The 142,601-nt window shown below is 38.8% G+C and overlaps 8 protein-coding genes, 2 long non-coding RNA genes and 1 other non-coding gene across 23 annotated transcripts; 5 read left to right on the top strand and 6 right to left on the bottom strand.

Annotated features, from left to right (window-relative positions):
• Nucleotides 1-548: 548 nt before the first annotated feature.
• On the bottom strand, nucleotides 549-18,029 carry LOC146449885 (uncharacterized). 2 transcript variants are annotated; one of them, XM_085101009.1, is made up of 7 exons: nucleotides 17,880-18,029; nucleotides 10,870-11,121; nucleotides 8,875-9,198; nucleotides 6,513-6,857; nucleotides 3,518-3,565; nucleotides 2,290-2,412; nucleotides 549-1,983 (listed from the first exon to the last, which is right to left on the bottom strand). In XM_085101009.1, the coding sequence occupies exons 1-7, from the start codon at nucleotides 17,953-17,955 to the stop codon at nucleotides 1,535-1,537; spliced, it is 1,617 nt and encodes a 538-aa protein (XP_084957135.1). In that variant the 5' UTR covers nucleotides 17,956-18,029; the 3' UTR covers nucleotides 549-1,534. The 2 variants fall into 2 exon arrangements, with proteins under 2 accessions (XP_084957135.1, XP_084957136.1); XM_085101010.1 differs by lacking the exon at nucleotides 17,880-18,029 and adding an exon at nucleotides 16,369-16,490.
• A 6,521-nt stretch (nucleotides 18,030-24,550) lies between these two features.
• On the bottom strand, nucleotides 24,551-138,949 carry LOC146449875 (uncharacterized). Of its 7 annotated transcripts, XR_014860483.1 has the most exons (8): nucleotides 129,845-129,998; nucleotides 120,283-120,534; nucleotides 31,888-32,211; nucleotides 29,446-29,787; nucleotides 28,704-28,751; nucleotides 27,464-27,586; nucleotides 25,318-27,104; nucleotides 24,551-25,279 (listed from the first exon to the last, which is right to left on the bottom strand). XR_014860483.1 is itself a non-coding variant. In XM_085101003.1 (7 exons), exons 1-7 carry the CDS (start codon nucleotides 138,898-138,900, stop codon nucleotides 26,656-26,658), a joined length of 1,620 nt encoding a protein of 539 aa, XP_084957129.1. In that variant the 5' UTR covers nucleotides 138,901-138,928; the 3' UTR covers nucleotides 24,551-26,655. The 7 variants fall into 7 exon arrangements, 6 of the variants coding, with proteins under 6 accessions (XP_084957129.1, XP_084957127.1, XP_084957128.1 ...); XM_085101003.1 differs by lacking the exon at nucleotides 129,845-129,998 and adding an exon at nucleotides 138,819-138,928 and having other exon boundaries at nucleotides 24,551-27,104; XM_085101001.1 differs by having other exon boundaries at nucleotides 24,551-27,104.
• On the top strand, nucleotides 46,032-63,682 carry LOC146449884 (titin-like). 2 transcript variants are annotated; one of them, XM_085101012.1, is made up of 5 exons: nucleotides 46,032-46,375; nucleotides 55,962-56,213; nucleotides 57,808-58,125; nucleotides 61,734-62,075; nucleotides 63,086-63,682. In XM_085101012.1, exons 1-5 carry the CDS (start codon nucleotides 46,297-46,299, stop codon nucleotides 63,505-63,507), a joined length of 1,413 nt encoding a protein of 470 aa, XP_084957138.1. In that variant the 5' UTR covers nucleotides 46,032-46,296; the 3' UTR covers nucleotides 63,508-63,682. The 2 variants fall into 2 exon arrangements, with proteins under 2 accessions (XP_084957138.1, XP_084957139.1); XM_085101013.1 differs by lacking the exon at nucleotides 46,032-46,375 and adding an exon at nucleotides 51,580-51,718.
• Nucleotides 71,610-84,215, bottom strand: LOC146449882 (GPI-specific phospholipase A2-like PGAP3). The gene is made up of 11 exons (XM_085101022.1): nucleotides 84,039-84,215; nucleotides 81,884-82,160; nucleotides 79,024-79,179; nucleotides 77,744-77,806; nucleotides 76,982-77,043; nucleotides 76,654-76,680; nucleotides 76,351-76,460; nucleotides 75,618-75,658; nucleotides 75,343-75,417; nucleotides 74,391-74,479; nucleotides 71,610-71,989 (listed from the first exon to the last, which is right to left on the bottom strand). The coding sequence occupies exons 1-11, from the start codon at nucleotides 84,041-84,043 to the stop codon at nucleotides 71,926-71,928; spliced, it is 969 nt and encodes a 322-aa protein (XP_084957148.1). The 5' UTR covers nucleotides 84,044-84,215; the 3' UTR covers nucleotides 71,610-71,925.
• Trnas-uga (transfer RNA serine (anticodon UGA)) lies at nucleotides 81,005-81,077 on the bottom strand. Its single transcript has one exon. It is a non-coding gene; the product is annotated as a tRNA-Ser (tRNA).
• Nucleotides 84,307-99,874, top strand: LOC146449879 (oxidoreductase NAD-binding domain-containing protein 1-like). Of its 2 annotated transcripts, none has more exons than XM_085101025.1 (7): nucleotides 84,307-84,447; nucleotides 93,212-93,308; nucleotides 94,403-94,509; nucleotides 94,756-94,897; nucleotides 96,017-96,247; nucleotides 96,991-97,096; nucleotides 98,224-99,874. In XM_085101025.1, the coding sequence occupies exons 1-7, from the start codon at nucleotides 84,362-84,364 to the stop codon at nucleotides 98,394-98,396; spliced, it is 942 nt and encodes a 313-aa protein (XP_084957151.1). In that variant the 5' UTR covers nucleotides 84,307-84,361; the 3' UTR covers nucleotides 98,397-99,874. The 2 variants fall into 2 exon arrangements, with proteins under 2 accessions (XP_084957151.1, XP_084957150.1); XM_085101024.1 differs by having other exon boundaries at nucleotides 84,311-84,447; nucleotides 93,206-93,308.
• LOC146449881 (uncharacterized) lies at nucleotides 85,167-90,477 on the top strand. Its single transcript, XM_085100999.1, has 9 exons — nucleotides 85,167-86,736; nucleotides 86,817-87,063; nucleotides 87,163-87,434; nucleotides 87,713-87,996; nucleotides 88,134-88,320; nucleotides 88,669-88,929; nucleotides 89,115-89,286; nucleotides 89,382-89,530; nucleotides 89,945-90,477. Exons 1-9 carry the CDS (start codon nucleotides 86,625-86,627, stop codon nucleotides 90,133-90,135), a joined length of 1,875 nt encoding a protein of 624 aa, XP_084957125.1. The 5' UTR covers nucleotides 85,167-86,624; the 3' UTR covers nucleotides 90,136-90,477.
• LOC146449880 (uncharacterized) lies at nucleotides 90,932-92,725 on the bottom strand. Its single transcript, XM_085101031.1, has 2 exons — nucleotides 92,286-92,725; nucleotides 90,932-91,558 (listed from the first exon to the last, which is right to left on the bottom strand). The coding sequence occupies exons 1-2, from the start codon at nucleotides 92,504-92,506 to the stop codon at nucleotides 91,135-91,137; spliced, it is 645 nt and encodes a 214-aa protein (XP_084957157.1). The 5' UTR covers nucleotides 92,507-92,725; the 3' UTR covers nucleotides 90,932-91,134.
• Nucleotides 99,728-101,723, bottom strand: LOC146449878 (uncharacterized). Its single transcript, XR_014860488.1, has 2 exons — nucleotides 100,806-101,723; nucleotides 99,728-100,753 (listed from the first exon to the last, which is right to left on the bottom strand). It is a non-coding gene; the product is annotated as an uncharacterized LOC146449878 (long non-coding RNA).
• LOC146449877 (titin-like) lies at nucleotides 103,139-113,363 on the top strand. 4 transcript variants are annotated; one of them, XM_085101029.1, is made up of 4 exons: nucleotides 103,139-103,680; nucleotides 108,983-109,279; nucleotides 110,774-111,118; nucleotides 112,172-113,362. In XM_085101029.1, the coding sequence occupies exons 1-4, from the start codon at nucleotides 103,608-103,610 to the stop codon at nucleotides 112,201-112,203; spliced, it is 747 nt and encodes a 248-aa protein (XP_084957155.1). In that variant the 5' UTR covers nucleotides 103,139-103,607; the 3' UTR covers nucleotides 112,204-113,362. The 4 variants fall into 4 exon arrangements, with proteins under 4 accessions (XP_084957155.1, XP_084957153.1, XP_084957152.1 ...); XM_085101027.1 differs by having other exon boundaries at nucleotides 108,980-109,279; XM_085101026.1 differs by lacking the exon at nucleotides 103,139-103,680 and adding an exon at nucleotides 106,757-106,872 and having other exon boundaries at nucleotides 108,980-109,279; nucleotides 112,172-113,363.
• Nucleotides 122,554-131,956, top strand: LOC146449876 (uncharacterized). The gene is made up of 3 exons (XR_014860490.1): nucleotides 122,554-122,825; nucleotides 128,198-128,244; nucleotides 131,565-131,956. It is a non-coding gene; the product is annotated as an uncharacterized LOC146449876 (long non-coding RNA).
• Nucleotides 138,950-142,601: the final 3,652 nt, after the last annotated feature.

Raw genomic sequence — 142,601 nt, 5'->3', positions numbered from 1 at the left:
AAGGCCTGTAGTTGTGTTTGAGATCAACGCAGTTCTCAGTATCCCCTCTCTGCTGAGTAAACGTTTGCAGCCTAATAAAACCAGCTTTTGGTGCGACCGGTCTTTATAGCACCAAGGTGTCTCAATTGTTGAGCTAATAAGTAAACTTTATAAGGATCAGAGACATGGAACCTGACATGTATCCAATGCCTGCCTATTTTTGTAAACGACTTTATTGCCTGAAATACAAACATTATGTACATACAAATGTATACTACTGAAACACAAATGATACATAATGTGCTTGTTACCAATACGTACTATCAAGCTAGCAAGGCCTTAGGTTTTATAACCCTTTGAACGCTGACATACTTGGTCTTCATTCTGGTATTTATTTTTTTTAAAAAAGTTGTGTTTTGGTTTTCTCTTTTAATCTTTGGGCGTGAAGGACTGCTTTGCGTAATTTACAAGTTCCAAAGACTTGAGTAATAACAAAGCTATACGAAGTAGTTATAATAATACTGCTACTAATGATGATGATGATGATGTCGACTAATATTGCAACAGGTGATAAACATAAGTAATGTCAACTGCTCCTATGGCTAAAAAAAATCCTGACAAATATTACTCAAAATCTAGATTTTACTAAAGGAATCTGCAATACGAAAAACCGGGAAACCTTAGGCTTGATGAAAGGATTGGGAGAAGACACTAACTAGTAAGAAGCGAAATAACTAACCAACCACTGATTGCTAACTTATTCATTATATAAAGCTTAGAACGACTCGACGTGTGAGTTAAAAATAGCTAATGAATAACTTACGTCGCTGCGAAAAGAAAGCCTAATCCCTTGAACGGGATTCGAACCCATGACCTCTGCGATGCCGTTGCAGTGCTCTAACAACTGAGCTATGAAGTCAACTGGGATTTGGTCATTTTGTGAATTTGTGTCATACCGGTCGACGTGAAGCGATGGAAGTGGAATATATGAAGTACATATATTTGCGGGTGAAATAATGAATAAGTGAGAGACTATTTCAGTTATGTACGCAACTTAGGTCCTTGCGGAAAGAAAGCCTGAAAAACATATAGCCTTGAACGGTATTAGAAATCAAATTACGTTGAACAATTTCAAATTTCGTTCAAGCCTAAATTTTTCAAGCTTTCTTTTCGCAGCCCCTCTTACGGTGCGTACATTAATTACTGCGATGGTCATTCACTTATTCATTCTTTCATCCGCAGATCAATATAATTATGTATTTTATCTATTCCAGTTCCAGAACGTTTTCATTCTTTTTCCAAGAGAAGGTAAAGGTGGCACATAATACAGCATTTTCATGTTAAGAATGAATGAACAAAATCTGATGTAAAATTATTTCCGTAAACGCTACTCGTTCATTATGAAATAAATTTCACCTGTGATTTCAGTTTTTCCCATAAAATACTGAATAAAGCAGTCGGTGTTGGGGCACCTAGAAAAGGGTTAGGGGGAGGGGTTGGGGAAATTTGTGCTCTCTCAAATCGCCTGGCCTGGAGCCTTTCACTGTTCACAACTCTACGCGGTAACAGCTTTGCCTCCAGATACAGCGTGCAACAATTTCTCCTCCCAGTTTTGCTTCTGTTTGTACTTCTCAAAATTCAGCAAAATTTGCTTTCTCAGAGTGACAGGCAATCTTCTCTTCTTAAACTTGTCGATCATCACAAGAATCAGCGACGAATCTCCCGTGTCCACTCCTCTCTGGATGGCCATATGCAGCTCTTCCCGACAGAAGTTGCTTGCCAGGTAGTTGTCAGACAAAACAATAAGCACTTGACGGCTGCCGTACACACTGTCAGCCATGTTTTGGACGATTGGCTTTCCCAGCTCAAAGTCCCGGCTGTGAATACTGTATAGTATCGCGTGTTTGTCGAGGAGCGAGATCAGATTTTCACTGACCCATGCAAAGTCCTTTGAGCTGTAACTGATAAACAGTTTGTCGTTTGCAACTTGGTCTTCTGGAAAACCTGTATTGAGAAACAAACCACATTGTAACTAATGAACTAAGTTAAGATAGGACACCTTTATTTATACTCAAATGTTTTCAACCCTCAAGTGACTAAGTAGTTAATTAAGACTGGGATAAACTGTGGCCCAGGTAACTGTCCGTTGCTTAATGCTTTTTTTTTTTTTCCAGAACTCTGCATGCTGCTCTTTCATCAGATGACCCGCTGGGAAGAGTCGACAAATTATTGTCACAAATTAGTGAAAAAACTATCGGTTTTTCCTCTTTACTCCTTGATATTTGAGTTAAATGTTTCAGTGTAACTTACTCTTAAAGTTCTTCGAAGTCCACTTTTTCTTGACGTAGCGAAGAATGACTAACGCCGTCATAAAGAAGGCACTTCCTGCTGCCAAAATAATAATGGGCAAGATCCACTGCGTTCGGCTGCCTCCTGTGGAAAATTAATAAAAATCGTGGAACATGAAAGTGAGTGAATTGTAACTTCGTTTTGTCCCGTTCCGCCATCCATATCAGTTACAATCTCATCCTGAACCCTGTTTGGCATGATGCTAGTCAGTTGCTGCCGTAATATTTTCTGTATTTCCCTCTGATAGGCTAGTACATCCCGCCTCCCTCAATTGTAATTTTAACTCTAATTACATCTTATCGCAACTTCCTTTGAAAACTTGCATTAGATGGTGAAACGGACTCGGACGAAAACGCAATTTGGACGGAAACAATTAACAAACGGTCTTAACCGTGAAATTTGCATCTAGCTGCGTTCCAATACCTACATCGACTTTCGTGCAGGTTTTACTAGCGCAAGATCAAATTGAACGCATGTCGGCAAGCTATTGCAATTAGGCGCAGGTCCTGAAACGTTGAAACTGCAAATTGTCGCGAGTTTCAAGTGCGGAGTTACCGAATTCAACCTGCACCGATCATTAACTCCTATTTGACGTTTGATTGACACATTTTGTAGTTGTGTTCATTTGTTACGGATGTGATTTTGAAATTGGTAAGAGGGCTTCTCGTCTTGTAAATTGCTCTATAATTATTGTCATGATTTTACAATTCGCATTCCCACGAATCATTCGAATGATTGCAGATCGAAGCGGGATCCACTCAGCTTTGCTACTATTATTGGCTAAGTTAAACTACTTTAGTTATTGTTTCATTACTGCAAGGGATTGTTTGTGGAAGTAGCTGGTGTCCGTCCCTTAGCGACTAAAAACCTGGTGGGTGCAGTGGCACTCCCTTAAATAAGCTATATAGATGCGTGTCCCCCCAAATGGTGTGCGTTTTGAGCTGTTTTGGCCTCATGTTGGTACAGGTGTTAATGTAAGCACAATAACATATATGGGCAAATTTATCTCTCCACCTTCAAATGAAATCGGTGATATTTCAAAACTTAACATTCGACGTAACAAAGCTTGAATTGCCACTTTAGATATGCAAACACAATTCCTCCAGTTCTGAAAAAGAACATGGATTTAAGAATCCAGGTCTGAAAACAAGTATGGATTTAGAAAGCACAAGAGGGTTAGAGCACTGACCTGATTTTGCCGAATGACTTGTCCGGAATGTAGTTGGAAACTCTGTTGCTTAAAAGCAAAATTTTTACTTTAGAAAAAAATTCAAATTGGAAGCGCATATGTATGGTCGTCCAAATGTTTCAATATTCGTTAAGTTGTATTCGCTGTCACTAAATTACATTCGCTGTCGCTAATACTTATTCGCTATCGCTAAATCGTACATTCGCTGTCGCTTAAGCCCGCCGCACACGTGAGGAAAGAGCTGAGCAAAATGCCTCGCGAGGCAGATAGCTCAGCCGTTTCCTCTCGTGTGCGGTGAAGTTTTGGTGAGAATTTCGCCTCGCGAGGCGAAATCTCAAATATCCAACATGTTTGATATTTGAGATTTCACCTCGCGAGGCGAAATCCTCACCAAAACTTCACCGCACACGAGAGGAAACGGCTGGGCTATCTGCCTCGCGAGGCATTTTGCTCAGCTCTTTCCTCACGTGTGCGGCGGGCTTAATACTCATTCTCTGTCGCCAAAACTCATTTGCTATCGCTAAATTTCATTCGCTGTCGCTAATACACATTTGCTACGTTGACTTTGCTGTTGCAAAATTCCAACTTCGCTTCGCTGTCGCTAAAATTCATTTGCTGTCGCTGAGCTTTTTCATTTCATGCGCTAAAAATTAACTCAGGGTGTCCCCACACGGGAAAGTTTGTGGAAAGCCGCTAACTGCAGATTTGCATTCAAAGGCATGTGAGATCTCACGATGGCCGACGAACCCTCTTCTTCATTTTAATTTCAGATTTAGTTCGCTTCTAAGCCGTTCCTCAGTGAAAAGCTAGAGCTAGTATACGAAAAGGCTTTGTTTTCAACCGTGCACATGAACTTAAAGTTTGGTTCATGGCACCATCGTGCTTCGTCTCGGCGGGAAAATACGGGACTCGGCAAAATATGGATACGGACGGACGGATGCGGACGGCGGATGGCGGATGGCGGATGGCGGATGGAGAAAAAAGAAAATAGGATTTTAATACTGTTAAATTTATTGGTTAATTGTAACCTTCTAAGAAATGCTAGCTTTGGCTATCTTTTTTTAATTGGAATTAATTTATATCTTATTGTCAGTCAAACAGCGAAAATGCTATGGAATGTTTCTTCTCGTTTTTCAACCAAATCAGTCTGAGTTTGCAGTGGAACTCCGCTGGTACATTAGTACGATACACCATCCGGCAAAACAACACTTTCACATTCATGAGCAGTTACGGGATAATCTGATTAACGGGAAAATTACTGTATGGGCTCTTGTTAGGCATTATAGATTGGAAATCGTGGTTATTGTTCGAACAGACAGATCGATACAATCGATAATATTTGAAGATGTCCAAAGATTTATCTGGGTAGGATGTCTTGAACAATCGGGACGAATTTAAGATTGCAATTTTGTTTGTGGTTCCTCGCTGAAACGAACATGAACTTCTCGTGCTTGAAAAAATGTCACTTTATTTCTCTGGGAAAATTTTATGGGTGCCATATATGGACATTTGCGGTCACGAAAAAGTTACGTTCTACTATTCGGACAATAACGACGGTTTGCAATCTATAATGCCTAGCAAGAGCTCAAACAGTTATTTTCCTGTTAATCAGATTATCCCGTAACTGTTCATGAATGTGAAAGTCAGTGTTGTTTTGCCGGATGGTGTGTCGTACTAATGTACCGGCGGAGTTCCACTGCAAACTCAGACTGATTTGGGAGAAAAACAAGAAGAAACATTCTATAGCGTTTTCGCTGTTTGCTTGACAATAAGATATAAATTAATTTCAATTAAAAAAAAAAGATAGCCAAAGGGACAGGGAACAGGGATCGTTGGCCATCGTGAGATCTCACATGCTTTTGTGGCGCTTTTGAATGCAAATCTGCGGTTAGCGGCTTTCCACAAACTTTCCCGTGTGGGGACACCCTGAGTTAATTTTTAGTGCATGAAATGGAAACGCTCAGCGACAGCAAATAAATTTAAGCGACAGCGAATCGAAGTTGGAATTTTGCAATAGCAAAGTCAACGAAGCAAATGTGTATTAGCGACAGCGAATGGAATTTAGCGATAGCAAATGAGTTTTGGCGACAGCGAATGAAATTTAGCGATAGCGAATGAATATTGGCGACAGCGAATAAGTATTAGCGACAGTCAATGTAATTTAGCGAAAGCGAATGAAATTTAGCGATAGCAAATGAGTTTTGGCAACAGAGAATGAGTATTAGCGACAGCGAATGTACAATTTCGCGATAGCGAATAAGTATTAGCGACAGCGAATGTAATTTAGCGACAGCGAATACAACTTAGCGAATATCGAAACATTTGGACGGCCATGCATAGGAACACGACTATCGACTTCGCTTGAACTGTTTTATACTTCATGTGAGACGGTTATATATATATATATATATATATATATATATATATCTCCTTCAGCAATCCTTGAAGCTACTGGCTTATTTTTTGTGCACTTCTGATTGAGTAACACATTTGATGACAGTCACTAAGTGAGCCAACCTTTGTTTCCGCCGGTCAACTAACAACTAATATGTTTGGTCAACCAACCAAAAGAACGATCAACCACCCAATCGACTGACCGACCGACCCAACCAACCAGTCAATCAACATCAACCAACCAACTAAACGACAGGCCGATCAACCAAACAACTAACCTACAAACAAAGAAACTATTCGACCAAGCAACCAACAAACCAATCGACTGAACGACCGACCCAACCAACTGACCAACCAACCAATCAGCCAACACCAGCCGACCAACTTAACGACTGACCTACCAACCAAACAACTAACCAACCAACAAAGAAAGTACCCGACCAAGCAAGCAACCAATCGACTCAACGACCAAACAATCAACCAACGAACCAGCCTACCAACAAACAAACCAATCAATCACCCAACTAACAAGCCGACCAACTAATTGAACAATCAACTAACCATCTATCGCCTAAAATGGATCTGAAAAGTAGTTTCTTACCAATTTCTGGTTCATACACCTTTAACTCAATGGACGCTGAAGTATTTTGCCATTTGTCCCATTCACAGAACATTTGACAACTATACGTCCCCTTGTCATTATCTGTGACGTTCATAATGGTCAGGATGAAAGCTTCTTTGCATTTGGTACTTGTTTCCTTTAAGTCCACTGTATACTTCTCACTGGATTTCAATGGTGCCGACTTGTTTTTGAAATGCCATTCAAGATAGCAGTCATGAACATAATCTAATTGTCCGTCAACCAAGCAGATAAGGGTGCTGTTGGTAAAGGTTGTCGTGTGAATCGTTGAAGACTCAGTAGCTGGAAAGTAATTCTTGTGGGGGCCTGTGGGAGGAAAAATTTGAAATATTGCTGAAAGAGGTTGTAATTCAGTAAGAGAAAAGCGTATCATACAGCTGTGTAAGCTACAAAACAGTTGTAAACGGAGAAGTTCACTATACTTCGATCATGATAGACTTTGTGAAAGGTTAAGTTAGCTAATTTCAAAGTGGCGGTTATATTACTCAATACATATAGCACATTAAAAAAATAAAATTAAAACAGGGGGTAACCAAACTTATTTCACACTGCAGGATTTCTAGCTACTACGAGCAGTCATAAAATGACGTAAACCTAGAAGAGAGACATCCCCTACTGTCAAAATAGAAAGGTATTTCTACCAATAAAAATCATTGTTACTCTTATAAAAGTTCAACGATGCAGTACAACAATACAATATAATGTCTTAAAGATACTTATAAATTAAACCAACGAATAGTACGGCAATCTGAGCATCTGTCGGCTTCCGGCGTGATAAGGAGTAAGGGAGTTTACGCAAAAGGACGGCTGATGTGGTGGGACGGCACATTGTCCTTGTGTGACCAACGTGACGTCCACGTATTTACGACTCTAGATTGTAACATTCCTACTGCTCGTGGTCTTCGCGTTGTTACAGATGACGGAACATCAGTTTTAGTCCCAAATCGCCTAAAAGGTACTAAGATATCATGTTGGTCACACAACGATAATTCACCGTCCCCTTCCGTCAGCCGTCTTGTTGCGTAAACTCACTATTAGCTCACGCGGACCGTAAACTGTGATAGAGATTCCAATTTCCTCAGAATTGTATTTGTTATCGATTTTTGCATTTTCTTAAAATAATTATATAAAACAAGAATTGGGAGTCACGATGCTCTTTCAGAAGGGAACCTACCAATAATTTCTCCGATGAGAAATGTTCTATACGTCCGCGCACCCTGATAATGCAAAAAGCTAGGAGCTTATTTGACCAGCGTCGACAGTAATTTCTCGTTTTCTTTAGTTTTGCTTTACAATGCTCTGTAATTGGTTAGCAAAATATGCACCCCTTTCTCAACCATTAAGAAACAAAACCAAAACCTATCGTGACTTGCTCGCTTACGTTTTCCTGCGCTTGTCGTGACGATTACATGAATTTGATCCGAATTCTGATTGGTTCAATGCACTGTTTACGTCTGCTGTAATTGTTCAAAGTAATTACTTTGGTTTTGATCCGTTACGCCACTCAAATGACAACTGGTGTATATTGTGCAAAGGAACTATTTAATAACAGGTTACGACTGGTTTTCTTAACACCAAAGGCTCTAAAAATTCATTGAGAAGCGTTTACACACGTGTTTGTTAGAGATGAGCTACAGACTTCTAAAACTTAGATATTCAGCGAAATTAAGCGCTTCCCTAAAGTAACAATTTACTCCACAATTAAATTATAGAAATATAACAGCCACCCGTAAATTCCAGGGGCTCACAGATGACATTATTTCTCATCAGACGAATTACTTTTAAGGAGAATTATGTCCACAAGACTTCACTACGTGAATGATTTGTATTTATTGTCCGTCAAACTCCTCTTTGAATATACCAAAAAACCATCTCGTACGACACGAGAAAAAAAAAAAAGAAAACAAGAACTGTTCCGACTAAAAAACATGAAATTTATAGCGAATACGTGACGAAATTATTTTGGATGTCCCTCGGGCAAAAACAAAACAGTTTCACTCTTAATAAAACATGTCTTGGCATTCTTTCTTTTGTCCAACTTCAGCCTCTACGCCCAATCAGTTAGATGTAAAGACTACTTATGTATGTAAGAGAGTTTTTGAAATATGTAAGATATGTTGTATTATGAATTTTCAATGGTTTGAACTGATGTATGATTAGTTTTAGTTTTTAATTTTAACGCACGACCCACAGGCTGCAGAGCTCTAACTTATTATCTTGCTTAAATAAAGGCTGTCTGTCTGTCTGTCTGTCTGTCTGTCTGTCTGCCTGTCTGTCTGTTTGTCTGCCTGTCTTACCGCAAGAAACAAAGGAAATTACTTACATTTATATGTCACCCGAATGTTGGAGGACTGAATACTCGACCAGCCGGGAATATTATTCTCTGCAATGCAGGTATATAATCCTTCGAATTCTTCACGGCCCGATGGAATATGAAGAGTACTTTGTAAAGTAACCAGATCCAGATTCGAATGTTTCTTCTTCTCTGAGTGGTAAAAACCTTCCGATCCATTCATGATTGGTTTGCGGTCCTTGTACCAAATTACACGAGGAAGAGGCCAGCCCATGAAGACGCATTTCAAATCTCTTGTTTCGCTCCTGTAAATGTGCCTTGGCGACGTCGTGCTAAACATTAATTGTAGCTCTCCTAGAAAAAGAAGCAGACTTTAAGTTATAATTATGAACGCATGTACCTTAATCTTACTATTTTTTTCCCTTGAAAATATATCGCAAAAGGCTCGTTTTCTTTTTCTCTATTATCTGGAGAGTTTCTGACAAATAAATAAATAAATAATAAATTAAATAAATAAATAAATAAATAAAAATAACTGTAATGCACCTAGGAGAAGAAACATTAAAGTACATAAAATTGAGCAATAAGGAAATCCTGATCAGTTCATGAACTTTACCATAGAATAAACCACTCCAAGAACCAATGGATCATGCTCTGGGCTGCGCAGGTCTTGGCTAATCATTAACGTTTTAAAATTTAGGGCTTGTACTACGGTGGGTGTGTGTGGGGGGGGGGGGGGGTGTTATTGTAATAATTAGAACGTTTGACATCATATCTTAAGGTCTGTGCTCGAGGTCTAGCCTCTGCTGTCATATTGTTTAGACAAGAAACTTTTTTCTTAAGGTTTTACTTACTTACTTACTTACTCACTCACTCACTCACTCACTCACTCACTCACTCACTCACTCACTCACTCACTCACTCACTCACTCACTCACTCACTCACTCACTCACTTACTTACTTACTTAATCACATGGTCTGCCTTCACCCAGCCGGGAGGGTACCGGCAAGATACACCCAGGGCAACCCCATTGGTGAACTTTCATCCCATCCAGCGCAGATACGTTACTAATAGTTGCGTCAGGCAATAGAAACTGGTGGTTTATCCAAACCACCCGAATGGAAATTTTCGACAAAAAGACGAAAAGATTTAGCTTGTCTTAACAGAAGATGGATAACATGCCTAATGTATGAACATCAGCTGTAAATCCCAAAGGAGTAATTAAAATGCATCACTTTGACCAGAAACCCAAAATTTCAGAAGTACTCCAAATGGAATGACGCGTACCATTTGATTTTCCAACTGGAATTTCCGAGTTTTCCTCAGTTGTAAATAGTAATTACACCCTTACGCAGTTCAACTCAGTACCACATATGAACTTAATTTAATCACCAGGTGCTCAAATTACTTGGATTTAAACAAGAAAAAAGGGGAAATAAGAATTATAAAAACTCAGTTTCAGACTAAAATTAGTAACTTGTAAATTACCCTGCAAAGCGTATACTAAGAGAACATGTAGATGTTGCACGGTCAGAAATGCTGACCGAGTATTCGTTGAGGAACGGTAGTTTAGCTTCACACGTGCGATTTACCGTACACTGATGACCCGCAAAATTAAAATTATGCAATAATACTGTTGTGGTTACTTCTGATAGGGAAAAAACTGCTCTTAAACCACACGAGACGGATAATTTTATTGAATAATTTTATTGAATAGAATTTTATAAATTGCCACTTTTATCTTACAATCACAGTTTAAGGGGAGTTATTAAAAAAACATAAAACAAGAAAAGAAAGAAAAAAGCTTCTAATTCTACCTTGAGATGGTTTTCAGGAGTTCAAACTCATCTTCGAATTGTAATTGAATTGTGATCTCCCGTAGCCTCGTCAACAGTCCTCCTTGGCAAATCTCGGTTCCCTACATAAGCGTAAACTCGTTGTGGCCCAGAATTAATTCCGTTCAGTTCTCATGCGTTTGAGTATCGCGCCGTAGATATCTAGGTCAATGAAAAGAGTAACTTACTTGTGAATTGTATACGGGTGCATCGACATGTTGAATTCGTGATTTGCTTTAAAACCAGGCCAGCATTGGCTGTTACTCTTTCCTTCACTTGTCGCCATGTCATGCCGAGTGTAGTTTCGCCATTTCCGATCAAGCAGTTTACATTCACGTTGGAGTCTGGGGCAACAGTCATCTGATTGGAATAACGACAGTCACGTGACGGGGAACAGAAAGCCCTTATTTCACATTCCAGGCTGCTCGCTGATGAAGCACCTGTGACACAGAAAAAGAAAAAGATATTTAAACATATCAAAGTGAATGTAAAGGCCACCTTTGTGTTTAATGTTTCACTGGACACAGTTAAAACTTGAGACATGAAATGGTTGTGAGGTTTCACTTTTGGCTAGACTGAACAATTCTTTCCTGTGGTGCTGTTTTACTTTACAAGGTGTTTCTAACTTTTGAGTCTGTGGATAACATACTAAAGTGTGACCATTCAAATGAAAGCTACTGAGCAGTACGTACTTTCCTGTTGTGATGGTTTAATTTTTGACCACGTGGATGAAAACCTAATATGTGTCCATTCACTTGACTGGTCTGGAGTCAAAACTTCAACTAAACATTAACTGATTAGCAGAAATTTACGTTGGCGAAGTTAGTGGGTTTTTTTTTTTATTTTTAATTTTTTATTTTAATTTTGTTAATTGAAATTCCCTACATTTGTCACAATGAACTTGCAATGAACTTGGGCGTTCTTAGTTCTGACGACTGAAGGTACATTTGTTTAGTGCTAACTATTTGTTTACATCAGGGTGTTCTAATTTTTAAAAGAATTGGGTCTAGACTATAAGCATAACTTTATTTTTCTTAAGGATATTAAAACGAAGGACCTGCCACGCGAGTGTGCGAAAAAATTGTTCCCCGTGCATGCTTCGCGCGCGCTCGCGAAGTTTCGTTTCTTTTACTCAGCCCTGAGGTAAAAATAATGGTCTACTCGTAGTCTAAATTACATCTGCCGGGCAATGATTGCACTGGGATACCCTGTAATACTGTTAGTCTCATGCTGCAGGCAGTGTTCTATAATAGTAGTATTTTGAAAAAGCAAAACGGAAATACTCCTAAGCCACCAACTTTATCATCCATTTTGGTGTCACTTTGAATGGCTAAAAATCATATTTGAATCAATAGAATCGTTAAAATAATGATTCAGTTTTGTTAACAATAAACATTTTAGTTCAGAGAAGCTATTATTTATTGTCTTTGGCTGCGGATGGCTAGGATGGTAACTGATTGCAACACTAAATTTTTTTCAAGCTCTTCCTTGGTATTTTACGGAAGTCGCTAAAAACTGATTATAGTGAGTTCTACCCTTGAGAAATCCCTTGTTATTTTCTTCCTGGTGCTCTAAGAGCGATTTCATGTTAGCAGAAAGGTTCTTTGTCAAATATTTGAGCTCTTTTGACCAAAAAAAAAAAATAAATTTGTACGTTGAGATTGTGTTTTTCCCCAAGTGCAAAGGTTGCAGTCGCTTCCGCCCATCATTAGCCAGGTCGCGGCGGTTTCTTTAATCTTCTTACTGAAAGCGATTGAAAGCGCTTTAAATTCTGTCTCCGTCAATTCTCCTTTCACCATAACGGTTATTTTAAGAGGAAAACGATACAGATACGTTCCTCGTGTTACTACCGTGAAGTCGGAGTCTGGGTACGAGTAAAAGCCATCGGTGTTGTTTTTAGTCTTATTATGGCTAGTTTGGGACGTTTTCCTCGCAATTTTTTGCCTTTCTCGGATAGTTACACCTTTCTTGTTTATCATCAGGATATTTAAAAATGGCGACTTGTCGAATTCGAGAAAATTTGTCTGTAGAAGAAGTTTTAGAGCGGCTAGATGCGATGGACGCCGATCCATCGATCGTTTATGAGTCGTCTGAGTCAGAGATCGAAGATGAGGAAGTTGTGGCCGTTTTTCCTGAGAATTCAGTGGGAATTGAGGATAATTCTGGCGACAGTCCTTCTTTATCGGATGAAGAATGCGAGTCTTCGAGTGAAAGTGAGGTAGATCGTCGCGAATATGTGAGAGAACAGCGACAAGACAGGTCTCGACAGCTTCGAGAAGCCATTGGCAGAGCACGTGGTCGAAGAAGAGGCCAAGGAGCGGTGAGAGCCAGAGGGAGGAGAGGAGGAAACCGAGGAGCCAGAATCCAAGATGGCGGCCAACAATATGTTTGGTTAGAGGAAAACAGCAGGAGAAATTTAAAACAGTTTACAAGTGCTGTTGGGCCAACAAGACGAGGTGAGAGGAGGCAGGCAAGTGCTCTTGAGTACTTTGAACTGTTTTTTGACCACCATGTGTGGAATTTGTTATTGACAATGACAAACCTGAATGCACAAAGGAAGAGGGCTGCTGGTACTGATGGTGGGGCCTGGAAAGATGTGACCCTGGAAGAACTGAAGGCATTCTTTGGACTAAACATTGCCATGGGAATTGTGAAATTGCCTGCGGCTAAAATGTACTGGCAGCAGAAATGGCTTACTAATGTTCCTGCCTTTGGTCAAGTCATGCCCAGGAATCGCTTCTTCCAGATTTTGCGCTATTTGCATGTCTCTGATGATGCTGCTATTGTTCCTGCTGGACAACCAGGATACGATAAGTTACACAAAATAAAGCCACTATTGGAACTGCTTTTTCCTAACTTTGAAAAAGCTTATAATCTCCATAAGAACATATCTATTGATGAATGTATGATTCCTTGGAGGGGGCGTTTGTCCTTCCGCCAGTTTATTGCAAGTAAGCCAATCCGTTTTGGCATCAAAGTCTGGGTCTTGGCAGATTCAGAAAGTAAATATATTTATAGGCAGCAATTGTATATAGGGAGAAATCCAGGGGAAAGGGCAGAGGTGGGACTAGCAACTAGGGTGGTAAAGGAATTGTGCACTGGATTGGAGGGTTTTGGCCATCATTTATATACTGATAATTTTTACACAAGCGTGGATCTTTATCAGTATTTATTTGAAAACAGTATTTATGCTTGTGGGACCATCAAGGGATCGAGGAAGAATTTTTCGAAGGAAATATTATTTGAAGGGACCAGGGGCTTGGCCAGGGGCACATATCAATGGCGGATGTGTGGTCCACTTCTTGCTGTTGGGTGGCTAGACAACAAAGCTGTTTACTTTTTGTCTACCATTCACTCCCCTGAATTTCCACAGCGGGCAAATGCTGAGGCAAGGGTTGTTCGGCGAAGAGGGGCGGGAGAGGGAGGGGAAAGTGGAGATGTCCCTTGCCCACCCTTGTTGAAGGATTATAATAATTACATGGGTGGGGTTGATCAAGCTGATCAAATTCTAAGGTATTACACTTGTATCAGGAAAACAGTGAAGTGGTACCGTCGTGTTCTTTTCCATGAGGTAGAGGTGGCCATTCACAATGCCTTTGTCATTGAATGCCATGAAAGGGAGGGAACAAACAGACCTAGGAGGGTTGCTTTGGACTTCAGGTATGAGTTGGCCGAGGGTCTGATAGGGAATTCCCGTACCCAACCAAAGACCCCAAATGCGCCACGAAATGAGGAGTTACGACTCCAAAATGTGGGTGCACATATGCCAGAAATGCTTGCAACTAGGGGAAATTGTGCTGTTTGCAGCAAAAAAATAAGACTATCTCATAACAATGACTTCAAAGATGTTCCCAAGGATAGGTCACCCCCAGTTCCATATGTGCCACGCCCAAGCATATTTTGCAGGGTGTGTAATGTTTTCCTGTGCATCCAGAAGGATCACAACTGTTGGGGTGATTATCATTCTAAAGTAGAGTACTGGAGATAGAATAACTTTGTAGACAATTTTACCTTGCATTTTAAACATTTGGGTCTTGCTACAGGCTTTGTAAATTGAAAAATGTTAATTTTTTATATTAAAATATATTTTTTATTAAGTTTATTAATATTTTATTAGAAGCTGTGACTATATGACACTGTATTAAATGATGTATTCTTAAAAAGAAATGTCTAAAGTTTCATTTGATATCTCATTTATGGTAGTATGTTGACCATTAAACAACTTAGAAACATTTATTTGTTGGTCCTCTTGTATCCTTAAAATCCACCCCCGGGAGCCTGGGAATGAAAGAGTTAAAGCGCTCTTGGGCTAAATTTCACATTCCTAATGTTTTTGTTTTCTTTTGGCTGCGCAGGATGTGGAAGAAAGGAAGAAAATTGAGGACTAAAGTTGCTAAAATTTAACCTAATACTAAATGACGTTCTTCATTTGAGTCATGTATATATATGAATCAGCAGTGCGTTGTTTACCTTTATTCATGTAATCTGTGCGATGCAGATAATCTGTTGGGGAGTTCACAGCCCTATGCCTTCATCAACACATTGCTGATCACAAAAATTCCGCAATCGGTTGACACTTCTTAGCAACCAAGAGAGGATCATCCTCTCTTGTAGCAACTCAGAATAGGAACAACGTTTTAAAAGAGAGCCAATTTAGAATTTAAGAAAGTATCAGAGTAAATTTGATTGTTTAGTTTTTCAATTGCTTTTCATCAAGAATCTCAAGCCTAGATTCAGACCGATTCCATACGTGCTAAACTTTTTGTGTAACGTTTTTACTTCTCTATTAATGTTGCAACTTTTTGATGACCTATATCTTGTTCTCTTTAGTATTTACATATTTCAACAAAGTTTTACAAATTTTATGACTTGATGATGAGGTTAAGCTAGCGTCGCAACGTCGTCGTTTTTGCTTTTTCTGTCATGGTATGAAAACTTCGGTCTCAGCGATTCGTGTCAGGCCTCTCAACGGAAGTCGCGGCTTTTATTACTGACAATAAAGATTATTCCAAAATGGCTTCATTTTTCTATTCTTTTGTTCATATTCCAATTAGCCCTTCTTGCCTCGTTCAAGGTGAAATTTTCATTTAATTTTTGAGCTTCTTACGAGGTAAGAAGGACGGATTTAAATATAAAAAAAATTTTAAAATGGTAGCCATTTTGGAATAAGGTCTGTTCTTTTTCCTTCTGTGAAAGGAACTCTGTAAGCATGTTTCCCCGAAAAGCAGGTTTTGTTATTTTTAAATACTTCAAACTTGGCCACTAGAAGCGTTTCATGGGCTTAACTAAAATCTCGCTAGCCGCCAGGTTTTTATTGGTTACGTCAAAATATCGTTGTTGAGATAACCTCAGGATAAATAATTGTCTTCAAACTTTCAGTTTTCCCTAGCTTGCGCCGCTGCGGCGCAGGCTAGTTTTCCCATGCCTTCAAATCTTTCCACCGTCTTTCTGTAATTACTCCCCCGCTCTTCATGTCATCCTTCTCTTTTATAAAAATTCTTTCAGTGCAAGCTTTTTAAAAATTTCTCGAAGATTGAAGAACTTTTGCCTACAAAGATGTAAAAGAGTTCTCAGAGGATTACTTGAAATATCGAGGAAATATTTCAGGAAAACCCTAAAACGCGGCAAAAAAAAAAAAAAAACTTCAATCAACTGTGCTACCTGTTAAGGTTTCGAAAGTAACTTACCACCGCTGCCGTGTATTTGGACACAGAAATTTAGGAAAAGTATGGAGGTCGCGGCAATGGAAACTGTCTCCATCATGACTGATATTCAGTTTTCCATGACCAAGCTTTAATGCACTGTGCTTAGACAGAAGGGAAGTTTGTCCGGAAGGATAATTTACAGTTTGTGGGCATCAGCTTCCTTTCTTACCCATCCTGTGCATTTAGCTGCACAAGATGAGCAAGAAAGGAAGAAAATTGAGGACGAAAGTTGGTAAAATTTGACCTAATACCAAATTACGATCTTAATTTGAGTCATGTATATATATGAATCAGCAGTGCGTTGTTTACCTTTATTCATGTGATCTGTGCGATGCAGATAATCAGTCGGGGGGTACACAGTCCGACGCCTTCATCAACGCATTGCTGATCACAAAAATTCCGCAATCGGTTGACACTTCTTAGTAACTCAGAATAGCAACAACCTTTTGAAAGGGAGCCAATTTAGAATTTGAGAAAGTATCAGAGTAAATTTAATTGTTTAGTTTTTCAATTGCTTTTCATCAAGAATCTCAAGCCTAGATTCAAACGGATTCCATACGTGCTAAACTTTTTGTGTAACGTTTTTACTTCTCTATTTATGTTGCAGCTTTTTGATGACCTATATCTTGTTCTTTCTAGTATTTACATATTTCAACAAAGTTTTACAAATTTTATGACTTGATAATGAGGTTAAGCTAGCGTCGCAACCTCGTCGTTTTTGCTTTTTCTGTCATGGTATGAAAACTTCCGTCTGAGCGATTCGTGTCAGGCCTCTCAACGGAAGTCGCGGCTTTTATTACTGACAATAAAGATTATTCCAAAATGGCTTCATTTTTCTATTCTTTTGTTCGTATTCCAATTAGCCCTTCTTGCCTCGTTCAAGGTGAAATTTTCATTTGATTTTTGAGCTTCTTACGAGGTCAGAAGGACGGATTTAAATATCAAAAAAAATATTAAAATGGTAGCCATTTTGGAATTTGGTCTGTTCTTTTTCCTTCTGTGAAAGGAACTCTGTAAGCATGTTTCCCTGAAAAGCAGGTTTCGTTATTTTTAAATACTTCAAACTTGGCCATCAGAAGTGTTTCATGGGTTTAACTAAAATCTCGCTAGCCGCCAGGTTTTTATTGGTTACGTCAAAATATCGTTGTTGAGATAACCTCAGGATAAATAATTGTCTTCAAACTTTCAGTTTTCCCGAGCTTGCGCCGCTGCGGCGCAGGCTAGTTTTCCCACGCCTTCAAATCTTTCCACCGTCTTTCTGTAATTACTCCCCCGCTCTTCATGTCATCCTTCTCTTTTAAAAACATTCTTTCAGTGCAAGATTTTTACAAATATCTCAAAGATTGTGGGACTTTTGCCTACAAAGATGTAAATGAGCTAGTTCTCAGAGGATTACTTGAAATATCGAAGAGATATTTCAGGAAAACCCTAAAACGCAGCAAAAAAACATCCAATCAACTGTGCAACCTGTTAAGGTTTCGAAAGTAACTTACCACCGCTGCCGTGTCCTTGGACACAGAAATTTAGGAAAAGAATGGTGATCGCGGCAATGAAAACTCTCTCCATCATGCCTGATATTCACTTTTCCTTGACCAAGCTTTAATGCGCTGTGCCTAGACAGGAGGGAAGTTGGTCAGGAAGAATATTTTATTTGTGGGCATCAGCTGACGCTCACGTGTTATTACTAGGCCTATCAGTTTGGTACTGAGACCAGAGCGGATCCCCTCGAGGGGTGGGGGGAGGGGGACCTGGTGCATTCTGACTATGGCTCTGGTTTGTTTTTAACATATTAGACAATATTTTCTTCAATTCTACGGTTTGGGAATCACACACCCTGAACTGAAGATATGACTTTCGTGTACACAGTCAAAAACCACTCTAAAATCTGTCCATGCGAGGAACATTCGTTCTCGCGAAAACAAAGCTACTTTTCATAGAGGTATTTTATTCAGTCATTGACACAGGTATACTTCGAAAAAGAAAATTTGAGTTCTCCCAACACTGAGGAGTTGAACCTATGAGCTTCAGATGCTCTACCAATTAGTTTCAGGAGACTCGTGGGAGCGAGGCTATTTCCTTCAGTTTCTGACAATGCCTGTAGCACTGACATAAAAAATACCTCTATCATGTATTCACCAGGCCCTGGCCCCGTTGTTCAAAGATCAGATAACTCTATCCAGTGGATAAATCGCTATCCAGCAGATAAATTGTACTTCAACCAATACATCCAATCCACTGAGTACCTAGGCGTTGGATAAAGTTATCTGGGGACAACTGGGGCCAGACTTAAAACATAACTACATTTCTTTCACAAAACTATTTTTGTTACAATTGTTTTGTCGTTTTGTTACTTTCCAATACATACGTCAGTAAATGTGTATGGCGTGATAACACCTCTTTTATCTACTAGTGGTCACAATTTTTTGTCATTATTATTATTGCTGGAGTTGTTGTAATGTGTTTCTAGACTCCATTGTGTTTGAATTAAAAGCTGGTTAATACAAAACTGGAAAGGTTTCTACATATATGTACGAAAAATATCGATGGAATGCAGAGAGGCTGTAAAAGGCTTGGATAAATTCGCCAGCAGAATTTCGAACATAGTTCGTAGCTCGCGGCTTTGAACATTCTACCGGCAGAAAACCGCATATATATTTTAGCAAACCCTGAGCAGAATACGGAAAAGTCAGTAACACGAGATGATATATATAATGAACAAATTAAAAAAGAAATAAAAATTACCAAGCGTTATGATGTGCCGCTCGTAGCATGCGCCTGTGAGTAGTTAAGGAGTTGGCGTTATTGACTCATTTTTCGGTTATTTTTATCGTAAATGTTTTTTGATTTAAAAGAAACGACACAATAATCGAAAATGCGCTAAGAAATACACGAAAAATAATCAAAAATGCGTTAAAAAAATAATAAAACAGTGCGTACATGCGTATGCGTACATGAAACAGGAAAAATCACCCTAGCGTGTTCCTCTCATGAACATGAACAGGAAGTCCCAATTCTCGGAAAACAGGAAGGTTATGATGCCATAAAACAGGGACTATCCCTGCTGTGTCATCAATTTAGCATTGTCGTATGACAGTCGTATGACTTCTTTTAACCAAGCAGAACTTCCATTTCTTTTTCAAAAATGTTTCTTAAATGAATTTTTTTCCAAATTTGTTTCAAAGTTGGTTTTGGTTTTAGAGACTTTGAAAGGTACTTTCACAATGGTTTATACACAAGCGCAATTGGAAGAGAAATTCATTCATTCAACATGAAAATCTTATCGTAATTTTCACCCATTTATCAACAAGAGGGCTATTATCAAGTATAAAATCGTCATAGTGTTGCATTTTGCTATAGAATTCTTGAGAATTAAATTCACCAGATTTCAAAATGTCTTTTATATCATTTAAAAGGTGGCCATATGTTTGAAAAGCGTATTATTTTTATTTTGTTAAGTGAAATCTCCTACATTTTTCACAATGAACTTGCAATGAACTTGGGCGTTCTCAAAATGTCTTTTATATCATTTAAAAGGAGCCCATTTTGTTTGAAATGCGTATCGGCATTGATCAACCTTTTTCTCTTCATCCTTATGCTTGATAAATGATTGAATTGATACGGAAATAGTGTTGTGAAGCTAATGTTAGGGTGTGTTTTGACTTTAATTTTAGAACGCAGTTGTTATTTCCTTTCGATAGTTTTAATGAATATTTTCCAGATTGTTTGACATTTTCCTGTTGTTCAAAGATTAGAGTTAACAGCTGTGCTGTGTACAGGTTTGCTTACTTCCTTTAAGCTTGGCTTGGGCCTCCTCGAAGATTGAAATCAAGGCAAAATACCTAACGATTTTATTAGCCTGATTGGTTTCCCTTTCTATTGATTTTCTTAGAACATTTGTGTTGTTCTTTCCTGTTAGTGTATTTTGGCGAAACCAATTCTTATCTCTGGTTGGGACCACCTGGCCTTTGAGTTACGACCGTAAACATGTTTACAGCACGCTATAAATTAAGGCATGATTTCAGTGATACTGGTAGAGAAAAAGAACTGAGTAGTGTAGATGTAGTATTGTGAAGAAGGCGTCGTCAAAGAATAAAGAGAGAACTAGTTAGATTCCTGGTGCCTCTCCGCTGTGCCGAGCGAGTGTCCAACAATACCTGATATAGCCAGCAACTCCTGATGTAGCTACTGCCGAAAGTGATACCTCCTGTGGCAAATATTACGCTTAAAATATCACCAGTCAGCTTCCATTTTCTTAATCTTTTAAACGCTGCCTTGTAGCACCATTGTTTTTTGTGGTATGATGTGTAACAAGCTTTTAATTCTGTCACTAGTTCGATAATTTGGTTGAAATCAAGAATCTTATTCATATATATAATATTTTTGTTATTTTTCTCGATTCAACAACTCTTATTTGCCTTTGTAGTTCAACTTTGAAGGTATCTAGTGGGAATTGAAATGACTTTTGGCCTAGATCGGAGCAATATAACAGCCTTTATTTTTCCACTACTATGTCATTTTGCCAAATAAGGTCAAGAGAACGCGAGCAAAAAAAAAAAAAAAAAGATCGCAATAAACTGTAGCGTCCCGGTTTGACCGGTTTACAACAAAGCGAATACGGACGGAAAAGGCAGAAAAAGGAGCAACAGTGGCCGGACTAGACGAACCCAAAATTGACTTGTTTGGGTCCTTTGGACTTGAATTTTTAGAAGACGAAATCTTAACAGAAACAGACTATTTAACTGAACAAACAGAAACTACTGAAACAGGTGGTGTTGCTACAATTACTGAGCAAACAGAACAAACAGAAAGCGGACAACTTCAGGAGCGATGAAGACATTGACAATTTTATTGCCGAGAACAAAAACTAAAACACAACTGAAAAGACGCAAAGTGACCTTAATGTGTTTTACAGATGGGCAAAAACTGTCAACGAAACAAGAGCCATTGAAAACATACCAGAACAAGAACTGGACAAAGTTTTGGCTTACTTTTTTTAAACGTACGTAAAACGAACGGGGACGAATATAAACCTGATACGTTGATGTCTATGTTACCAAGTCTCGACCGCTTCTTAAGGGAAAAAGAAAAACATTATCGGCAGTATACTCACAGACAGACAGTTCACGAAGGTCAGAGAAGCTCTATCTTCAAAGCGAAAACAACTTCGCAAAGGGCAAACGCCAAACAAAGCTCTCGGACTGAGCGAAAATCAGATTCAGAAGCTGTGGGATACCACACACCATAAAGCCTTTTACGTACAGTCTGGTTCAACGACATCCTGTTCTTCGGTTTGAGAGCTCGTGACGATCGAGCATCACCGAGTAAAGTTTGGAGACTTCCAAATAAATTGCGAAGACGGCCTCCAAGGAAGAGATTATGTCGAGTGGATAACTGAGCGTGGAATCAAGACTCGTACTGGAGAACACGAATTTGTCCCTGACCGCACGTTCAATCCCAAAATGCACGCTACTGGCGGATCACGTTGTCCTGTGAGCATCTTTAAAGAATATCTGGCAAGACGCGCGACCGCCTGAAAGGGCTGCTTTCAGATCCCCATTTTATCTGGCGTCCATCGTTAAGCCATCATCTAATATCTGAAACAGCCTGTGGGAAAAAATTCGCTCGGTTCATTTATGAAATCCAGGAGCGAGGCCGCCGGGTTGACAGGTAGGCACACCAACCATTCGGTCCGTAAGACGATGATTTCAACGCTCAGAAAGGAAAATGTGGAGCCTTTAAACATCACTGCACTTGCTGGACAAAGAAACCTTAAGTCTTAAGACAGCTATTCCAGTACGTCCGCAGAGCAGCAGAAGGACATGTCCTTAAAACTCAGAAGTTTCATCGAGGTATGTGAAGCACGTAATAAATCTGTCGCTGAAAGTCAAATACTGACGCCAAGAGCTGATCCCAAGCGAGATGAAAGTGAAGGCAACCACTTGTTCACTGGAGCTGTCTTTCATAACTGCCAGTTTACCTTTACCACTGCCGATGCTGGCTCCGCTGCCGTCCATGCCACAGTTCGAGAGAAGAAATTCAAGAGAATCTTGCCCCTTGTAGATAGTAATGATGAACTATAAAGAACTTTTGTTATTTTGATTTATCAGAACTGGATTTGTCACCATAAGTTGACGACATTTCCCTGATTTTGAGACTCTCTTGAATATTTTGGAATTACAATTGTAAAACGTGGCTTTCAATGGAAGAATAGTTTTTGAAACGATGCAAGCTCGAAACAAGTTTTTAGCATGCCAATGACTTGTCATAATCTTTTCATTTTATCCAATCAAATTAAAGACATTTAACCTGCTTTCTGTGTTGTTTACGTCATTCGTACGCGCCATATACCGATGGACAGATAATGCTAGGTGTATTTCAAAACTGTTACCAAAACAGAGAAGCCAAAATAACAAAAAAATGTTTTTGTAGTGGAATGATAAATCTCTTTTTCGATGGTTTTACATATAATACTCGCGGACATTTTGTTCATTGCTCACAACTCCCAAAATATCCGCGCGTATTACTGATGTAAAACCATCGAATAAGATATATTAATCTTACCCTTTCATGCTTACTTGGTGAATATTATGTTAGATATATTGTTAGCCTATTGAACAAAGAGGGTTCTGAAGGGGTAAAATGGGAACTGGTATATTGGCCTGCTTTCGCCTCGGGAAAGTGGGATTTGAGTAACCTAAAGTTGGGAATTGGGAAAAAAATGTAGAAATGGGAATGGGTCAATTAGTGTCAAGAATGTTTTGTCAGTGCTTAACTAATTCACTTAGCCAATCATCATTTGCGGTAAACAATATTTTTGTAGACTATGTACAGCAATGCAACAAAGTCAAAATCTCTGAACATGCGTTTTGATGTGTTTGCAAACAACATCATTACGAGAGCCGATAATCTCTGTACCCTCCCACGCAGTCGTTTTTAGGGGACTCGTATTACCTCCTCCCCATAAAGGAGGTAATACGAGTCCCCTAAAAACGACTGCGTGGGAGGCTAATAATCCTTGCGGCAATGCAAAACTTGCACCGTTGTTGTGCAACTGAAATAAATTTTGGCTCAAAATGTTGAATTGAAGAATCTCTCAGCTTCATCAAAGCCAATATTCATGAGCCATTACTACTTCCCAGGTAGATAAGTTGCAGCGCTTTAATATTACTACCACTTTCAGGAAGAAAATGTTCGTGTGTTCGATTCCTGATGGGTGCTGGTAAGTTTACTTTTTAAGTTATATTAAGCTAAGTGCGAAGTTGATCAATCGGTTATACACAGCTTTTTTCTTTACTATCTCACGTCCCCTTTCCATACTATCTCGTACAGCACTGTGTCAGCCGGACCGAAGGGTCATGAGACAATAATTTGCAAACGGACTAATCTGCCTTTTTTTAGTACGTTGGAGAATATAAACTTGATATATAACTAGCCTAATGAAGAAAGTGAGAACATGAGATTCATAAATGCTATCTTGTTGAGTAAGTTTGATGTATCACCGTAAATTTTCAATACCCTTAGTTATTGAATTCCAGCGGAACAGAAGACATTTGGCTAGCTTTCAGGTCAATGGGTACGAAATCAAATATGGATTGGTTACTTATCTATGCGTACAAGGGAGTGGACTCTAGGGGCGAAGTGGTTTGGGCTATGACGCCGCCATGAGCACGTTCACCCCATCCATGTAATCCATGCACTGTGACATGTAAGACTTGAGACTGAACATGTTGCTATCTTACGCAATTTGTAAATCAGATATTTTCACCCCGCGCGTACAACGACACCCTTAAAAAATAATTTAAGGAGCTGAAGACAACAAGAAACGAACCTCTTAATCTTTTATATATCGGTAATATTTTGTTTTTCGTGAATTTCTTTTCTACAAAATCAATTGAAGAAAATATTAGGCCCGCGAAGTTGCTCTACCGGGTCCGAAGAACTTTTTCTGAACTGTGTCACGTCACCTCTCCATACTATTTTCTATTACTGACATCGGTTCACCGGGCCGAGACGGGCCATACGCCAACGGAGTTATATGTCATTACTGAAAAATTATAATATTTTGTTATTTGAAAAATAATAAATGAGGAGCTCCGCTTTTAGGCTTGCCTACTATATATTAAGGATCAGGGACATGAAACCTGACATGTATCCAATGCCTGCCTATTTTTGTAAACGACTTTATTTCCTGAAATACAAACATTATGTACATACAAATGTATACTTTTGAAACACAAATGATACATCTTTATTTAATTGCACCAATAATGGCATAATGTGCTTGTTACAAATACGTAATATCAAGCTATCAAGGCCTTAGGTTTTATAATCCTTTGAACGCTGACATACATGGTCTTAATTCTGGTATTTATTTTTTAAAAAAAGTTAAGAGTTTTTAATTTTCTCTTTTTATGCGTCGCTTTACGTATGTATACTTTTAAACAGTAAGACGGCTAACAAACTCACAATCCCTGTGATTTCCTGTGGTTTTACTCGCCACCATTTTAATGCATGTTTTCGTACAATTTCTATTCTGATGTAACCATATGTCTACCTAGCTAACTAACTAACTAACTAACTAACTAACTAACTAACTAACTAACTAACTAACTAACTAACTAACTAACTAACTAACTAACTAATTAACTAACTAACTAACTAACTAACTAACTAACTAACTAACTAGCTAGCTAGCTAGCTAGCTAGCTAGCTAACTAACTAACTAACTAACTAACTAACTAACTAGCTAACTAATTAACTTTTTGAATTCAACGTAGTGTCCGCCTCAACTGTGCGGCATCGCGATTACAATTTTATTTATATTTGAACGCCTTTTGACATGTAATTATTGTAAATATATATCAGGTTCTTTTAAGGTCAGCAGTTTTTTTAACTTTTTTTACTTATTATTACATTGTTATTATTACACACGGCCCCACAAGCTTTTAGCTTTAAGACTCATCGTGTTGAAATAAAGGCTTACTACTACTACTACTAGTACTACTTCTACTACTACTACTACTACTACTACTACTACTACTACTACTACTACTACTACTACTACTACTACTACTACTACTACTACTGCTACTACTACTACTACTGCTGCTGCTGCTGCTGCTGCTGCTGCTGCTACTACTAACTAACTAGTAACTAGCTAACTAACTAATTAACTAACTAACCAACTAACAAAGCTATACGAAGTAGTTATAATAATACTGCTACTAATAATGATGATGATGATGATGATGATGATGATGATGATGATGATGATGATGAGTAATATTGCAACTGATGATAAACATAAGTGATGTCAACTGCTCCTATGGCTGAAAAACCTCTGACAAATATTACTCAAAAGCTAGATTTTACTAAAGAAGTCTGCAGTACGAAAAATCGGGAAACCTTACGCTTGATGTAAGGATTGGGAGAAGAGACTAACTAGTAAGAAGCTAAATAACTAACTAACCACTAATTGCTAACTTACTCAGTAAATAAAGCTTGAAACGACTCGACGTGTGGGTTAAAAATGGCTAATAAATAACTTATGTAGCTGCGAAAAGAAAGCCTGAAAAAAGTTCAGGCTTGAACGGGATTCGAACCCATGACCTCTGCGATGCCAGTGCAGTGCTCTAACAACTGAGCTATCAAGCCAACTGGGATTCGGTCATTTTGTGAATTTGTGTCATACCCGTCGACGTGAAGCGATGGAACTACATATATTTGCGGGTGAAATAATGAATAAGTGAGAGACGATTTCAGTTATATTATATGTACGCAACTTGGGTCCTTGCGGAAAGAAAGCCTAAAAAACATTAGCCTTGAACGGGATTTGAAATCAAATTACGTTCAACAATTTCAAATTTCTTTCAAGCCTGAATTTTTTCAAGCTTTCTTTTCGCAACCCCTCTTACGCACATTACTGCGATGGCCATTCACTTATTCATTCTTTCATCCGCAGATCAATATAATTATGTATTTTATCTATTCCAGCTCCAGAACGTTTTCATTCTTTTTCCAAGAGAAGGTAAAGGTGGCACATAATACAGCATTTTCATGTTAAGACTGAATGAACAAAATCTGATGTAAAATTATTTCCGTAAACGTTTCTCGTTCATTATAAAATAAATTTCACCTGTAATTTGTTTTTCCCATAAAATACTTAAGCAGTCGGTGTTGGGGCACCTAGAAAAGGGTTAGGGGGAGGGGTTGTGGGAATTTGTACTCTCTTGAATCCCCTGGCCTGGAGCCGTTTCACCGTTCAAAACTCTACACGCTAACAACCTTGTCTCCAGATACAGCGTGCAGCAATTTCTCCTCCCAGTTTTGCTTCTGTTTGTGCTTCTCAAAATCCAGCAAAATTTGCTTTCTCAAAGTGACAGGCAATCTTCTTTTCTTGAACTTGTCGATCATCACAAGAATCAGCGACGAATCTCCCGTGTCCAATCCTCTCTGGATGGCCATATGCAGCTCTTCCCGACAGAAGTTGCTCGCCAGGTAGTTGTCAGACAAAACAATAAGCACTTGACGGCTGCCGTACACGCTGTCAGCCATGTTTTGGACGATTGGCTTTCCCAGCTCAAAGTCCCGGCTGTGAATACTGTATGGTATCGCGTGTTTGTCGAGGAGAGAGATCAGATTTTCACTGACCCATGCAAAGTCCTTTGAGCTATAACTGATAAACAGTTTGTCGTTTGCAACTTCCTCTTCTGGAAAACCTGTTTTGAGAAACAAATCACCAAATTCTAAATTATTAATTAATCGTTAATCACATGGTAACTAATGAACTAAGGTAAGATAGGACACCTTTATTTATACTCAAATGTTTTGTGCCAAAGCCCATGCCCTTTTCTCACCAACTCTCAAGCAACTAAGTGATTAATTAAGAGGTTAAACCGTGGCCCAGGTAACTTTCCGCTGCTTAATGCTTTTTTTCCAGAACTCTGCATGCTGCTCTTTTAGCAGTTGACCCGCTGGGAAGAGTCGACAAATTCGTGTCACAAATTAGTGAAATTACTATCGGTTTTTTTCCTCTTTACGCTTTGATATTTGAGTTAAATGTTTCAGTGTAACTTACTTTTAATGTTCTTCGAGGTCCACTTTTTCTTGATGTAGCGAAGAATGACTAATGTGGTCAGAACGAAGGCACCCCCGGCTGACAAAATAATAATGGGCAAGATCCACTGCCTTCCGCTGCCTCCTGTGGAAAATTAATGAAATCGTGGAGCACGAAAGTGAGTGAATTGTAGCTTCGTTTGTCCCATTCCGCCATCCGTATCAGTTCCAATCTCATCCCGAACCCTGTTTGGCATGATGCTAGTCAGTTTCTGCCGTAATATTTTCTGTATTTCACTCCGATAGGCTAGTAAATCCCGCCTCCCTCGATTGTAATTTTAGCCCTAATTGCATCTTATCGCACCTTTTTTTTAAAATTTGCATTGGATGGTCAAACGGACTCGGAAGAAGACGCAGTTTAGACGGAGACAATTAGCAAACAGTCTTACACGTGCACCCAACATGCGCCAAAGTAAGACAATTTGCATCTAGCTGCGTTCCAATACCTACATCGACTTTCGTGCAAGTCTCACTAGCGCTAGATCAAATTGAACGCATGTCGGCAAGCTATTGAAATTAGGCCCAGGTCCTGAAACGTTGAAACTGCAAATTGTCGCAAGTTTCAAGTGCGGAGTTACCGAATTCAACCTGCACCAATCATTCGCTCCTATTTGACGTTTGATTGACACATTTTGTAGTTGTGTTCATTTGTTACGGATGTGATTTTGAAATTGGTAAGAGGGCCTCGCGTCTTGTAAATTGCTCTGTAATTATTGTCATGATTTTAAAATTCGCATTCCCACGGATTATTCGAATGATTGCAGATCGGAGCGGGCTCCACTCAGCTTTGCTACTATTATTGGCTAAGTTAAACTACTTTGGTTATGGTTTCATTACTGCAAGAGTTTGTTTGTGGAAGTAACTGGTGTCCGTCCCTTAGCGACTAAAAACCTGGTGGGTGCAGTGGCACTCCCTTAAATAAGCTATATAGATGCGTGTCCCCAAAATGGTGTGTGTTTTGAGCTGTTTTGGCCTCATGTTGTTATAGGTGTTAGAGTAAGCACAATAACATATATGGGCAAATTTATCTCTTAACCTTCAAATGAAATCGGCGATAATATGATTTCAAAACTTAACATTCTACATTCCACTTTAGATATGCAAACGCAATTCCCCCAGGTCCGAAAAAGAATATACATTTAAGAATCCAGGTCTGAAAACAGGTATGGATTAACAAAGCACAAGAGGGTTAAAGCACTGACCCGAGTTTGCTGAATGACTTGTCCGGGATGTAGGTGGAAACTCTGTTGCTTAAAAGCAAAATTTTTACGTTAGAAAATAATTCGAATTGGAAGCTCATATGAATATTACTATTGAATTAGCTTGAACGGCTTTGTACTTCATGTGAGACAGTTTTGAACTTATATCTCCCCCTTCAGGCAATCCTTCAAGCAAGTGGCTTATTTTTCGTGTAATTCTGATTGAGTAACACTTTTGATGACAGTCACTTGGTGAGCCATTCTGTATTTCTGCCTGTCAACTAATATATTTGGTCAACCAACGGAAAGAACGACCTACCATCCAATTGACCGACCGACCGACCCAACCAACCAACACCAAACGACCAACCAATCAACCAACCAACCAACCAATCAACCAACCAACCAATCAACCAACACCAACCAACCAACCAACCAACCAACACCAACAGACCAACTAAACGACTGACCGACCAACCAAACAACTAACCAACCAACAAAGAAACTACCCGACCAAGCAAGCAACCAATCGACTGAACGACCAAACAATCAACCAACGAAACAACCTACCAGCCAACAAATTAATCAATTAACCAACTAACCATCCAACCAACCAACCGACCAACCAACTAACCAATCAACCAACCAACTAACCAACCACCAACCAACCAACAAACCGACCAACCAAATGAACAATCAACTAATTATCTATTGTCTAAAATGGATCTGAAAAGTACTTTCTTACCAATTTCTGGTTCATACACCTTTAACTCAATGGACGCTGAAGTGTTTTCCCATTCGTCCCATTCACAGAAAATTTGACAACTGTACGTCCCCTTGTCATTATCTGTGACGTTCATAATGGTCAGGATGAAAGCTTCTTTGCATTTGGTGCTTGTTTCCTTTAAGTCCACTGTATACTTCTCACTGGATTTCAATGGTGCCGACTTGTTATTGAAATGCCATTCAAGATAGCAGTCATAATTATAATCTAATTGTCCGTCAACCAAGCAGGTAAGGGTGCTGTTGGTAAAGGTTGTCGTGTGAATCACTGAAGACTCAGTAGCTGGAAAGTAATTCTTTGGGCCTGTGGGTAAAAAACATTTGAAATATTGCTGAAAGAAGTTGCAATTCAGTAATAGAAAAGCGTATGATAAAGCTGTGTAAGCTACAAAACAGTTGAAAACGGAGAAGTTCACTATACTTCGATCATGATAGACTTTTTGAAAGGTTAAGTTAGCTAATTTTAAAGTGGCGGTTATATTACTCAATACATCTAGAACATCAAGAAAATAAAATTAAAACATGGGGTAACTAAACGTATTTCACACTGCAGGATTTCGAGCTACTACGAGCAGTCATAAAAGGATGTAAACCTAGAAGAGAGACATCCATTACTGTCAAAATAGAAAGGTACCTCTACCAGTGAAAATCAGTGTTACACTTATAAAATCACAACGATACAGTAGAACAATACCATATAATGTCTTAAAGACACTAATAAATGAAACCAACGAATAGTAGAGCAATCTGAGCATCTGTCCGCTTCCGGCGTGATAAGGGAGTTTACGCAAAGTGACAGCTGATGTGATGGGACGGCACATTGTCCTTGTGTGACCAACGTGACGTCCACGTATTTACGACTTTAGATTGTAACATTCCTACGCTTGTGGTCTTCGCGTTGTAACAGACGAGAGAACACCAGTTTTAGTCGCAAATCGCCTAAAAATATGAAGGTACTAAGAAATCATGTTGGTCGCACAATGATAATTTACCGTCCCCTTCCGTCAGCCGTCCGGTTGCGTAAGCTCACTATTAGCTCATGCGGACTGTAAACTGTGATAGTGATTCCATAAGAATATTTCACATTACAACGATTTCAATTTCTTTAAATTTGTATTTGTTATTGATATTTGTATTTTCGTACAACATGTGAAACAAAAATGGGGAGTCACGATGCTCTTTTAGAAGGAAACTATCAATTATTTCTCCGAAGAAATATTCTATACGTGCGCGCGCACTGATATTGCAAAAAGTTATGAGCGGATTTGACCAGTGTCGACAGTAATTTCTCGTTTGCTTTGGTTTTGCTTTACAATGCTTTGCAATTGGTTAGCAAAATATGCGCCCCTTTCTCAACCAATAAGAAACAAAACCAAAACCTATCGTGACTACAAATTTTCATATTTTCCTAGAACAATAAGAGAGTGGAATGTCTTATCATCTGAAGCGGTTAATGCCCCTTCCCTCACGGCATTTGTAAACTACCTTTAAATTGATGGTTTTTACTTATCTGTTTTTATCTATTTATTTATTGTTTATTGGCTCATTACCACTGACTGATTTGCAAGAATCATCATTTTTGATGGAGGCAAATTAATGGCAGACAGATCGATAGACTTGCTCGCTTGCGTTTTCCTGCGCTTTTCGTGACGGTTACATGTAGTTGCTCCGAATTCTGATTGGTTCAATACACTGTTTACGTCCGCTGTAATTGGTCTGAGTATAATTACTTTGGTTTTGTTCCGTTACGACGCTCAATTGACAACTGGTATAAATTGCGCCATGGAACTTTTCAATACAGGCTAACACTGGTTTGCATAGCACCAAAGGCTCTAAAAATTCATTGGCCAGGAGGCGTTTACACACGTGTTTGGTAGAGATGAGCTACTGACTTTTTAAACTTAGATATCCAGCAAAATTAAGCGCTTCCCAAAAATAACAATTTACTCTACAAGTAAATTATAAAAATATAACAGCCACCCTTAAATTCCAGAGGCTCACAGATGACGTTATTTCTCATCAGACGAATTACTTTTCTGGAGACTTTAGCCTCTACGCCCAATTTTAGATGTAAAGACTACATATATATGTAAGAGCGTTTTTAAAATATGATGTAAGATATGTTTCAATATGTTTTTTGAATGATTTGAACTGATTTGTGATTAGTTTTAGTTTTTTTTTAAATTTTAACGCACGACCCACAGTCTGCAGAGCTTTAACTTATTATCGTGCTTAAATAAAGGCTGTCTGTCTATAGTGTCTGTCTGTCTGTCTGTCTGTCTCCTAGCCTGCGTGCAGACGTCTTGTATTTCTTAATACGTCGACGTAGGAACAAATACGAGACGTCTGCACGCAGGCTATCTGTCTGCCTGTCTGATCGCAAGAAACAAACCAAATTACTTACATCTATATGTCACCCGAATGTTGGAGGACTGCCTACTCGACCAGCCGGGAATGTTATTCTCTGCAATGCAGGTATATGATCCTTCGAATTCTTCACGGCCCGATGGAATATTAAGAGTGCTTTGTAAAGAAACCAGATCAAGCTTCAAAAGCTTCTTCTTCTCTGAGTGGTAAAAACCCTCAGATCCATTTATGATTGGTCTGCGGTCCTTGTACCAAATTACACGAGGAAGAGGCCAGCCCCTGAAGACGCATTTTAAATCTCTTGCTTCGCTCCTGTGAATGTGCCTTGGCGAGGTCGTGCTATACATTAACTGTAGCTCTCCTAGGAAAAGAAGCAGACTTTAAGTTATTATTATGGACGCATGCATCTTAGTCTTACTAATTTTTTTCCCTTGAAAATACATCGCAAAATACTCGTTTGATCTTTCTCTATTATCCGAGGGGTTTCTGAAAAAAAAACCTGTAGTTTGCACGTAAGGAAGGAAACATTAAAGTGCATAAAAATTGAGCAGTAAGGAAATCTCGATCAGTTCATAAACTTTACTGTGGAATAAATCACTCCAAGAACCAATGGACCATGCTCTAACCTGCGCAGGTCTTGGCTAATCATTGCTGTTAACGTTTAAGAATTCCCGGCTTGTACTAGGGGGTAGTGTAATAGAGCGTTTGACGTCATATCTTAAGGTCTGTGCTCGAGTCTAAGCCTCTGCTGTCATATTGTTTAGAAAAAGAACCTTCCTCACATTGTCTGTCTTCACCCAGGAAGGGTACCAGCACGATACTACTGGAGGCGACCCCGTGGGTGAACTGCCATCCCATCCAGTGCAGATAAATTACTCATAGTTGCTTCAGGCAATAGAAACTGGTGGTGCTTAACATTTAACAAAACCACCCGAATAGACATTTTCGGCATAAATCAGTACGAAATGATTTACCTTGTCTAATAACAGAACATGGATAACATGCATAATGTATGAACTTCAGCTATAAATCCCAAAAGGAGTAATAAAAATGCATCACTTTGACCAGAAGCCTAAAATTCCAGAAGTATTCCAAATGAAATGATGTGTACCGTTTGATTTTCCAACTGGAAATTCCGGGTTTTCCATGTAAATGGTAAGCGCCCTGTTTTTATCCCCGGTTACGCAGTTCAACTCAGTGCCACATATGAGTTTAACTTAATCATCTTCACAGCTCTGTAGGCCCAAAACATGTACTGCCGGGACGTACCTTAACCCGGTTTTTGAAGATGATAAGTCTATCCCATCGCCTAGTCCTTAGACCTGCCCGGGTTTTCTACAGGCACCCATCGTATCGCATCTGGTCAGATCATTCTAATTTTAAATATTAGTAAACGCCGTCAGTTTCCTAAGGGCAAATTAATTGACAGGAGCTCGGTTGTTCAAAAGCCGCTTGACCTTAATACACGATCAACATTTCATCTTGCTGGTCCAGACCTTTATTTCTTTCAAAGCTAAAGCAATGAAATGTCTAAGTCAAAATTGGAGGCAAGCCTCTTTTGAAAAGCTCTGCATTTATTCCTATTTAGACTTGCATCAAAGTTTCAAACTAGCCCTGGGTAAGCCTCATCGTGATATTATAAATTGACCCAAAAGTCGACGAGTTAAGCATGCAGCTATGCATTCTTTGGGTTTTGGAACATTTTGGAAATTTTATTGAAACGTTTTGGTAACAAGTAGCTTTGAGAAGCCTTTCTCACTACCTCTGTTATTAATTATATATAACTTTATTCATGATAACTCTTTGGTATCAAAGCGGTAAGACGCATAATTAATATATGGACTGCTTAAAAGAATCTCACGTCTTTCATGGTTACATTTATATTGGCAAATAAGAGAGGAGATAGTTACGTGCGAAGTATAAACGAGTTGTTGAATTCCCTTGCTGTAAGACCAGGCCGGCGTTTGAGGTTAGCGTTTCATTCACTTGTTTCCATGTCTTTCCCAGTGTTGTCCCTCCATTTCTGATCGAGCAGTTGAGAGTTATGTTGGAGTCTGGGTTAACTGTCATCTGATTGGTGTATAGACAGACACCTGACTGTGAGCAAGGTGCAACTCTAATTGCACACCTCAGGCTTCCGGCAAATGTGAAACCTGTGAAGAACGAAAGAAGAAAAAGATGTAAATTGTCTGAAGGATTTTGTTAATACCTTTCAATTCCGCTATAAATGGAGCTGTAAAAAGGATATTTACGCGGAAGTTATTGTGGATAAATTATCATAATCATTTGTTTGAATGTAGGTGAGCTGGCCAGAGCACAGGCAGCTGTCGTCGTATAATGGCATTGTAGCTATATGGTCACAGACTCACATGTTATATTATAACTCCTGTTGAATACTGAAAAGGATGCAAAAGGGTTTAAATAAAAGGCAATTACAATAACAACAAAGACCTCGCGGTTTCAAGCTTTTGTCTTAAAAACGACTTGACAGTGTAGACACAACAAACGAACTGCAGCCATGTGCTCAAATTACTTGGATTTAAACAAGAAAAAAGGGGAAATATGAATTATGAAAACTCAGTTTTTGAGTAAAATTAGTAATTTGTAAATTACCCTGAGAAGCGTAAACTAAGAGAACATGTAGGTGTTGAACGGTCAGAAATGCTGACCGAGTATTCGTTGAGAAACGGTAGTTTAGCTTCACACGTGTGATTTAACGTACGCTGACGACCCGCAAAATTAAAATTATACCAATAATATTGTTGTGCTTACTTCTGATAGTGAAAAAGCTGCTCGTAAACCACACGAGACGAATAATTTTATTGAATTGAGGTAGCTAAATGGTAGAATTTATAAATTGCCACTAAAATTGCCATAGCCATGACCATTGGCATTAACTTACCTGTGAGAATGCTCAGACTTGACAAAGAACAAAGCAAAAAGAATTTCATGACCCAAAGTTTGAAGTCTTTTTGCAGGTGATCCGTCTTCATGCCTGTGTTCACGGTTTCATGTTGATCATTCGTGATCCCATCAACTTTCTCAATATTTGTAAGCCATCAGCTTCATGTATTTTTCATAAGTCGTCCTACGTTATCGTTTTCCAATGCCAATTGGTCCAATTTATCACAGAGGCTGCCAACGCGTTTTTTTTTTTTTTTCACAAAATGGATTAGAGTTTTGTTATGATAATGGTCAGTAGATCCGTAAACGAGGCTGACGCAAGGACACTTCACGCTTTGTTTAAAATTCATACGTGCTTTAAAAATTCAATTTATTGAAAACGAAAATGTCATAATTTAAACCCGCGCACAAAGCTGGTCAACTCGTAATTTCTGATAATAACAATGAAGGCGTCATGAGTTGTCCTTTGCTCAACGCCAAGCAAGCAAAAAAGGCGATTTCCTATTTTTGTTTATTAAGAATATTTGTGGCACAAATAACTCTTTATGACGCAGATGAGGAGACAGTTTACCTTACTTGGCAAGAATAACTCGACTACGTACTTGATCCTTCAACTCCGAATGTCAATAGAAATTAAAGTTTTTTAAAGTATACTGTTCGCATGGCCAAATCGAGACAACGAACACAACAATATAAGCTTTTTTTTTAATTAAAAGCTTCTACTTCAACAAAAACTTCCAAAGCTGCTCAGCACGAGAGCAAGTTCTCACGTCAGAAAATAAGACCAGTCAAGGAGATCGCTTTTATTCACAGGAGTAAGTTTGTCTATGTACAGTTTTTTTTTACAGACTTCCTTATTCAACGACTGTTTTTCGGCTTTTAGGCAAGAATAATTGTCAAGGAAAACCTTGACAAACATTGTTAGATTGTTAATTTCACACACGGGAAAAATAAAACTCTTCGTATAAATAAAAAACTTGTGTTGGAAATCCTGTTCGGTTAAACACTTCAGTTTCAACCAAGTATCTCCTGCACCTGTTTTATTTCTTCAAATGGTGTTTTGACAATCATTCAACAAACATACTTTTGAACAGAAAACGCGAGACATTCAACTTAAGTTTATACCGGCGCAAATTAATCAAGGAAAGCTTTCTCGTGTGCTAGTACCAGCTTGTACTTTCAAGTAGTACATTGCTAACTTTATTTTTCTCTGCTATGATCGGTGGTTATGACCTCTTAAACCCTTCACCTGTCGGGAGGCTAAAACGGCTGCATCATTTGCAATGCCTTATTCCATATTTTATATGAGTAGTCAACATATTTAACAAGATTTCGTTCTTCTTCGAGCTTTCAGTTACTCGAGAACAAGAGTGCATCAATGCCATGTGATAGCTAGTTTTGCGTGAAGAACAATTTAATTATTTATGTTAAGCCGTGTGGTCAAATTAAATAGCATCAATATCTGTTCTTTAAGCGAAATCTTTCAGACGTTTCCAATGGGCCTCATTTTGCATTCTGAACGTCCTTTTTTGACACGAACTTCCGAAATCAAAAGGAGTTCACGTTCACGCTTTTCGAAAGTTTGTAGTGACATTCAACAAATCAGGCGGGGCTTGGTTTGTCGCCACGGAAAAACTTTTACACCGGAGCAAACCACTGGGCGCTCTTGGTTTTCAGAAATATTAACATGTCCTTAATATTCAAAAAGCGTCACAGTGCATTGTTTATATTGCCCACGGATGGCAGCTCTTACATAGAATATCACTTACTGCTTGGCCGACTGAAAGACAAAGTAATCGATGATAATGCCATGTTATGTCAGTAAACGGGCGAAGAAGTCTTCGACAGCTACCTTCATCAGTTCCATGACGATTGGGTTTTTTTATTCTGTATTTGAAGTCCTTTGAAGAGCACGTGAATGTTGCACAGTTAACGTTTTAAAATGTTCAATTAATTCTGGTTTGTCATCGGAAAAAAATATCAACATGGAACCAGCTTTATTTGGTATTCCAATCACAAAACAAGCGAGCTTCTTTTCTACCGGAGACATTGTAAACGTTTACTGTCAATTAATTTGCATCGATTCCATAGTTGTACAGTTAAATTCTAACCTTTTGTACTTTTTGTCGTGTCTTCAGTAGAACAACCACCGAATATTGCATAAAACAATTTAAAATTCCGCTTCCATCGCAGTTTAAGTTAAATAAATATTATATAGTATACAGAATGTTAGTCCCATGAACCTAGTTTAATGGCATAAGCTCGCACGAGTCTCCTATAGTTCATCAGTGGGAGAGCATCCGAACTAGTAATCGGAAGGTCTTAGGTTCGACTCCTGTGCCTGTGTCACTTTGAATAATACATCATTCCGAGTAAATTTCACTTCGTCAAATACTGCGAAAGTAACTCATATCAAAGAAAAGTAATGATCATTAGCTTCATTTGAATGGCCACATTCGATCTAAATCATCAATCGATGCATGACTTGAAACAGCCTTGTATAGGAAAGTGCTGTCATTTTTGAGGGCCACAAGTTTATTAGCTTTTAGTTGTTAAGTGCTACGTTCGTTAAGTGAAGGCTTTGTTACAATTGTTCAATTTTTAACTGCGGAGTGTTGAATTTGCGATGGCATCTTTTAGAAACTTTCATATCCCTTTAGGAGATGAAGCCTTTGAAAAGCACAAAATTATCAAGGTTAACTTCGTTATAAAGTTAAAATAGTTAACTTTGAATTAATTCTGGCTTGTTTGTCAAGGCTAAAGACTTACAAAAATAGAACCAACGTACTGTGACTCTATTTTGTATTTTGCATTCAAATCACGAAATAGGCAGATTTTTTTTTTTACCACCGTGGTAATTGTTTACTTTCAGATTGTATACTGATTATGGAATTGGAAAAAAATGGACTCGATGGTTAAACCACAATTTTTCATATGTCTTTTTTGTCAGCTTTTTGTAAGAGTGTCTTTCCTAATAATGCGGTAAATTACGAGTGACCAAAGCATTATCAGAGGCGATAGACATTCTGGACTGTACAAATACCGTTTTAAATGAACACCTCGGTTTTACCGGTAATTCCGCCTGCGTCGAGGTACAACTTAAACAAATATTGCAAATTTCACTTCGTGAAGTATTAAAAAAAAATTCTTCGCCAAATAATATTAATTCGCTTTCATTTGAATAGGTACACTGTAAATATTGACAAATTTAAAACTTAGAACTGCCTTCTAGAGGAGGAGCTACTTAGAAGCTTTCATCTGAAATTGCGAAGTGCTTCTGGATTTGCTTTGTAGAGCATCTTAGCATTTAAAAAACTTTCATTGCACTTTATAAAGGTTCACTTCAGGCTCCATGTGATTGATACTGGATTAAAAATGTGTAAACTTGACTTGGCTGGAGATGAATCGATCGGAAATGTTCCAAAGCGGCAAGAAAGAGCTTTGAGAACAATGTCAAAATGTCTCGATAAGTGCAGGCTTGAGAATAAGACCAGATTACTTACAGAAAGCCGCATTGCTAGGAACTGCAAGAATACTATAATCGTTAACAAAAAGTTATCGATGACAAAACATCTCGTGTGTGAAGCAAGTTATGGAATACAAATGATGGAAAATAAAGTCGTCGATATCAAAGTTGTTTTCCTTTTTAATGCAGTTTTTTATCGACAACTCACTTTCTCCCGCCTGTGAAAAATTCATCGATTACTTGAGTCTTTTCTTTTTTTTGCAGCGACGCAGGTCGTGGCCGACATTTTTCTGCACAATGTACACATGCGCAATACAAGCCAAGTTTCCAGGCTCCCTCAAGACATACAGGCTAATTATCGACAACTAAACTCTTCGTGTGTGGAAACGCATTTCCGAACACTAATACTTGTCGATTGAATTAAAAGTTGTCGCTTGAAAATAAAATAGCCGTCAATGACAATTGTTCTCGTCTATGCATGCTCTTAGAAGAGTCCTCGAAACATGAAGAGAATTGGCCAGACCTTTGCGACCATTGGTTATTGCTATAACCATCCCTCAAGGCCAAGGAAAGTTTCCAGTTGACCATCAAAAGTGAGTTTCTATGTGTTTGTATGTACATACATACATGCTTAATTGAACCTCGCCAATAATAATGTAAAAGAAATGTGCTGCTACGTTGAAAGCCTGATGAATAAGTGGCGAAAAATGTTGTTTTTGTTTTTTTTTTTTTGTTTTTTTTTAGGTAGTGACACATTCATACTCTGAACAAGATATTCCGAGTTTTTCGACGGGAGTTGAACCTTCCGATTACTTAGTTCGGCATTAATCGGAAGCTTGTAGCATAGGTTCGACTCCTGTGGGGAGAGCTCAGATTTACTGAAACTAGAATTTGAACATGACATTTAAGACATGGCGGTTTAAGAAAATAATGCGAGTGGGATTTTTTTAATATCTCAGAAACTGTGTTCGTGGAACGGAGTGTAATAAATGAAATTTTACGTGGTTAAACGCCTTCAGTATACCAGACAAATTACCGTAAATTGGAGCTATGTATTACCGGGTTAAAGTGGTCATATTTCATTTTGCAGCTAATCACTTATTCTATTCGACAATGGCATCAATGAGAATTTAAATGAAAGTAAAATATATAATAAACAATCCAACTCCTAAACGTTATCTAGTATTTTTTATTCTAAATGTGCTTAAAATGTATTTCAATAATCGCGCAGGCCGTGCGAGAATCATGAAATTTTACTTTTCGTGCGCCATTTTCGCTGAGACTTTCGCCGTGATCCCTAGTTGAGGTGTGCATTCAGGAGGCGTTAAACGGAAGGCTACCAGCTGTGTGCTTTTTGTAAATTTCGCCAAGTAGACGTTATTTAAAACTCCCTTAAAAGTGTAAAAAAAAAAAATGGAAGAGATGACATCGAAGTTAAAGGCTAATAAATCTTCGCTGCGAAAACAATTAAGCGAGCCGACAGAAATTTAAAGTGGCAAAGTGCTGTAAGTTCTTATTAAGAATCCTTCTTTATGGAAAATTTTCAATTGACGCACGTAGAAGCATTTTAAAATCTATTTTTAAATTCGCAGCTTTTTAGTCATAAAAAAATTACAGATGGCGTCTCATATAATGCTCATATTTCCAAACTATTAGACGCGGTAAAGTGTTACTGTTATTAAGTTGTTAAGAATCCTTCTTTAATGAAATTATTTTACGCGCATAGAAACATTTTAGAATCTATTTTTAAATGCGAAGCTTTCAAGTCATAAAAAAACTCCAGATGGCATTCTCCAATAATTTGTCGTTTTTTTCCAAAAGACCAGAAGCCACAAGGTTGTTAAGAATCCTCCTTCAATGTAATTACTCCACGCACAAAGCTTTTTAGTCATCAAAACATTGCTGATGGCGTTCTCATATTCAACGAGCAAACAGTTTCTAAAACTTCAGCAACATACAAACTTGTCAAGATTATGTGATTTTAATCTCTTATATGAATTAATCTGCCACCCTTCGCCCTGCCAGCGTTTAATAGGAAAACAACACTAATAGGAAGAGAGAGCGCAGAAAGTTAAAAATATGAATAATAGTTTCATTAATTTACCTCTGCTGTCTTATTTTAAAACCATTTCACTCCTAAAGTAAACCTCGAGTGATTGGCCATCTTTCTGAGCGACAGTATTAGCAAGCGAAATACGCCAGCGCGCAAACTTAAGGAAATCATCTTCCCCACGTGAGGAAATGAAAGGTGCGTGCGGGTGGGTTGGGTGGACGTATTTCACGTGTATGAAACTATCAGTCTACTGCTGAACTCGACCGAAAAACCACACTTAGAAACCACAAATGCCATTTTCTGGCAGTTTTCTTGGTATAGTCAAAACTATTGTTTAAAAGATGGCAACCAAAATTTCCGGCTTTCATGTCGAGGCAAGTAATGAAAATTTGCCAGAAAGCCCATAAATTTTCCGGGCTCTTGATTTTCTCTAAAATAAACCCCCTGAATGCTGCTTGCAGACGAGAAAGTTAGTTTGACAAGTTTTGACAAGGTTTTTTTGACAATTCTTTACTAATTTTACTAACAAGTTTCTCAGAATGAGTTATCCTCTGCTTTTTCTCAACCGAGTAAAACCGAACTTATCTGCCACATTCTCCGCGGCTGTCGAAGGGGAATGTCCAAAGGAATAAAGAGAGCCTTCAGGCTACAACTCCAGCGGAAATTTCTGCGTGAAGTTGTAATGATGAAGAAATGGTAAACGGCAAATCGGTACAACTATCAACTTATGTATGCCCTCGGGAGGTTTGCTATGCAGTCAAGAAGCTAGAACTTCTCTTGGCTATCGCCCCAAGCAACCCTTATCCTTCTCTGTTGCCTTGCAAGTGGCCAGTTGCCATTTCTTAAGTGTTGTTACTCAAGTGTTCTCGATGAAGAAGTGGTTTATGCTGAGATTAAACATTTTCTTTCAAAAGATGGTTTCCTTCGTAACGCCAACACAGCAATTTGGGCACGGAACAAATTTCACTTGACAAAAACGGTATTTTGAAAATCATTGTTTCAGCTCGTGTATGGGCATTTTTTCGTGGTAAGTTATCGTTCGCTAGTTCAGTTTTCGCAGAAGACAAAGACCTTCTCAAGCAATACGTGGCGACTGGAACAAAGCCTTTCGCAGTGCAAGCGAGCAACTTTTCATTGACAAGTATCCTCGTGCCCGTATTCGTGATTCAGACATTTTTCTCGGTAACGGTCTGACTCCAACAAATATGTTTGAGGAGGAAAAAAAGGAAGGGATGGTCAATACCGCAATACCACGAAAAAATGTTTCAAAATCCGTAATTTCGTGTCAAAAACCGACGAGATAGCCACGAAGCCATGTTTACGAATTCACGCCGGTTAATTCCCTACCGCAATACCCTAAACCTCCATTTCTCCATCTTTAAAGTCGATTGGTATAACTTACCAATATATTTTACTTTATAGGTTTACTTTACGTTTGCTAACTTGCTTTGATTCACAACGGTGGAACCGCTCTATCGCATCCAAGCTAAGTTTACTTTGACAGGAAGGTTTGTTACACAGGCAAACTCAGTCGATTTTTTAGGTCTACGATCTTCTTATCTCAAATACGTTACGATATTAATTTTGAGACCAAAAACCGAACAGGCAAATTTGTGGCACTGATGAGTTATAATTACTTTGATTTCTACAGGCGTGTTACATAGAGGACCAAGAAAATCAGGCTAACGGCGAAACAAAAACAGAGACAACAGTATTACACGCAAGAGAATGTGTCACAAAGTTAAATAGGCTCTCCAAGCGTACACGAGAAGCCCAAATCAAAAAGAACGTTTTATGTTTACTTCGCCGTTTTTTACAGCTCACAGTGTAGAAATGAATAGACGTGTCTGTGGTAATCGTATGTTCATTTTGAGTTGCGGTAGTGTGGGCTTACACACTAGGGAAGTTTGAGTTACCACCGTATCATACGCCAAGGATAATAAAACAAAGTTTGTAATTCTAGCAGTATGTAGAATGTTGTCACATGAACCAGTTTAATGGCCTTGACCCAGGCGATTCTCCTGTAGCTCAGTGGTAGAGCATCCGAATTAGCAATTGGAAGGTCTTAGGTTCGACTCCTGTTGTGAGAACTCGGATTTTCTTTTTCCAAGTAGGGTTGTCCATATTAAGCTCAATGTTCCACACTATTATGCGAATTTTTTATACCCAACAAATGTCACTGTTTTGCTCAAAATACGTCACTATTTTGCTCCATAAAACTACTTTTTTGGGGGGATTTTCCTCCCTCGATTGTTGAGACGACTCAACCGAGAAGGCAGCTGACAATGTCGTAGAACTGGAACTGCTGAAGGCCATGTTTTTACAAATTTCTAACCAAGGCCTGGTCTTAAAATGTGGTATCTGGGCCAGTGTCTTGTGTGGGAATTCTATGGTTTTGGCAAAGTTCTTATATAACACAAAGAGTCGAAGAAACTTTGCACTATTATTCCAGCATAATCAGGTTTTTTTTTTGTCTCGCGATCACTACTTTGATCAAAATTATGCCAGCACAATGTGGATAACCTCATTTCTGAGTACGCTTGTGTCACTGACAGAAAAAAAGCATCTATCAAAGTTCTTTTTTTTCTAAGGATGGCCAGCCGGACATCTGCCGCACTTCCGCTTCTTAGAGCGATTCATCTTTAATAACAGATTTCCTGAGAGATGATCTAGTTGAAGCCTTGCCGACAGGAAACGGGTATTAGTTGATATATTTGTTGAGGTTTTCTGAAGGAATAATCTTTGCTTAGTGATGTTTCTTTGTGTACTACAATCTTGGCCAATTGGTTTCTAGACACTTGACGTTTTTTTTTAATAGTTTTGTTGTGAAATTCACAACCTGACCGATAGTTTAAGGTCCCAAAAAGAATCTTAGAAACTTATTCCCCCCTTCCCCCCCCCCCCCCCCCCTTAAACAGCCATGTCTTACTCCTGACTCTCAACATTGTTTAGGGGACAGGGAAAAAAGAATTTTTATCTTTAAGTAAAAAAGGCCAAGTGTCACGAAAGTTTTGGCCAGGATTGTAGGTCTTAGTTTTGATTCGCAACAACGGCTGGCGCTAATCGATTCTAATCAATCAAGCAGCGAGCTAAGTATATATACTTTTTATTTTGTAAAATACAGCAAGATAAATAATACAGTCGAACCTCTCCTTACGGACACCTCTCATACGGACACCTCTCTATTACGGACAGTTTTCTATGTCCCGACAAAGTTCTGACATATTTTCTTAAAAAAAAAAAAAAAAAAAAAAACCTCTATAATACGGACCTTCTCAACTACAGAAAACGGACACTAAATCTCGGCCCCAGAGAGCAAATACATATAAACTTTAACCTATTTATTACGGGCTCTCCAGTCGCTGTATGTCAAATAATGACTCGCGAGAGCTGTCCAAAAGAATGTTACAGATTTTTTTAAGGCCTGAATGACTACAGTACATGTAGAAAGAAGTTTACCCTAATTGCTATTCGCTGCAGTTGAAACGGCATTGAAAGACGTTTCCCAGAAATGAACTGTAGTGCAATGTACTTTTTTAGGTGCAGCAATGCGTTGAAGTTTGTTTCACTGTAAGACAGTGTCTGAATACTATATGTTGATAAATTTCAGATGCATGTGCGTGCCTGTTTTTAGGCACTAGACACTTTAACACTGTCAATGGAAGCTTAAAATTGACGTCATCGCAGTGACCTCTATAAAACGGACACCTCTCTGATAAGGACACTTTGCTTTGTCCCTTCGGCTTTCGTATTAGAGAGGTTCGACTGTAGACTGTACATAAATGTTTGGATTTACGGGCCTTAAGAATCGGGAGACGAGATCTGTTGACCTGAAGAATCCTCAGCACTGACCTACTCGACAAACACAAGCGAATAACCATTGCGCGCAAATAAATCATTTTAACAAGAAAGAATTCTGAAAAGAACGGACCAAAGTTTTCACGGAGTGGTAATTTTAAAAGCCTTTAAAACACTGCCAAATTAAATAGGCACCCCTGACAACTGTAAGTTTAGGCAGACATGACTGGTATATAACCTAGACCTTGAAAAACCTAAAATCACAGCACTTTGCCTGCGGCAACTAACCTAAACGCAATCATAAAATGTTATGCTCGTAGTCTAGTGAACTTGTCAACATGCTATCCCAGAAAGTAAAAATCGGTGCCGCTAAATTCCTGACATTTTCCCTTTATCACTTTATTATTTCAAACATTCTCGCGGTAATTTCGGCGATCCGCAAACCTAAAACTATAGTACCCTACTACCTGCTAAACGTCTCGAAAAGTTCATTCTACTAAAATACCCGCTGTACTAATAATCTTTAACTAGGAAGTACGTCTATGGATCAATTTCTTTATTTAAAACTTTGGTTTCTTGAGTGGAATCAATTAAGAGCTTCAAGAATAGCAATCTTGATCATGAGCGCGTTAAGTGGGCACTGGCCAGCAGCCATTAGGGCGGCCTACTGAGGCAGTTGCTTGCCAAGGTCAGTTTAATCCAATAAGTAGCTAAAAAAAGACTTCGGCCGTGCGCTAAACCCAGTTGTTAGTGTCATATCAAGTGTAAGAAATATTCTTTCTTTTCTTGAGCTGAACTACTATGCAGTTGGTTATATCATATTTGATCGTCATGCGGTATAGCGAGCGTTCGGATTGCGTTAATTTGTTGTCTTTTCACTTTTCACTTATAATTTCCCTAGTCTTATCATTCACCTCTGAAAATCATCCTACGCAATTCTTGTTATTTATTTAAATAAATGTATTTGAAAGCAATATCACTAATATATATCAACTCATATTTGACGGCAGGGGGCAAAGAAAATAATTAGAGATTACTGTGCCTGCTGTATCAGCAGACTTCGACTACACTCTTTTTTTTTATAAGAACCTTTTTTTTATAAGAACGTTGAGGCTGAGATAAGCTAAAATTTAAGAACAAACTAAGAACATTACCCAGGCTGAGAGTCAGCTAAGAACATTCAAGCTTTGTTGCACTCGCTACACATGATGATTTTCTGCATTTTAGCCACAAAATCTGGTAAGTTTAATGTCACTAACCTCTGTGGTCAATACTTTTCGTAAAGCCAAATTTACCGAGAGTTCACGTTTGCTGTCCCGACATCTTGTACTCAGCACTAGAGTACATGTAAGCCGTGCAACAGAGCATGTCACAAGCCGACTTGACTTCACATTATGGGGGGCACATATTGGGCTCTTTGATAGGTGTCTTGGTCACGTCCGCGTAGATTTATTGAAATACTATAACAGGTAACTTAAGAACATCTTATTATTGCCAAAAAAAAAAAAAGAACGTTCAGCCTCAGCCTTAAAATTAGACGTTCTTAATAAAAAATAAATAATAATAATAATAATAATAATAATAATAATAATAATAATAATAATAATAATAATAATAATAATAAAAGATTGTATGTAAGGTTGCAACGCAGCATCGATATTGCATAGATTTTTTATCTTTTTTCTCTTTTATTCTTTACTTGTCCTAATCCTAATTTGTCTTTGTGCTCAGATTGTACGGGCCTGCTGTTTGTATAAAAGACGTTTTTGATTTTACAGGATCTGTGCATTCTACCAGTACTATTGTTTTGTTTTATGTTTTTAAGAAAGTGGGAGGCAAGAGAGGTTATTTCCTGTTTGTTTTCAACCGATTTCCAATCCACAATTCGGGAAATTTAACTTGTAAAGGTTTAAAAAAGGAATTAAATCATATCAACTGAACAAGTAGGATAAATATTGTAACAACAGCAACAACAAGAATGATTAACAACTGAGGGCCAGGCAATTGAAACTAGACAAGGCTAGCTTGTGGCCAGTGTCCTTTGACACAAACATCCTACACGATGACACAGCGCGCGTTGATCTGACCACGTGCCCACGAACTACGTGTGCAAATTGAAACCAAAAACTGCCGCCTGTTTGGACTTGCATCATTATAGGCTTCCATCACGGCAAGTCTCATTATACAGTCCGACCCTTCATCACTGAACAGGAATTTCAGGCATAATGGAGAGAGCTTTCATTGTCGCGACTGTTGCTGCCATTGTGGTCTTACACTTCTGTGTACAAGTACAAGGCAGTGATGGTAAGTAATTTCCATACCATATCAGACCATATCAGGGGGTACAGTTTATTGAATGTTTTTGTTACCTTGTAGGATCCTTAATAAAAGCTTAATTTTTGGCACTAAACCTATAAATTAAAAATTATCTTACTCTGTTAGCAATGATGTTTCTAATAAAAAAAAAATGAGAAGAAGAAGGACAAGTGAGACCAGGGAGCAAATTAATGAATACAAACATAGAAATGAAGGTGTTCAAAACTGATGAACGTTTGCAGATAGGATTTTAGGGTCTTCTCAACCGACGCCGATTTTTATTGGACTTCACTGAGGTTGTATTTAAATCAAAACAACTTCTCGTCAGCGGCCAATTTAAAAGTATCTATAAAGTAAGAAAACAGTTCCTGAACGAAACTTTGATAAGAACATCTGTAGAACTCGAGTTAACATGGATATCGCTCCCATACTTTTTATACCGACCCAGAGAAATTTTAGGCAAGCTCCCCAGTTTGTTGTCTTTTAATCTTCAATCAAGATTAAACTGCCAAATAGCAGCAATGGGCGGTGATTATTGCTTGATAAATTCATGAGGCCGGCAACATCATGATGATCTGCCGGTACGACGGTTTGACATGAGGATTTCGCATCAACAGCCTTCTAACAGGAAATAGTTTCCATTTACTGTAAAACGCAAACCAAAAAAATACTTAAGAATTTACAAATGACGGTAAATGTCTCAGTTCCAAGTTATGTGTCTTTCTTATACAAGAAGCATTATAGTTATATCACTAGCAAAGGCAGGGTCAGACAAACTAATTTATGACAAAGTGAAAGGCTAAAAGGCCAGAAACTTAGTTTTCTACGTTTGGCAATGACGAGTGACACATTGTATCTTGCACGCATTCACATCCCATGCAGATTGGAGAGCTTGCTTACAGGCTAGGGAAGTCTACAAAACTCTCTGACCCACATGTTTGCTGCCGTTCATCTCGATATTTTGATTAATTCAGCTTCTTGTACATAGCACACAGCATGAAATCACAAATTTACGCAACCGTAATGATCGCGATCTTAACGAGGATCTTTACATTTACGTAAAGTCCGGCTTTATAATGCATTGTGGTCTCAATGGTGCGTAAAGATTTTAGAGACTCGTTAGACCTCCTAAATTTACGTATCTTTACGCAATGTTTAAACATACGTGAATTTGGAAATTAATGCTGTGAATTTGTAACCGGTTAACACAACGATTCAAATGTTTTGGAGAATTTTCTTGATAATAAGCCCTCTCAATATCCTTAATTACCGTCTGGTGTGTTATTTTGATCTCACAGTAGGTTCTGAATCATTGTCTGGGCCGTGAAATAAGCTTCACCGTTACGCATGCGCAATGAACGGGTTATCGCAATGTGTGGAAATGTCACTCGCTTGCTCTATCAGCGCTCGTTGGGCTGTAAACTTTCAGCAAATGTAGCATACTCTTACGGCTTGCTTAAGTTTTCCTCCTTCTTGAATTAAGATGCACGGTTTTGGGGTTCAACTTGATTAAAAGAAATAGCCTAAAGAACACTCGACCGCCGAAAAAGAGGATATTTGGGAATTCCAGAGTCTCACTTCCATGAACTAGACAAGTTTTCGAACGATGAAACCGAATTGCTGGCTCCACATGGATTTTTGACTAATAGAATAGAGAACACTACATAACGGTTGAAATGTTGTTTTCAATAAGATTAATACTGTAAAATATACCTCTCTCAGTTTCTCTTAGTTCTGTATTCACGAGTTGGCTCACAAGAGCCTTTGATTGTATTGCCGGGCCCGACCATTTGTTCTTGCTGCAAGATGTTGCGTTTGTTAAATGTTTTCAAGTGTTTTCCTTTTTTTAACATTAAAAAGGTCTAAAAACTCTAAAAGAGATATGCAACGTCCAAAAGATGGCTAACAACTGCTTTTTTGCCATCGCTTTGCACTGCATTATTACTGTTACAACTTCTTTCTTTCTTTCTTTCTTTATCGACAATTGTCTATAATTAGTTACATGTTTGGTCTTAGGTTTTACGGAGAGGCCTAATGCCAAACTCCTTTCATCTTTTATGGGGTATCGGTGGGCGTAGAAAGACAAATATAGAAAAACAGCGTAACGTAACGTAACATGTCTAGTGTGAAAGTGCAATGTTCATAATTCTTATAGCGTGCAGCAGAATTGTTCGTTGTATACTACTTGAGCCTTTGCCGGTTTGTCTTTCTTTCTTTCTTTCTTTCTTTCTTTCTTTCTTTCTTTCTTTCTTTCTTTCTTTCTTTCTTTCTTTCTTTCTTTCTTTCTTTCTTTCTTTCTTTCTTTCTTTCTTTCTTTCTTTCTGTTTAGAACAGTGTATAGCTAGTGACTATGTTTCAGAATTTGCAAAAAAGCAAAGTTTCGATCCTCCTTTAATTCTGAATCGCAAGTTGGGAGTTACTTTAGGCAATTGCAACGTCATGTTCAGTTCTCTGAGAGAATGACAAAGCACTTAGTTTGGCATGATTTCAGTTTTCGTTTGTTTATTTATTCCCACTGCGCAGATAGGAAATATTGGATTTCTGTTGACCACCCAAAGTTTACCAATTTTAAACTGGGAAGACTCTACTGATCCATATTTCCGATGACAAGGGCGCAAGATCCCGAAAGAGAATTTCCTTCCAGTGTTCCAAAGGGTCATTGTTTTTCATACACGATTAGCTTCGGTTATCTTAACCCGTTAACAGACCTAATTTTTGCAGCGGTCTCAGTTATTTCCGCTCCTCGAGAAAAAATCTTTCAAACTTGACCTCCAACATAAAAAAAAAAATTCCATTGCAATGGTGTTTGAATTCAGCGTCACAACGCAAAATAAAGTACGACATCTTGCAACATGAACAAATGGCCGGGCCGTCGCAAAATAAAGTAGGAATTATGCTGAATTCTACCAAAAACAGAAGTGCTACAAAGTTCATGCTGTGTCGCACGCGAGCACAGAGCTTCAAAAGGAAAGGAAACGTTCAAGTGTGGCTTTTATATCAGATTTTGATTTCCACAGAATGTCCAAGGATATTAGCTTCTTTCAGGGGCGGGTTTAAGGGGATTGAAACCCCCTGCTACGAAAGCTTAAAAAGACAGGAAATCTCTTATTATGTAGTCTATCATTGTCATGGCTATGGGAATTATTTTATAAAGCACGATGAAGACCTTAGAAAAGGAGGTTTAAGAGGGTTAGAGGGCTTATCACAAAACCCAAGTCAAGTCTACAACGCCTGAATTGCCTGGAATATAACACGTGCAGGGTTGTGTATCACAAATTAAATGCGTTCAACCTCTTTCTCAGGGACCCAGAGAACGAGCTTGAAATGCGTTGTCACCAAAGAGGGGCATCCCACGCTCTTCATTTCGGGAAATATCTCCCCAAAAGATCTTACCCGCCTCTGATATTCGGATTTAGGGGTTAAGAAATTTTAAACTCTCAAGCTTTATACTTCAGCAAAATGACAGCTCAAAATTTCGTAACGCACTGGTCGTTAAATTAATTCCTCTCGTTATCGGAGGGGCAAATATGTCGCTAAAATTCGAAAAAAGGCACTTGGTCTCAGCTGATATTTCGTGAAGCCAATAACAGCGCATAAATTCGTGAAATAGGGTTTCATTCCCGAAAACTTTCTTCAACTTTAATTTTCAGCTAAAGGATCCGAACAGATCAACTTTTATTAGCTTTACACATCACGATATACCTTTTCAAAGACATAAAACCATCTGGGGACAGATGAGGCAATGAATACTTTAAAAATCTTTTTGTTGGGTACCGCAGCAATACACATTGATGAAACAGGAAGGAGACTAGGCGACCGATTTCGCGAACATCTTCGAGACGTTAAAAGATATGGTACGGATGCATCAACAAGTAAACCAGTCGCTCGACTCTTTAGTCTACCTGACCACTCTTACAAACACATGCCAGTCTGTGACAGTTCTCTTCATCATGGTAACACAGAAACCCACAAAACTTTACAACAAAAATTATTTTCTAAATTGGCATTCTTAATCCCCACGGAATCAACAAACGCTTTTCATTCAACTAATTTATTCTTGTTTTCCACGTTATCAGTCCCACCAGTAGAGCGAGAAGCTCGACTGCTCACTATATAAACACATATACAAACCACAATTAATCGATTCGCTCTGACGAAGGGTTAACGCTCGAAAGGTCAGCGCTCGAATCTCTTTACAGTGGCCAATTTGCCTTTAGTTATCAACTTTTTTGTGTTTTTGTGTTCTTTGTCTACTTTTGTTCATCGTTATAAGTATTTTGCCAGTGTTCTAGAGATATAAAAATACGCTTAAATTGGATAAATTACTCCTCGTAAATTGGTATCAGTTCTCCCTGCTGTCAATGCTTATAGCATTATTATTATTATTATTATTATTATTATTATTATTATTATTATTATTATTATTATTATTATCATCATTATTATTATTATGTGTAAAAACCATATGATAAAACTATGAAATGTTGAGTAGTTTGGACGAAAACTCGAAAAACGCAAGCCATATTCGACATTTTCAGATCATTTTCTCTTTTGTTTGACGCCCGCTTCGCTGATTACCTTTTAAATTTACCGCCGGTGGCGTAGTCTAGGTCCCGGATATGTCGTTGCATTCTGGGCGATGGCTCGAAACGATATTCTTCTCGGTACAACATTACTAAGCCTAACAAAGTTGTAGCCACCTTTGCTGTATCTGTTGTGTTCGCCAACATGGCTAATACCCCTTGGGTCGGAGTGACACACGGGCACATGCTACGAGATGGACATTATAAAGCTATTTTTAACTTATTTATTATGCATCTCTCGTCTCACTTTCCGTATTCTGCTCAGGGTTTGCTAAAATATGTGGTATTTTGCCGGCAGAATGCTCAAAGCCGCGGGTGACGAATTATGTTCGAAATTCTGCTTCCAGAATTTATCCAAGCCTTTTACAGCCTCTCCACATTCCATCGTTATTTTTCGTACATTTGTGTAAAAACCTTTCCAGTTTTGTGTAAACCAGTTTTTAATCCTAACACAATGGAGTCTAGAAACATATTACAACAACTCCTGCGGAAAAAAGAAAAATTGAAAAAATTAAGGCTAAAATGACGACACTAAAAACGGCTGCGAGGGAGACTTAACAATAACACGTGAGCGTCAGTTGATGCCCACAAGTAAATATTCTTCCGGATCAACTTCCCACGTATCTAAGCACAGTGCATTAAAGCTTGGTCATGGAAAAGTGAATATCAGGCATGATGGAGAGAATTATCATTGCCGCGACCACCATTCTTTTCCTAAATTTCTGTGTGCAAGTACAAAGCAGCGGTGGTAAGTTACTTTCGAAACCTTAACAGGGAGCACAGTTGATTGGATGTTTTTTTTTTTGTTCTTGGTGCGTTTTAGGGTTTTCCTAAAATACCTCTTCGATATTTCAAGTAATCCTCTGAGAATTCCTTACTATCTTTGTGGCAAAGATTTCTTCAATCTCTGACAATTAATTTGTAAAATTCTCACACAGTAAGAATGTTTGTAAAAGAGAAGGATGAGATGGGGAACGGGAGAGAACAGTACAGAAAGATGTTGGAAAAATTTGAAGGCGTGGGAAAACTGGCGCAAGCTAGGGAGACCTGAAAATTTGAAGACAATTATTTATTCATAGGTTATTTCAACCATGGCATTTTGACGTAGACAATAAAAACCTCGGGGGCTTCTAGCCTTTCAGGGAAACATGCCTACATTGTTTCCTTTAACCTGAAGGAAAAAGAACAGACCTTATTCCAAAATGGCCACCATTTTAATATTTTTTGATATTTAAATCTGTCCTTCAAATCAAATGAAAACTTTACCTTGAACGAGGCAAGAAGGGCTAATTGGAATGCTAACAAAAGAATAGTAAAAAATGAAGCCATTTTGGAATGATGGTTATTGTCAGTAATAAAAACTGCGACGTTTCCGTTGAGAGGAACACGAATAGCTCCGATAGAAGTTTTCATACCATGACAGATAAAGCAAATTCTTTTCTTTTAAGAGATTTTCCAAAGTTTGTTTTAAAAGACTATCAAACAATTTCATTCATGTAAGCAACTTTGTATTTGTTAAAAGCAGGCTAAAAAATAACACATACTATCGCGTGTTACACAAAAGAAAGCTTAATTCTATTGCTTTTATGGGCGTGGACGCTTTTGAAATTTGCCACATCCTTCAGAATGTTTTGATGAGCGTTTTTAGTCTCTATTTTTCTTACTCCCCGACAAAGTGGATTCATAACTAAATTACCATGTGTTTTATAATTCTAAAAATAATAATTTAAGAAAAGAAAGGAACAATAGGACGCACATTTCAAAACCCGACAGACCTGTTGGCAGCAGTTCGATCCCAGCCGGCCGAAAGGAATATGACGCTAGAGTAAATAAAAGAGCTTCAGGGTATATCGTTGTACGTCTGGATTCTATTGAAATCGCCTGTCTGTAGGGATCGTGTCTAAAAGTACACACGAGTGACCACGAGTGACCACGAGTGACCACGAATGACCACGAGTGACCACGAGTGAGAATAACATGAAAATAGTAACTGACGTCATAATGGCGTCATTTTTATCAAATAGCCACTATTAAACCGCAAAAGGAACTTTCTCATAATAAATTAAGACTAGTTTCATGCTTCTAGCATGTGTTGAGGCGTGCACCAAATTTACATTTAGTCCACTTAAATGGCCACGTGGGAATTTTAACCGGATTCATTATACCTATTTATACTCGAAGGATATTTCTTCGTCACCACCGCTGTTTCGCCAACAACAGCCTTTTCATGCTAGAAGTATGAAACTAGTCTTAGTTTATTATGAGAAAGTTCCTTTAATACATATTTTGCACTCAATTATTCTTTTACTGAAAAAAATCTTTTCGCATTAGCAAACCAGGATAAAGGGGGGTGGGGAAGTATAGAAAAGGCGGGAATAATATTTTGCAGTCGAAAAAGCGCGAAGACATGGAAGAGGCAAAGTCAACAAAAGGGAAGGGGGGGGGGTTGGAATAAATGGTAAAGAAATGCGGTTAATTTAGATCCCCCCCCCCCCCCCCTTCTTATCATCCGCTCCCTCCCCTGTCTCTTGGAAATGCCTTTAGTATCATTTGCGGTTAAATAGTGGCTGTTTGATAAAAATGACGTAATTATGACGTCAGTTACTATTTTCATGTTATTCTCACTCGTGGTCACTCGTGGTCATTCGTGGTCACTCGTGGTCACTCGTGGTCATTCGTGGTCACTCGTGGTCACTCGTGTGTACTTTTAGACACGATCGTCTGTAGGCAAGATGACCTAGAGCCGAAATTATTGCTATGCAAGCCGCGTGCGCATGTGTGTGGTATGTTTTCGTAAAACGTACTTCTTTTAGCAAATTATGCGTACTTTGCTAAAAAAAAAAAAGACGTCGTTGCGACGCTAGCTTAACCTCATTATTCAGTCATAAAATTTGTAAACCTTTGTTGAAATATGTAAATACTATAAAGAACAAGATCATCAAAAAGTTGCAACATTGTTACAGAAGTAAAAAAGTTACACAAAAAGTTTAGCACGTATGGATTCGGTCTGGATTTTTAAATTAGGCTTTAGATTCTTGATGAAAAGCAATTGAAAAACTAAACAATCAAATTCACTCTGGTACTTTTTAAAATTCTAAATTGGCTCTCTTTCAAAAGGTTGTTGTTGCTATTCTGAGTTTCTGAGAAGTGACAACCAATTACCGAATTTTTGTGATCAGCAATGCGTTACTGAAAGCGTCGGGCTGTGTACCCCCCGACCAATAATCTGCATCGCACAGATCACACGAATAAAGGTAAAAAACTCACTGCTGATTCACACATGACTCAAATGAAGAACGTAATTTAGTATTAGGTTAAATTTTAACAACTTTCCCCCTAAATGTTCTGCCTTTCTTGCCCATCCTGTGCAACCACTAAATGAAAACAAAAACATTAGGTATGTGAAATTTAGCCCAAGCGCGTTTTAAGGTATATCTCGTATATCTGTAAAGATTACTGTTGTCATGAAAGAAGAATTGAAGGAGACGGGGAGTGAAATCGCTTTCAGTAGGAATAGAATAATCATCATTCTCATTCATTCACCAGGTTGGAAATACAGCTGTTTCAACAAAGGTTGTCCAGAAAACAGCGTAAAAGCGTGCGCGACACTGCCGAAAGGTAGTATGGGAAATACCTACTAAATTTCAATAAAAGCTTAAAATCCGTATTGCCCGCCATCTCGAGTCTTCGCTGTACGGTCGAGGCATTATGGATTTTGAGCTTTTATTGAACTTTATTGGACATTTTCCAGACTACCTTTCGGCATTGTCGCATACACTTTTACGCTTTTTTTTGGACAACCTTTGACGAAACAGCTGTATTTCCAACCTGGTGAATGAATGAGAATGATGATTATTCTAGAAAGTGACGCAGGCATACTCGGAAAAAAGAAACCCGAGTGCTCCTATCAGGAGTCGAACCTAAGACATTCAGGTTACTAGTTCGGATGCTCTACCACTGAGCTACAGGAGACTGGTGGGAGCTAAGGCCATTAAACTAGGTTCATGGAACAAACATCCTGCATACTGTTAGGATTTGAAGGGTTATTGTTAACACAACTGAAGCATTCAGTTTTAACTATTTTGGTGATTCTAGTATGCTCTTTAGCCATTCAAAATCGGTGATCAGACAAACACATATTATGCGATTGTTTCAATAAATGACACCAAAATAGGTATCAATACCCGTTTAAAGATTGTGGCGTAGGGATACATTTCCGTTTTACTTTTTCAAAATCCTACTATTAAAGAACACTGCATGAAGCATGAGACGAACAGTTTTACAGGATATCCCAATGGAATTTTTCGTTTCCCTTTGCCCGGCAGGTCTAATTTATACTACGAATAAACCATTGTTTTCACCTCAGAGCTGAAAACGCAAGCGCGCGCGAAGCATGCGCGGGAAAAAATTTTCTCGCGCGCTCGCGTGGCAAGTCGTTCGTTTTACTAAAGGCTCTGCTCGTATTCTAGAATGACACAATTCTGTTAAAAATTAGAACGCCCTGATGTAAACAAATAGTTAACATCAAACAAAAGTACCTTCAGTGGTTAAACTAAGAACGCGCTAATTCATGTAGGGAATTTCAATTAACAAAGTAGAAAAAAAAAACTAACCCCACCAAAGTAAATTACTGATAATCAGTTAATGTTTAGTTGAAGTTTTGACACCAGACCAGTCAAGTGAATGGACAAATTTTAGGAAAGTACTGCTCAGTAGCTTTCATTTGAATGGTCACACTTTAGTATGTTATCCACAGACTCAAAAGTTAGAAACACCTTGTAGAGTAAAACAGCACCACAGGAAAGAACTTTTCAGTCTAGCTTTCACTTGACTGATCACACTTTACGATTTTATCCACAAACTCAAAAGTGAAACGTCATTGCCACTTCATGCCTCAAAATTTAACTGTGTCCAGTGAAACATTAAACACAAAGGTGGCCTTTACATTCACTTTGATATGTTTAAATATCTTTTCTTTTTCTGTGTCACAGGTGCCTCATCCGCGAGCGGCTTGGAATGTGAAATAAGGGCTTCCTGTTCCCCGTCATGTGACTGTCGTTACTCCAATCAGATGACAGTTGCCCCAGACTCCAACGTGAATGTAAACTGCTCGATCGAAAATGGCAAAACTACACTTGGCATGACATGGCAACAAGTGAAGGAAAGTGTAAAGGCCAATGCTGGCCTGGTTTTACAGCATATCAGGAATTCAACATGTCGATGCACCCGTATACACTTCACAAGTAAGTTACGCTTTTCATTCACCTAGATATCTACAGTGCGACACTCAAACGCGTGAGAACTTAATGGAATTTATTCTAGGCCACAACGAACTTACGCTTATGTTGCGAACCGAAATTTGCAAAGGAGGACTGGTGACGAGGCTGCGTGATATCACTATCCAATTACAATTCGAAGCTCGTGAAAACCATCTCAAGGTGGAATTAGAATCTTTTTTTTAATTTTTTTTTAAGAACTCCCCTCAAACTGTGATTGTAAGATGAAAGATGAAAGCAGGATGAAAGTATTCAACGACGGTGACGGGTAAAAAATAATATTTTTACGCCTAGAAGAAAGTCAAACTAATCTTGCTGTCAGTCAATGACTGATTAAATCTGATTTCCGGCTTTCCACCAGACGCTTTTAGCTATCAGGGCAGCCTCGTTCCAGGATGCCATTAGTTCTGCAAAAACTTGATCAAGGAATAGAGCTCAAACAAACTATTTTAATCGCACACGCACCCCAATGCAAGGATCACAATAGTTTACCCTTGCTGGTTATCATTGTACTTGCGTCTCTAGCAAAAACCAGGCTTTTGAAATTTAACAATGGAGCAAATATCCACTAGTGGGTATTCTGTACTTGTAGTTGTGCTTGTGTTGATTTTTGCACGCAACAGGGCCCTTGGCTTGGGGCTTACACTTACATTCGATTGCACATGACGCTAATGACTTCCATTAACAGGGAAGATAGACAATATTCGTAAAAATATTAAAAGGTGAGGAGTAAAGTGCCCTGAAAATTATTGCACAACAAATGCTGAGCTTTACTACCCCGCTCAAGATGTTATCCACAATAATATGTTGATGGATTTCATCATTACTTGTAATCTTGACGTGCAGACTGCAGGGCTTGAAAAGTTATATCCCCAATATACTGATTTTTTAGAACACTGTTGATGGTTTGAAGTCTTTGTCCTTTCTCCCGTATGTACAAACTAAATAGATATATGAAAACGAGTTGCAATGCATGGCTCTTTCATACCTTATTCAGTCTTACTAATTTTTCACGCACTTAATTTCGCGAGTATTAATTTTCGCGATTACAAGAAAAATTCGAGTAAAAGTGTACTGAATTTCACGATTTTGTCGGTGTTTTTATATTATTTTAAAAACCCTGAGCTGAGGGCACGTGTCACAAAGAATAAGAAAATACTGGAAAGATACAAATGTCTGGTTCAATGTAGCTACAAGGAGCCTGCAAATGGAAACTTAGATGACTGTACTAAAGAGGTTTTGGCCGAATTACCAACCGAAGAAAACAGTGAATCGGAGGAAGAGTGCTAGTCGAAAACAATACCGGAAAGATGTTTTAAATTTCACGCGCAGGTAGTTACAGTTTTAATTCAGAACATAAGAGGCTGTTCCTGAGGAACAATCCACCACAAGGCCCGGTTAACTCAGAACATTTAAAATTCTTACTTTTTTGTTGATATCATACGGTATTTAAAAATTTCGCGATTTTTTTGAAAGCGCGAAATTTGCGAAAATTAGTAAGACTAAGGTACATGCGCTCATAATTGTAACTTAAAGTCTGCTTTTTTTTTTTTTTTTCTAGGAGAGCTACAGTTAATATTTAGCACGACCTCGCCAAGGCACATTTACATGAACGAAACAAGAAATTTGAACTGCGTTTTCAGGGGCTGGCCTCTTCCTCGTGTAGCTTGGTACAAGAATGACCGACCAATCATCAATGGATCTGAAGGTTTTTACTTCACACAGAGGTTGTCAGGAGTTGATCAGGATACTTTACATCATGTTCTCCACATTCCACCAGGCCGAGAAGAATATGAAGGATATTATTCGTGCGTTGCCGAAAATAACATCCCTGGCTGGTCGAGTAAACAGTCGTCCTGGATTCAGGTGATATATGCATGTAAGTGATCAGGTTTTTTTTCTTGCTTGTAGCCCACGTAGGGATTTCGCGCAGAGGCCAAAACCAAAGGAGGCATCCTTGTAGCTTGCGCGTAAAAATAATTCTCGGTTTTCACGTGACGTCACCAAATTCTAGAATTCAAAACTGGGAGGCCTGCAAAATTTTTACCTTCATTCAAGGAAAGATTACCTAAAAATATGTCTGTTCACAATTTCTTAGCTCGATGTCATGCTTCCTTTTGAAAATAGAACAGTTTCAATTTCCGAGTTTCCATCGTGCGTGACGTAAGGAGGATGGCCGTGACAGAGCTTTTCCGTATCTTTAAAATGACTCTTCGGGTGATTTTCAGCATTCTAAACTATTTAAGTTTGAGGAGAAATGTTAATCTAAACATTCGAAAATTCATAAGAGCAAACAAACCTCTTTTCTGGCAAAAGTGAACTCCAGATGATTTTTCGTATTTCCGGCCGCCGTGTTTGTGCCCCTCAGAGGGACACATACATGGCGTCCCCACACTAAGCTCTATAAATTTATGTGGAACATTTTGTCAAATAACTCGAGTACGGAATGCCACACAGACCTGACACTTGGACAGATGCCTTATTTATTTATTCACTATACCATGTCAATTTCTTGACTTCATTCATGGAATGGTTTCGATTTTTTTTTTCAATGGCGTGACAGTGAAAACCGAGAATAACATACTACTTACAATAAATCAATAAACTATTATTATTATTATTATTATTATTATTATTATTATTATTATTATTATTATTATTATTATTATTATTATTACAGTTGAAATATACAGTTCGTTTACCGGATGAGATCTCGACTTTCTCTTGAAGTTGTAGCATCAAGTAGATGCCCAAACGGATTATATATTGATAATGATGACGTAGCATCACCGGGGATAATCAACAAATACCAGCAAGGGTTCCACCTATAAGACTGTATTATTACCCGGTCGTAAATCGGGATCAATTTAAGAATTGGTTCACGCGGGAAGCTTAGAGAGCACGAGAGAAGTGTAAGAATTGCCGGAGGCGTAGCCGAGAGCAACTCTAGCTTCTTGAGTGCTCTCCAAACTTCCCAAGTGCATCCATAACTCGATATACGCACAGCTAAGAGCGCGAACCAATTCTTTTATAGCATAGTAACAACAAAGCATTGCGCGGAAAATTCTCTCAAGGTTCTGTACAGGAAAACAAAGATTCTTATTGGTTGGTTACAAACACGCCACAATGGTATGGGCTGAAAGAGAATGTTTCATCTGAAATTGTCAAGATTTATTGTCAATGAAAATTTGCTTCTTTGGATGCGTTTAAAGTCATTGAAAGTGTGGACAAACAAGCCCGTAGAATATTTAAGTACTAAAAAGTTCAAATTAAAAATAGAGGCTTGAACTAGGTTCGATTCATCGCGATGTTTACGTTGTGCACGGTACAGTTGGAGAAGACTCGTCTCAATTCCAAGAAAAAAGATCGGTTCGTTCTTCACTATTTTCTGATTGATAGAACAGGACACATCTCACCTTGTTAATTCTAAAACATCTTTACTTGTGCGATAAAGATTGGGCCAAAATGAAGTCCTTCTAAAACAAAGTTGTACTGTTGTCTGCTTCCATATCCTGTCAGGTATCCGCCATGTTTACTTGCATTTACCGCACACCAAAGTACTGTGGGCTCGCAAAGTTAAAGTAAGGTTAACAAATAGGGAAAGCTGAGCTCTCCGAAGAAAATTCGTTGCCCGTATCTTTGCGCCCTCGGTTAGCGTTTGCTAACTGTAATTTAAACAAACCTCACCACGGTCCAGTTGTTAAAAGCCCGGTTAAGCTAATCCTTGGTTAACGTGAAGATTTGATTTTAGTTTAATTATTTTTCAACTGGTATTTTACCAAAAAACTTTTGCTCATCAGTTTTGACTTAGACTTTTCTTTACCTTTGGTAATATCAGCTTTTAAAAACACTTTTATCGAGCGAAGTTAAAACCTCGATTAACTTTTAATTGGGGATTAGCGTTGAGCGGCTTTCGAGCAACCGCGCCCAGGGGCATAGGAACGAGACAAGTGCGGGGGATATCGATTGGTATTTAAGCAGAAAACGGTTACAGTTCAGAAGGATTTCATATTGTCAATATCTATTTTACAACGTTAAGATGCTTTGGATTTACAAGGGGAGATGTGTGGGGAGATTTGTGATCGAATTTTGAAAAACCTGCACGCTTGAGGCAAATTAATACACCTCAACAATGACTCCATATCGATTGTACTTTGTCTAAGAACCTTTCCTCCAACGCGACATTGCGTTAGAGTCTGGGAAGAAGCTATTAAGCGATTCCTTGAAGAAAGAACTTACTTAATAGTGATTTCTTTAAGATATACAAGGATATTTTTTTTAAAGTTACAATCCATTTCCATCTTAGCCATCTGCAGCCAAAGATAATTAATACTAGTTTCTGTTCACTTGTGGGGTTGTTGTTAACAAAACTGAAACATTTTAAAGTTTCTACAAATACAAATATGTATATATTTTTTGGCTATTCAGTGTGACACTAAAAATAGATGACACTGCCCCTTTAAGAAAAATAGTATATTTTCGTTGTCAATCAGTCCGATTTTCCTTGTCTTATTTATTTTGAATACGCCAGAATTTTCACTCCAGCGTGAATATTATGATAAACCAATTAGATCGCAACACTGAACAATAGAAGCGTTTGTAAACAATAACAAATGGGAACAAAGCCTTTTGGGTGAAAGTGGCCCCTTAAGGACGGTGCCTACTAATACCGAAGTATTTTTGTGCGGTTTGTGACAATGCGGAAAAAGTAGATCTTAGCAAGGGCTATTGGAATCCAACAAGAAAATTGGGGGTAACCACGCATTTTTCAGAGATAATTAAGCAACAATATCTCTGAAATGAGCCAAAATATAAAGCAATGTATGGGATTTTTTCCTAAATTGACGCTTAATTATCTCTGGAAAATGTATGGTTACCCCCAATTTTGTTTTGAGATACCAAAAACATTTGCTAGGTTCTGTTTTCTCCGTATAGTTTTAAACCGTGCAAAAATATTCCTGTATTAGTAGGCAACACCAATAGGAATCCCGAGTATCTTGCGATGCGCAGAACGTATGCGCAGTAACAATAGTAGGCACCGTCCTTAACCTTTTTTTCTTTTTTTTCGTAAAAACAACGGAAAAATCGTAGTTTCTCAAAGCAGTGTCCCTGGCACTCGTTTTAGTTTCATTTGTGACTTCGACAGCTTCAACGAAATTCGAACCCATGGCCTCTATGATACCGGTGTGCAGTGCTCAACCAACTGAGCTATTAAGCCAACTGGGAGTAGGTAATTTCCTGAATTTGCAACCTGCATACCCGTAGAGGTGAAGAGATACTCGCAAAATAGCCAGCCGTCTCAGTTGGCTTAGCTCAATTGTTAGAGCAATGCACAGCTATCGCAGAGGTCGTTGGCTGGTTTTTCCAGGCTTTCTTTCCACAGGTGTTTAAGTTGTGTACATTACTGCTATGGTCTCTAACTTGTTACAAATTTTGCTCTTTTTTAACTGAAAAAAATACAGTAACTAAATTTGCTTCTTTTCACAGGCCCATGGGATGACATTCCAATCCCTAAATCTTCAAAGATTAACGCGACAGCCTTTACCAACACCACCCTAAAGTGCTTGGTTGACGGACAAGTAGATTATGAGTATGAGTGCCGCCTGAGATGGTATTTCAATAGCAAGTCGGCGCCACTGCAATCCAGTGAGAAGTATGAATTAAAAGTAAGGGAAACTCGAAGCAAATGCAAACAAGCTTTCACCCTCACCATTACGAACGTTACGGCTGATGACTCGGGCACGTATAGCTGTCACATGTCCTGTGAATGGGACGAATGGAAAAGCACTTCAGCAGCCGTCCATTTGGAAGTTTCACCTCAGCCAGTGGGTAAGACACTCTGATCATTTTATCTGTGTCCCCTGAGATTTTCACAATTCTGAATATGATGGAACACAAATAAAATACAAACTGCGGTGATAAACATGATAAACTATATGCCTCCATGGCGCGAGGCATATGTTTCACTAATCTATGCAATGGATCTGTATATACCTTATTATAGGAAATTAACGCTCGCGTTAATTAAGGTATTGGAAATTAATGCGACTTAAACTAACCCTAATGGAAGGAAAAATTACTTCCCAATAAAGGAAATTAAAGTAAAAGGGGTACTAAAATTTCAAAATGAGGGAAATTAACGCGATTGTTGAAACAACAGTAACAAATTTATTTTAACCCAAAGTGTAAAAATCCGAAATGGAAACAACTGTTGGTGGAATTGTTCGTAAACGTAGGGGTTAAGAGAAGGAATCTGGCCACTTCGAGCGTTCTTCACAGTATCCATGATACCGGTATATCACCATCCTGATAAAGCCATGCTTTTTCCTTTCATGAGTGTATATGAGAATTTGGGGTGAAAATAATTGAAATTAAAGTCGCGGAAATTAACGCGCCATTTAATTAATGTTTCGTGGAAATTAACATTAACAAACATTAACGCAACTTAAATTAACGCGAATGTATAGGCAAGAAAAGGAGAAGTATCGTAATAATTCGGTTTTTATTACAAGGACATAATGTCAAACGAAACAGAAAAAAAATGCACTTAATTTATAAGCTAACAATTTTAATGTGAAAAAATGTTACCACCTCATGATACCAACGTTGACATAATTTAATAATTTACCAATTTACATAGCGCGTATTTACATGTGCTGATCAATAGCGCTATATGTTAAAAAAAAAAACGAAAATGCATTAACGTTGAGTGAGGGTTTTAATTAAATAACTGATCGAAATTATTGTCACGTGCAATAAGACAGTACTTTTCTTGTGGAACGCGGCTCATTTACATCAATATTGCATTACTTTTTCCACATTCCATTTTCTCAATACAGGTAAGCTTCCTGGTGCAGTGTTTATCAGTTATAGCTCAAGTGACGTTGCCTGGGTTACTGAAAACCTAACCACCGTTCTCAAGGAACACAAGATACGCTATCAGCTGGGAGGACCCATCGACCAAAACATGGCGGACAACGTGTACGACAGCAGCCTCCAAGTGTTTTTAGTTGTTTTGTCTGACAACTACCCGACCATGAATGTCTGTCGGAAAGGGGGGAAGACGAGCGTCCCGTGGAGGGTAGGCAGGGGAGATTTGCCGCTGATTATTGTTTCTATAGACAAAATTCGGACAGGGCGTTTGTTCGATCTCGCTTGTTTGGGAAAACAAAATTTGCTTAAGTTTGAGGGGCACAAGAAAAAAGATTGGAAGAAAAAATTGCTGCAGGCAATAGTTGGCGCAAAAGTTGTTAGGTTTTGAAAAAGGACCTCCCAGACCGATTTTCAAGCTAGTAATTTTCATTTTTGGGGTTAGCACTTGCTTATTTGAACGTGTGCTTATTTTAATTCTAGTCGGGGTGAATTGTCTGTTTGTGTGTCTGAATGAATTAAAGGCTTTTTATAAAAGACAATAAAGACGTTTGCTTTGATAATAAGTGAAGCCTCTTGTTTATGTAATTTGAAATGAACGTATTGTGTGTATGCTCAGCTAAATTAGTGGCGCGGTGACACTAATTATAAGGCGCGAAGATCATTTACGAGTTTGTAATTGGCGATTTTTTTCGAGACTTCTTGGGGGTTGGAAGTTTTCTTGTTAACTTGTTTTGAACTTTTAAAAATTGTTTGTCTTTAAAACGAGACTTCCGAGCCACGGTAATTATCTTTAAAATGAACTTCGTTTCGAGCAGTTTGACGACCCTTCATACGTCGTCATTGTTTTCCTTTGTAACCACACTTTTCTCAGATATGCGCGTTGCAATGTTTTAATGAGGTATTAAAATAATGGAATTAAGTTATGAAAGCGGGAAAATACGCTTTTTTCCTAGTTTAAAATAATCATTCAGAATTGGCTTCCACGTTCCAAGATTTTCATTGCTGTTTAGAACTCTGAACTCATTCCATGTCGTTCAGGTATCATTTAAATATCTTCAGAATTTTCTCTGCCAAAATAGATCCATTTCTCTGGACAAATTCTTAGCACCTTCCCAATCTATGTTTTCCGTGCATTCTACACTGTGGCGATATGAAAAGTGAAAGTTTCACAAATATTATTGAGTGCAGGAATATTCCTGGAGGAAATTTATTCGAAGAGGAATGGAGTTTTGTGGGTTCCTTTTTGGAGCGTTTGACTTTTACAGGATCCGATTTTAGCCTAAAGGACTTCTTGTTTGTTTGTTTGTTTTTTTCAATTCTTGCCTTTTTTCGCACAACCCCCTTTACATCATTTGAATGATCATACTTTGAAACGTTCGTCGACGAAGTCCAAAATTAGAACTACGTTACATCATATAGAGCATAAAAGAATACCTTCGAGTTCTGAGTTAACTTAACCATTTAAATCATAAACAAGTTCGTTCTCATAGTCTCTCCACTTCACTTGCTTTCACGTTGGACTAAGTTCTACTCGAAATGGCAAACTGAATACTGCTATAAAACATCTCGCGTAGTAATGGTGGTCCGAAACTACGATTTTCGTGTGCGTAACGAGAGCCTCATTTAGAAGAATAGGTTAAATTAGACGTGAAAACTGCAAAGGACCGCGGACGATATAGAACTGCTACACCGTGCTGACGAGTTCCAATAAGAACGAAACAGCTGTCCACGGTTGCAGCCCTGTTTTGTCGGTTTCTGTCGGGTTGTTGTCTCGCAAAGTCAACTCTTTCACGTAGTATCAGCCTTGCAGTTTGTGTTACAGTTAAATTAGAGTACCCCTCCTTAACGTTCTTCATAAGACACGTGAGCAGACAAGACCAAAGAGGGTTGATCCTGAGAATGTCTATCCTCTTCCTGTCTCCTGGGGAACGAGGTTGAATCATGCAGTGTATTGTACTTGAAGACTTTGCCCACCCACTCTCAAAGATAAAACTACCTTATTAGTATAGCGTGAAACGGTACCTCAGGAAAGTACCATGAATGATCTGAGTTAGACCCACATCGCGTCATTGAGTAGTAAGCTAAATTTCACACCAATACCTGCAGCTATGACCCTTATAGAGCTATGACCCTTATAGAACGTGTACTATTGGAGTCAAAGGGAATAAGTCATAATGCTCTCCCAAAATTCAAATTCACCCTTTAGTCTTGAGATGCGGTGCTAAAAATAAACAAACTCTGCGTTACAGCTTCTAACAAGCGAATGAATTGGCGAGAAATTGGGGATAAAACGACCCCAAATAGACGAAACAAAGACTGACGCAAACGTTGGATGAATTTCTGGAACAAAACTACAAACTATTTCAACTTTCCGTAACTGATAGTTTAAGGGCAGGGGCTAAATCTCCGGCCAAAACTATAAAGTAAGTAAGTAAAGTAAAACCTTTATTAAAGTGTCGATGTATTTCGCCTAGGTAGACTAATTGGGGACACTAATAAAATATCGTACTAGCAAAAGTTAGATATTTACAAGAAAGTGATTAAAATTAACGAATACGGGAGATCCTGTGTAGCTTATCTACAAGATAAAATTACCTTAAAATTACCTTATACCATATACCTTAAAATTACCTTATACCATCCATATTACCTTCCATACATTCCTATAAAGGAATGTATGGAAATAACTCTTGCTATTATGGAATTTCAGACATCACGTGGTTCCAAACTAAACATTTTATTGTTTACTCTCGTTGCAACAGTCTTCTTGGACACATTGAATGACATGTTTATATCCTTCGGGTTTGCCACTGTTTTTGTCGTAAGAAATGACGACAAACAGAAAACTATATATACCTAGCTTTGTCATTCAATGCGTTCAAGTTGTATGAAATGTATATTAAATAATGTAACCTTTTTTTCTACCCCTCTCGACTAGCTTTCGTTGTATGCTTGTAGTCTTCGCCTGTACAATACGAAAAAGAACTTTTTTTTAATAAAACGATGATGATGAGATGGCGTCCTTCCGATCTTCAAAATACTACCGCTGTACTGTATTTACACTTATTTTCTGCTATCTTATTGATTGGTTTTGTCATTTACAGCCTTGTGCCTTCTTGTAGTCTCTGCAGTTGACAGTCCTTCTAATTTGGCTCGTTACATGATAGTGATCGACATTTTAAACTTGAAGTCGGGTCAATATAATCGTACCCTACTCTTGTGGACTCTCGCAATAATGGGCACCAAATGGCGGTCCCGAAGGTGTCTGCCAAAGAAAATACAACGCCGTTTGAAGTACTCTGCGTTTATTGTGGTCTTATGGCGCGCGGGTAACAATTTGGCGACCCTGCTAGGACAGGACTAATTTCGAATGGTTATGGGAAGCAGAATCCGTGGATTTTGAGCGAGAGATTGAACCGAGTGTACTAGATGTTGGTTGGTTATTGCGACACGACCACGTGGAATGGCGAAAGGATTTGCAGTCAGATGCCAGTGGTAAGAGTACAGTAGCTGCGTCACAGTGGCAGGTACGCTAATTCCACTGCAAAGTCGATGAAACGGGCAGATTGATTGTTTTGTATGTACTTTCACACTTGGAACTGCACGTTTGTGTTTGAAAAATTGCGGCACCGTACAGCGTGTTTTGATGATAAATTATGGAGCAATTACAACTGCAAGTGGAAGCGCGATTGTTCGATCAAGATGAGGCCAGGCTGTCCGAAATGATAGAAATATTAAGAATCGAGGATGATGTAACGGGAAAAACGAAATCAGAAGATTTAAGTTATCAGAAAAGAAATCGACAGCAAAATGGAAAGCGGTGAAAAGGCCGCAAGCACATGTCTCGAACAACTATTCACCTACCTAAAAGGAACTGTTCCCGCTCTCGAACAATTGAATGAATCGACTGAAGAAGCGGACCAAAACGTAGCAGCTACGGGGGTAAAAAGTGAAAAAAAAAAAAAATTGGTACCGAGGAAAAACCCCAAAAAGGACAAGTTGAACAAGAGGTGGAGGATATCTTATTACATTTGGCGAAAGCAAATGCGACCCCATCCTTGTTGCGCAGGGAATACAAACTTTCGGGACAGATTGGTGAACCGGGACAGACGGAAAAGTTGACTTTTGTGTCAATAATGCATCAAATAAATTCTGGTCTTAAACGTGGTTATAAAGAATGCGAAATTGTGGATGCTGTGATTCGTGCGATATCGCCCCATAGTAGTCTTAGAAGTTACGTGGAAACATTGAGTGACCTCGCCCGTGCAAAATTAAGAAGAATCCTCCGTGTCCACTACCGGGAGAAAGCTGCATCTGAGGTGTACCAACAGCTTGCAACAGTATGCCAACAAGGCAATGAGTCGCCGCAGCAATTCCTACTCCATGCTTTGGAATTGTGTGACAAGGTAAATTTTGTCTGTCAGGAATCAGATTGTGAGTTTAATTATGGCCCTGCACTGATTCAGAAGACATTTGAGAAATCCTTCGAAACGGGTCTTCGTGATGACATTCTAGCCTCCAACTTAAGAGCGACCCAGCCTGCGCACCCCAGGGCTTTTTATCGACGAGGAACTTATGAAACAAGTTAATGAATTAGTCTCACAGCAAGCAGAACGGAACACAAAATTGTCAACAGAGCGCCGAAAAGCAACAAAACTGAATGCCTGCGAAGTCCCTAAGGAGGGAGGAGAACAGAGAGGCAGGAACCCAAGAGCAGACAGGAACCAACAGATCCTTTCCGAAATGCGGCAGAAATCAGAGTTAATGGCCAAGGAAGTCAAGCGGCAAAACCAGATTGGGGTCGATCTCCCTACAAAGAACGTGGTGGTAGTTACCAGCCAAGGTACCTCAGTTGGGGCTGCCAGAGTGGTAAAGAGCGTGGAAGAGGAGAGGAATGTAACCATTGTTTTTCATGTGGTAGCTCTGGACATGTAGCTCGTGTGTGTACTAGAAGTAGGAATAGGGGTAGTCGTTAGGGAAACAGCCAACGACTGTTCCGGCGGGACACAGAATAGTCTACAGCAACAGCTACAAGTCCCATCGTTGTAATGGCTGTGGCCAAGCTCAGTTGTAAGGAGTAAAGTTCTTGCAGTGTTCTTAATGTAAGGCTGTGAAATACTGTAGTCAGGCTTGACAAAGGAAACACTGGCCAGAACACAAAGTGTTATGCACTGCAGTTTCACACTTGTCCATCAAAGCAGGGGTAAAGATGCTGAACCATAGTGATAGTACCTTTGTTAGTCACTTGACTCCCCAACAACATGCCACTGTGGAAGGATTAGTGGGGAAAAGATGCACTGTTAAGGGAGAGATCAATGGTCATTCTTCAGAGGTACTTTGGCTCTCAGGGGCCCAAGTTTCCATCATGTCAAACGAGTTCTTAAGGAAGAACTTCCCTGATGTTGTCGTTAAGGATATTTCGGAATTGCTAAACAATAAACTGAGCTTGACTGCTGCGAACGGTAGCGAGATACCATACATAGGATGGGTGGAGCTGAATTTCAGACTGTCATCTTGCAACAATGAACTAAAAGTTCCATTTCTTGTTACAGAACAATTTTTGGACTCACCTTTAATTGGTTTTAATGTTATAGAAGAGATATTTAAAGATAGCAATGAGGATGTTGCATTGTCTCAAGCTACCGCCTCCAGCTTCACTGATCTTGACAGCAAACTGCTTCAGTATTTGTGAATTTTATCCAGGGCCTTAATCAAGAGGAACTTTGTTCCATTAAAACTACGAAGCGTGACATCACTATACCAGCTAATCATAGTCAAAGGGTTACTTGCAAAGCAAATACGGGACCAGTGGGGAGAGAGCTACACCAGTACTGTTTGAACCGGAGGAGGCCAATCCATGGCCTAGTGGTTTGGGGGTCTCCGAGACTTTGCTGTCTGTCAGGAAAGAAAAATCAAGTCAGGTGGACATTGACATCACCAATAACACCAACCATGCCATGGTACTTCGGGGCGGGCCCTTCTTGGTCGACTACAACTTGTACAGTCAGAGACACCAGTTGAAGTTAAATTAAAGGAACCTGACAATAGCAATAATTGCACCCAACAGAAGGAGACACAAGAGTCAGGGACTACCAAGCCAGTGCAGGCCCTTGACGAAGAACCAGGAGGAGTACCAATGGGAACTCAGGCATCTGTACAAAGTGAGAGACCGATGGGGATTCCCACACATATAAAGGACATGGACCTGGAAGGTCTGACACCTGCTCAGAAAGAGATGGCTGTAAAGTTACTGACTTACGAAGCTGATTCCTCTGCTAAAGATGATAATGACGTTGGATGTATCCCAGACCTCTAACTTGACCTAGATTTAGAGGATCGGAAACAGGTGCAGAAGAACTACATAGCAGTACCTAAACCACTCTACCCTGAGGTTAAAGCTTACATTGAAGATTTGTTGAGTCGAAATATTTATCAAGAAGGCATCATCCCCATAAAGTTCTCCTGTCGTTTGTGTTAGGAAAACGATCAAAGCTTACGGCTGTGTGTGGATTTCAGAGCACTAAACAACGTCACCCGATACCTCGCATACAAGAAGCGCGCTGGATAACCTCGGTGGCAACTTATGGTTTTCTGTTCTTGACCAGGGTAGGGCCTGCCATCAAGGGTTCATGAGTCCGAACAGGCAGCCTTTGACAGCTTTTATTACTCCTTTGGGCCTTTACGAATGGATTCGGATACCATTTGGCCTTTCTCAAGCGCCGGGAGCATTCCAACGTTTTATGGAGAACTGTCTGAGTGACTTGAGAGACAATGTCTGTGTACCTACCTGGATGATATTATTATATTCAGTGCCACATTTGAGGAACACATTGAACATACACGCAGACTGATGGTTTATGAAGTTGTATCTTTCTGTTAATAATCTCGTAGAAGAATTAGTTTTGGTGATACGTGACAAAATAACGAGGTGATCCCCTTCCTCTATGCTGTCGGTATTTGGTGACGGACCACGACCACTTGTGCCATCAGTGAGCTTACGCACCAGGACGGCTGACGGAAGAGGACGATGAATTATCGTTGTGTGACCAACATGATATCTTAGTACCTTCACATTTTTTTTAGGCGATTTGCGACTAAAATTGGTGTTCTCTTATCAGTTATAACGCAAAGAACACGAGCGGTAGGAATGTTGCAATCTAGAGTCGTAAATACTTGGACGTCACGTTGGTTACACGAGGACAATTTGCTGTCCCACCACATCAGCCGTCCTTTTGCGTAAACTCCCTATTAGCAGAGACGACGACGACGCCAACGAAGACGGGCCTTAAAAATTACATTCAAGTTTTCTGAATAAATTCGCGATGATTTCTACTCATTTAGTTTGTGTAATGTGGCCGAACTATCCAGTAGCTAACGTCATAGGGGCGGCTTTAAAGTTCAAAAAGAGAAAGGAAAATTAATCATCATGCGTTCACGATCTCCATAAAACCTTGAATTTGGTCATTTCACGTCGTTGTTTTGCAGAGGACGACCAAATGTACCAAAGTTTATAACGCATGTGCAGAACGAGTGTCTTGCTAATTTAAACTATTGTTTTCTGTCGACGTTCTCGTTGCCGTCGTCGTCGTCACTGCTTACGGTCCCTGATTGATTTCGTAAGAACGGTGCCCTCTTTTCGCAACTGCGCATACGTTCTGCGCATCTCGGGATGGTACGAGCAACTCTGATTGCTTAAGTCCCGTGCCTACTTATTCAAATTTATTCTTGCGCGATTTTTGACTATGCGGGGAAAGATGTTACCGAGGGATAGTGAATTCCAAAGAGAGATAAAATGCCATACATTGTTTTGTATTTTAATGCTTTTTAGAATTATTGTCGCGTAATTATCTCTGAAAAATGCGCGGTTACCTCCAATTTTCTTCTTCGATTTCAATAGCTTTTCCTAAGACTTTTTTTTTCTACATAATCATAAACCGCTCCGTGTTGAGGCATCATTCTTAAGAAGACCGGCAAACTGAGACGCAAATCGTCCAAGTAAAGATAACATTCGATTTTATTAATACAAGAAACAGGTTTCTTGAAACTTGCAACGTCATGTCTTTGCGAGTCGTCTTGCATAAAATGGTTGCAAAGTTTAAACCGATTACGGAACGTGAAAGACCATGACAATTGCGAACGCGCCAGCGACTTGTCATGAAGTTTTTAGTAGCTTAAACTTTTACACTGAAATACTCCTGAATGAAAAAAAATAAATAAATAAATAAATAAATAAATTACTAAATAAATAAATAAATAAATAAATAAACTGGTTTAAACTTTCATTCAAAATGTTGAATGGCGTTGAAATCGTTTATCCAATATTTACCCAACATCCGTTCAACTTTTGTTGAACGAATGTTGGGCCATGTTTATATTGTTCATATTACTCTCAGCCTGGGTAATGTTCTTAGTATGTTCTCAAATTTCAGTTAATCTCAGCGTCAACGTTATTATAAAAAAGGTGTTATAAAAGTATTTGAATGCATGTGATTCTCTTTTAATGTACTAGCTTTATTGAGTCTCACTGTACACACGAGAATAACTCATGTCAGTTTGAATCCCTCCGTCAAGCAATTTTGTTCAGTTACAAGAAGACTCCACGGTTTACATTAATGTGGTGTAGCTAATGAAGGATTAGCTTTCTCCTGAGCGTTTGCTCTCCTCCTAACTTAAAGCGGTTAAACGTTTTGAAAGCGTCCGTGAATGAGTTTCTTCGGGTGTCTGCACAATATCAATAAATATATATTGGTGAATGGACCTTGGACGAAGGCACGTGAACAGCACATGATGCAATTAATCACTGGCCTCAGGAACTCTTGCTTTTCTTTTTCTTCATGGACAATTGTTGCCTTGCATCATCTACCAGAAAGCTGAAATACGAAATATACGTACATTTGGTACGCTAGGTTAAGCTGTCATGATTCCCTATCACGTTATTTGACAAACAGACTTTTGTTTTGGACAGGCCCAGTGGGGGTGGGGGAGGGGTCTTTCTCTTTTATAAAGCCTATTATGCACACTCCGCCTTCCGTCAAAAGTAGGTTTGACACCTTTTGATGTTTACACAACGTAGTATTCTTTGATGTAAAGAGACTGACACTGATCTACACTATTTAGCCCTAAGCACTGTTTTGAAAATGGGTAACCCTATGTAAAGAAGTCACAACTAGCCGTTCTTGGCAGCTAGACCTCGTTGGTACAGTGGTTAAGTGCCGATGAGATGAAGCAAATGACCCGGTTCGAGGCTCACAAGTTGTGATTTTAACTCTCTTTTTACGGTTGAGCTTCTGGCAAGTGTTAAGTTTGACAAGTTAAGTGTTTGAAGTAAGTGTTACATTGTGTAAGCGTGTTAAGATGTCCAACTTCCTTCTGACGGATTGCGGAGTGTGCGCTCCCCTATATGGAGCGTATCTGCATGACGTCATCGCCGCCATGTTGGTGCAGCGTCAACAAAAGGCTTCTCATTAGCTTCCTGTGGCTGAGTGATTTTACACCAACATGGCGGCCATGTCATCGTCATTTGAATCTCAAGGGATTGTTTGCATATGCTCCATAGATACAGGATAGGTGGTTAAAATTACAGTCAAGGTTATACTCAATCTCGTACCCAGAGTCCTCAGGCTTTTTGGTCAGCGGATTGGCGCTAGGAGAGACTCTGGGGAATTTGGGGAACTGGAATTTTATTTCAATTTTTTGATTGGCTGTCCCTTAACGGTTTGCATTGTTTTACCGCAGAAATCCTGCGGTAAAAAAATTCCAGTACCCTACAATCTCTCCTGGCGCCCACCCGCTGACCAAAAAGCCTGAGGACTCTGGGTACGAGATTGGGTTATACTACAACAAATAGCCAATTTTACAGTGCTAAGTGACCTGGTCTTGGATTCTAAGCGAGGCTGGGGGTGACCTTGTTTTTATACAAACCTCACTGCTTTTCATATGTAGATCATACTGTTCTTATGCTAACTAGTTTGCATTTACATATGAAAAACAGGGAGGTTTGTACCAAAACAAGGTCAACCCCAGTCTCGCTTCCATTCTATGACCAGGTCACCAAGTACACAACTGTAAAATGGCCTGTTGGGGGATTGCATGTGACGTCATGGCAGCCATGTTGGTGGATAGGAACAATAATATTTTTCTCCTCTGGGAGTTAACTCCATTCTTATGCAAACTATGTGAGCACATTTTCTTTTGTTTTGTCCACCAACATGGCGGCAATGCAATCCACCTAAAGAAAGCTGGTCAGATTTACTGCAGGCCAAAAGGCTGCATTTAATCGTCTTTGCTCTTTATCCATTCTACCTACCTTGCACACTAAACTATTAATGAGTAAAGGGGGGTTAGTTTTTAAAGAAACTGTGGTTCTGCGTCGGTGGGGAGTGGAGACAAATGTTTGGATTACCAACAGAGTTGGTAAATTGTCCATCGTAAAGAGATTCGAGTGCTAACATTTTCGAGCGTTAGCCCTTCGGCAGAGCGAATCAAGGAATTGTAGGTTGTTTTGTGTTTATACAGTGAGCAGTCGAGCTACGCTATTGGTGGGAGAATGGTAACGAGGAAAACAAGAATAAATTAGTCGAATGAAAAGCGTTCGTCGATTCCGTGGGGATTAAAGGCGTTGATTTGGAAGACAAAATTATTATCCACGTTGAACGAATTCTCTTACAATCTTCTCTTTTAGTCAGAGAGATGATTCGGAAGAAAAAAGTGCAGTGCCGCGGTCTATTCCGCTTATTCAAGTGGTCCCCTGCGATTCAAATATTGGAACTAAATCGAAAACTGCGGATCCAACTTGATGTGGTGTCATCGCTATTTTAGTCCGGAAAAAGTAGATTACCTTTGATCATTTTCGACTGACATCAAGGATGTTGGTGCCCAAGTGCCTGAAAAGTTTATGGACTTTTGCTCTTTTGATATGAAGAAGGGGTAGGTCTGATGAGGATTATACCCCCTCTGGGTAGCTGCTACTTAAATGGGAAGGTAACTTTCCAGACAACGTACGAATCAGGGTGGCTTGGGCAATCACGGGAATACGAAAACTTGAGGAAAACTGGGGTCGTATGTTGCCCTTTCCTCCCCTCTCCTACACCCTACGTGAAGGTGATGTGCAGCTTCCCTCACAGGCACTCTTTTGTCTCGTCACGTAATTTATTTTTGCGTGACTAGCCAAATGAGCATCTACGAGGGAGGCTAGACCATGTGATCAATTAAAAAACTGTTATCGACCACGCCGTTGTTAAACAAAAAGTGGAAAACTAATGTTACACCAACCTGTACCAGAAGTAGCAAAATGGAGCCGTCCCGAGGTGCCAAAGTGAATGAGCGTCAAAAGTCCACAAAATGGGTGGAAAGTCACCCAGCTGGAACCAAAAGGATATTCATGATTTAGTCCATATTCTTAATCGGCCATTTCCGAGTGGGGCGACCTGCAACTTCTTACATGGTTGGTCGAGAGGACAAAAGAACGAACAACTAAACAATGATCCCAGCCCTAAAAGCACAGACAAAATATATTGCACGACACATACTATTGCACTGAAGGTCATTTTTTTCCTTTAGCTGCTAAAAGGCCTGGACCTAATAGACGCAGCCCCGCCTTGGCTTTTACCAGTCCAACAGAAACCAGTCTACAAAAATCACCGTGTTAAAGCGTACGGATATATTCCAGTCTATTCAGAAAACTTTAAGGGCAGAGTAAACAGACAGAACATATGCCGGAATAATTAACCACGAAGACAAAACCATTTTTATTAGTGGAGATGAGTTGTCCGTGGTTATAAAATAGAGAGGCAAAGGAAACGAAGAAGACCATGAAGTACGCACTACTTAGCTTTGAACTCAAGAAGCAGTTTCCAAGGTATGACGTAATCAATCCCAGAGTTTTGATTGGCTGGGCGGCCATGGCATATGAGTTACTGTCATGTTCCACAAATATGGTATATCAGCATATGCGTCAGCAAGAAAGAAAATATCGCTAAATCATCACGATTTATCTAAATTGAGTGGGGTTCTTTTAATAGAACAATTATTCAACTCGCGCTTGTTGTACATGTAAACCCAGATGATCATTGCCAACTCGGTACTATGCGCCTCGTTGATTATTTTTCTTTCCAAATCCAACGCGCATTCGTGGAACAATTGTTAAGTATATTTCTGACTCTATTTCAGACTATATTTCTGACTATTTCTGACATTTTCAACAAAAATGATTCACTGTACTTACCTCAAGAGCTAAGAGAAGAAACAGGCTAACTATCACTAAGGCACATTTCCACACATACGGTTGCTGCCGGTATCTCTGCAAGTTATGAACATGGGGTGATGTAAATACAAAGACAGAACACTTCAATCCACGGTAAGTGGGGGTTGAATGTAGAAAAATAAAGGACCGGAACTGAGAAAAGCAGTCTTTTTAGAGCCACCTCATGGGATAGACGTGTAACCCAGTGGTTGCGCATAGATTATTACGTGTCCATTTAAAACATTTGCATTACTTACCATGTAACACCAACTCAACCAGCTGGATAAGTTGATAACACCTGTTAAAAAAAAGGTACAAAGTTGCATAACTTGTCCCCTAACAAAATTAATCTAATCAATGGTAAAGCAGTGTTCTGATTGACAACAACTTGATGCAAGCATGAGCAAGGGAGGTGCGTGCTGAAACCATGGATTCCCTCACACGCCTGTAACAGCTCACACTAAAGACAGTTTTAATGAAGTTCATGCAAATACGGACTTTCTCACGCTGTAGCTACATGTAAAATAAAATTGTTTTACTATTTTTTTCTTTTTTTTTTTGGGGGGGGGGGGGGGCAGCAGAGTGTGGGTGGAGTCAGGGTTCAAATTTACTCTTTTCAATTTCAATTTTAATCATTCAATTTTGGTTCGTAAGGCATAAGGCTGTATTTTGAAAGGATTTGAGCCGACTTTGGGGGTAAAATTTGAATTGCATGCAAGCTCAAAACAATCTACACATCCAGGGCCGGTGCATGTCTTCACTGCGAACAACTAATTATCGACACATCAATATTATCTACGGTCACATTTTTTGCAATTCCAAAACATTTACAAGAATGTTTTAAAAACTATTTTTATTACAAGTACGAAATTTAGCTATAGGGAAAATACATCCTGTTCAATTCAGCACTGCACACCTTGTTGGCTGTCTATCATCTTGTATCGAATACATGCTTGTGGAATAATTGATAGATGTGCGACACTCACTCACCAATCGTTACATTAAACTTCATGTTGTATCCATAGTCAAACTTAACAAAACCCAGATAGTAAACATGGCCACAGAAAAGGCACAAGAGAAATAACCCAACAAGAAAACAGCTGCAAGAGAAAAAGGAAATAACTGTTTATCTTAACAGCACGAAGCACTCAGTTACAACGCATTCAGGTAAATCAGATATTTTAGTAGCATAAACATTTAATGATTCAACTGAATACAGTTCCCATCTTGTTTGCAGGATAACACAAAACTGTGAATCAAATTGTTTTCCCAGTAGAATAAACTACACTGTACCTGATTTTATTCTCCAGACCAATAAACCTGTGTAATAAAAAAGAAAGAATATCAAGTAAGATCTCCTGTCTCATCATCTGATTTAAAATACCCTGCATGTGAAATGTACCTTTTTTTGAAATATCACCCCTGGTTGTGAGGGACTCAAATTTTGGGAATAATTGAACAAGCAGTGAAGTTGTCAAAGTAAGGAGATTGGGAGACCGCCTAAGGGGTGGGTACATTTTCCAGAAATACAAATTACAAATTAATGCAAGACAATATCATGAACAATGGCAAGAAACGAAATCCCAAACTGAAAAGCTTCAACTGAAGGTGAAAGACCTACCTCATTAGGCAAGCAAACAGTGAAAACATGACCAGGGATGTCGCACAAAAATAATCCATTTTCTGAAAGTGAATTGTAAATGTAAGTTTAAATGTGTGAACGGTAATAGTGGGTCTTCTAATTATATCAGCAGGGGACTAGCAATAACAATGGTTTAATTTTTCCAGTAAGAAGTCTGTTAAAAAAATGAGAACTGAGTTCATTGAATTGTTTAGTTGTACCCTGACGCACCACCTTTACACTGTTAAAGGGTCCTCAAGGAAGGGCATTGCTTGATAGGGAAACTGCATGTGGCAATAAAACAAAAAAAATACTAATGTCTCACATTCTTACATAATTTTGTACGTTTAACTCCTGATATGAGCATCCCGATTTCCTTTTTCACAGAATGTGTATGCCTAAGTTGTCATTCACTGAATAACACATCATTCATTTTCAACATTAAGGTTACATGTAGTCAACAGTTGAGGAGAAAGGGGGTAAATTGGGTCAAATTTTGGTTATTAAAGGGTGTTAAATAATTATAAAAAGAGTTAGCAAACAAAGGAATAAGTTACTAATTCCCAACTGAAACACTTATGTCCAGAAATGCACCTAACCCTGAATTTGGGTACTTCATGTAACACAGACCTTTTTGTCGTTTTCATATGACTTCATGTTTGACAGATTTATGTGTGTTTTAGTACAAATTAATGTTAGGGGACACCTTGTGATATCTGTCATACAGTTCATGAATCTCATTAGTGAATAAAAACTAATTACCTCTGTCCAGGTTAAATCCCTTGTATGAAAAACAGTTGACCAGAACCAAGCATTTAAACTAACCTGAAAGTGAAAAAAAAATTATAAATTGTCCACAATCAACTACAAATAACTGCAAGCATGCATAAAACTTTGAATTATACTGCACAAGGAAAGAAGGAAGGAAGGAAGGAAGGAAGGAAGGAAGGAAGGGAGGGAGGGAGGGAGAAAGTGCTGGAGAAAGGAACGGAGGGAGTGAGGAAGGGAGGAAGGAAGGAATGGATGGGAGAAATGGAAGGAGGGATGGAAGAAGGGAATGAAAAGGAAATGGAGGGATGGGAGGAAGGGAGGGAGTGAGGTATGGAGGAAGTAGGGAGGGAGGGATGAAGGAAGGGAGGAGGGAGGGAGGAGGGGAGGAAGTGATGGGGGAAGGAAGGAAGGGATGGATGGATGAGAGAAAGGGAGGGATGGGAGGGAGGGATGGATGAGAGAAAGGGAGGGATGGAGGAAGGGATGGAAAGGAGGGTTTGAAGGAAGGGATGGGAGGGAGGGATGGATGGGTGAAAGGGAGGGATGGGAGGGAGGGATGGATGAGAGAAAGGGAGAGATGGGGGAAGGGAGGGACAGGAGGGAGAGATAGATGAGAAAGGGAGGAAGCAAGGGAGGGATGGATGGATGGGAGAAAGGGAGGGAGGGAGGGATGGGAGGGAGGGAGTGAAGAAGAGAGGGGGAGATGGAGGGAGGAAGGAAGGAAGACAGGAAGGAAGGGGGGATGGGAGGAAGGAAGATCGTGAGGGAGGGAGGGAGGGAGAGAGGGATGGATGAGAGAAAGTGAGGGGGGATGGAGGGAGGGATGGATGAGAGAAAGGGAGGGATGGAGGAAGGGATGGGAAGGAGGGATGGATGGATGAGAGAAAGGGAAGGATGGGAGGGAGGGTTTGGAGGAAGGGATGGGAGGGAAGGATGGTTGAGAGAAAGGGAGGGATGGATGAGAGAAAGGGAAGGATGAAGGAAGGGATGAGAGGGAGGGATGGGAGGGAAGGATGGATGAGAGAAAGGGAGGGATGGAGAAAGAGATGGATTAGAGATAGGAGGTATGGGAGGGTGGGATGGGAGGGAGGGATAGACGAGAGAAAGGGAGGGATGGATGGGAGGGAGATAGGAAGGGAGGGAGAGATGGAGTGAGGGATGGAGAAGGAAGGAAGGAAGGAAGGAAGGAAGGAAGGAAGGAAGGAAGGAAGGAAGGAAGGAAGGAAGGAAGGAAGGAAGGATAAAAAAGTACATGCGAACTGCAGGCTTACTGCTAAATTTGTTTTCCACACTAAGTGCATGTTGTAATCTGTGCTGGGAACAGCAGATCTGAACATTCTCCAGCCAAGAATGTGTCCCACTGCATTAAAGATTGAAAATAAAACTGATGCAGGCTCTTGAATTCCAAGGAATCTCACAAATGGCCACTGCAAGAATCAAAGGGTTTGATACATGAAAATAGGTAACAATCATTCACCAAAGTGGAGGTAAATATCCATCACTTTCACCGACACTGAGGTGAATAATTGTAAGTTTTAGTATACACCACACAAGCTGAATAAGAAGTGGACCAAAAAATACATTATGTTTGACAATATACCGACAAATGGCGGAAAATATTAAAATCTTGCGTGCTGCGCGGTAAGCGATTTCTTATTGTAGGAAGTTCCGTCTCGCTTTCTTGCAGACAAATAAAACCTCTGCATGGATGCACTTGTTTAGTTGCTCATGTCTTTTCTTTGATTGTTGTGTGAAATAATATTATTGTCCTGTTGTTGAAACCATACTGCAAAACATTACTATGTTTCATTGTTTACATTGTAATCATAGTGCTCGACAGTTTTCGTAAACAATGCATTGTATTTATATTGTATTTCTATGAGGTTGAAAAGATTAAATAACTTACCATGTTATGCCGTCAAACCAATATTTGTTGCCATTTTTGTTTTTTTGGTAATAGCCGTCTCATTTATCGAAATATTTTTCTCTTAAGTGACCATGACAAAATGGGAAGCCATCTTGCTTCTCTTCGGTTGCTCGGAAGTGAATAGTACTTGGCTAATCACCTCCGAGCTAGCCAATCAGCGCGCGCGAAAAGCACTATTCACTTGTGTGGTATATACTAATAATAATTATTGTTAAACATTGACCTAAAGTTAATTATCGTATTCAAGACATACATTGTTGCTTGAATTTAATAAAATAACTGTTTCCTTTAGCCAGTATGATAACATTATAGTCCCGAATCAATTATAAGACTTTGTTTCCAAAGGTTCATCATTAAGGAGAGGTGAACCTTACCCTCAATAGCAGGGTGTTTGTTTAATGCCCAGTTGTATCAAAAGGATAATGGATGAATGGAGAGAGTGTGAGGAACCTCAAAACACTGAAAAAGGTAAAAGATAATGTAAACACTGTACAGTAATGGACACCTCCAGTATAGACAGGCACTGCTGCTAAATATAAGTGGACACTCAAATGTGGTCCCAAGGGTGCATGCCTACCTGTGGGACATTGGATTACATAATTATAATCCTCCTCAAGGAAGAATTTCATAGCTGGTCCATGGTTCATTTACCCAACTGACTAACTTGTCATGGACTGGTTATCTTTACATGCATGCACAGGTAAGCCTCAGAGCCTGTATCAATCATTTCAAATGCTGTTAACCAGCAGTTTGAAATTAACAATGTCCACCCATTAGAAACTGACCTGATACACGTATTATATAGGTAAAATAAATGCTCTGGAAGCTGACACAAAAACAATTATTTGGCTTCACCTCACTAAGAGCACCAGGCTTACAGCAGACACAGAAGGGTGGCTCTTACTTTTATCAGTGCCAAATAAGGTTTAGCAACATCGCATGCAGCTACGATTTTTTTGCTGCCTATTTTTTTTTAACTACAAAAAAAAGCAGTCTAGGGGCATAAAGGATCCCATCTTGGGTTGATCTTTTGTAGTACACGAATATAAGTATGCAGATAAAACACCAGGCCCTAGTTGTTCAAAGAGCGGATAACTTTATCCACTGGATAAGTCGCTATCCTATTCTTAAATTTGACATATGCTTCTCCTCTATAAAAAAAAGATGCTTTGTTTATAGTGGAAATGCACTTAGCTACCCAAAGCTAGTTTACAGCATTCCACTTAGAAATAATGGGAAACAAATAATAATCAAAATCGAACATAGCATGTTAAAATAAAAAATCCCAACTGGCAGGAGGCAAACCAGCTGGCTATTTACAAGCATGGCCGAGGCGGGACTTGAACCCGGGACCTCCGGATTTCAAGTCCGGCGCCCTTACCACTGGGCCACGCCACCTCCTCCTCTATATTCACAAAAATCTTGCACACATTTTATCTGCCGGACAGCGAAGTATCCAGTGGATAAAATTATCCGCCTTTTGAACAACTAGGGCCAGGTTTCAAAATGGTTTGTTTGCTGTCTTATTGCATGAGTTTTACATGTATTATGACTGAGAAGGAAAAAAGGTTTATGCTAAGTAAACTGGCCAGCAAAGTTGGACCAGATTCCAATGCCATAATACAACTGTTTCATTAAATACTACATATACATACAGTACTTGTACTGCATAATGTCAATCTTGGACAAAACTAGCTATGAAATGTAATTTGCATTAAATAAATGTACAGTACATGTACTTGACTTTTCTGGAGGAAAACAGAAGCAAGGCCATATCAAACCACCCCCCCCCCCCCCCCCCCATCTCCTCACACAATATAATGCTTTGAACAATTCAAAAGTCATAATTTTAATCTGTGGTAATAAGGGGAAACAGGCCTGGGATGATTGCTCCATGCATGTGGATGCAATTTCAACAGTGAACCTTAACAGTTTTTTCTATCATAATGATTGTAATTATACATCCCTGCTCTTTAATCCACCCAGTATTCCTTTCAGAGCTTTGGCTTTCAAAACCTTCCCCTTCCCTCTTAGAATTCTCAATGATGTTTTGTGGAGGAGAGTCTGGAGGGAGCCGATGTTAATATTTTCTAGAATTGCTCAACTGGTGTGAAAAAATTTACATGCAGGCAACTGAAAAGTTAAGTACAAACTTGTACATCACAAGTATCTGACTGTACATCACTTTTGAAATCTAATCTTACCTTGCCATAAAATTGTTTGATTGGTTTATTAAATCTCACATCAGTCGCGGTTACATTATGCATACACTGGTACTTGCATTCGTCGGTGCAATCCCACCAAAAGATAGTCAGATATAGTGGCAGTTTGCCAGGGTATTCATCAAGGTGGCAGCCTCGTTCACACTCTCTTAAACACTGACGGAAAGGGTAACACTTGTCTCCTAACGAGCCTCTTACAGGGTTCCATAACAGTACGATCAAGATTAAAACAATGCTCTGCAGGTATACAATGATACTCCTAGAACAATCATTTAAAAAAATGTCAGTTGGAAGATGGTACATTGCTCTACATGTTAATTTGCTATGAATAAAAATTGAATACTAATGCAGTTTAAAGACTATAAGATCAAGTGATGTTACAGGTCTCATACATAGCTCAAGCTTAACCCAGTTTCTGTACCATATGAAGCAACTAGGGGAACAATATTGTATTACCACTCCTTGTGGGTGGGATGTTTATATGTAAGTCAACTGCAGGTTTAACTCATCTCCTGTGCACATTGATTTGGTTTCACTGCACATGTACAATCCCCAGTCATGTAGATTCTCAAATGCATTCAACCCAAAAAATCTACAGATTAAATCCAGATTACTTAGCCTTTCAATAACATGCTAGCTTGTTGGTATACAATAACACTGGGGCAGACATGAAAGGCGTGGTTATTGGGCAAGCAGAACAAAACCAAGTTTTCGTTCCCTCTCACCCAATGCAATCACTTTGCATCTCCCTCAAAAATTATATCTAGAAACTAGAACTGGCTAATAACATGAAGACTCTGAAATTCATGATTCAACCACCAGATACACTGTTCATTTGTGTAGATTTTTCAAAGCTGTCAACCAGTGCAAATGGACCACTTGGAAAAAAAGATGTTTGGCTGGATTCCAAGTGGGGACGAAAGGTCACATTCATTAATGCTGTCATTGGCAGATTTAGATCCATTAATATTCTGTATTTTTGTGGTCAGTTGGTCGTCACTCTAAATTATTATGATTAATACACATACATGTGACGGCAGTACAGCTTTTAAAATCACACAAACTAATATAGTTGTGTTTTGAAGTTCAAAGTTGGATGTTATTGAAAGGTGCAACAATTATAGCAAGCAAGGAAAATAAATGTAGCGTGAAGCTGGCTACAAGATCATATTTCACAGAATGATAAGGTCTTCTAAACAATCACATTCTGCTTTATTAGATGGACCATAGTTGGACAACCCCTGGATTTATTAAGAAAACTTAATTTACTTAAACCAAAGGAGATATTTCCCTGGAAAGATGACTTTGTTTCCACCATTAACTTCCAAAAGTGACCGCAAGTTTATAGAAGGTTACGTGAATACCTAATGAATTGCAAGGCACCAATTAAATGGAGTGCAAAAATTGCTTATTAAATATTCTTGGGCTGCCAATACTTTATCAATACCACCTGTCCAGCAAAATTATGCAAATTTTCCCTGTGATAAAACAACTTCCCAGTTGAGTGCACAAATTGCTTATTAAATATTCTTGGGCTGCCAATACTTTATCAATACCACCTGTCCAGCAAAATTACGCAAATTTTCCCAGTGATAAAACAACTTCCCAGTTGCGTCACAAAAAGTGCAGTAAATTTCTCCACCAAAGTAAGACTAATGCTCATAATTTTATTGTTTACACCGGAATTATTTACTTATTTAATTTAAACTGACGCCTGTGTTTACCATTCCGAAGTTGCGTGATCCGCGTGACTAGTCACGTAACCTATGCAAATATTAGAAAAGGACCTTGTATGTTCAATACAAAACCATCGTATGCAGAACTTCAAAGTTACACCCGCAACTGCAGATTGTATACACATGTACATGTATATTGTATGTGACGGCCAGAAAACTTACATTTTCAGAAATTCTGTTGAATTCTGGCGGGAAATAGTGTACAAACAGCTTGCGTGACATGACATTGAAACTTCTAATTTTATAAAGAATCGTTACATGTTGCATTATTGATTTTCAAACGCTTTGGGCATTTACATTTGACCATCTGGTAACGACTTATGATGAAGGGGAAACAAATAGTTAAATAAATATTAAAAAGCTCATTGCTGCTTTAATATTGTGGAAATCACACATCTTACCTCATATTTTCCGTGTTAGCACAAATGCGGAACCTTTACCCGATCAGACATGGAATTCATCTCACAAGGGAAAACAGTGTTACCTGGTTTGTTAGATGAAACATTTCACTCAGAATTAAAAAGTAGAAGTTCCATAGAGCTAGTGATCGCTCGTTTCTGATCTGGTTTCTGTACTCTCGTATTGGTAAAGGCACTGGGAACAGAATTGCTGCCCGACCCAGTCTCTGGGCTGTTTTCTATCAGGAACGCCTGACGTTTTTCAAATGCTTATGTAATTTTGAAGAAGGAAGTTTTGATGGATTTGTTTCAACGTTTATAAATGCATGGCTTGTCCGTGGAGTACGCAGAGATTAGCTGGAATTGTTTCACATTCGCAGTTATTGTTAAAGAGTAGGACGTTTTTATCAAGGTTAGTGTTTAGCACGGATTGATTCTAGTACAAATGTACAGTACCCGGCTGTCAGATCATCCGTTTGTATTAATCTGCCTTCAATAGACCTTATTACCGAACGGTTTTGGAAGCCATGTTGATGGGTAGGGAAACACGTCTTGAAATAACAGTGTTTGTATGGAAATCCGATGTCAAATAATTTTCATAAAACAGGTAACCGTAACGTAGGCAAGCGTCCAATTTCAGGTAGTTCAAAATATGGGGCAACTGCATGTTATAGCTCTGGAAAAGGGTTTTAAGAAAAGAATTGGAGGGATGCATGTAGCTGTGCCAGAAAGCGTCCAGTCGTGTTTTGAACTTTCCATACATTTCCCTGTATTTTTTCCCGTGAACTAGTTTTAATAGCGCTAGCATTTCACGGCTGGTTCGCTATACAGACAAATGTATGGAAATGTCAAAATGCAACTACAGTAGATGCTTTCTAGCAGAGCTACAATGTACATTCCTCAGCTATTTTCTGTAAATATCTTTGCATGGCCAATTAATGAATTTTCAGAAGCAATGTTTTATGAAAATTATTTGACATCGGATTTCCAGACAAACACAGTGTTATTTCAAGACGTGTTTGCCTGCCCGCCAAGGTGGCTTCCATAACCGTGATAACTTGAAGGTCTATAAAGATTAAGCTTATCATATATAACTTAAAGGGTAACTCGCACCAAAATTCGTATGCTTTTTTAAGTACTTTCCATAATCCTTCTTTAATAAGAAAAGTTTTGTAAAAGGAATTACGATCGATCTTTGAAAATTGACTGAATTAGGAAGCTTTTTGCACGGCAATTCTGCAGTCATTTTTGAAAAGTGCGGTTTCAAGGTCACGTGTATTGATACGTCACACGTGTGGAACAGATGCCCCAGTTCAGGATCATATGATAGTCGCAACTCTCAGCGGAACGACAACAAGCTTCCCCAAAATCTGTACATATTCGTGGCGATGATGAACGGAATACCATGGAGTAATTAAGTTTTGGGAAAACCTGGGATCCAAAAGATTAGAGCAAGTAAAAAGAACCATATCGGTAATCGAGAATAAAGTGTAAGACTTGATATAGAATATATTTACATCGTGAACTTAGTGTGGTACAGTGTATATTCAGTTGTTTATTACTGAAATCATGTTGCATTTAGCTCGCACTTTGAACAGACAATTTCAATCGCAGGTTGACATTTTTAAGACAAAATGTCCATCGAAGATTCGCAAGGCTTTGGAACGTCGTTCGCTCATGTTATTTCGTACAATTGATTTCTTAAAACGAGTGTTGCCGTAGAGCGTTACTTCAGATTGTCATCGAGCATTTGTGATCGGAAGTTCAGATAGTCGCGGGTTACGTGTGTTCCAAATTCCACTACCCTGTAATTACCAAACAGCCCTTGAAAAAAGATTCAAGCAATGGAAAAACAAAATAGTAATAGCGGATGCAATAATGATGAAGGTAAAAAGAAAAAGGAACCTGGGAAGCGCTGCGTCGTGATGTTTTGCGATAAGACAAATTCAGACGGGGTTACCATGCATCAATTTCCGACGGATGAAAAATTTCTTCGACAATGGATTTCGTTTGTGCGTCAGAAAAGAGAGCCTGATTCATGGAGACCAGGTTCTGGCCACATTTGTAGCGACCATTTTCTTCCGGAAGATTATCATGGGTACGGCTTAAAACGTGCTGGCTTTGCGACAAAAATGTTGCTAAAGAAGGATGCCATTCCGTCTCGACAAGTCGTTCCGACTCCCGAGCAGCTCGCAGCCGCACGTAGCAAGAAGCGGAAACTACCCGATTCTGAAGAAAGGAGTGAGTTAGTGTCCCCCGAGCAGTACTCTCCTCCCAAAAGACCAAGCAGAGCCTTATCCAAATTAACTGCAAGCCGGGTATGTACACTCAGTAATGATACCAAAATACTTTTGTCAGCGTTTCAATGCGATGCGTGACATAATAACACCGATAACGCATGTTTTTGGTTTTTTTTCTTCTGTCAACAACGACACTTCAACGTGATTTTGTATTATATTCATGTAATTTTTTTGATAGCTTGTGAAAGAATTCGAGGCTGCCCATGAGGTAAAAGAGAAGGAACACCCTGTACCATCCACAAGTCAGGAAACACTGGATTCTGCGAGTTTTTCGTGCTCCTCTGATAGTATGGTTGTGGAAGGCGATGCTGGCTCTGAAAAGACAGGTGTACATTTCCCGGCAACTAAAGCCAACAAAGGCACTCAATTAAGTTACAAGCGGCCCATCTATCGAAGTAAAGGTATTCTAATTTGAATTTTAATTTAGATGAAATCGGTAGGAAATTTACGTCAGTTCCTTTCAAAATTTTATTTCCTACAGGTACTCAAGCTTGTCCAAAGGGTAGAACAAATGAGGATTGCGGGATACAATGCAATATTGCAAATCTGCCCCCTTTCACACTTCTCCACTTGCCTCACAAGGGCTCCGCTGAAGGTAATGGGGAAAATTCACCAGAACCCTTACCCGAAGAAGAGTCCTTTGAAGACACTGAGGTCGATGATGAGGACTATAACCCTTATCAAGATTCGGAAGATGAGGAGGACCAACCTGACGAGAAAATTATAAGGTAGAGACAAATTGTTTATTATCTTACCTTTCTCTTGTCTGCTATTGTTTTGTGAAATTGAAGAACACTTACAATAAACATCTACACCACCTCCTATAGGTCCTCTGGAGGGAGCGAAAAATTGAAAAGCCACCAGGAAAGAAAGTTTATCGTCTCGGAGAGCTGCCTGATGAGCTTGTTTGGATCCTGTCCAATATGTGCAAGCCCTGCTGACGCTGAGATAATTAAAGTCTTGGGAACAATGATCCAAATACGTCACAAATGCACGGACGAATCTTGTTCTTTCTCCCAGGTGTGGCAAAGTCAGCGATTTGTTGGGCACAAAATGGCTGTTGGAAACCTGTTGCTGTCTGCCTCTATTCTACTGTCAGGTTGTTAAATTATAGAATTTCCAGTAAAGGTCGAAGAGAGATGATCAAAAAAATTGCTTTAAGGAGATGCACGTGGTTCTGTGTTAAAGAAATTAAGAATTATTCGTAGTAAAGATTGGAAACAAATCAGTTTTTGTCCATAAATGGGGAAAATCTTCAATGCTTTGTTACCCAGAATGCGTTTTTCATCTCCAGTTAATCTATCTCGAGTCCTTGCTAAAACTAGAGATAAAATCTACAGCCTGCACACATATAAACCACCAATTTTGTCTTCACAGGGTCGTGTGCATCGAAGTCGTTACGAATGTTCAAAATCATGAATGTGGCATGCATATCAGAGAGTACATTTTATCGCCATGTGTCATCGTATGTCAGTCCTGTTGTCATTAAACAGTGGAAGGAGCACCAGGATCAGCTTTTCAGCTCTCTAGGTGCAGGGGATAACGGATTAGTGCTCGCTGGCGATGGGCGGTGTGACTCTCCTGGTTACTGTGCGAAATACGGCTCATTTACGTTGATTGAGCAAGAGATAAACAAAGTGGTGGACTTTCAACTTGTGCAGGTTTGTTCAGAGAGAAAGGGTAAAGACAGAAAAATAAATGAAACATCACAGCCACGAAGAAATTAAAAAAATTCAGTTTTTGTGATCCAGCATCATAAACGTCCCACATGATACTTTATTCTTGTTCTGATTCTTAGAGCAATGAGGTGCGAAACAGTGCGTGGATGGAATATGAGGGGTTGGTAAGAGCAGTGAGGGTGATTTCTAATGCTGGGTTAAACATAGCTCAGTTGATCACAGATAGACACAAGCAAAATACTGCCTGGATTAAACGAAATTTACCAGAAACAGCTCACTACTTCGACATCTGGCATGTCTCCAAGGGTACGATGCTTTTTTTTGTTCAGATTGCTGTAATTAACACCCATACACTTGAAACACTACTGGCTTACAGCTTGTGGCAGTTGCCTGGTTCATGTACAAAAATCCCTCACAAAGTGGTTTGCCCCAGATATAAAAGCTCATACTGTTTGACCAGTATCGTAGAATTATGAAAGTAACGGACCCCCGAAAGTAACGGCTCCCCAGCAGTAGCATCCCCTTTAGCCAAGAGAGGATCATCCTCTCTTGCTTTAGCCTGCTACATCCGAAAGTAACGAGGGAGGGGGGGGGGGGGGGGGGGGCTTTCGGAATTCAACAGTAACATGGGTTGTTTACGTTGTTACTTTATAGGGTTATGCAAGAAGCTTGACAAGCTCGCAAAGAAAAAGGAATGCGAAGATTTGGGAGAGTGGCGCCAATCAATATCAAACCATATGTATTGGTGTGCAGCACCTACCCCTGATGGTAGCGGGCAATTGATGCAAGAGAAATGGAAGATTTTGCCCTTTCACATTCAAAACGTACATGCAAATAACAACAGCCAGCTATATCCAGAATGTGGGCATGGTGAGCTAGAGGGGGATGCCAAAGATCGTCTTTGGCTTCAACCTGGTGAGTTTTTATTGTACAATACATGGTGTGGGCAATGCTTACACACTTTGGTTCAGCAGCTAATTCCTCGAACAAGACATATTAAAAACACTGACTTGTGAAAACAAAACTTGGGGCAATGTGTTACTTCATTCTACCGGTACTTAGGCAGGCATTACTCAGTAATGATCTGTTTTGATCTTCAGGCTCCACCGCTGCAGTAAAACTTGAGGATCTGTTACTAAAGCCTCAGTTACTCAAGGACATCGCTCAGCTGTCTCCGAAGTATCAAACGTCAACACGTGAAGCCAAGCATAGCCTGGATATTCAGTTTGTTCCAAAGCACACTGCCTACTCTTACTGGGGAATGTATACAAGGTGTGTTTTGTTTTGGTTCTTAGTTTGACACTCATAGTTAGCTACCACCTTATTTAATGTTCGGAGAATTCAATTATTTGTTACTCACACTCCAGATTGTGCCTGTCCGCTTTACATTACAACGAAAATGCAGATAGGATGCAGGCAGTGACCATTGATGGCAGGCCCAGGTATTCGCTGCAATTTCCAAAGGCGAAGAAAGGAGAGCCCACAGTTCGAGAAATAAAAACAAAACCCACATATGGTAAGTTGAACGAAGGATTCATTAGACAAGTAAAAAAACTTATAAACGTTATTGCCTGGTTCCACAGCTTAACATTAAAGAAAAATATGCCAACAAATTAATATGGCAAAACAGAATAACCTCACAGTACGTTGACATGTTTTATATCATCTGTTGGCAAACAAAAAATGAAGAAATCTCCAGTCAGTTTGTGGCAGGGTGTTAAAAGTAACATTAGTCAAGAGTGCCTCCTTATCGATCCTTATTATAGATAGCAAACATGGTTTCCTGTACCACACTAAGAAAGACCCTTCACAATCACATCAAATGATACATTTTCTCTTTTGCTGACAAAGAATTATGGACATCTAGCACTGTTTTCACATAACAACATTCGATGTATAACTTGTATCCTTGTATCCTCCCATCCGATAGGCTATTGTTCTGATGCAATTGATCAGCTGTTTACCAGCTACGAGACCAATTCAAGAGCCTTAAAAGAGTATAAGGCCAATTTACAAGTCAATGTCCCACCTCCTCTGGCTGCCTCTTACCAGAGACCTGACAGAGATGACTTGGTGCAGAATTTTATCAGCCGATATGCCCGCTTAAGTCTTGTACACTAGATCTATGCTGTATATAAAGAATAGCTATATATCTTTGACTAGACTGATCAATTTTTCTCATGCCAAAATAAAGGGAGATAATATTGTTAAATGATGCAATAGGATTTAACATATACAGTTTAGGGCTTGTCATAAATCTGTAGTTTTAATTATAAATAAGTATTATAATTTATGATAACAAAATTAATTGAGTATTTGACTGCTCTTTGTAATCAATGACAATATATAGGAACCAAGGAACCTTGTATTCAAAACTATCAATAAAATATTAAAGACAACTTATCCTGACACTCCCTACACCCCCCCTCCCACTTATTCCATCCACACACACCATAAATTATAATTGTTATTATTATTATTATTATTATTATTATTATTATTATTATTATTATTATTATTATTCATTATTATAGATCATATGATTTTTTATTACAAATACGACTAGCACATTTGTAACTTTATGACATTTGTTTTCTTTGTCCTTAATATAAAAAAAAGATTAAAAAATATTGTGCTAGTAATTAGTCTCTATTTTAATCACAATGAATTTTAAATAGGTTTTAATAGTTCTTTTTTCTACTTTTAACTTGTAAATAGCAATTTGCTTGGAATATGTTAATAAAGAGATTATTATTATTATTATTATTATTATTATTATTATTCATTATTATAGATCATATGATTTTTTATTACAAATACGACTAGCACATTTGTAACTTTATGACATTTGTTTTCTTTGTCCTTTATAAAAAAAAGATTAAAAAATATTGTGCTTGTAATTAGTCTCTATTTTAATCACAATGAATTTTAAATAGGTTTTAATAGTTCTTTTTTCTACTTTTAACTTGTAAATAGCAATTTGCTTGGAATATGTTAATAAAGAGATTATTATTATTATTATTATTATTATTATTATTATTATTATTATTATTATTATTATTATTATTATTCAATATTCAATGAAATGTCAGCTGAACTCTCCTGCCAAAAACTGGGTGTTTACTCATCTGCGTACAGAAAGCCAGTGTAGGTCATGTCTTCTTCAAGCTGACCGGGTTCCTGAAAATGTGCTCGGATACAGTTCACTGCACAAGAAGGTAATGGAACTCTTACTTCTTTTCCTAGAGACCCCCAGCACCATCTTACTAATTGCCTGTAGGCGATATGTCTATTCTTTTTAAATTCAGGGCCCTCATAGGCATCTTTTCCGTACTGTTGTTTATACTGGAACCAAGCAGTCTGCAAGACCCAGATATTCAAGCAGACTGGATGAAACCCAGGGTGATTTACAATACAGCTTGGGGGGTTCTCTAACTGTGTCACTTCAACAGCCTCCAAGTTTTTTTGTTTTACTGCGTCTATTTCCTGGCAGCAAATGTTCTCCTCCTCTCGCAATATCTGCTGGCAGTTGCCACAGAGACACCTAGTAAGCCAGCCCAAATTAAGTCTAAATTTCTTGCAAAACCAATCAGTCCAAGAACACATAACAAAGAAAGATTCTCGAAGTTATACATGCTTCATAATTATTCATGATCAGTCCATGTTTACCAGAACAAAAATATTCAAGAGTCGACCGTACAAGGGATCATCAGACTCCTTGTTATTTACTGATTTAACTGACACAGGTAAATCTGGAAAAGCCATATATTATAAATTAAATCCGGGCCATCAACTTATCAGAACATTTCCTAGCCGATTCCACGAAAACTCGCAGAAGAGGAAGCAGAAAATGAGCATTACTGCATTGGTAAGGCATGAAGTATGAAGACAAAGCATAAATGAGCATAGAAATAGTTAATTACTGAGCCGATAAGTACATCTAAAAGAAACACGGCTTAAATCTAACAAGGCCGCTTTCACGAGACTGCTCTTGACACTGGCATAACAAACCAATTTACGGCGAAAGTACCAGCATTGAAATGCACACGGGCTATCGGCTACTTGTAGATTAATCTGCAGCTGAATTATACTAATTAAAACGCGAAGAGTGTAAACAAAAACTTCAACAATAGTTTAGTCGTACAAGAGCACATTTAATTAAGCTTCCAGTGATAAAAACATTACAGGTAACTTTAGGTTTGATAAAATTAGCAGATTAGTGGACGATGCCGTGAACGGAAACTGCACATACAGCGACTTCATAAACTCACCATTCTTCGCTTTCGAGATCACAACGACGACGAGGAGCTTCCATATCTTCTTCTCTTTCTTGCGCCTCTCTGGTTCTAGATGGAGGCTCAAAACGCCACGGTTGTATACCGCAAAAGGGTTCCATTAAATCTTCGGCGGTATTATCTCCGATCATGACCTCGAAATCGGATGAATCGCTGGCAGAATCGGAGGGCTCACTACTAGAATTTGAGTCAGCCATGTTGTTATTTGTTGTGGTTCCACACCTGTGACGTATCACATCACGTGACCAAAATCGAAGCGTTCATGGCGGAAACTCTCCGAAGCGGCAAAATACGAAGTTTAACGTTAAAATTAACCACTAATATGCTTCTGAACTCGAATTTTTTTGTTTCCGACAACATTAGCGAAACATTGGGAAAGTTTTCCTGAAAAGGTGTTTTCTAGGCGGGAGTTACCCTTTAATTCACAGGAAAACCTAATTATTATTCTTTAAATTTCAGTGTCATATATTGTACTTATCACTTTTGGGAATAACATTGGAAGTGATACATGTTTTCCTGAAAATGTTAATGTATTATAATGAGTTTGAGAAAGCCATTCTTAACCTCGTTAATAATTCATGAAAAGAAAACGAAGGGAATCACAACCGTGAAGGAGGCTTGGAAATGTGATTGTTTAATTATCATATAATTTGGTGGACATTAAATATGCTTTGAATTTCTCCAAGAATTATTAATGGTTTGAGATAATCATAATTATATCAAACACCCAAAAGGCTACATTTCATCCAATTTAATTTCCCAACACCTTCAGACTGAAGTTGGTAGTTAAAAAAAATTGGTTGTGCCTTGTTTTTTCAACCCATTTCTCAGTGTTTGGAAATTGGATCAAACAGTCTTCAGAGATTACAACTACATCCTATTCCTTGTTTGTGCAGTTTCAGGTTAAGCATTTTTGCACCCATGTCAAGCAGTTCAGATGTGGGAGCCGGTAATAACAGTACACACCTTGAAAGGACGGAGAGTTCAACAAGAGAGGAGGTGATGGTCTGAGTATTAGCTGGGAAAAATTAGGAATTGGCCATTAATCAGAAATATTGTAATACTGGTGCAGTGAGTGATTTTGGTACATCAATTTTTAATAAGAAAGGTGTAACTGGTTGCAGGAGCAGGTATAAAGTGAGAAAAAAAGGGGGCAAGATGTAGAAGAAAAACTATTTTAAACCACAGCTGTAACAACTAGTGAGACAACAGGAAATGGGAGAAATACAGAAAAGTTTTCTGAGATGTTTAATTAACAATATTAAATAAATTCAAGTTATCAGTGGTCAATTTCTGTTTGCGCTCATAATTTGGTGGGAAGCTTGCCTGATTGCTTTTGCTCATGATAACCATGAATGCTTCGCTTGAGTTAATTAGTTCAGTTTTTGTGCACGGACGGAAGTGAACCAACTCCAATTACATTTGGTTTTTCAGGTATTGTGGTAGCTGACTACCCCACATCAGTGCAGCAGAGGTCCGATCCCTTCACACATCTAGAAAAGGGATCCATGGGGCTGGGCCGTTCCCCACGTTATTTTTAAGATCAAAATTGAGGCCTGTAGGGTAATGATACTTCATTTCATGAAAAGAAGCAAGTCATACATTGAGAGTGGACTCCTATTTACATGTACAGTTGACTGACCCTAATTGCGGACACCCTCTGAGGACAGCGAGTTACGTGTCCTTAATAGCGAAAGTCTGTAAATACCTTGAATTTATTTCAGTCAAATGTCTGTAATCTATTTTTGCTGGGGATTTAACTACTGCTCGTATCATCAGGGTATCCGTAAGCGAGTTGCCCGCAAGGCAAGAGTTGACCGTACCTGAAGGTCTGCATCTGTCACAGATACAGTATAATTATATTTAAAACAATCAACCTTGTTCCCAAGGTCAATCCTCTTCAGTTTGTCAACTAAAGTTACCTTTTCTTCAGGGTCTCAGATGGCCATTTCGATTCTCTTATTTGCCTCAGTTCTTCAGAGTGTGTTGACATCAGTCTTAATGGGGGCTGCATGTCCATCTAATTATTATGACAACTTTGTATGTTATTTGCTTTTTTTTATGTTTTACTTGTAAATTGTTCTCTTTAGCAGATAGTAGCACAAGCCACTGTAACTGAAATCATTCAGCGGTCACAAACTGTGAAAGGGCTGTACTTAAAAGTTGAAGAGGACAGATTTACATTCAAGCCAGGACAATGGTAATCATCCAAAGGCATGTTATCATTGATAACAGTGAAGTCAAATTTTAAGGCCAATAAATTTTTGTCAGTAATATTCATGAAATAGTAAGTGTTTTTGATAACCCCTGCTACCCCAGACAAGGTGGGTCCTCTTCAAACAAACCTGTTATGACCTGAGTTCCTTAATGGCATTGCTTGTGGCTGTGTGATCAGTAACGCTTACATGGATATTACTTTGTTTTTTTTGTTTTTTTTTTTTGCTAGGGTTGACTTTTTCATTCCAGGGCTATCAACTGTGGGAGGATATTCAATTTGCTCCACTCCCAAAGAACTTAAAGAAAGAAACACAATAGAGCTTGCTGTCAAAGAAAGCGAACATCCTCCTGCATTGTGGGTCCATACAAAGGTTTGTGTTTGTGAACAGCTCAATATATTAAATCTATAAAATATACTGTATTGTAATGGCCACCCTGTCATAGTAGCTACAATCTGCCCAACTAAAAACCATGGAATGATTTCAAGAATGGAGCTAATCCCCCTTCCCCTTTTCAATGTTGCTTCCTCTACAAAACAAGTTCCATTCTAACACTGGTTATGATAACAAACAACATCATTATTTGAGTCAACAGTGAGTGGGGGAGACGGGTCATGTTTCAAAAATATTTGACCAGGATTGTTATTAGGTATGATGCAGTCAGCAGTTGGCAAGAGAACTGAACCTGACTCATCCTTGGTCGTCTCTCTTGTCTTTTTCTGCAAGGGCTGATGGAGGGAGCAAAGCATGTATGAGAGACAATATTTCTCCCCCTTCCTCCTTCCCATCAGCCCCCATGCCTCTCTCTCTTTTCAGCACACATCTCCTCAAAGACAAGGTGTGACAGAGTTGAGTCAGGCACTTGTTCAGGTGGCGTTTTGTGCTGTTTGACCACGCAGAAATTGGGATGAGACAAAAAAAAGCCCCTTTTGTGCGTCCAAAACTACGAAAATCGGCTTTTTAGTGCAGAAAACTCCACTGAAACACTTGCTTCGCAGGCTATGAATTAACTGGTAAGATCATTCTAGCTATTGCTCAGCATCAGGTGATCATGAATGCCACTGTGGGGTGACAATCAGCCATAAATGGGCCTGTCTCCTACACCTCCTCAAAATAATTGGCAGAGGATGTTAAAAACCCTTCTGCTGTTTAAAAAGAGTTGGGTCACTGCCAAGTCTAGCAAAATGAAAGGAACGTTAAATAAACATTTAAACATAAATGCCTAAAACAGGACAACAAGTAGGCAATGCAACATTAGTTAGGTGTTCATATTTGTATTACAGAGCAGCTTGGCTGCCCAACATTTTGAGGCAGTCATCCCTCCAGTTAATACTGAATTCCATCAGTGCATGATTAAATTACACTGACAGTTATCTGTTCCCAATTAATTGTAAAAGTTAAAAACAATGTTTTGGTATGTGCACTTACAGAGAATATAGCATTGTACCAACATTGTTGTTGTTGTTGTTGTTTTGTTAATGTCTGTCACAGTGCTGTGTTGGAAGCAAAGTTCAAATGAGAGTGGGAGGAAACTTTTTCTTTGATCCCAGGCCTGGTGATCCCAGCTCAGATTTGCTGCTTATTGCTGGTGGTGTTGGTATCAATCCTCTGTATTCCATCGTGCGACATGTGGCTGATATCTCCAGTGACCTGCCAAATAAATATACTGGAAAGACAGTACTGTTATTCAGTGCAAAGAACATAGATGAACTACTTTTCAAGGTACAATGCACATGCTGACTACTGTACATTTAAATTTAAGCAGATGTCAGAATAATTTCCTATTGCCAGACACAAGGTGGGTCATTTCTTATAGCCGTCAGTTTTAATTAGGTTCGCCAAGTGTTTTTCTTTTGCAATTTATGTTTTATTGCAAGGGTACTTCATGATTGTAAATTCTCAGGTTAAATCAATATGAGTCAATTACTTTGAAAACATGTTAATGATGGAATAGTCTCCTTCATAGCCGTTGTTGCCCAAGTGACGGCTGCAATGGAGACTAGCGATGGAAAGGCCTTTCTTGGGTTCGAAATTTATGTAGTGATTAAGGATTTTTTTTTTGGTGGTGGGTGTGTAGAAATTTTTGTGGCGGTCTTTGTTTGGCTGGCAAGTGAGGGGGGGGGGGGGGGGGAGAATTTGGTAAAGGTGTAAGGTTCTTTTTACGGTTTTATGCAAGGGATAATATTTTTGAATTATATTTTGCACCTTTGGATGTTTTGGGGCATAGTTTTAGCCACATCGGACTTTTTTGGGCCGAACAACTTACAGTGTATCCTCATTACTACATATACCTCTCCATTACTAATTAAATACACATGAGTTAACCCTTCAGGGGTCCCATTCCTCACTGGTTGTGGAGCCTTTTTCAGAGGCTGCACTCAGCAAGTTTTAATTTTTACCTCAAAATTTTCCACCTTTAGTTAGAGTTCTGTGGTATTGACATGTGATCTTCTTCCCTTTCACAGGATTCCCTTTTGGAAATTTCCAAAAGATGTCCTTCAATACTCTGCAAGTTTTTTACTACAAAACCCGAAGCCTGCGTTCATAGCACGTCTGTGCACCGCATACAAAGTATGTCAAACACATTCCTAACTCCTTTTAAAGAGTCTTTAGTGATCGCCTCCTACGCGGACGCTGTTTGGACTCGTCACGCATTCCTCCCGTCCCTAACGGTTTGGTGAAGAGGAGAATTCTATTCTCCACCAAATCGTTTAATAGGGGGTGGGGGGGGGGGGAGGGGAGGAATGCGTGACGAGCCAAAGAGCGTCTGCATAGGAGGCTACTTTTGCAAGAGAATGTCTGTGAAACTACTGACATTCTATTCTCCACCAAATGGTGCAGGAAGCGGGAGGTTGGGGGAGGGGAAGAGGGTGGTGGTGGTGGTGGTAGTGGTGAAAGGGGGAGGGCAAGTAGACAAGCTCTTGAAGATTCTGGTTGGTGCCGTTTTAGTTAGCCTGTCAGCGATCTGTTAACAAAATTATTATCTTGTGGTTATAAAATACATCTGGTGTTTCTGCCCTTTCCTCTCTCCCGCGGCCTACTTTCCTCTCAGCTTACTTTGCCTGTCGTCCTTCATTTCATCCTTTTCCTCTCCAGAGCAGTACTTACCTGTGGTGTTGTTTATTATGCTGTACGAAGTGGTTCTATCTTTTGAGTCTGTGGATGAAATCCTATAGTTTGAGCAGTCAAACTAAAGCTACTGAGCAGTACTTTGCTGTGGCCTGTTTATTATGCTGTCTAAGGTGAACTCCTTTTGATTCTGTGGATGAAATCCTAAAGTGCGTCTGTCTAAATGAAAGCAATTGGGCAGCGCTTGCCTGTGGTGCTGTTTATTATGCTGTTCAAGGTGAACACCTATTGAGTCTGTGGATGAAATCCTAAAGTGCGACCATTCAAATGGAAGCTACTGAGTGGCGCTGTTCAGGGTGATTCTAGCTTTTGCGCTTGTGGATAAAATCTTAAAGTGTGAGCATTATTTTAAAATGAAAGCTACAGTTCTTGCAGACTTCAGTTGGCTTACTTGAAGCTATGTTCTCAAATGTGGTACCTGAAATAACCGATATCAATGAAAGTTTGCAAATGTCGCATGGGTTGAAATTTAATTTGTCCCAGTTTCCGTCTCGCTTTGTAATATAACCCAGACGGTGTATTGTTTACAAATTCCTTCACCCTTTTTAATCCGTCTATTTTTATTTCAGGTCAACACGGTCGTATAAATGAACCAAGTCTACAAGAAGCCATATCTTCCCTGGACAGGAGTAATTTAACGTGTTACATCTGTGGACCCCCACCTATGATTAAAAATATGACGGACATTTTGCACGAGCTCAACATTTCAGAGAACAGAATACACTTTGAAAAATGGTGGTAGCGATTAGCAGTTAGCTTTTTAAAACATTTATTGAAGGAGTAATTTTAACCCGTCAAATAATTTTGATAATTTTCGTCTCCGAAATGGTGAGAGGAGCAAGTGTCACCTATTTTTAGTGTCACTATGAGTAGCCAAAAACGTTTTTTGTTTCAATGGAATCGTAAAAATAATGGGTCAGTTTTGTTACAAATAACCCTACTTGAGTGCACAGAAACTACTATTAATTACGTTTGGCTGCGGATGGCTCGGATGAAATTGGATTGCAACTTGAAATAAATGGCCAATTTTATTCAGGTTCTTTTTGTGTATTTTCGAGAAGTTGCTAAAAATTTACTATGGTTTGTTCTTCCAAGGACAAGAAGAGCAATTTCGTGTTACAAACCAGGTTCTTTGTCAAATATGTGAGCAGCCAGTCTTTGTTGATTGGTATTTCAGTTAACCCACATCAGTTTTGATTTTAAAGACATGTTTGGATAGATCTTCTGTCATCTTCAGTTTTAAATCGTAATGCAGAAATTAAGTTGAATTTGTAATAAGTACACAGAGATGCTAAATTATGAGGAAAAAACTCTAACAGAATAATAAAAGAATACGTGACAGTGTGTGACTAAAGAGAGAGTTTTAAATTTACATGGTACAATTGTGGGCTTAATGTAGGTTGTTGCCATGGAATATGAATAGCCTATTTTATCTTGAGCTGAAAATTGGTGGAAGAATGATCTAAAATATTAAAACAACAAGCCGAACATAAATCTGGTAAGTGTTTGAATACGCGAGAGGCCCCATCAGTGACTTTGAGCTAACGAACACGTGTGGAAAAATGCCGGATGGTTTCGCCGACGTAACAGGCATTACAGCCCGCACACAAAAGTTTGTATACAACTCACGAAAAGAGCCCGCTTGGGACAGGGTCTTTCATGCCAAAAAAATCGCCGGTCTTGAAGAACGAAAACACTAATTTGTAACTGTTGTAACGCTTAATAAGGTGATAATCCTTTTTTTTTCTGGATGATACTAGAGAAAGGGCCTAAAGTAGTTTGAAATAAAACGTGGGTGCAGTATTAGTGACGACAGTGGGGAACAATCAGGGGCCCGTTTCTAGAAAGTCCCGGTAACTTACCGGGCTCGATAAGCGTCTTCTGTGATAAACGTTTCTTAACAGAAGTCAATTTTTGTTAGCTTTGAATACTAAATTTTAAAATGCTATAATTCTATGAAAACATTGGCCAAGTTCCATGTCTCTAATTACTGTGTAATCGGCGAGAAAAACAGTTAAAAATATGCTTATATATCGGGCACGGTCTGTTACTGGGACTTTCGAGAAACGACCCGGGTTTTAGTAATGAAACGATTGGCAACCCTCTGAAATGAGTGGGGAAAAGATTCATAAGTTTAATAATACCAGTAATTTTAAGCCGGAAACAAAGTTCACGCTAAACCTCAACGGCGGTCAAGCGTAAAAAGGAAAAAAACAAAAAGAAGCAGAAAACTGAGTCCTTTAAAGATAGGCTTTTACTTTGAGAGTTGAAAGGTTGCATTTTTTTTTGCGAGACCGTGTATTTACTAAATCGTTTTACGATTTCCTAAAAAAGTTTCAAGTTATTTATTTTTTTAGTTTTGAACTAGTGCAACATGTGATGTTGGTTATCTAAGTCTCCTGTTTAAAGGAGCACTTTCACGGCAATTTTGTTGTATTTTGGTCAAAACTGACAAAAACCTGTTTTGTAACATGAAATTGCTCTTACAACATCGTGAAGAAAATATTAAGGTTTTTTCTCGTAGGAAGAACAACCATGCACAGGAAGAACATTTTTTTCAAATTGCAATCCACTTCCATTCTAGCCATCCGCAGCCAAACAAAATTAAAAGTAGTTTCTGTGCACCAGTAGGGTTATTGTTAACAAACCGATGCCATTGAAACAAATACGTTTTTTGGCCATTGAGTAATAATTTTTTTTTCTTTTTTAATCGGCGACACTGCCCCTTTAAATGCGTGACATCTGGAGAATTGATTCACCCTATTGTTCGTTAAACGTTTTTAGTATTATATTAAAAAAGATGATTTAGTAAACTCTCAGACTCACAAAACTTACAACCTTTGAGCTCTTGTTTCTTATTCTTCACGTTTGATCGCCATGTTCACTGATCCCGCGGTTTTCAACAACTTGGCCCAACAGTGTAACGCACGTGTGAGGTGTAAACGTGATCTCGATTTTTACAACGGTGAGCTCAGCAAACGTTTTCCCTGTTTACTTTAGTTAATCCCTCCTTTTACAAAGTAATTAATAGTGAGATCAGTATTCACCTTAGTTAATCCCTCCCTTTACAACGTATTTAACGGTGAGATCAGTATTCACCTTAGTTAATCCCACCCTTTACAATGTAATTAATGGTGAGATCAGCATTCACCTTAGTTAATTCCTCTCATAGGCTGCAGACAGAATGACAAGAGGGGGCAACAAAGTGACCCTTGTCTTCAGAATTTCCGTGCTCTTGTACACGAGACTTTGCACAAGAATAGTTTTAATATCAGCCGCTGTTACAGCGGCCCAAATCGAGCCTTCTACAATCGCAGATGTGATAAATACTTTGTATATCATGTTTAGCAAGCTATTACACATCGTTCAATGCCCAAACGTTGGCGGTGGTACCGGAGACGCAGATACGGAATACACAATTCTTTGTGTGGAACGGGTGGAGATCAGGGGGTCTGTCTGTCCTCATTAATAAAGTTCTAAGAAGGGGATCGGAAGTGAAATGCTCCCACTAATTAGCTGGTAGCTTTTCTCTGTGCTTGGTGGTTTGCCAAATTCCGCTTGGCTTCCGGTCTGGCCCACGAACGCCCTGTGCTTGACTTCCCAGGGAACTTGAGCAGCAAAGAGGGCGACGGCAACGAAAGACAACAAGAGTCATTAGTAGCAGAAGCAATTACAGTGCTCGTGCATTATACATTTTGGTTTTAATTAGTTCTTTGCCATCCCCTGCAAAACGACACCACATAAACAAATTCAAGGCTTTCGTGGGGAACGTTTACAAGCACTTAACGGGGAATTACTCATTCTCAGCTCTTCCTTAACTTGAACAGCGTTGCCAAGAATATTGTTTACTTATCAATTTGGACTGAGAAGCTAACAGTTTTCCTTCTGACTGGAGGACAATTGTTTGCTTGTTGGAACAGATGATGTCCGAAGAGAAATAGTTGTAGCTTTGAATAAAAGTTGTTGTTTTTTTTCCCTCTATTTTATTGTGTTAAAACATTTTCGCAGAAAACGCGTAGGATGTGAAGAGGGATTTCAGGTCATTTAAGGATTGCGGCCATTTCTGGAACGTTCTTTAATTTTGATATTTCTCTCAGCGTTTCAATGAAATAAACTTTTTTTAATAAAAAAATAATAAGTTTTTGAAAGAATAGCAATGAGTTAAAGATAACTATACAGTAAGCCTGTATTGAACGTCTAGGAAAACGCTATACCAAGCACGGGAAGTTGATTTGTAAACTGTTACGACTTCCTCGGTGGTTACATGTATTTTTCAAAATTGTTTATTTATTTTATTATTATTATTAATTTTATTTTTGGCACTCAAAATCAGCCCACGTGAAAAAGGACATCTTTGCAACGTTTAAAAGCCACCATATAAGGAACACTAGTGTACGTACCAGCTTGTCATCTGTGGCAGACAAAGAACAAATACACTGATGGTGGGAATATTGCTAAAGCAAGTGCAGCCGCGAACTATCCACTAACTGCACAAGAGGATTTTTTTTTTTTTTTTTTGTCACTGCCATCGGAAAGCACGCAAGAAAGCTTTTTGCGCCAAGGTGCAGGAACCTTGAGTCTCGAAACTAAGAATGATTTTATTCACACGATGAGTATTTCCAAATCTCTATTTATATCACGGCGAGACAATTCAAGGAAATAGGAATATAGTGAATGCGTCACCGGCTAACATCCCGAACCACAGACAGTTATACCGAGGGCTAAACAACGATCTTTGTTAAATTAACAGCCAATTTACACTTAAAGATCACTGCAAGCATAAACGGAAACCACTTAAGACTATCATCAGCATGCCATGAAAGGTTGGTCGTATTAACGGTCCCGGGGCGGCCGCATTCAAGAGGCAGTGTCACCTATTTTTAGCGTCACTCTGATTAAGCAAAAATTGTATCTGTATCGATGGAAACGTTAGAATAATTGTTCAGTTTGTGGCAATTACCCTACTAGTGCACGCAAACTAGTATTTATTATCTTTGGCTGAGGATGGCAGGATTGAAATGGATTGCAACTTTTAAAAAAATTGGCCAATTTTTTCCAGTTTCTCCTGTGTATTCTGGAGAAATCGATCGCCAAAAGCTGATGCTATTTAGTTCTTCTCAGGAGAAATCCCTTAGTGTCATATTCTCGATGCTCTAAGAGCAATTTGATGCTAGAGAAAAGGTATCTTGTCAGATATTTGAGTAGTTTTGGCCAAACACAGAGAGATTGCCTTGACAGAGGTCCTTTGACGCAGGTACAATGAGAGGAAGTGTCAGATTACTGATTACCTACAAAGAGGAAAGAATCACAGAGAGAAACTGACAGCATAGCCGGGACTCATAGGGAGACAGCATAAATTAGAGGGCGAAATGACTTGAAACCAGTCACCAAATGCAGGTTATTAAAAGATAACTGAGTTTTTCTTTGCCCGTTTGGATGTTTTGCTAAGTAAGCCACCTTGCGCAATTGTCTTTCGATCTGTTAGGTTGGCCAGATTAACGGAATGATACTTTGGAACTCCAAAGGGTAGGCCATGAGTCGTATCTGAACGGTGGTTGGATTATGGGGATTGTTAGAGCAGAAAAATGCTAATCATTTGCATGCTTGGTAAAAACGAGGTGGTTGCACTTAAAAGAGGGGTTCTCAGCTCCAATGTGAGCTGAGAATGAAATCGAAAGATTGACACCAACAACTTCATTCTTTGGGGCTCCATAAGGAGGTCATTTGTCACATTTCAACAGTTGCTGGATTAACGGGGATTTAAATGAGAAAAATGCGAATCATTTGCATGGGTGGAAAAAACCAGGAGGTCGCTATTAAAAGCGGGGTTTTCAGCTGCACGGTGATGAGTATAAAATCGGAAGATTGACGCCAACAGCTTATTCTCTTTACCCAGTCATATAGTCACGACCGTCTGATTACAGTACCCGGTATTTTAGCACAAGACGCGATAATGGGCTTGTCGAGAATCAGAGACGTATGTTGTACGATTGTTGGTCTTTCTCTACTTATTTGCTGTCCATCAGGTAAATGTGATATTTTGTTCTTTGGCTTTTGGATGTTCACAGTCTCAACCCTCCCCATCTTTTGCCTTATCACTGCTCAAACCTTTACTAAATTCCGTTTCGTCTTTCAACTAACGCGTGAAATAAACTGTTTCCTGAGTACCGTTCTTTATTCTTGCGAGGAAGTTACACAAAACCCGTTTCGCACATTGGGGTCTACTGATCTCATGATCAGTAACAAAATCTTGGATTGTGCGCGTTTTATTCCTGATCGATTTTGATAATTTAAAAACGTTTCTTTTTCAAACGAACATTTAGTTAATATCTAGTTAGTTTTCACATGGTGGAACAATGTCTTTGGTGCATTTCCGAGCGTTTCATTTCTGATCTTTTTAAGTTAAAAACGTTTTTTTTAAAACGAGCATTTAGTCAGTATCTAGTGAATTTTCACATGTTTAAACATTTTTTGCGCATATGTTTATTAGCGCTGTTGTTTTTGTATTGAATTGTTCTTACTTTTTTAAAGCACCTTAGAACTTTTGGATGTTGGCGGTATATAAATTGTCATTGTAAATTATAATTGTAATTTACAGAAGACTCATCCGGGGGATTAGTAAATTAAGCCCTACATTCGTGCAATTAACTTCTCCTGCTTATTTGCTGGACGGGCAAGAGCACAGGCGTACTGTCAACTAAAGTGTGTCAATTTTTAGGCAACTTCATCCTCACCCGGTTTTTGCTTTGTTCACTCGGTGTTCCAAATCCTGACTCAATTTCAGAACAAAATATGTCATTTTCCGGTACCAATTTTTACACCTGATCTGTAAAATCCATACCCGTTTTCAGTCTTTTAGACTAAAATGGTCAAAATCTATACCCGCATATTTCAGATCAACACGGCTCAAGAACCATACCCTTTGGCGCCACACAATCCTCCCCGATCCTCATTAGCTGTTAATAACACTTTAAACAGAGCAAGTAACTAAACCAAATTAAGAAAAGATAACTTTTAAAGCTGTCTAAATGTTAAAACAAACAATCGTAATACGCTTAATAGTATAAGCCAAAGTCACCGATGCCTCGTAAAAATCTTTAGCAATATTGTCAAAATACAGACAATACATGGCTACCAATTAGTTCGATTGGGATAAAAAAATGCTTCTTTACAAGAGTAGTGTCGAACTTAGAAAACTATATGGTTTGCTTAGGCGCTAGGCTTTTCCACGTTACATATTTATGTTTAGCTATCAGTATTAATGTTTTTAAAACTTTAATTTAACTAAATCTTCATATATGTGTCAATACAATCTTAAAAGGAAATGTGAAAAAAAAAATAAAGTTGTTTTGTTGTTGTTGTCGGTCAAAATACGACCGGCCGGCGTCACAATAATGCAATATGTTGAGCTGGATTGATATCCAATGATATTCCAGAAGTGATGTTCTCCAGTTTCCAGGATACAAGTAAAGTCACTTCGGTGCTATTAGATTATTCCACAACTTCAAGATGGAAGAGGGCCGGCTTTGCTGTCGGAACAGTCGATAACATCATCATTTCTGGAATACTCTAACGAGAGCCTATAAAGTGAACATCCTACGCCCGCTGTGACGTCCTGTGCACCTTTTTGTTCAGCGAAAATATTTTAATACTGGCTTCTATTTGCACAGGTAAAGAGGAGTTCTATTCTATAGTGTAAGGCGCTGTTATTTTAGACTTATCTTCGCATATATCTCTCGTTGATGATTAAAAATGCTTTGTACAGTAAAAATTTTCATGACCTCTCATGAACCCTAACAGTTTTTTTTTATTTCCATTTCCGTCGATCTTTTGTCACCGATGATATTGCTCCTGGCACGGTTTCCACAAGCCAACGGTGAAGAAAGATTGAGCCAGCATAAAACTGTAGGACGTGCCAAAACTACCGTGACTGCACTCACGTTTGATTTACTTCTAGACAATACCAAATGTTCTCGAGTGATTTCACAAAACTATGTCAAAACGCCCACGGACTTTGCCTTACAGGCAAAGCAAGCCAGTAAGAGGATTTACTGATAGCCGGGAATTGGCCAAACTTTTAACTGTCAGCTGAGAAACTTAAGAAAACTTTTTGCTGGGATGGCTAAACTTTGCCTGCATGAGTATAGTGTAGATTTTACTGAAAAATAACTTGCAAGTTACTAGTAAGTTGAGAAATCGACAATGGCTCAGAGCTCCTAACAAGTTGTTTCTAGAAGTTGTGAATTCGTCAGGGCCCGGTTTTTCGAAAGCCGATTAACGCTAATCCACGATTAAAAGTTAGTCGAGGCTTTTCATTTCGCTCGCTTATAGTGGGTTTAAAGGCTAATGTCAAGCTAAATTAAGGTGAAGAAAAGTGTATGTCTTTACTGAAAGACAAAAATCTTTTTGAAAGAATCTTTATTGATTAGTAATTAAACTCTAATCAAAGTTCACGTTAATCCAGGATTAGCTTAATCGGGCCTCGATCAACTGGGCCCAGAAGATTATCGAAGCAGTGTTCGAAAAGATTGGAGTTCGTCCAAAGCTCTTATAAAAAATCTACGGCTGGTTGCAACTAAAAAAATACGTGAAAAGTAAACGTTAGCTAAGATCCGTCGTCACTGATAGCTGAGAAACGGCCGAAATATTAGCTGATAGCTAAGAAGTGGCGTAAATCCGGCACCCCCATACCCCTTGTGGTGTCATAAGTAAAAAAGTTCGGCCGAGAAATGGCGTAAATCCGCCACCCCCATAAAGACCCTCTTGTAAACTGAATCAACAGCTATGAATTAATTTAGAAGCAAGAGGGCAATAAGATATTCACCCCTTACCAAAAAAAAAAAATGGAAAATAAGTTGGATTTCTTTAAATGTTCATCCGGTTATAAAACACACCTTGGCGATATTTATTTGTGCACCAGCCGAGACAATTCACAGTTTTGTAAGTTGGTCCACTTACATTTGAGCACCTAAATTATCACAAAGTGAACAATCAACGGTTATTTTACGCTTACTAATAAAAAATAGTCGGGTGTAAAATTTTTTAAGGAAGTCTTAAGTTTGACGCCCACAACTCCATCCTCTCTACTTAGTCGTGTGGACGGACGTCTGCCAGACGGCTTATTTTTGAACAAGGTACGATAATGGACTCTTCAAGAAGTAAGAGAATATGTTGCCTCATGATGGCTGGTCTCTTCCTAATAATTTGCTTTCCATCAGGTATATAGTATGATGTTTGTTTTTGGGGGGGAGTTACTTCTTTAAAGTAGGAATCTTGAAGTCCTATTAACCTAACCACCTTTGGAATTAGCAGTACTCGCTCCAAACTTTGACAACCAATGTTCATCTTTCACGAAGGAAACAGACAAATAGGCTATTTTCTAGTTCACGACTGGAAGCAATTTATTTGATTGCATTCGGCTTACAAAATCGCGTTAAGTCTAGCTGGTAGGACAAGTTTATTAAGCTTGCCCTCGGGCAAATTTTTTTTTCTGCTCTGCTCACTGCGCGCCGGCCCGACGGATTCAAGTACTATGTTTTTTCAGCTCACATAGGGGTGCACATAGCTAAAAATGTTCGTAAACAGTGCGTGCCTTGTGACAATAATATATTAACAGTCAACCCTCGCCTTGCGAACACCCCGATAACACGGAAAGAAGCTCAATACCCGGCAAAAATAAACTACAGACGTTTGACTAGACTTGCCACAAGTCGTCGTTTTATGCGCCGAAAAGACTGGACCAACGGTAGACGAAGGCACGAGGCGAACAACTACCGGACTCCCGCGAAAACGGACTTTGAGAAAGTCTAACGTTTGACCGAAGTAAATTCTCGCTACACTAACTCGTGGTCCCGAGGTTATCCACAGTAAAGGGAGTTGACTGTATAAAGCTGGGGTTTTGCTCCGAAAATATGTTTCAAGAACAAATTTTTTAGCTTACATAAACGCTGGATGTTTGGAATTCATTGAATGGTGGAATTCATCACCGATAAATGACTCACAGAAAAACCAAAATCTTTCAAGTCTTGGTGAACACCCAGTATCAACGGATAGTGCTTCATGGTAGGAAGTCTGAAAATTTTTGCGGCTCAGGCATTGTCTGAAATGTCCAATTATTCTTAACTGAGGTTGAAATCTAACGTGGATTCTTCATTTCAATATAAAGACTTAATTATTTCCGTCTAAATTAGGGATAAAATTTATCTTTATACAAAGTACTCTAACTTGAGGGGCTAACATTTTTGTAAATTTGGCAGACGGACTCATTATTAATATAGCAGTATTGGTTACCTTTCTCTTATTTTTAGAAAGTGACCTTTCTCGACTTGTGGTTTTTTATTATTACAAAAATGTACCTCTAGGTGATCTCGAACTGTTGGCAACGGAGGGGGTTTCAAGTTCTCAATAAATACTTCTGGCAGAAGATTACTATACCGTATAACACACAGTTATAGGTATAGTCCCAAAGCGTTTGGGTTTTGAACTGCTTTGCATTGGTTTGGCTGGGTGACTGGTTTTGTCGCCAGTACAGTTTGAAATTGGGTATGATTTCTAAAAAGATTTGCAGAAGCGTTTTAGCTCTTATAACATGCCAATTAACTGCTTCAGGCACTCTTAAGTTACGGCTATGAAAAAAAAAAAAAACGTATTTTAGTAAAATACCAAAAATAACGTACTTTGATCTACAACGGGGTCATGAAAGGATTTGGAGAACCGCCACCAAAAACAACCACGTGGCTGAAAAATATTTAGTTTGAAAACTCTGATAATAATGAACAGGGAATGGATTGGCGTGTTAGGTCTTGATGTAAAAACTCAAAAAAGAGACTCCCCACTGTCAACAGATTTTACCCCTTCCCCCTGCTCCATAGTAGACGCCATTACCAGCAAGTTTTTGCAAAGATCTCCAAGCATTTTACTTCTGTTGCTATCGGACGCCACTCGAGCTTCCAGAATTGTAGGCGAATAGAAATACGTAGTTTCTAAAACAAAAAATCGTTTGTGTCAAAGAATTCGTTTTTTTAATAAACCACAATAGGTACGTTAAATTGCTTTGGAGAAAAGCAAAAGCTGAGACTCACTGACAAATACGAGTTATCGTTAAGAAGTGGTTCTACATACAGGGTCATTGAAAGAGAGGGAGAGATAGACCGACTTACAGACAGTCGAGACCATAGACTGAGACAGACAGACACGCACACAGAGACAGAACAACCAAATAATTCCCCCTCTCCTTTCAATCGAACATCGTCCTCCTATCTATCCCCACTTCCTCTCTGAATTTTTTGGTATGACAAAATTAAACATTTCTCTCGTTTTCTTTAGCAGATGCCTCGCCATTGTGTGGTCGGGGACCTTTGACTTTCGTAAAGGGTGAGAGCAGGAAACTTGACTGCCATTTTGCGGCTCCTGCTCGTGTAGTCTATTGGTACAAAAACAATAAACTGATCACTAATGGAACTGGAGGTCTTTATCAATCATATGATCAATTAGCTGGCAGTCTTCGAAGTACGCTTCATTTTCCCACCGTACGCATGGATCATGAAGCCAATTACACTTGCAAAGCAGACACCAGTCATACGACCAGATGTCCAAATGGTCAAACAATAGATATCTTCGTCCTCTGTAAGTATTTCATGTATAATCTATTTTCCTTTTGTAACCCAAGAACGCACAGCCTCACGCGGATTCGCTCAGAACACATAAAACTCAGTTTGCGCGATAAACACGTCGAAGTCTGGAACGAGGATAAAGAAGTCAAAATTTTGAGTTGACGCTAAATGTGCCTGATTCTGAGCCCGCAGTCCGATGGCACTCGCTGACCACTCTCTCCTCAGGAGAGAGTAGTTTAATTAGGGTTTCGTTGTTATTCTCTGAAAAGACACTACAATAATCAAGATGAGGTCGCACTAATGTGTTAGAGACGCATAGAATAGTTTAAAATGGACAAATATCTCCGCTTCTCTTCAAAACCAATGACAGAAGCAATCGTTTCAGATTGAAACATTATCAACTTGTAAGCTTCAAGATAAATTTCCGTCTAACCGAATAAACCTATTGATTTCTATATAATGTATTAAACAACCAATCAACTGAACTAACCACCCAACAAACCAACTAACTAATCAACCAACCAACCAACCTACCCACCTACCTACCTGCCTGCAATCAACTAACCAACCAACCTACCAATCAACCAACCTACCAATCAACCAAGCAACCAACTAACCAACCAATCAATCAACCAACCAATTAACCAACCAAATAACCAACCTACCTTCCAATCAACCTACTAACCAACCAACCAACCAGCCAACCTAACAACCAACCTATCTACCTACCAATCAACCTACCAACCAACCAACCAACCAACCAACCGACCAATCAACCAACGTACCAGCCACGTCTACCTACCTACTAATCATCCTACCAGCCTATCTACCTACCTACTAACCAAACAACGAACCAACTAACCAACCTACCTACCTACCAATCAACCTACAACCACCCAACCTACAAACCAACCAATCAACCAGTCACCAACCAACTAACCAACCTGCCTACCAACCAGCCTACCAACCAACCTACCAACCAGCCAATCAACCAAGCAACTTAAACAAACCAGGATACCTGCAACCAACCAACCTACTAATCAACCAACCAACCTACCAACCAATCAACCAACCAACCAGCCGACCAACCAATAGAACAACCTATCAACCAATCAAGCAATCAACCAACCAATCAACCAATCAACCAACCAACCTGCCAACCTACCAACCAACCAACCAATCAACCAAAAGAACAACCTACCAACCTACCAACCTACCAACTAATCAACCAACCAACCTATCAATCAACCAAACCACCAACCAGTCAATCACTGCAATCTGGTTTATTGCTTTCCATCGTTTTCTATTTAGTAAATAACATTTAATTGACAAAACTTAGTTATTCTAATATTTCACTCGGCCCTGTGGTTACTTCATTTACTGAGCGAGGTCACTATTCAGTTTGTCGTTTTGAACACGATAACAACAAAATTACCCCATGGGGGGCCGGGAGGGGAGTTTTGGGTCAGGCATCGCGTTCTTCACATTCTTTGTATTTTGAACACAGGTGGACGGGGTCACATAACAGCAGAAAGAAAAACGGTGTCTACCAAAAAATACTCCAACACAAGTTTGAGGTGCTCAGCACTGAGCTGGAAAACCTGTTTCATTGGTCCAGTCACCTTAACCTGGCACTACAGAAACAGGATTCTGCAAAACAGCACAAAGTATACAATAACTGAGGAGCACAAAACCAACGAGTGTCAGAGGCGGCTCCTGCAGGCTGAGTTTATTCTCAAGATTTCTAACGTGACGGATGAAGATAGTGGAGAGTACTTCTGTCAGTTGTATTGCAACTTCATGACAAGAATTGAAAAAGCAGCCATCAAGCTGGTCGCTGTGGTGCAACCAGGTACAGTAGTTTAGCATTGCACTTTATTTTTTTCCCAGGTGGGATTTTAAGCGAAACTTTTGGAGGTACCTTATTATAGGAAATTAACAATGCACTTTATTAACGCGATTTTACAAAATTCGCGTTAATTTAATGTATCTTAATTAATGTCGATGTAAATTTAATGCACGCTTTTTTACAACATTGTTATTTTAAAGCACCTTTATTTCATTACAAAACCTCATTACTGAGTTCATGACTCCTCTATTGGCTCTTCAGAGTCACCATCATGCAGTCTTTTGAATTGATAGGGTCTAGTTAGGCTTCAAAACCAAATTTTCGGCTTAAAAAAAAAACTTAGAAACATCCGTGCACTTGTCGTGGAAGGTTTTATTGACGGAAGCCAAAACGCGGTTTGGCATTCAGAAATGTAAAGTGCGAGTTTGCAGAATTATGAAAATCGCAGTAAATAAAGCAAGATGCTTATCGAAAAATTCGTGTTAATTTAATGCATGTAAACCTAACTTTTGAAAAATTCGCGTAAATCTAGTGTGACGTGAATTTTCTTCGCGTTGTGAACGTGCATTGTTAATTTCCTATAATAAGGTAACCTCCAAAAGCCACCTGGGGCCAGAATGAATGAAGTATCCTAATAATTGTTTCTGAACAAAAGCCTATTGTTTTAATTATTGTTAAGAAACAGCTTTCCGGATCGTTGTGACGAATCAAAAATGGCCTATACAGGAGTCGATAATTCGGCGCTGATAAACAAATTCAGAACCAAGAAGCGGCAAATTAATGGCGAAGGGAAAACTTTGTAGGAACGATGTATCTATGTTCAGGCCTGTGGTGGCTTCGCAGTTGCCGGTTGATTTCGACAAACGTTGAAAGGAAGACAAGGCAAAAAGGATCAAACGCGGCTTTTTAACTTCAGTAACTAAGATGAAATTTCCCATATGATCAGAAGACAAAATTCGTCCCGCTAACCGAGCCAACCCTGGTTGCCGAGAACTTACGAAGAAGCCCTAAATTGTAGATAACATTTTCTCTTTTTTTTTCTCTCTCTCTCTGCAGATAACTCTACGATCAATGTCCTACATGTTTGAAAGAAAATTAAACAAATCCTTTACTAGCGGCCTCCAGAATAGAATAGAATAGAATAGAATAGAATCTTTATAACCTTGTCAATGCCTTATAGCCTGGGAAAATCCCTTACTATTTTGGGGAAAAAAAATTAAGCAGATCTGTTTTACTGTTCTCCAAACAGTTGTTATGGTAACACAGCTGATAGAACCCCACAAACTCGAACAAAATTCGTTTTCCCCTGAATTTGACCTCAACCCGTATTTTTAGTTATTTGCTATCCGTGCTAAATCGAAATCGGTTAACTAAAACTCCCCGCTACCTCGAACTAATTTTACTTTCCCTTGGCTCAAATTTATCTCGATAACTCGAACTCTATTTTAAGAACGTCTTTAGGCATATCTCATAATGTATGTTTGTCGTCTCGAAGCATAGTTAAGTGAGGAACTGACCACAATGGTGCTGCAATTTATGTTGGAAGGACCGCGACCGTGCACAATCCTTTGTTTTAACGTTCATGCTAGAGTTGAATATCTTAACAGGAACGTTTCAATTGGTCGGTTGCTTCAACACATTTCAAATTCTATGGTGGTCTGTGTACGGTCAAGGCCAAATATGCTTATAAAAATGTATAACAAAGAGGTTTGTCAGGCTTCATAACCATTGCCTTTTATTAACTATGGTCGAAATTTGTAATTTCTATCGATAACGTGGTGGAAATGTATCAAAACGTGCTTAACTAGATCTCAGCTTCAAATTTTGGCGAAATTCCCAAACTAGACGATCTCGTCCGTAAGGTTCTTATACCCCCCAACAAAAAACAACAACAACAAAAACAAAGAGAACAATTACACCAAAGTGACTCGGGATTGTAAAAGAATAATAATAAAACTATTAATTCTTAGCAAGATACTTGAAATACAACACCAATACGTTGGGAATTAGAGTTGATGGGGTTCTACTGTAGCTGCAATGATTTGTTTAAACAATATCTTGGCGATCATTTCCATGATTCTCATGATTAGTATGTGCTGCATGCTCAAATAAAGCTTAATAAAGCTATCCTTCGATCTTGTTATAATTCTTGTGAGAGGGGAATTGCTTGACAATCAAAGAACGGCTGCATAACAAGGGTAATTTGCGTGAATATTTTCAAGCCAAACGAAGGTTATTGTGTTTGTTATCCTTCAAATATTTTTCGTTCAAAGCAGCGCCTTATTGCCTAGGATGTTTCAAAACGATTGTTGGTACCATAACCCTACTAAGTCACGTGACGCGTTTTGAACAATTGCAGGCAAGAAAAAATATTTGATGGATTAACATTAGCAAAACTGATCATATGAAAGGCAAAATGGACGACGAAAAGAAAGGAAGTTGAATCCGAACTACATAAGAATAAGTACTTCTGGTTGAGTATATACATATTACCTGGAAAATACATATTCAAGAGATTAGAACTACTACACTCGAACAGGACCAACCAAACCACAGAATAGATAGTGGTCTAGCCTTAACGCCTCTTTCTCAACCTCAAAAGATGATGTCTTTATTGCATAGCCGCCCCTCCAACTTGCAGGGAAAAAAGACAATGAGATTTAAACCTAATTGTTCTTGTTTACCTAGCAATGCCAACCCTTTGCTAGCTGAATATTTCTGTGTCGACTAAAACATTAATTGAAATAAAAGTTAGCTGGTAATGTTCATTAGATACGTGGTGTCTTCGATAACCCTCCTTCCCTAGACAAGGTGGGTCCCCTTCGAAAAAAGTTATCATGACCAGTTCCCTAATGTTCATTGCATATTCAGGGATCCCTGACCGTTTTTCGTTGTAGGCTTTATTTTACTACCGCAAAGATTAGTCCTGTCTGATCTTCTACATTATATTGTCTGTGTCAGTTTATGGTTTTGTTTTTAATTTGATGGATGTAAACCTCAAGTGTGACAAACAAAAGCCAGAGGACAGTCTTTTCCTGTTGTGCTGTTTGATCTTAAAGGGGCACTGTCAGGGCGATTTTGCTTTATTTTGGTCAAACCTGCTCAAATATTTGACAAAGGACCTTTTTGCTAACATGAAATTGCTCTTAGAGCACCGAGAAGAAAATATCAAGGGATTTCTCAGAAGAAGAACCGACTATAATCAGTTTTTAGCGACTTCTCTAAAATACGCAAGAGGGGCCACTTTTTTCGAGTCTTAAAGTTTCAAATATTCCATCACATTAATTCCAAGTTAATCTTACTTTCTGAGTTTGCACTAGTGGTGTCAAAATAGATGGCACTGCCCCTTCAAATAGCTTTTTTTCTCTAAATAATAATAATAATCAGGATTTGTTTGGTAATGACTTTGGCACTGAAAATGAGGTAAAGATAGCGTGGTGAGCTCAAACAAATCGTGTGTGTGAGAGTCTAGCTTAAAATTTGATTCCAGGCCACTCATCAAAGCTGGTTCCTCACGACCTAATTTTCCTCAACAAATGTGTATTTCGCACGTCTGCTTGTTGAAAAAACCTGAGGGTCTGACTTTTTGTGATATTTGTTTTCCAACATTACTCCAAAGGCGGCATTGCAACACTATGGTAATCACGACCTGTTTTACGAACAATAAAGGCTCTTTCCTTTAAACAATAAAAAAGACCATTAAAGGAGTGAAAATGTGTCATATTATCAACTCAAAGTTTGATATGTCCTCAGACAAAGTTAATCACAAATTTGTCGTCTTTGCCAATGAACATATCCGATTGAAAGGAAGTGAGAGTTACTGTGAGATAAAAATCACGGGGCTGTCAAATTCCGCGGTGTAGACTAATACCGGCCTCCCCGGAAGGGACACTGATGCCCCACTAATGCCGGTGGGGCACTACTGGAATTGAATGATGCCTTAAGTAATCTTATCAAACCTACATGGGAAGGGCTGCACAAAGTATCGAAAAAAGAATCCTCTGGGAACTTAAAAAGCAATCGGGGAAAATCAGTCGAGAGGAGAAGAAAATTTCATGGGCGAAAAGAGATGAGCAAAAGTTTTCGCCCGTCTTGAAAGCTTTCGCTCTTCCAGATTTCCTCCTTGAAATCTTCTTCTTCTCTCGAACATCCGTTCTTGGCCGCTCCGAAGACGCAAAAAAGGGAGGAAAAAGAAAACTCTTTTACTCTATCGGTTTTACGTACAACGAGAATTTTACATAAAAAATAACACTGCACCACACTGCAGGGCCCAGTTGTTCAAAACCCGATTAAGCTAATCCTGGATTAAAGTGAACTTTGATTCGAGTTTAATTACTAATCGGTAAAGATTCTTCAAAAAGATTTTTGGCCCTCAGTTTTGACTTAGACTTTTCTTTACCTTTAGCTTGAAATTAGCCTTTAAAACCACTTTTAAAGAGCGAGCTAGAAACCTCAGTTAACTTTTAATCGTAGATTAGCGTTAATCGGCTTTCAAACAACCCGGCCCAGAGTACTTTCCTTAAAGGAACGAAGAAACAAACAGTAACACATGGAAGGAGCCACACTTGTAGCTTTCACTGCGAGTATTGCACGGCAAAAGTCGACAAAAGTAGTGCAAAAATACGCGTGGGTGATTGGCCTTTTGGATTTGTGCGTGCGTGTGTTCACCCCCGGTAAAGAGCTAAAACGGTCATGAAATATTAAAAGCTGCATTTTGCGAACATCAGTCAAATCCGAGCACAATTTCAGAAAAGTTGTTTCAAAATATAGGAGGCTTGACTAAACTTAAAAGTAATTTCTTTATTTTTCCAGAGCCTTATTACATCAGAAAGAGGCTATAAATGAAGACGAGCACGTGTTCAAGAACATCCGCCCGCCCAAAAATAGAAAGAAAATTACTTGTTTGAAAATCACTTGCATTGTTCTGGGAGGTGCTGACTCTTTCAACGACTTACAACTTTTTCTCCTAATACTGCCTGCAGCATATTTTTCTCCAAATCTTTGTTCTTGCGCCCCTCAAACTCTAGCAAGTTCTCCTTTCCCAAACAAGCTAAACTCCCTGTCGTCATTTTGCCGATAAAAACAATCAGCGGCGAATCTCCCCTGCCTAGCCTCCTCGGGATGCTCATCTTCCCCTCTTCCGGACAGACATTTCCGACCGTGTAGTTGTCAGGCAAAACAACTAAAAACACTTGGAGGCTGCTGTCGTACACCTTGTCCGCCATGTTTTGGTCGATGGGTCCTCCCAGCTGATAGCGTATTTTGTGTTCCTTGAGAACGGTGGTCAGATTTCCAGTAACCCAGGCAACGTCACTTGAGCTATAATTGATAAACAACTTGTTTCCACCAGGATTGCCTGTATTGGAAAAACAATTGAAAAATAATGCCACATTAATGTGAATGAGCTACGTTCCACGACAAAGCTAGAATTCTGGCCAGAATTATGTTTTGCACTATTCTCATCTAGGTGGTAATTTTGTTTTTCAAAGAAAACATAAACGCGAATGTGATGTTTGCCGTATGCCGTTAACGCCATTCCAAACCTCTCTTGCCACATTTCTAACTGTATGATTTGGCTGAGTTTCACGTTTTTCAGTTTTAACGTATTCCAAGATCTATCCATTCACTGAATCAACGTTGTCCCATATAATTTCTTCTCCAATCTGTATTAGAAGTGCCTTACTGCGTCGAACGCAATGAACGGTCGCATAAACAATGGTTCAGATAACAAAATGGCAATCGTGTTCTTGTGTATGCCACAAGAACATAGTCATAACACCCGGGGAGGGGTACCCTAAACATTTTTAACGGGGGTTTGCCACTGGGACTCTGAAACCTTACCCTAAACCAACTACAGCTACATTTTTGCATCCTTATACTAGACCAAAGACCAGCCCCCCCCCCCCCCCCCTTACCCCCCTACCGTATTCCAGACTTGCTATTTTCCAGAAACTCGGCCACTATCAAAGTTCAGCCAAAACAAAATCGTCTTCGTGTACACCAACGACTAAGACTTGTTTTTTTTAATTGCAATTCAGGTTAAAAACTCTCAGTTTTATCTGTACCCAATCCCAGACTAAACTGCTTGAAAACCATACCCTTCACAGCGGCACACCCATATAGCTTATATATGGGAGATCTATATGTCTGGAGATGATCCATTGTATTCAAAATTGTGAATACCTCAGGGTGCGCGAAATGAAAAGAGTGTCTTACCCACTGGTTGAGGTGAAACTTCCAAATGGACGGCAGCTGAAGAGTTTTTCCATTCGTCCCACATTTCACAGAACATGTGACAGCTATACGTCCCCTCGTCATCATCCGTAACGTTGTTTATGGTGAGGGTGAAAGCTTCTTTGCATTTTCTTTTTGTTTTCTGTAAATCTGTTGTATACTTTTCACTGGATTTCAATGGCTGCGACTTGTTATTGAAATGCCATTCAAGGTGGCAGTCATACACATAATCCAATTGTGAGTCAACCAAGCACTTTAGGGTGGTGTTGGTAAAGACTGTAGCGTGAATCTTTGAAGACTCATGACCAGTAGTTGGGCTGTAATCCCGTGGGCCTGTGTTAAAAACAATTTTATTTTACTCACATTTTTTAACACCATCCATGATTTGGCGTCCGCCACTCCCGAATTACTACCCCTTGGTGCCTTAAAAACTGAACACATTAACTCCACGTGGTGAAAGGTGGAACCGATTAAGTTTCATGACAAGAACAATCACATACATCAGCCAAACTTCAAGGGTCGATTGATTTTGACGAATCATTATAGTCCAAAAACGAAATTCACGAAACAACTTTGGAAACAACGGAATATTCGTTATTTTTACGGGAAAAATATCCACAGTTGACAATCCTCCACCAATGTTCTAGTTTTAAGATTTCGCTAAAAAAAATTTCTCATCGACCGAGCACTAAATCAAACTCGCCCATCCTCTGATTTGCTATGTCTTTTCCACCTAGTGTATCGTATGACGAAACCCGAGGCTTATAAGCTTCTAACTGCTATTAGGCTTCATCGCCACTTTCCTCATATTTTTTTCTTGTTATTAGTTTTAGTGTATCTTTTTTGTAATATTTGTGTGGCAAATAATTAAATAAATAAATAAATAAATAAATGAATAAATTATATCGTAAAAATAAACAATAAGAAAAGGAAAGGTCACAATGTACTGTATCTCCGTGTAGAATATAATCCTTCTGAAACTCCAACAATCAACTTGCACCAGCTTCCTCATTGTCCTCTGTATATTATTATGGAACTTGTTGGGAGAATTTGTTTAAAAATGAATACGTTTCATCCTTAGCGATCAATTCCTTTATTTATATTATAAGGAGGAACTAGATGGTGATTGTTATTGGGGCTTAAAAAAGATGAAGTCAAAGTTAAATGAAGCCATACAAACTTCATTTTTTGTTTGGTTGAGACTGTGTAGTTAGTTTTGAAGAAGTAAACAGTTTATGTCGGGCTCTGTGGAGAATGTTGTAATAAGTTGAGCTGACGTTTCGGGACAACAACATTTGCAGTCCAACACCACTCTGGACTTCTGCTTCTTCAAAAAGTCTTTTTTTTTTATATGTGTATGTTATCACTTTGGCTTTAACTTTGAACGAAGCGCAATATTAGATTTTGAAACGTCTTGGAGCCATATGCTAATATTCAGCTGTAGTATGAACGCAAAGGATTGTGATCGACCACGGCCCTTCCAATCAATTTCAGCATCATTCTTATCAACTTTGAAGGTGTCAAGGTTTCATAGCCAGTCCCCAATTAACTATGATCGAATTACCCCCCTCCCCCGAATTAGTTCAGTCTGCATCATCGTCACACTATTGTGCCATACCTCGTTTTCAGGGTAAGAATGTTAGTGCTCGTTATATAAGAAGAGCTGGCAATTCAAAGAGACGCGTGTTAGAGATGAGCAATTGGCACTGAGTGTAAGCGCACTCGAAAGTAGCGCTTGGCTTTTTATTAGAAAGCCTCAGGTAATTTGCTAAAATAACAAAGGCCATCCTCAAAGTATCAACATTCCCGAGCTTAACCGATATTCCCTCTAACTAGCTTATTAAATTTCTTCCAGTTTTACAAGTAGTCGCGAAAAAAAAAAAAAAAAAAAAAAAAAACAGATCACTTACATGCGTATATCACCTGAATCAGGGAGGACTGTTTACTCGACCAGCCAGGAATGTTATTTTCTGCAACGCAGGAATAAAATCCTTCATATTCTTCACGGCCAGGTGGAATGTGAAGAGTATAATAAAACGTCTCCTGATCGATTTCTGAAAGCCTCCGTGTGTGATAAAAACCTTCGAATTCAGATCCATTGATTGGCCGGCCATTCTTGTACCAAGCTACACGAGGAAGAGGCCATCCCTTGAACAAACAAATCAAATTCCTTTCTTTGTTTTCATATATATGCCTCGGGGAGGTCGTGCTATACATTAACTGTACCGCTCCTAGAAAAAGAAGAGATGACTTAGAGTTACAAATTTACCAGATTCAGGAAGCCTTCCTAGGTAAAGATGACTCCTTAGTATTGCTTCTTGACAATAGCCAATTGTTAGTGTAAGAATAAACTATTATCTGTTCGACTCTTTTCCTTGGTCATGTGGAGAGCTAATAACTGACCTTAAGAGTAAAAGTGACTGATAGAGAGCCGGAATAGACTTGAGCACAGGACGCAGATGTGTCAAATTTGACCGTAATCTGGATAAGTCACTCGATTCAAATATGTCAGATCTACTGAGATGACCGAGCAAAGCGCTCGATTAATTTGATTTTAACCCAGACGTGAACAGGTAGGTTTCTTAACGCCATCGACGTTTTCAATCAATACTTTCTTCAAAGTTAAGCTACAATCACAGACCAACTCAGAGTCAACTTGTTATTCTGTCTTTGAGATAGTTTCTACGAATTCAAAGTCAGCCTCGAATTGTAACTAGACCTAATCAGATAGTAGACCTCACGCAGTCTGATCCCCATTCCCCCTTGAAAAAGCTCATTTCTCTTCATAAGCTTGCTTGCGTGTTGATGCTCGAGGTCGTACAACGCTTGATCCCGCAAAATAAGGTGTCTGAATTGTTTGAATGTCGTCTGTATACGTTTGAATGTTGCACCGCGCTAGATAGATATCAAAACAAATGGAAAAAGAAACCTACTTGGGAAGCGTATACGGGTGCATCGACATGTTGAATTCCTGATTTGCTGTAAAACCAGGCCAACATTGGCTGTTACTCTTTCCTTCACTTGTTGCCATGTCATGTCTAGTGTAGTCTCGCCATTTCCGATCGAGCAGTTTACATTCACGTTAGAGTCTGGAACAACTGTCTTCTGATTAGAGTAACGACAGTCACGTGACGGGGAGCAGGAAGCCCTTATTTCACATTCCAGGCCGCTCGCGGACGAGGCACCTGTGACACGGAAAAAGAGAAAAATCTTTAAACATATGAAAGTAACTTTAACTCACCAGAGTTAAAATTGATTCTTTGAGAAAAAAGTGTGGCCATTCAACAGAACGTGACTGAGCAGAACGTTCCTGTGGTCTCTTGATTACTAGTTCTAGCAGACAGCAAGAGAGGATCCTCTCTTGCAGACACCTACAGAGCAGTAATGTCCTGTGGGTCTAGCTTTGGAGTCTGTTAATGAAATCCTTAAGCACCCGTCAGCATTCAGATGAAAGCTACTGAGTATTTTTCTTTTTCTTATAGGTCCTTTTTTACGTTGTGCAAGGTGGTTCTAATTTTTGGTCATCTATGGACGAAATTTTAAACTATAACCTGATGCACAGGGAAGCTACTTTCCTGTGGTGATGTGCTGTTTAATGTGCTGTAATGGGTGGTTCAAACCGTTGAGTCTAGGGATAAAATCCTAAAGTGCGAACATTCAATTAATTCATCTAGTAGTTTCTCTATTTTGCGACATGAATTAAATTCCTGACACAATTGAACTTGGACTTTCCTCGTTCTGAGGATTGGAAGCACTTTCGTTTCAATAACAACAACAATAACAACAACTTTATTCAATAAATACTGAAATTACATACGAAGACTGGAGAACCTGCAGGTAGGTATCAAGCTATTCGAGGTAGGCTTAAGGAAAGGAACAAGTAGAAACAAAACAAAACAAAAAGAGAAAAAAAAAAGAAAGAAAAAGAAACGAATACTGATACAAAAGCTCAAATAGAAGAAAGATCCTCGCAGTTAGTACACAACTAAAGCAGTTGCAAAATAAAAAAATGCCTGAACGGGATTAGAACCCATGACCTCTGCGATGCCGGTGCAATGCTCTACCAACTGAGCTTTCAAGCCAACTGATTTTTTTCTTCCAGGCTTTCTTTTCGCAAACGCTTAGGCTGCGTATTAACTGCGAGGATCTTTCTTCTATTTGATATTCCATCCGCAGTTCAAAATATATGTTTTATATATTCACATTCATAAATACAAAAGCATTGATCCTGTTGAAGACTCCTAGGCGTACGCATTCTGGTGTTTAGCATAGTCACATTTCCAAAGTTATATTTAAATGGAATACGGCATAGCGGTGACTATTGCTGTGTTTCGGATACTTCTTTTCGCTTGCTTCAGACAGTTTTCTTTCTCGAAAGAATTCGGTCGGGCGGATAATGGAAAACGAGACATTCCATTGCGGTTGGCCCATGTGACATCACATTTTGACGCAACCTTGTAAGTGCTAGCTATGCTACAGGCAGTTCTGTAATAGCTCCCATCTCTATAACACCCCTCTCACCCCCCGTATTGTCCTTTGGGTCTGGAGGTCTACAGTATTTGTTCGCGGGATGTATTGTATTATCTGCGTTTTGAACGTATTAGTTTAAAGGGGAAATGCCAATCATTAGGAAGGTCGCGGCGGCTTCTTTCATCTTTCGGCTGAAAGCAATTTGAATGCCATTACTGGACTCTCTTTTTATTATATAAATTAACAACATTAAAATTTAAAACGTTATCGGGCTAAAATCTCAGATTAAGAAACCAAGTTTCCAACAAGATGGGGATAGATTCACGAGGTCCTGCTAAATTAACAAGCCTTCTACCTATTGTTTTTTAATAACAGCCTATTGAAATGCCAACAAGTTAAGAAACGATTACACTGAATTATTGAAGTCAGATTAAAGTGATGCAAAGCGATGGCCTTTTGCAAGACAAGAGTAACAGGAAGTCCGAGTAACAAGAGTAACAGGATGTCCGAGGTGTATGATTGTACCTGGAAAGGAAATACATAAACCTTTTTTCCTTCCTTTCCTTCATTCCTTCATTCGACGTTCAACCATCCGTTTTGCTCACAGATAATTATGCAAAACTCATTTTTTTTCGCAATACGGAAGTAATTAAGCTATCTGGCTGCGAGTTTATTTTGATAAACTGGCCTGTGGCCTTCAGGAGGTTACTGTTTCTGCCACCTTCTCTTTGAAATCATATTTTAAATGGCACTGACTATACGTCGTCAAACCGTCGCCTTGACTTTAGAGAAGGAGTGAGGAAAACTTACAGATATAACGAGAACAGAGTAACCCGGTTGACCTACCTTTGAAGAGGAAACATAACAGGACACAAACCAAAAAATATTTCATGAGGCAACGATTGATATTTTTCCACGGGACAAACACACGATCATGTTCCTTCATGACTGCTATTTTTTCCCTGGACCTCAATCAATGTCCTCCAGCTTCTTCATTCAGTACCAGGTTTGTTTATTACATATGTTGCATTTATATATTCTAGTAGTTACATTATCTCTATCAAGAATAAATTGCCTGCCCACGTTTTTGATAACAAAAGCGACGAAGTCCAAATACCCTCCCCCGAACGCAGCTTCGCGATCATGCAAGAAAAGGAATTTCTATGATCTTCCCTCACACGCGCTAATCCAGATTTTGCAGGATTCTTCTGCGCAATACACGGGGCTATCAACTGGCTCCCTAATCTGATGAAAACAATCGTCTGGAAACATCGAGAATTTTTAGCATTTTTCTCGAATAACCAAAATTATGAAATGAAGCTCTTCTTGAAACGTCTATACTGTTCAGGAATTGACCGAGTTTATATCGAGATGGAAAAGTGTCTAAGGGTAAATTTGCTCAAAACCAACAAAACCTGACCTGTTTTACTTTACATAAATTCGTTGCCGTGAGGGATGAGTTTCCCTCCTTAACTATTTATCCATTTTGACCTCAAGTTATTTCTGCACAGAGGTCGAATTTTGACGAACGTGGTAAGAGCGTTTAGCAGTTGATTTATCTTGAACTTCGGCACTTTCGATTGGTGGTATAAAATAAACCTCATGGATTCCTTCATCCATTCCTCGACGAATCACTCCATGTGTCCTACAGATGCACATGGGAATCAACACGTGTACCTTATTTAAAGGGGCACTGTCACGGAAATTTTGTTGTATGTTGGCCAAACTGCTCAAACATTCGACCGAAGAAGCTCTTCCGTAAAGTGAAATGCTATTAGAGTACCGGGAGAAAAATACATATGAAATTATTTATCCGAGGAAGAATAAACGATAATCAATTTCTAGCGATTTCTCCAAAATACACGAGAGAAACTTGAAACATTTAGAACTATCCTAGCCATCCACAGTAAAAAATCAAGTTTCAAGTTTAGTTTTGCCACTCATAGATGAAATTTTAAGTGATGCTAGTTTCTGTGCACTTGTATGGTTATTTCTTTAAATAATTGAACCATCAGTTTAATCTCCTCTTCAGACAAGTTATTTGAGTCAGTATAGAATCCAGACGCACAGTTATCGATGAAGCTTTCAATCTAGCCACCCAGTCCTTTAATTAAGGGTCATTACTCTGGTGTCATAAAGCATATAACGATAGTATATTGACCACGTACCGTGTTGTCATCAAACACTTTTTTAAAGTCATTATAAAAATGACTTAAAACTCATTGGAAATTGAAATTTAATGGCGAAAATATTTTTCCTCCTGCATCCGCTCGGCATAGCTGTCTTCGTTTTCTTTTTTTTTATAAGACATGGTGTTTTTGATATTTGGAAGGAAATTTGTCACGTTACTTTGTTAGTTTGTCGGTGAGGAGGGAAAAACAACGACTAAAATATTCATCCAAGGACTCGGAACGATCTAGTAAGTTTTCAGAAACGTCCACACCTCTAAACTGATAATCTAAAGATGGAAGTGTGATTGTGCGATTGGTTGAGCTATTTTTTACCTGCAGAAAGTTTGTTATTGAAAATTAACGTTGAAAAGTGCCTAAAATAAAAAGAATTTGGTTTCTCTGACATAGAAAGTACGAGAGTGTTCCGTGTTCCTCTCAATGCGAAACTCGGTTTAAATTGTTGTCGACAATTATTTTTTTTCTTGAGTGGGAACTCTGGTCAACTCTGTAGGCGGTATTGTTCTCGAAGTTTCCTTGTGGGGATGTTTTTCTAAGGAATTCTTAGTGCCACTACATGAATTCTCTCACTACGGCCCAGCTTTGAGCATCGGTTCTGCTAGTCGAACACTGCGCTTTTCTAGCAAACCCTAAGCACTGATACAGAAGAGTCAGTAACACAAAAGATGCATCATATAACGGTTTTACTGAGAAAATTGAAAACAAATCCTAATTACCAAGCATTATATTATCTACAATGCCAATTTGCGGGAAGGTGATTCTGATTATCCAAGAATATGGAAAATATTAAAAATAAGTTCATTAAGTTTAAGAAATACATATTAATTAAAGTGATTTGCTGTTTTTGGTCTCGAATGTCATAAATATTTCCTTGTCTAGATTGTCACCTTGGGCTATGGCATCGTGCTACCTGTGGAGAACGTCTTGTATATTTGGGAATTGTGTGACAAGACTAGAGGAGTTTTTGTTGAAGATAAACTTTTTGTCATTTCATAATTCTGCTGAGCCGATTCATTTTTTCTCCTAAGAGTTTGCCTCACATAAGGAAGAACCGTACTTTGCGATAGATCCGGCGATAGACCCGGCATGGTAGAACTTAGCGAATGAAACATCTAAGGTTTGGATCGTTTCATTATTCAACAAACTATTCACACCAAATACAGTCAAAATCTGTTCACGATACGGACTCCGTATAGGGACCACTGAAACTGGCCATATTAAAGATATTCATGCTAATAGGATTCTAAAATAGATGACGTAATTTGTCCGTTCACTGGTTTAGAGTGAAAAAAAGTGCATTTTTATATAGATTCTTTATAGCACTTCTTTATGACGTTAATGACGATGAGACAAAAGTAGGCAATTGTCTTTCAACCAGAGTGATATCACGTTTTCTACTGTCTGATTAGCGTATTTGACGAGTTTTAAAACTAGAGTGATTTGAAAACTCAATAGTCCGTCTTAATTTGAGAGAAAATACCTGGCCTTTCTGCCTGATCAGACCGAAAACTCTCTGTAATAACGGGGCATGCTGATTTAATATCCGAACTTCCATGAGCGTACCCATCCACTTCCATGAGTGTACTCACCCAGTCAGGAGCGTTGCGTGACAGGGATGAGCGGAGCTCCGCGCGCGCCACATAGCTAAGAGAAAAATGGTAACCCGTGAAACCGAGAAATTTTGGTTTGGTTATGAAATCACTTCCGTACGACCGTGCGTCCGAACGTAAGCTCCTCCGTGTTAGCCAATGGGAAATGAGACAGTGAAATCCTTTGCTGCCCCCCTTTTTTTTTTTCGGGGGGAAGTTGCATGGCCAACTGCTTTTTACAAACACAAACGGAAATTTTGAAGAAAGCAGCGAATGTCGAATGACATCCTTAAAGACAGAGTATTTTGCCGTTTCAATCGACTCGGTGAGAGCGGAGCTAGTAAGTATTATTCACTCGGTTTGTGAGTGGGCGGTATCCCGAAAATCCTACAATCTGACTAACCACGGTAACAACACAGTAATCGCAATGCGCGGGAAATCTTGAAGTTGTTGTTGAAGTGAATCATTACCTCCGATCCGGTTACTCTTAAAGTAAATTTTTCGCTCACTAAACGTTGTAAAACGAAACTCAGCAATCGGATAAAAGGATTGGTTTGCTGTTTTGCAGTTTTTCTTGCTGTTTTGGCACGTCATTTAACTTAGGCTTAATAGTATTGCTAACTGCAGACCTGTTCATTATTTCTCTTTGAGTTTAATTTCCTAATCTTGTCCCATTTTACCTCATTTAAGAAAATTTGATTCTTAGCTAAAATAGTTAAACAAACGCCTCGCAACACTGTATCGTTGGCATAAACTCTGCAAAAATTCTTCTTGCACACATTTCTCTAATTTAAGCATTCATTTGTGACGATCTTGACAGAGAACAAACCCAAATACTTAAAATAATAAGATATAAAGATAGAGAGTAAGATCCATAGGTGAGTATTTTTCACGAAAAGTCTGTTTTAACAACTTTCATTAAAAGCTTATGTAAAATTTGAAGTGAGATTTCAGTTTCATCAAAACAAAGCTTACGCAAAACATTTATTCGCTTGATTTATGTGCAAATTTTTCAGATTGTTGTTTAGTTTATTTCTGTACTGCTTGCTTGTTTGAAGTCTGTTTTATCGTTAGTCTAGTTTTTTTTTCTCTGAGGCTTACGCACGGCTTTCTTGATAAGCAAAATTACTAGAGAGTGACAGTGCTACGTAGCGCGTGTTGACTGTTCGCAAACCGATTTGCCTCGTTTCCCCCTATAGGGAAAAACTTTGTCTTCGGCCGGTGAATAACATATATTTATGTTTGCCGTAGCGCCACAAATTCACGCCTTGTTTTACAATTCCAGCGGCAGCAGCTAGAAGGATTTGTACCCTTCTTTAGCGAGCTTTGTTGAAGGTGCAACAAGTTTCTTCGTGTTTCTCCTCAATGTATTGGTTATGTGGCGGTCGATCAGTTGGAATCCAGTGAACAAAACCCTATGCAAATATCATTTTGAGCGTGAAAAATATTATGCGTAACTAGAAAAATAGCCGGCCCCCGTAAAGAATGTTTAACTTACAGTGTACACAATATTTTGATATTGTTTTAAGATACCCAGCTCCACATAAACATGCAGCTTAGAATGTCAGATCTATTGAAATGTTTTTGTTGTTGTTGTTGTTATTTTAGGATTTAAGAGTATACCTTGCTCTCCTGTATGACAGTTAACATTGCGATTGTTATTGTTGCTAAATAGTGTGCTGCATTAATGTACTATAAATATATATAAGTCCAGAAAGGATGAGGAATTTGTAAGCGGTTATTTCGTTCATACGGAAACCATAATCAGAAATGCTATTAAAAAGTAATCAGTTTTGAGCCCCGCTTTTAGCCTTGGCTAAATATATATATTAGTGTCTATACTAGACTGTATAAATATTATTGATATTAGTGTTATAAGTATATAGCATTTATTAGTATACCTTTACTAGAACCGTATTTTTTTAATGAAACACGACCCCATAATCTGTTGTTATGAAACTCATCGTGAAAAATGTGATAGCTATGAGTATGGGAAACGAAACGTTCATTGAGTTAACTCTACTGACATTGTGTTTGGGGAACGCAGTGCTTTTCGTGCCATGGTCCAGGTAGTTTAGACTTAACCCCGCCCCCTCTTTAAGCCCACCCCTCTAATAACCCTCACTTCCCCTTCTTTGTTGGCCCCCTCGTGGGTTAGGGGAAGGAGCCAGTGGCTAGCATTTCAGTTCCCTTTCTGCGGCAAGCATGATATAAATTTAACTCCCATATTCATGTGAATGGCATTTCATATTCAGAACGTGTAGTCATATCCTGTGTTTTCAATGCTAGTGGCGGTTGCAATCCTCTTAAGCCCGCCCGTAAAAAAAATTCCTATATCCATGAACATTTTGTGGAAATTAAAACACGCAAAATGCTTGCGAGGGTTTTTGTTTAGTCGTTACTATGGTGAGGGGTAAATTTAAATTACAACACTTACAAAATTGTTATACTAGACAAATTGAGATTTTCTGTATAGCCCGGTGAAAAACTTGCTAACCCACAAATTAAGTGGAACAAAGGAAACATAAGGTGCAAACTCCACTGAGAACAATGCTTCGAAAGTGAATGTTCAGCAGTCAGTCTGTGGTTGTGTTACGTAGGTCGGTGGTGTCTCTCGTGTGAGGCTGAGACAACAAAAGGTACAAAGGTAAGGCTTAGATAAAACTAGAAGGGTCCTCAGTTAGAATGTTTTTGGAAACGAAGCTATCCACGCCTAGTCAACAGTTGAGCACTGGTTCAAATCAACGAAAAAAGAAAGGAACGAGGAAAAAGAAAAGCAAAAGTAATGTGAGCTGATAACTTCCGACGCAGACACTCTTAAGCACTCCTGCTCTTAAGCTTTGAGATCGTCACGCATTCGAGCACAAAGGCAGCCTGCGTGCGTAGGAGGTTTTGCGTTTGGTTTTGAGGTTTTAATACAATTAGGATAATCAGCTTAAAGAATCTTTGCTGTATTGTTCTAGTAGTGGGGGTTAGTCATGGACGCGGTTTTTTAAAAAAATGTCTCTTTTAAGGCGATAATTGACTCTGATCCGATAAACGAAGTCGCTGACAAGGTCAATATCCGCGGTAGCGATGAGATCATGCGCGAATTAACATGGCTTCAGAATAGAAATTAGTCTACAAAAGATCTGCCACTATGGCAGAAAATTGAGACTATAGTTAAAAAAAATACTTTTTACCTTCTGTTCTTCTTCGTGAAAAGAAAAATTCACCAAATGAGTCTTGAACTAGTCGGACATGTCAACGGTTACTTCGCACTATCGAAGAGGCGGTGTTTTCGTCTGCTCAAATCCTACTTAGAAAACGTTACTATGACAACTCCACAGTGATTTGATCGTACGTGCAGCTGCTATCGGCAGCAGTTTGGTGGGTTTCTCAGTGACTTCATGCAGTACACTTTAAAATTGAAAAAAAAAAAAAAAAGAAAAAAACCAGGAACATTTGTAAACAAAATTGAGGCCGAAATCTCAAAGATAAGAACATTTAACTTTAAACTCCACCCCCCTTGAATCTCTATATTAAAAGAAGGGTGTATTTAAAAGGAGCATTCATCCCTTCTTCCTTTTTTTTAACAATTGTTCTGATTACTGCTAACTAGCTCTTCCTTGCTCTTCATTGCGAGAACATCCTGCGTTCCAGATCGTTTTTCTCCTGTTTTGTGCCCTTGAAGACCTATTTGTGAAAACTAATGCAGATTGATCTGTTCGGATGATTTGGCTGAAATTTTAAGTTGCATAAAAGTTTAAAAGACCGAGTTTTATTTCCTAGATTTACGAGCTGTTGTTGGTTTTACAAAAAATGCTAGCTGACCCTTTTCTGCTCATTTAACGGCATACCTGCCCCTTCCAAGACGAAAGGACTTAGTGTTCCAGTGTTGTGAAATTGTGAGCTAATATTTCGCCTAAGAAAAACTTTAAATTTATTAACGACTAGACCCGAATTTCTGAGGCAATTCAGGCCCTTTGAACAGATATCTACTGAAATGAACCATTGTGTGTGCCTGGTTGAAACGTTTTTCTTTAACTTCTATTTTCATAAAATAAAATGAAATTACCCGTGGTAAGTTCTTATCTGTTTCCTAAATATTCAATATAAACAATCTCATGTCATTCCCTGGATGAGTTTAATCTTTGCTGATTTCCTAAATCAGACCAGTCTGTATACGAACAAGTCAACTGAAATGCTCTGCAAACTCTGCGAACTTTAGCAAAAATAACTAATATAACGGGAACAAAGTGACTCACTTGATGTACCTTCCGTGGTGATACTTGACAAGGAACAAAGTAACAGATATTTCATGAGGCAAAAATGGAGATGTTTCCACAGGGATACTAGCTGCATTTCAGCATTCTTTTTCATTTCTGCTGGTCTGGCCATGAAGCGTAACTGTACAGCTGTCTTGGGACTTCTGCCTTCTCCGTCCAGTTGAAGAGGAATATATATATGTTGGTTACTGGTTAACCTAGTTAATCTATCAATTTCCCACAACTGAGAAGATTGCCGGTCGATATTTCCGACTGAACAAGGGCGTAAAAAGCCTAAAGGGGAAGTATCGTGGGATTTTTGATATCACTTGTTAAAAATGATGAAATAAGTCGTTTAATCGGCTGTCAAATTATTCTAGAATGACGAGAGGAACGAAATCAACTCAATTCTTGAAACGGACAACTCGTGATCTGTTTAAGTGCATTTTGGAAACAAAGATGAGAGAACTTGAAGAACATTAGCCTAACATTTTTTAAGGTTCAATCCATACCGGCCTACTACAGTTTTTTTGCCCTGGGGTTATAATTTATAACAAACTTGACAATTATTTCGTTGTTTCTGCTTACAGACAAACATTTTTGGGTTTTGAAATAACAGCACGTTTGCGCAAGAGAAGATGCTTCATCCTCTCTTGGTTTGCGTCATACTTCCTTTTGCGTCCCCGAACAGATTCCCCTTTCATCATCTAGAAAATTCCACAACCAATTTTTCTTTATGTTCATTGTTTTCCTGAGACATTAGTGTCATTAATCTAATAAAAAATGATTACCTGACAGACACCAAAGTGTCAACATTTAGCAAAAATAACCATGACCGATGCAAAAAATCATAATAAAATTAATTTCCTTCTAGTTACGGCGGTGCTATTTTTTATCGACCAAATTTAAGTTACATTCGACGACCTAACTGAACTATAAAACTATAACCATAAAATAAAATCATAACCTTTTTAAAACTGTTTTCTAGCTAAAAAGACAGAAGTTAATAAAAATCATAGAAAGCATTTAAAAACAATTACTAAAAGAAAACTGTGTAAAAAAGTTTTAAGTTTGGGTTTAAAAATGTCTGCAGAATTTGAGCCGCGCAGATTTCAGGGAAGTGCGTTTCACAGCTTTGGAGCAGCCTGGAATTACGTTGTTGTAATTATTTTTGGGGCCGGCACATATATCTTTTTACAATCATAACGAGTGCAGCCGAGAAAGTTAGGGATAGAAATTTGCCGTCAAAATCGGACCTAACATTTTGCCGGATAAACATGGATTTTTCAGTCGGCAAATCGGAGCGGGGACTTCCCACCAATTGATTGTCAAAATTCCTACTTAGCTAAAACGTAGAAAGAGAAAATACCAAAAGGCCAACAGACCTACAAAGCAAAAAGTGAGGAAAAGAAAAAAACCAAGGGGAAAACAATTAAAATTAAATAAAAAATAGAATACAAGTCTGTTCATGCACGAACAAAATCTTTCAAACTTAACTTCCACTACTATAAAGAAAATGTTATCATAAGGGCTATGAACATGCAATTTTAGGTGGCGTTTGAATTCAACGTTACAACGCTCAAAAATGCACTTCTGGGCATGTAATTTGTTTTCGGGGCGGACGGGGGTGGTGTTTAGTCAACTATTTACGCAATATGGGTTAAAGCTTAAAATAGAGACAAGACAAGACGAGAAACTTGTCTAAATCCATTTTTTTCAGTCAGTGAAAAAGGCATACTCGGAAAAGAATCAGAGTTCTCCCAAAAGAAGTCTATGAACTTACGGATTACTAGTTCGGATGGTCTGCCACTGAGCTGTTGGAGACTTCAGCGTGACTTCAGCGTGGGATGTGACGAACATCCTGCATACTGCTCGGATTTGAATGTCGATGAGTCAGCAATGCGCATTGAAAGAAATATGATATTATGATAAAAGAATTAGTTAAAGTGGCATAGCGTATATCTTCTATATTTAAACATCATTTAGTTTTACTCAGCTCGATTAGCTTTTCAGTTATTCTGAGTAAATGTTACGTCTTTTGTATTAATATATTTTGTTGTAAATTAAGTTTAACTCTGTTAACATTTTAATTTGGTAATAAAGCTTGTTGTTGTTGTTGTTGCTGTTGTTGTTGTTGCTTTTCATTCATCAGGGGCGAGATTCACGAAACCATCCCTAAGTTAAATTAAATTAAACTAAATTATTAATGTAGCACCACACTTCAGTTCAACAGTCATAATCTGGATTTTATTGCCCATTGGATTTCATTGATAAGTTAACTGTCCAATTCAAACAAAACAAAAAACAACAACAACAAACTTAAGCAATATCTCAATGAAAGTTGATTTGTGACGTAAGTTCAAGTCGATAGGTGTCGTTTTTATTTCTCTTTATTTCTGAAATTATAAACAACGTTTTCTTTTCAACTTGTTTTTTGTGCTCCGTTGTGTGGGTTTAATCCCCCAAGTCATAAAATAAAATAAGGAAGAATAAAATAATCAGGTATCATAAATAGTCAATAGTCATATAAAATGTTGATCTAATACCAAGCGTAAATCCGGTGTGTCTGTCATCCATTTATCCACTTGTTCGTGCGGCCATGCATTTATCCCCGGTTACATTCCCCGCCCACTGGCATGCCGCAGTCATTTGACCCGAAGGAAATTTCTGCTTAGGAGACAGTTGTTGCATGATCTTAGCTGGCGCGGTTATCCCAGCCAAGAAAACTTTCAGCCTGGCATTATATGATTTAGCAGTTGTAGTATGAAAAATTCGTCCACAAAGGAAATGTACCGACTGGTTTTACTTGGGTGACTCTGGTCATTTTAAAGTAGTATTTATTCAATTCAAGCGGTTTTATGGTCTGCGTGGCCTCAAAGATCCTCCAGTGAGGTACTAGGTGCGTTGACCTTTCGATGGAACAATAAAAGTGGCGGAAAGATAGCCCCCTTTATAAGCTCTATGGGTAGTGCGGCACCAAATTGCATAATTTTTTAGCCATTTTGGTCTGAAACAGACTATAACCATTGTGGTCGGCAAATCTGAGAAAGGGTATGGATACTAGAGACCAGGTCTGAAAATCTTTATTAAGTTTTGAGGCCAGGCCCAAGTTGTTCAAAGAGCAGATAAGTTTATCCAGCGGATAAAATGTATTGTTTGAGGTATATTTTATCCTCTGGATAACGATTTGTCCACTGGATATAGAGCTATCCGCTCATTGAACAACCGGGGCTATGGCTAAAAATGAGTATCACAAAATTACATATCTTTGGGTTTGGAGAAGCGATACGCACACCGCCACAAAACGTTCAGAGTAATACTTCCAAGCGCTGTTAGTGCATTGTGTTCTTTCGTTAGACAAGAAACGTTACCTTACCTAGATGAATAACCTGTTTGGCAAAGCTAAGCAAAATGCTAGAACTCAATTAAAGATCGGCTGACTCGCAAACGTGAAGTATTGTCTCCTAAATTGTAAATTTTAAATAAGGGTATTATAAATGATAAAGATGTGGATACTAGCTAATCTGTTGCCCCCTAAGACACAAGCTCTTACACTAGAAGAAAATATATTTTAAGGTCTGAAATCACCGTCTGAGATCCCCCTAACCCACGCGGAAAGAGACGGCTGACATTTCAGATTAAAGATTAAAGAGCCGTTTTAAACGGTTTCAACATTTACTTTACATGCGTTCAACAATGACTAAAACACCAAACGAGTACTTACAGGTAACGTACGAGTAACATACGGAACATACGGATACATACAAATACATACGAGTAACATACGGATACATACGACTAACATACGGATACATACGAATACATACGAGTAATACGAATGTTTTTCTTATAAAGGAAGCTCTAATTATAGGCCTTGCAAGCATTTTTCACGTCAGCGCACACACCCTGTTCAGTTTGATGGGGGGGGGGGGGGGGGTGTTAATCGCCACCCCCCTCAGATTTTGCAAATTTTGGAAAGGCCAAATACTCTGTTGCTGAAACTTTAAGCAGCTGTTCGTTTATAGCTTGGCGAATTTTTTAATGTGTCAACTGTTCCCAAAATTCGACATTTTTACATGTACATGGTTACATTTAAGCTTTCTGGCTTGATTTTGCACTGATTTTTTGCCATTTCTCATAACCAACTAAGGTGAAATAGTGACATCAAGGTGGCGGATCTGCTGACGTCAGACGACGTCAGCGCCATCCAAAATATAATGTCATTTTGTAACGCAAGGTAATGGTTTTGACTAAATTAAACGAAAGCCTTTGGGTGTCGATCAACATCCCCCCCCCCCCCCCCTACCCCTCAAACTGAACCGGGTACGTGTTTGCTGACGCGAAAAATTCTTGCAAGGCTTATAATTAGAGCTTCCTTTATGAGAAAAACATTCGTATTACTCGTATGTATTCGTATGTATCTGTATGTTAGTCGTATGTATCCGTATGTTACTCGTATGTTACCCGTTTGTTACCCGTATGTACTCGTGTGGTGTTTTAGTCATGCACTTTGTTGAACAAAATGTCGGGGGCGTTTGAACAGGTAAGTCATTCGACATTGTGGAAAATTGGATTGAATTTAAATTGGCTTAAACTTTCATTCGACATCACTTCAAAACATTTCCTTTGTTCTTGAAAATGTTGAAAGGCGTCGAAACCGTTTGAACACTCCGTTCGTCCAACGTTTGCCCAACATCAGTTCAACATCATGATGATAAGATTAACAATCGTTTCTCTTAAGTGCTAATGGTAGTATAAAATCATCGATGTTTTTTTTCTTTTTTTTTTTACTTTTCATCATTTGTAATCATATTATAATAACATATATATGAAATTCAGTCGTTCTGACTGCAATGACACTGTTTTCAATATCTACCTTTTATCTCTCTCGGCTGATGGACTAGTTCCCAATCGTACACAGGGTCGGTGGGAAAGCCAATGCTCCTAGTCGCTTCATGAATTTCAACGTCGGCTTCGTTTGCCTTTCGTTTACGCCTTTCATTAACACATTGAGGAGACAGACTTTAAGTCACACACGGACGGTCCCGTTTTTGAACTGCTTACTGTAGAACTGCCACTTTTCAGGGCTCCTTCTTTAAAAGAATTGTTAATTTACCGTGGAATCATATCTGCAAATTGGCCTCTCTATTGATTATTTGTACTATAGTTTCTTTAAGGGTGCAATTCACCTAAACGCCATTTTTCTGCCACTTGACATGGCTTTAACGGCAATTTCTCATTCACGTTTAAAGGAATTCAAAAACCCTATCATTATCCCGTGAATCTGTGTTGTGGGGTATTTTTTAAATTTTTGGGTGATTTTTGGATATATTTGGGAGGAGTGGTTTTTTTTAGAAGGATTGGTTAAATTAAGAGAAATAAGAAATATTGAAGATTTAGTCAAGTTTAAAAATTAGAATTTGTATTTAATAATTAATAGACGGATACCAGTTAGTCCACTAACAACCCGGGGTACTCTTGCGTGGGTATCAACTGTCTATCATTATCCCGTGAATCTGTGTTGTGGGGTATTTTTTAAATTTTTGGGTGATTTTTGGATATATTTGGGAGGAGTGGTTTTTTTTAGAAGGATTGGTTAAATTAAGAGAAATAAGAAATATTGAAGATTTAGTCAAGTTTAAAAATTAGAATTTGTATTTAATAATTAATAGACGGATACCAGTTAGTCCACTAACAACCCGGGGTACTCTTGCGTGGGTATCAACTGTCTATCATTATCCCGTGAATCTGTGTTGTGGGGTATTTTTTAAATTTTTGGGTGATTTTTGGATATATTTGGGAGGAGTGGTTTTTTTTAGAAGGATTGGTTAAATTAAGAGAAATAAGAAATATTGAAGATTTAGTCAAGTTTAAAAATTAGAATTTGTATTTAATAATTAATAGACGGATACCAGTTAGTCCACTAACAACCCGGGGTACTCTTGCGTGGGTATCAACTGTCTGTTGGTGTTCCAAAAATCATTTTCTTTCTTCTATCCCTTCTTAAAACCTCTTTAAATTTCATTTAAATTTAGGTAAATTGCCCCCTTAAAAGCCTTCTCATACACTTTTTTTTTTATTTTATTATTTATAAGAACCTTTTTTATAAGAACGGTCAGGCTGAGATTAACCAAAATCAGTTTAAGAACATACTTAGAACATACCCAGGCTGACAGTCAGATAAGAATCTTTATTTTGCTCAACTTTTTGTGAGTAGTATAAATAAGGTAAAAGAAAAGTAAAACTGTAGTCTAGCAGGACAATCAACCCAAATGCTTAGGGACGTTTGTTAACATTAACAATGTGGTTTTCTTATTGCATGATACTAGCCTGAAGAATAACTCAGTTTGTAGTCTCGGCATCACAGCAATCCGCACAACATGTGACAAGCTACCTGATACCACATCACATCAAACAATGCACTTTGATAAGTTCCCTGGTCACGTCCGCATTGATTTATTGAAATACTATACGACAACTTAAAGAACATGTTAAGAACGTTTTCAGACTCAAATCGCAAATAAACAAATAAATAAACAAATATATAAATAAGAACGTTCAGCCTCAGCCTCAAAATTAGACGTTCTTACCATACTTATGACGTAGACATGCCGTACACATGGTCTCCCTCTAGAGATAGTCTATGCCACAGCTACTAATTTTGCTTGATTGTCTAAGTTTTTTTTCTTAATTTTGGATCTTATCTCCTCCGTTTCTTGCGCTCTCGTCCCAATATCCGCGCGGTCAAAAAGCGAACAACGCATGCACAAAACCAAACGGAAACACTTGGCTACGCAGGCTACACTGACCCACTGAATAGTTTAATGGCCTTAGCTCCCACGAGTCTCCTGTAGCTCAGTTGTGGAGCATCCGAACTAGTTATCGGAGGGTCTTATGTTCGACTCCTGATAGGAGCACTCGGATTTCCTTTTCTCCGAGTATGCCTGTGTTGCTTTGAATAATACATCATTCTCATTCATTCACCATGCTTCAAATATACCATCACATTCATTCCATTGCGCATTGACGTTCAAATCCCAGCAGTATGCAGCTAAATGGAAATAAAGACTTTTTCTTGAAGCGTGGCATTCAGTCTGAGATACACATATCGTTCTCAAACATATATAAAAACAAAGAATTTCTAAGAACTATGTCACAATTGTTACGTGTTGTTATACACTCTTGTCAAAAATTGAAAAAAAAAAACCAAAACAAAACAAAACAAAAACAAAAACAAGACCTTTTCTTAAAACATTATCATCACAGTTATTGTATATTTGTAAATTTTATATATAACATGCACCAAGAATGCGGTCAATCATTTACATTCTTAACTGAAGAAGGTTGCAGCAGTAACCGAAATGTCCTGGTAAAGCCTTTGTCAACTTTTAACCCTCTCGATTTGTAAGAATTAGGTTGTTCTAGGTCGGTATAAAACGCACGTGAGCGATATTCATGTTTCTCTCAAATGAACTCAATTTTGGTTTTGATTACTGAAACTCAATAGATATTCCTTCGAAAGACAGTTTACAAAATTTGGTGGAAACGCCGAATATTCATGCCATTGAGCGCGTAGAAAACGCTTGAGACGATGGCCTTTACTCGGCCTTAAGGACGTACCACCAATTTGAGAAAAATGGTTGAAACTGATCGAATTCACAAAAAAAATTTAAGTTTATATATATCAGCATTGCGGAGAAGATTTTTATATTTGTACTCTAAGGTTTTTATGCTTTCTACTCAGCCAGGAGAATTTCCTGGAGTTGTCCCCAATGCTTTAGTTGTAGTTTAGTAAGGTTAGACGGAGAAACTTAAACATGTACAAGGTAATAAAATGTTATTTTCACATTCAAAGTATTTAAAAATTATGTAATTTTGTTGAAACAGAACTGGACTTTCTCTTCCGTTTTCCACATAAGGCAGTAGTCCCACGCAAATTTGCGTGTTTCCGAGCGGGTTTATGACGTGAAGGGTGGTGCAATTTTTTATAAAAATAGATTTTTTGGTACAACACATGGGGACGCGTGGAGCACACGCTTACGGTCTCCATCCCTGATTATGGCCTCTGTTTAATTACAACCCCAATGGTGTCCAGAATACCGGTGCCGAGAACACAGTAAATTTATATCTTCAAATGTTCACATGTTTTCTAACAAACTTCTAATCTACTAAGTTTGAAAGCAAACGCCTTAAGTAAAACTAGTATTTCGTACCCTCCAGTGTAAGCCCGTTGAAGTGTTAATTAAGACAAAAAAGATATTAAAAATGTGAAACCCACGCGGTTTACAAAACCACGCGGTCTGCAAAACCAAGTGAAAGAAGAAGTCAAGACTGAGTTCATGAACTCAGTCGACGGAAAGGATTAACAGAATTGTTAGTGAAATTACAATAGAGGACTCGTAACAACGGGCCTTCGCACTAATTATTGTACTTTCCCTAGTTTGACTTTTGCAAGAATTAAAATCCTCACATTTCCGTTGAGTTGAGTGCTCCGTGGTGAACCTAGTACAAGTCCAATACAACTGGCACTGAAAGACTTTTCGACCTAAGAGCTAAGGTCTTCATCGGTTGCCACGCAGTGAAAAAGAGTTACATTGTCATTGTGTATGACAATTTTAAATTCTCGGTTCAGTTTAGAGGAAAACTTAAATCTCGACACTATGGGTCAGTTAATTAAAGACAGTATAAACGGTGTTTAACACAACCACGTTCTAAACTATTTTCAATTTTGCCAACAGTCATTCAGTACTGCTGGTAACAAGACGGCTTGCATCCCATACTAGAAAACTATTTATCTACTTAAAATAAATCACTTATAAGCAGATTTTGAGGCTCACAGCTGATTGTCTTAAACCGCGGCCTTAGTTCGACTCTGTTTAAATAACTGGCCCTACATGTTAAAAGAAAAATCCTAAAAGACGACGAAAATGTGCTATCAACTGTGCTACCTGCTAAGGATTCCAACATAACTTACCACAGCTGCCTTGTATCTGGACACAGAAACTTAAACCAATGATGGCGCCAATCACCCGCGCGACAATAAAAGCTCTCTCCATTATCTCTCAAATCCCTATTCAGTGATGAAGTTTAGGACTGTGCTATCAGACTTATTTATAAGCCGTGAGGTGTGTGATTTCGCATGCAAAAACTGAGATGGCAGTCTGTCTGCCCACTCGTATATTCGTGAGGCACGTGTTGCGGGTCGCTGTGTTTTCGTGTGGGATGATTCTGACCGCAGCTATGCTTAATTTAAATTACTTAGCCCTTGTTTTTGTTAATTGTTTTGTTGTTGTTGTCTGTGTTGTTATAATTGTTGCTCTACTAATCTTTTCAAATCCCAAATGGACTGGTATAATTTTTAAATTTTAAGATAACCACTCTTCAACACATTCATTTCTTGAGTACGTAGCTCAATTCCAGGAAAAAAAAAGAAAACAAAAATCGCATATACTCGATCGGACACGGAAAGCCATTTGTGGTTGGCAATGGCTTGTTAGCTACTTATATAAATACCCCGAAATTGTCAGAGTTTACTGAGGCACTGGCGACTGCTTCCGCTACTCCTCTCCTGGCTACGGGCCTGTGGTCATAAGCGACAAGTACTACTAATTTTGAATCTCTTTCTTTTTATGTGTGTTTTGTTTATGAACCTTTTGTTGAAGAACGCTAAGGCTAAAATGGACTCATGTTTTAAGAACATGCTAAGAACGTACCCATGCTCGATAAGACTTAAAAATGAAGCATCTTTTGTTTTGTTTCCTTTGTTTGTTTGTTTTTTGTTTTTGTTTTTTCACGTTTTGTTGTCACGTTCACATCGGTTTTCGGATATTCTATATCACGTAACTTAACAACATGCTGCATGTACGCTTAAAATTATTTTTGGATCCTGAAAGCTAATTTTGTCTTCTAAACTTTAAATGACAGAATAAAAAAAAAACAGTTTATTTTCTCAAACATAGAAACGGAAGTTTTAGGCAAATTGATCCTCAAACTCCCTTCCCTGTTAAAGAGTAGTGCAGCGTTTGACATCTTGGTAGAATTGGCTTCTCGAAGTTTAACTGGAAGAAAGCAAGGTTGCAAGAAAAACATGTCAGAAAAACATGCCAGAAATGATAGCGATAAATGTTTACGGTCTGAGATAATATGGTGAAATTTGAAATAGCACAGTGTTGAGAAGTTGATCATGATACATTTCAGAAACTTTAGTATAACATTTTCTGATTGCGTTACCTGAGGATATCTACATAACTAGGCTAGTACATAAAATGATGGACTGAATGGAAATTGCTAGTTTAGGTGATAGTGAGTAAATATGTAAAGGGTAAAGAGCTGCAACATTGAAGTGAACTCTTGGAAAGCAACTGCCTGTGACAGAGCTCTTTGGAAATACCAGTGCACTCAAGGCACGAATTCGAAACACTTTGAAGTGAACAGAGCAGCTGCGATCCTGGCAAAGAAAGAGAGGAGGAAACAGCGCTCCGCTTCTGTGGACTCATTCTCATGCAGCATCTGTTGTAGCTCGTGTGCGTCACGAATTGGTCTTCATTCCCACATGAGGACCCACCTCGGCAAATGACATGTCTGACTACTCATCTGTCGTATTGACAGGAGAATCCATCAAAGATGGGTAAAAAAAATAGATGAATAAAGAGAGAGAGAGAGGATGCAAAATGATTGTGATAAACAACAAAGAGAGAGAAGAAGAGATCCTGGCTAATTTTTAATTCGAAACTTCAAATGACATGATCAGGAAACATAGAAACGGAAGATTTAGAAAAATTGACCCACAACCCCTTTTCTGACTGACGAAAGATTAGTACAGCGCTTGAAATTTAAGTAGAATGGACTTCCCGAAGTTTCAGGGTAATGTGCTTAGCCTTATTGACAAATTTACACCGGAAACAGGCAAAAATGCAAGAAAAACATTTAAAAAAAAAACGCCAGAAATAATAGGGATACATTTTTACGCTCTGAGATAATAAAGTGAAATTTGAAATTGCATACACTCTTTTAGATTTCTTAAAAGGAACGTCTAATTTTGGGGCTTTTTTTAGCAATTCGATCTTGAAAAAGTTCTTATTTAATAATAAGATGTTCTTAAGTTACCTGTTATAGTATTTCAATAAATCTACGTGGACGTGACCAAGACACCTACCAAAGAGCAATATGTGCCCCCCATAATGTGAAGCCAAGTTGGCTTGTGACGTGCTCTGTTACACGGCTTACATGTACTCTAGCAGTGCCGTGTACAAGATGTCGCGGCAGCCAACTCTCTGTAAATTTAGCTTGAGGAGAAGTATCGTCCACAGAGCGTAGCGAGTGTAGCAACATTTGAATCTCAGCCTGGGTAATGCTTTTAGTATGTCTTAATTTTTTAGTTTATCTCAGCCTCAGCGCTCTTATAAAAAAGAGTGCATTGTTGTAACTAAATAGATAAAAAGAACAACAATAACGTAGTTAACAATTCAAGAGAAAAAAGGAAAGTGCTAAAAATTCTCATAAACATCCTAACTTTTAAGTTTTAACTTAAAAGACATGTTATTTTTAAAAACATCCGCGCCCCTTTACAAAAGAAGGTTTGCTGTGCGCACTTAAGATTTAAATTTTCCAGAAAAGGATTTGTACTGGTTCTTGTGTTATAGTTTATGAATATGGAAGTTTCATAACTTAAAGTAATTCTGAAGATAACTAGGCACATCGTTTTTAATGCATTTCCTAACAAGAGAAACGACGTGGGCTTCTCTACGCTTGGTCAAGGGCTCCCAGCCCAAATTGGTGATGATTTCATCGGTAGACAGCTCCGCCGCGGTAGAAGAATAAAGTAACTATTCTCGTAGCTCTTCTCAATAGATAAACGCTCGATCACTTCACATCATCACTTCACTCCACATCAGTGCTTCAGTTTCTGACACATTCTCTTACGTATAATACTGTTGTTCCTGTGTTTGTTCAGTCACCATTAACCCGAGAAAATTGAACGGATTTTCTTGGCCCTTTATGTAACATGCCTACGGGAATGATAGTGATGGATTCGTAATACAGATAATTTGTCTGTTCGCTTTTTGTTTTTTAAATTAATTTCATACAGTAGTCAAGTGACAGATTTTGCCTATGAAACCGGAAAAGTAAACTTATCTTGGATTTGAAAGTGTTATCTAAATGAAACTAAGCGAAAAATATTGGTAAGTTTGAACTAATAGTTAACACCAATCGATAAAAAAGGACTTCACTAAGGGGGGTATTGCGCGTCGAGAACGTGACTTTGGTATTTCGTCGATTTTTGACACAACCAGTAGCCTGCGAACGCAGACGTATTTCCGGTTGTCGCTTCTCTCCGCCGACAGAGAGAAGTTACAGCCGGAAATGCGTCTGCGTTCGCAGGCTACACAATCAGTTGCATTTAAAAAAAAAAGGGCAGTTATGAAGGAAAACTTGCTCGTGACGGAAAGACGTGGTTGCATTATCAAGTGTTGCTTGAGCCGGATGTTCTCATGGAAGTTGCCCAGTCACAAAAATTGAACTTGAGAAAGATACGTTATCACTAAAAACTTGTTCACTGCTCACACACCGCCACGAATAAGCAATACTTTTTAACATACTTTGACAACTAAAAACGTTTCCGATTACCACTTCTTTGTAATCCACATCGGTGGCGTTTACCATTTTTGTCGACTCATCACGGGAAACTTATTCACACGAACAAGTAAAACAAAGTGTAAAACAAACTCGTCAAAACGTGTCAAACTAACTTGTTTTT

Source organism: Pavona decussata, unplaced genomic scaffold (genome assembly GCF_977016875.1).
Source record: "Pavona decussata unplaced genomic scaffold, jaPavDecu1.1 SCAFFOLD_563, whole genome shotgun sequence".
NCBI lineage: Eukaryota > Metazoa > Cnidaria > Anthozoa > Scleractinia > Agariciidae > Pavona > Pavona decussata.
This window is presented reverse-complemented; position numbering and strand designations above follow the sequence as displayed.

What these genes read in the sequence shown, in the direction of transcription:
- LOC146449885 (XM_085101009.1), bottom strand. Translation starts at nt 17,955, where the DNA reads ATGATGGAGAGAGTTTTCATTGCCGCGATCACCATTCTTTTCCTAAAT. An exon ending in CATTCGGGTGACATATAAAT is followed by an intron (nt 6,858 to 8,874) that starts GTAAGTAATTTC and finishes TTCCTCCCACAG; the next exon opens with GCCCCCACAAGAATTACTTT. An exon ending in GGTGTATGAACCAGAAATTG is followed by an intron (nt 3,566 to 6,512) that starts GTAAGAAACTAC and finishes TTTGCTTTTAAG; the next exon opens with CAACAGAGTTTCCAACTACA.
- LOC146449884 (XM_085101012.1), top strand. Translation starts at nt 46,297, where the DNA reads ATGGAGAGAGCTTTCATTGTCGCGACTGTTGCTGCCATTGTGGTCTTA. An exon ending in CACCCGTATACACTTCACAA is followed by an intron (nt 56,214 to 57,807) that starts GTAAGTTACGCT and finishes TTTTTTTTCTAG; the next exon opens with GAGAGCTACAGTTAATATTT. An exon ending in AGTTTCACCTCAGCCAGTGG is followed by an intron (nt 62,076 to 63,085) that starts GTAAGACACTCT and finishes TTCTCAATACAG; the next exon opens with GTAAGCTTCCTGGTGCAGTG.
- LOC146449882 (XM_085101022.1), bottom strand. An exon ending in CTGTTTGCTTGCCTAATGAG is followed by an intron (nt 76,681 to 76,981) that starts GTAGGTCTTTCA and finishes TTTATTACACAG; the next exon opens with GTTTATTGGTCTGGAGAATA. An exon ending in GGTTGAGTTGGTGTTACATG is followed by an intron (nt 75,418 to 75,617) that starts GTAAGTAATGCA and finishes CATAACTTGCAG; the next exon opens with AGATACCGGCAGCAACCGTA.
- LOC146449879 (XM_085101024.1), top strand. Translation starts at nt 84,362, where the DNA reads ATGGCTTGTCCGTGGAGTACGCAGAGATTAGCTGGAATTGTTTCACAT. An exon ending in ACATTCAAGCCAGGACAATG is followed by an intron (nt 94,510 to 94,755) that starts GTAATCATCCAA and finishes TTTTTTTGCTAG; the next exon opens with GGTTGACTTTTTCATTCCAG. An exon ending in TAGATGAACTACTTTTCAAG is followed by an intron (nt 96,248 to 96,990) that starts GTACAATGCACA and finishes TCCCTTTCACAG; the next exon opens with GATTCCCTTTTGGAAATTTC.
- LOC146449881 (XM_085100999.1), top strand. Translation starts at nt 86,625, where the DNA reads ATGGTTGTGGAAGGCGATGCTGGCTCTGAAAAGACAGGTGTACATTTC. An exon ending in CATCTGGCATGTCTCCAAGG is followed by an intron (nt 88,321 to 88,668) that starts GTACGATGCTTT and finishes GTTACTTTATAG; the next exon opens with GGTTATGCAAGAAGCTTGAC. An exon ending in AAAAACAAAACCCACATATG is followed by an intron (nt 89,531 to 89,944) that starts GTAAGTTGAACG and finishes CCCATCCGATAG; the next exon opens with GCTATTGTTCTGATGCAATT.
- LOC146449880 (XM_085101031.1), bottom strand. Translation starts at nt 92,506, where the DNA reads ATGGCTGACTCAAATTCTAGTAGTGAGCCCTCCGATTCTGCCAGCGAT. An exon ending in GATCTCGAAAGCGAAGAATG is followed by an intron (nt 91,559 to 92,285) that starts GTGAGTTTATGA and finishes CTGGCTTACTAG; the next exon opens with GTGTCTCTGTGGCAACTGCC.
- LOC146449877 (XM_085101026.1), top strand. Translation starts at nt 106,797, where the DNA reads ATGGACTCTTCAAGAAGTAAGAGAATATGTTGCCTCATGATGGCTGGT. An exon ending in AATAATTTGCTTTCCATCAG is followed by an intron (nt 106,873 to 108,979) that starts GTATATAGTATG and finishes CGTTTTCTTTAG; the next exon opens with CAGATGCCTCGCCATTGTGT. An exon ending in GGTCGCTGTGGTGCAACCAG is followed by an intron (nt 111,119 to 112,171) that starts GTACAGTAGTTT and finishes CTCTCTCTGCAG; the next exon opens with ATAACTCTACGATCAATGTC.
- LOC146449875 (XM_085101001.1), bottom strand. Translation starts at nt 129,977, where the DNA reads ATGGCCAGACCAGCAGAAATGAAAAAGAATGCTGAAATGCAGCTAGTA. An exon ending in AAGTCATTCAGCAAACTCGG is followed by an intron (nt 27,587 to 28,703) that starts GTCAGTGCTTTA and finishes AATTTTCCACAG; the next exon opens with GAGGCAGCGGAAGGCAGTGG. An exon ending in GACCTCGAAGAACATTAAAA is followed by an intron (nt 27,105 to 27,463) that starts GTAAGTTACACT and finishes TTCTCAAAACAG; the next exon opens with GTTTTCCAGAAGAGGAAGTT.